Raw genomic sequence first — 105888 nt, forward strand, 5'->3', positions numbered from 1 at the left:
AAAAGTGGATTTGGTTTTTGAGCTATAAAAATTAAATTGTTTAATAAGATCAACAATGCTTTTATTTTATTTAATTATCTTTTAGTTGTAGAAATTAGAATTATTTATCTTACATCAATTTTTAATTTAATTTTATTGTTATATATATATAATATATTTCAAATTAACTCGCAGATAGCAGTGTTTAACTCGAACATAAAAATATAATTCCAAATTTAATTACTTTCAGTGGGTATATACTTTTAGTGCATTGGTTAATTAATTACAATTTGAATAAAACAAATTGTAAAAAAAAATCGAGAAAAGGACATCGTAGAGTATATTTTCTTCTATTATTTTTAATTTTTAATCCTTCAATGATAGAGAAAAATTCTTTATAACACCTGCTTCATTATATTTAATAATGCAAATTTTTATATTGCTTACGGCGCATCGAAGAATGTTATTTCAATTTTATACTTTCACATAAAATTAAACGCTGAAAAAATTTTTATTTACATTATTTTTATACATTGTTTAATTTCCACCTCGCAATATCTCACATTAATAATGTATAATTTTTCTATGAATAAATCATTTTTTTCTTTTTTGTGCGTGAAAATAACTTTTAGTTACACTATCTTATTTTTTTCTTTCTTTTCAATTTTAAATTAAATTCAAACTTTAATTTAAAATAAGAAAAACATTCCACAGCTGTAAAGCCGAATACGTACATCTGTTAAAATTCCATCGGCAGAAATTGGTAAAACTCCAGGCGATTGGTCAAATTTGATTTTAGCGCATCTAATCAACCAATAGCGTATCCCGATATCAAATTTTCGTAATATATGAAAATATTCTATTAATATTTAAGACGAATTTTTTTTTTTTAAATTGAAAAAAATAATAGTTTAAATTGAAAATATTACAAAACAAGGTCGAAGATGACAATACAGTTTCAAAATAATAAAGAAAAGTTTATTAGTTATTTACCTGAAGGATGTGAGTGACTCATGCAACGTCTATAGGTGGGATTTACAACATTGGAAAGTTCCCTGCTGAGAATACTGAGTCATATATTGTCTACAGTGTACTGTTAATTATCATTTATTGGATTTTGGACAGTCGGGGGCGAAGGGGGAAACGGTAGGAGGGATTTTGACGGACTAGTCACCAATCGTCCCTAAGGGTTTCTTTTCGATTTCTACACGAATTCAGAAGGTTAACAAAATATTATAGAAGATTTTGTATGCAACCACACTCGATCGACAATATTTTTACCTCAGTCGTTAATGATAGGATCGTGACTGTCTGATACCGTTAGAAAGTTAAGATTTATGCTGGCTAACTGGATATATATTTGTTCCCAATAGGACAGATGGAATTGCTTCGCGGATCTTTCTTTGATTGCATTGGTTATCATTTCCTCGTGAGATTCTGTTTTTTGCAAGGAGATTTTTTTCGTAACTGCAGTCTCAAAATTAGATGGATAATAAAGAAAACGAATTTCTATGTATTTATCCCATTCTCTATGCGTCTGAACAATTTAAATTGCTCAAATGCGTAGCCGAATGTGATAAATACGTACACTTAAAATCTAATACATTTAGGTCTTAAAGATGGAATAGCGATGTTTTTGTTAGAGAGTTTGTTAGTGTTTTTATCTGCAAGAATAATTTAAATACTTTGCAATTTCCCTTCTTTTATGTGTTCGGAATAGCTGAAAAGAAAAAAATAATAATAATTGAATAAAATTATTATATTTACACTTAATGGAATTTTATATTTATATTATATAATTAATATCTCATTTTAAAATATAAAATCGTTAAAATTTGAATGTAAATGTTTAATTCATGAATTAATGCGTTTAAACTTTTACCAACTGTTACATCCTCGATGTAATCAGCTTGAACTTTGACGTTAAAAATACAATTTGGCGTAAATGTAGATGGCAAAGCAAAGTGATTTATACCACAAATGACGATAATTAGACTCATTTTAGGAGTTACCAAGTGGCTAAATCGATTGTAGTTGATTCAGTAGCCGCATCATAAATGATCATATTGCAGCGTGCCGCTGCACCCTCGTTTGTATTCTCCACGAAAAGTAGCTCCAAGTGGTAAAATCATTGAGAAATCCCCATTCTTGTTAGCGGTAATTAATAGAAATTTAAATATTTTCATTTGCCTTAACAGTTAATGAGACTTGCACGCTACGAGAAACGAGAGAAGAATTTCGTGAAAGGTTCAATTTGGAATTACTATATTGCTTCTCGCAGGCTATTAAATTTCGGAAATTTAAGAGGAGAATGCTAATTATTTTAGTATCGGGGTGATATCTTATATCCATAACGGCCAATACCCTGCTTTTAATAATGTAATGTGTCAGATCACATGGTACCAGATTGGGTGGGTCTTTATTTTATCAACACGCGATGTTAGATTTTTCTTGATTGCGTGGGTGCACTGTAATGATACAAAGCAAAGAAATTCTTTCGGTTAAAACCCTTGATCACCATTCAGAAGCGGAAGATTTTTTGGGCGATCACTTTTACTGTTTATTGTTGTTTTGCGAGATTGGTTTTATTGGAAAAGTCGATTTTTTATGGCGGAAGTCTAGGTCTGATGGGAACAAGTTCGTCTTGTATCACAGGTAACATCCTTTACAATTTCTTTTGTTTCTATATAAACTTACATGTTTATGATTTGAAACTTCTGAACCGAAAAGTCAGTCGCCAAATTAAGTATATTCGTAAATTATTAGTTTTTTATCCGCTGTCAAAATGAGATCTCGTTACTCTCATGTTAAGTTATTGCACAATTCTTAGAGTATACCAGAAGGATCCGTTATTTCTTTATAATATAGCAGTTTGCGATTGCATTCTAGAGGGGATATAAGTTAATGGAGCAGAATATGTAGAGAAATTGCCCATCATAATGCTCATAAAATTGAAAATTCGCTATTTATAACCCCACAACAATATAATTACTCTCGATAAAATTGCGGTTTAAAACGGCCTACGCGACATTACTAAAATTTATTGCTAGGCGATATGTAACAATTTTTCTTATCGAAAAATTTATTTCTGATGGATTATTTCTTTCTAAGCTCAATATGTAGAGGTACTTATTCTTCAGTTGTTAAAACGACATTCTTCAAGGGGAGGAGAACATTCTGTTTTCTTTACTCGAAATCTAAGAAGATTATGAAAATTTTTTCCCATTCATTTCACATTAAATATTCACAAATATAATATTCTCCTGTAAATTTTTATTTCTAACGAGACTAAACGCAATCATTTCTAATGATATGAAGTTTTAAGATATCTGATTTCATAGCTAATGATCTTCAGCCAAATAACGTCTTGCATAAGCTAAACAACCTTTAAAGAACATTAACAAAATATTTGTATAAACGTGATCGAGTTTCATATTTATTATATTTTGTAATAATTATTATTTGAAGCGCAAAACAGATTTGCTTACCCGATATAATAAACATACAAAGCGGAAAATGGAAAATACATTAACTTCTGTTTCGTGAAAGTGATAGAGTTCTTCCAGTCGAGTTTTACCTTACTTTTATAGTGACAGAACTCGATTTCGCTCTCCACTTCATGTACTTCACTTTCTCTAAAAATTGAGTCGAGTAAGAAGCTCGAAATGGATCTGTAAAAATCAATATTTAAAGAACATTTTCTGCCTCTAAGGGCCTAAAATGTTATCTGGCCTAGAATTTATATAAATTTAAATTTACTCTAGTACGAATGGCTGCAATTTTATTTATTTTCTATTTTAAATTACTTAATATCATTAATGAAGATTGAAAATATTTAGTAGTGTTTGCAGTTATTAACTATTTATACGCTCATTTATGTTTGGGAATTAAATGAATGAAAATGGTTTCTGGACCTAAGTTCTGTATTTAAGTTACACATAATCATTCCTGAATATGGAAAAATTATGGAAATTTTTGAGTGTAAATGGAAAAAATAACAAGATTTTAACTATTTCTTCAAAAATATTGCAAAGGGTATTCTATCCAAACAAAATAAGACGAGTACAGTTAGAATAAAGCTCATACATTCCTGTTCGCCTGGCTGTAGGCTATATATGAGCTGTAGTCAGAAACGAATATGCCAATAATAATTTATTCTAACGTGTAAACTCTTTTATCATTTGTGTTTGCTTTTACATTGCCAGCTAGCGTGACGTCATTCGAAGCATTTAACACGGCCAGATTGTATTGAAAGCTTGCGGTACCCAGTCAGCATACATGTACAGTACAGTATTGTGTACAGGGGCTGATTTACATAGAGATTAATAGGGCTTAAACCCTGGGCCCCAGTGTCAAGGGCCCACAAAATTTGAATTATTATCATAAATTTTTAATACTTTTTAATCATAATATATTTCATGTGTAGATATAATGGGCTTTTTAATAGTCCATACTTTTTTATTCACACTAAATAACGTTTCTGCTTATTGTTTAGAGATAGAGATAGGCCTAACTTTCAGCATGCCCAAAAATTTTCTTCAGAGTTCGTCCCTGGCTGTAGTGAAGATTAAACAATCAAACTATTACCGGGATAATCCAAATAACATTTTCATTGACCGAATTGATCGATTTTTCAGCTTTTCTTCATCAAATTAAAGGACATTGCCGGCTCCAATTAACCAGCTAATGGAAGCTTACCCAATAACGTCATGTGGCCTTGTTCTCGTAGTAAATAAATTTCCTCGAAGGGGAGTGATTGAATAAATTAAGCCAGCCACCGTTAAAATATCATATAATTAGAAAAAGTAATGATTATATCAAAGTTATAAACTATACAGTAGACAGTACCCAATTAACATCATTAGCCTACACGATGTGATTTTCACCATACTTTAGGATCTTGTTTAAGGATGTGTAGATAAACTGTAATTTTATTTTTTCAGAAATTGTTGAAATTCAAATTAAATTAATAAATTAGCACCACAATATGAACTTATTTATTTATAAAAAGCTATAATTTCATATTAAAATGATATTAAATAGTTACATTTATAGATCTTGGCAATATGAAGAAATAAAATAAAAACCATATATTATTAAATAGATAAATTTTTTCTAAGTAAGACAAATTATGAAAATATCTCTACTATTTTCCGTACATTATGCTGTTATAAATGTAAACTTAGTTGTAATAACTAAGTTCCCTTATTCCTCTCTTGGCTTTAATCATAATTAATGAGGAGTAATATGGTGTAAAAAAATGGGAATTTTAAAAGAAAACATTAATATAGGCTATGAAAAGAATAACAGCTTTCAATATTAACAAATATTTCATTTTAATAAAGAATTTGAATTTCTTGATGTTAATCATTATTTGGTGTTAGATACTCGGCGATAAATTAAAAAAAAATCAGAGAAGCAAAGAGATTATTATTAATTTTGTAGGTTAGCTTTTTTATTATTAGTTTAATAGTCCTAGATTCGGCTACCGATATATAATTGGACCAGAATGCTGAGATTGTGCCATCTGGTAAGGTAGACTGCATTCGAGCTTAGACCTAATTGCATGGTTTCTGTAACGTCGATGGCGTGAACAATGCAAAACGTTTTTTAGAATAAGACAGTATCATTATTGATGTAATAAGCGGTTTGAAGTATCGCTTAATGTCTGGAGATTGCTGATGGAAGTAATTGCGGAGATAACAAAATATGTTAATAAATGAATAACATTTACTTGAAGATTAAGACAAGAACTTGAAAAATGTAAAAAAAAGTAGTGAAAATGGTTTACTTGTATTGTTTTTCTCAGAAAAAACGAGAGAAGAGACCGAAAAAGTGTTCTATTTGTCTAGCACTTATAACTGTGTTCGAATTCATATTCAAAAACTTCATATTTTAAAAGGAAAATATAATATACTGTACAAAAGACTTAAAAATTTCACATCGTCTTTAACAATTCGCTTGAACGAAGGTTTGAAATTAACAAAGAGTTTACTAGTGACATTATAATGACGATGAATTTAAGCTCGAGATGCTTCTCTATCTTTATGCTTGAACTCTGAAATGAACAAAAGTAAATTACGGAATAGAACTGGATAATATCCAAGCAGAGCTTTTCAACGAGATTATCAAATTAACAATTAACAAGGCTGCTTAAATACAAAGTGAGTTTAATGTTGTTATATCGTGTCTAATCGATACGTTATGCGAGAAAGAATGTACAGGAAGTTGAAAGCTTGCCAAATTTTACATTTTTAAAATTTTATTCAATATATAAAGAAACGATCACTTCCGGTTAATAAATTATAACAAAATTCAAATAAGGAAATTGCGTGACTGGGTAACAATCAATTAATTTTGGTTTTACAAGAAAATTCGTACACACGAATGGCGATAAAGCCAATCGGAATCGAATAATAAAATAACGAGGCGAATACGGCAACGATGACGAATGAAATATATTAATACCAACCTCGGCCAAAGAATTATTATTAATAGACGTATTATGATAAAGGACCTATAATTTTGTTTATTCGAGAAGCGGTTCACGTTCCAGCGGTAACTAGTTGTCATAGCAACAGAAGCGTATAGAGGTCGAGTTGAGAAAAATGACAGCTGTAAATGACCGCGTCGCATCGCTTCGAGATATAGTCTGTATTATTTTATTTATTTGTTTTCGTTTATAAGATGAATAGCCATATCAAATATATTCCAAATCTCTACGATTCCATTTATTATTAATTCAGACCAATAACTAGGGACGAGTAAAGATACGTTTATCCCCGTTGTGTTTAATGTCTAGCAAAAATTAATGATGCCAAACGTTATATGAAATTTTCACAATGACAATTTTCTAGTCGAAGATGTTAGTTTGAAATATTCGTCCTGTTTCTATACGTAAGTTGTGACCCCTAGGGATGGACTGTGGGTGGAAGAGAAGGATTTCTGTCCTCTCCAGCTGACGGATTCTCTACGGGTTGTCTATGTCCAATTGGTTTTTGCTTCTTTTATTCGCTACCGAGGCGCTATCTTCGGTGATAGGAATGGGCTGCGAAGCATTATTATTATCTATAAATTTGGTTTCTAGAATATATTCATCTCTAGTAAACTTTTCATAATTTACAATTGATTTTAAATATAATTAACACTTAACATTACTCCACGCCATAGGTTATTTAAACTGTTTGAATACAGTTTCAATAAAATCTAATTTTTACTTGATAAACATATTTTCTAACTAAAAATCGAACATCAGAAAGAAATGTAAAATAATAATTTAAATTATAATGACTTTAAATTTTCAATAGAATTAGATTCTATTTATATATTAATCTGTTTCACACACACATACACACACCATTTAGATTAATTGTTAATCATTTTGTTTACAGTTTCTCCTGTTCACAACTCTGTGTTTGTTCATGTAGGTCCTACAATTATTTTATTTTTGGCTTTAAATAATTCCTTCTGCTTAATCCAAAATAATCTTTGCACTGTTCTTTCAAACTTTTATAACTGTTGAAAGAATAAAAGAATTTTGTTGGTTTTTAAGAAGTATTAAATAAATAATAGACTTATTTATTTTTATTTTTTTTATATTTATATAGTTGAACGTGGTAAAAAGTAAAAGATTTGTTTTACCTGACTGAGCAATTTTTTAAGTAACTCAGTTAAAAAATATTTTGTTTGCTTCGGTAATTGTACATAATCAACTTTAATTTTATATTTCTTTGTGTTTGTTTTTCTTTTTTAATCTTTTATAAAAGTAATTTCCTTTTAAGTAACTTAAGGCAGATGTAGAAAATCATTTCTGTTCATTTACTTAACGTTAATCATCGAAATTTCTTTCTTTTTAAAGCGAATAATATGAGTATAAAATTAATGTTTGCTTAAAAAAAATGGTTGATTTTTTTATATAGCCTTTATTAAATATAGGCCTATATATATTTTTTTAATAAAATAAAGAAAATTGTTGAACATATTTTATAAATATAAATATTATATACGTTATTGCTAAAATGTCTTTTAAAAATAATATGCAGTAGATATCCGAATTAAACTTTTATTTGCCATTTAAATATTTATACTATCGTACAGTTTAAATAAGTAAATATGTATTTGAATAGTGAATAAGTTAGAAGCATAAAAATATATAAAATACGAAAATATATGCAGATAAACGATATTGGAGCTCTAAATTTAAATGGTCCAAAATTGAAGTCTATGAAATAATTTAAACAATTTAAACAATTTATTAGAAATTTAAATATTATATTTATATATATTTAAAGGTATAAAGGATATTTATATCTACATACTGCTTACAAATGCGCTCATAGACATTATACAAGATCAAATATAATTTTATGTTACGTATAATTTAATTTTGACTGAGTGGCGAATAAGTTAATTTTTTTAATGATTGACAAAGACAGATTGAATTGCAAACTCAAGTTTTAATTTCATTAATACTTCAATCCACATTTTAAAATCGATTAATAGATTTAAGAAAAAATGAATCTTATAATATTGATCTGATCTCTGGCATTATCGCTACGTTCTGCCAGTTACAATATTCAGTTTATTCATTCTTGTATCTCTGCTAAGTACAAAGTTTCTAAGTAGGAATTTATATTATTTTATCGGAATATAATCCATCGATAGAAACGACGAATGTCGAATTTCAAATATTTATTAAGTAAGAAAAAATACTCATCTCTCTACTGCTGTATTCGGCAAATGGTAAGCTTAATCGGGAAAAGAAAATTGCTTTCGATAAAGTATGTGGAACATCATATTTTGTTTATTTTTGAGTACAATAAAACATCAGTTATTGGAGTCTAGAAGACTCCAATAACTGATGTTTAGAGTAAAATAAAGATTATTGAAAATCTGGACTATTCGAGACGGGATTTATAGAATACTTTTTTTATTATTTTAATATCAATAAAACATATTTTCCCATAAATTCTATTAGTAGTAAGGAATATCGGATGTTGTATGTAATAGATCATAATTTCTATACAGAATAAAATGATATATGACACGATAAAATATCAAATTTCAAAGTAAAACGTTATAGGAAATTACTTTTTCTTTAATATAAATTTTTATTTATTTAAATATCAATTAAGCCTATAGGTTTTATTTATTTTGGGCTAAACTAACAGATTGTTGGTTTCCCGAATTATAGGTTAACTGAATTTCGAAAATTATATCGGTAAATAAATTTTTATTGATTTTTATTTTAAAGATCCTCTTCGAGATATGGTACTACTACGAAGTATTGTATGATCTAGTTAGAATTTCCTTCGTATTTTATTGTAAAACAAAAATATCTAAAAATCTTAATCTGAAGACTGTTACAAAAGGTTAAAACGACTTTAGTTATTTCTTGAAACAAACATTTGATTATGTTCATAAACAGCATTTGTAAGCAATATGTAGAGTTATGAAAAGTAAGTATTTGTTCGGATTTATGCTTCATACAGGGCCTACACTTACCTAAATTTTTATAGGATTAAAATTAATATACAGATATTTAGAATTTATAAATTTTCAGATTCTTATTAATATATATTTATCAATATATCCTAGGAGCTTCACCCCGATCACTTCGATAGCTTAACTCTTGAATTTACGATGCATCTTTGTTGCGATTTTCGATAGTTCTTTATAAACAATACTAGTTATATATGAATTAAATATTTATAATAATAAAACAATGATATTATTAAAAATAAACTGAACAAAATTTAATTTAATGTGGAGCGTAGCAATAACAAATATCTTTGAAAAATAGGCAGATGGTGCTTAAATTAAGAGCGTTCAATGGGGTGTCGAAGGTGGAACCTTGATATCACGCATGAAAGAAAAAAACATGATCGCAGATATTTATGTACTGTATATGTGCAGGTGTTTTTTGTGTGTCTATAAATGCGTGTGTTGAAAATGCTTTGTGAAGGAAGAAACTTGTATACATATTTATATAGAAAATAAATGTTCAAAGCAAACTCGTTGGGAATCTATCATTAAACTTTCAGGAAAATACAGTATTAGTTTTAGGGAGATTACGGACTCTAGTTTGGGAACTTGTTGTATCAACAAAATATTTTAGTCCCTCGAAATTTTAAATTTGTTTAGTCGGTTACTCGGCATGACTATTATTTCATTGTACCGTAAGAAGTCTTTAATGCAGCTTTATATAAGATATTAAAATACGTTTCAGAATAAATAATAATAAGTTAATAATTTTATAAAATATTATTCTTTAAAAAACAATGCTTTTATTTTAGATTTACAGACCTTACTCTCAAACTGAAAATTTAAATAAGGTTTTATTGTGTCCATTTTTCCTGTGATCCTATACATAGTTGTCATTAAATCTTAAAGCGTAGATGTAAGTCTTTGTGAAACATTTTTGACATTTTCATTTGTGATGGCTTGTGTAAGTAGGATCGCATTGTATAGGAAGCTTTTCGCAATACATAATATAAATAATGAATGAGGGTGAACAGCGCATTGTAAAGGGCAAAGATGGTGATTCTGCAGTTCATGCGTTGATCGAGTGATATTTGTTGCAAGTTACCTCCAGGATTCTCTGAAATCGATTCCTGTTGGATTCCGTTCGTCTACCTCTTTGGTCGTCTTATATAATGGATCTGACCAGCTGGCATTTCTTTGAGTTAAGCACCACACAATTTTAACAAAGAAGATTATCATTTAATCTAGGATTTTTGTATCTAAGAAATCCTTAGTTTGACTTATTCTTTTTTTTATTAGAAAATATACGTATTGACCTATTGGTTTTATTAATTTAAAATGTTATTTCCAAGAAAATTTTTTGAAAAATGAAATATGTAAAAAGAATTGTTTATAGATGAAATTAAAAAAGATTTTCTTTATTTTGAAATTTTGCCAAAGAAGGGTTGTTGATTTGTTGATGGTCACTACTCAATAATATTTTTTGAACTTTCTTATTCGCTATATTGCTATACGCATTACAGAATAAAAATTATCTTTATTTAACATAAAGTTAATCATCTGATCAAGTCTTATTATTTCATTTCAAGTGGTGAACGAATGGCTATAATCCATTAACATTTTAATAATTCCAAAATAAAATTACGAACTGAAAAAGACCATTATAGATGCTAACAATAAACAATAACAATAAGTTTTATAACTATTAATATATGTTTACATGGCATAAAGTTATAGAACTATTTGGACTTTCATCATAATTGTTTACGTCATTCTTTTGCTACGTTATCATGTAATTTTCGAATACGTAATCTCTACAGGATAATTAAAGTATTTCTCTATCAAATGTAAACATGTAATTATTACTTTTCACAACAGAGATAGAATCATTATTGATGACTTTGTTCTACTTTATGAATTTTGAAACGGATGTATAATATTTATTATATAAATGTTTATTTTTAATGACATTTCATTGACGAAACGAACTGTAAATTTTTAAAGTATTTTAAGGCATTCGTTTATAGTCTAAAGTAGTATTGTTTTATACTTTACCCATAAAAGTTTATCTGTTTTTCGTGATAAGAACTTTTTGTTTGTAGTCAATAATAAATTTGATTGTTCACGCAATCTCTAATTACAAAAAAAGATATATTTGAAAAATTATCAAAACGTTATAAACTATGTCAACGAGAATAATTATTTTAAAGAAATTAATTTTATTAAAAAATGTAAATTAATCTGAATAAAATCACTTCTAATGCTTTCATGGCAATGAAAAGTACAAATAGGAAGCGCTTAAACAAACTGTCAGGAAGAATTAATTGTTTCCTTTATTTATTTATTTTATCTAATCAATTTTCAAATAAGAAGTAGTGTTAAAATTATACGAAAATTTTTATTTAGTCACATTTTAAAAAAAATCTAAAAGTCTATAAACATAACGTTGTAATGCGTTAAAACTCTCGTACATTAAATAATCTCTAAGATATTAAATTTTTAATAATAATAATAAATTAACATATATTTCTCGCCTTTAATAAATAGAAATTTTAGAATAATTGGATTAAAAATATAATAATAATAATTAAATCAGCAAACTCTTTCATTGTTTGCCGTTATGCTTTCGTTGCCTGCATTAATTATGAAAAAATAAATTATTTCAAGTAATCTGATTAACTCATTAAAATAATCAACGGATAAAAATGAGACTTGCACTGAAAAATATACACAAATGACACAAATTTAATTCCGTGATTATCTCTTATCTTTGTTTTCTCAAATGTAAACTGCAGACAATAAATTATACGAAATAACTAATGGATAATCATATTTATTGAATAGAATATTTTGAAAGTAAAGTGATTTGAGTAAATATTAAACCTAGTTATGGAGTAAATGACGTCAACTATCGCGTTGTTGGTAAATGTATATCAACTGGACTGATATTAATTAATGTTGTTTTCGATTAGAACTAATTATTTTGGTGATTAATTAATTAAATTGTAATACGCAAGAGTTAAAAAGTGTACATTATGTTTATGCGTACAGCCTCTCGGCATAATCAGGATATGACTGAACATTATTTGATTAGTTGATAACATCGGGGCGCTAGACTAGAGCACACCTGTACCTTGCGACTGCTTGTATTATTCATTAAATCATTGATTTATTCAATAATTAATACTAATAATTTACATAATAAAACCAAAAATACATTTTTTAGTGAATGTTTTGGTGGAGCGCGTGTTACACTTGTGTTCAGTTTTCTTTAACTACGTTTAACTCTTTAATGGGTTTATTACTTTATTAAACGCATAAAAAATCTTCCAAGTTTTAAAAATACCATTTTGTAATTATAAATTTACAAAAATCTAATTATTTTATCAGAAATATTTGTAAATGTTTTAGTGTTCTTACATAAATCAGTCTGTTGTTTTTTGTTAACGTTCTACGAATCGTGACATTTTCTGATGAAAGAATTTCAAAATCAGATGACATCAAGCGATATTCTAATTATCGGGTTATTTTCATCATTTCAAATAAAAGAACAGAAAAGTGATGGCGCTATTTAAGCTACAGTAACTTTTAACAAGATTTTCTGGCATCGTTATTGAAAGGAGGGCGCCTCTTCCTCTAACGATCCGAGAATAATTTGAAAGAAAAGAAAAATGAAGCGAAATCTTTGTTAATTAAGAAACCAAATCGTTAAGATAAAAATCTTTGACGGTTTCCGGAGAGAAAACATTACTTAGCGTCGTACAATTGCATCGTTTTTGTCTTCATCTGGGCTTGATGTGGATAGAGGATTAGTTGGATCATCTCACCAATCACGGTTTTTGTTAAAAAAAAAGTAATCAGTGGAAACTATTTAATAGACGAATACGTTCATTCAAAAAAAGTAGAACATCAAAAGGGTGGTTCTATCTTCTTACTGAACTAAGGTTGGCTTTTCACTTATATTTTTCTATATCTTTTTCTTTGAGCAAATAGAAAAGTTTTTGATTCGGAAATACACACACGAAAGCAAGATTTACATATATTCATACTATTGATTTTCTTGGAAAAATATTTCATTTTATCATTGCGATATTACAGGAGAGAGTGCCAAGCTAATATCTTAAAGCGAGAGATTAAACATTACCTAATTTATCATTGCGAGTATTGTACAGGATAATTCTTAAGATATATTCTAAATTGATTTTTTAACATGCAAAACTCAATTTCATGTTAGATATAATAGCAACAAAGTCGATTTATTTAAATATTTTCAAGATAAAAAGTTTTAAATATTGCAGTATCACTTAAAATAATTTAAAATTTAGACTATGAAAATGCTGATACATGAACGATGGTGATGAAAGTCCATTACATCAGATATTCATCCTGGTATTTGCTTTAATAACTTCTAGAAGAAAAAATCCTTTATATAGATACGAGCTAGAAAATGCCGTCTGCGATTGTTCAGTCACGTTTCAAACTATCAAACTCTCATTAAGAGAGTGACACATCACTAATAGCTGAAGCAGCTCTACTGAATCATGCTGAGAAGAGCGGATAGTCTACAAATATAAATAACATCTTCTTTCCGTTTATGTGTAATTTAGCTTCATTAGAAATTATTCATTAAGTACCGAATATGATAAGAGTATTTTTTTTTTATAACAGCAGGTGTAGATGACAATCATTAGAGTAACTTCGTGAAAATTTCCTTTTATATTATCCTAATCGAGGCAGATAGGAACGCCTTACTGTTTAAATATTTTTAAAAACGCCTTACTTTTATTAAAAATAGAATTTCAAATAAACTTAGCCCAAATTATAGCATTTTCAACTATATATAGAATTAAAAAATGAATAATGTGCACGTAAGATTTATTATCGTTCCTCCAACGAAAACTAAAATGAAGGCCTAGACACACAATCAGTGCTTGCGTGTCTTTTCGTGTCGTCCGGCTTTTATTTATTTTTTTTCTTCGTTAGGGTTTGCTGCACGCCTTCCTTATTGGTTACATGCTACCCAAAGACAAAAGTCGTACATTGTATGTCCTTGGAAAAGAAGACACAGGTCGAGCTTAACCTATTTGTTATCCTTTTATTGGAGTTTTTGTTTTGTCTGTTTCGAACAATTAAATCAACTCTATCACAGCAATCCATTTCAAAACTAGAAACTGACACTACAGACATACAATATGTTTCTTCCAGGTTTATGTTGACGTCAGTATTTAAAGTAGGCTACAGTTTTCATTGTAAATTAAAAATATGAAGTCACGTTTGCGCTTTTCGTTGCGAAACCGATCTGGTTAAATAAAAATTAAAATTTCAACTAGTCAATTAATTTTTAACAGCGTGAAGTAAATTTACATTTGAATTTTTAATTTAAAAATTCAAATGTAAATATCTGGTTGAGTAAATAGTGTAATATTACAAAAATTTTATTTACCCGAAATGAATGCTTTATGAATTTTTTTAAATGAAAATTTACGATATAATACCGCTCTTTGTAAAAGTTCTGTGGCTAATGCGGCAAATAATTGTATTTCAATCTGCTCACTTTGTGTTTATTTTTAATTTAATCAGTTAAGAAAAGAGGGAAAAAGAACATTATATTTCAATCGATTTCTTCATAATAAAATTATTTTCAAGACGAAACACAACTTTTAGAGCGCATTACAACTTAAATATTAGCTGTTGGATTTTTCATTAAATACATGAAAGACCAAAGTCAATATTGTAACTAAGGGAAAAAATTCGTGATGATGAGAGTCGTTTGTGCCTGGAAGTATTAACAATATTTTAGCGGTGACACGAAACAAACTGCAATATAAAGTACCACGTTAAAAGGTTTTCACTTATTTATGAGAAGTTAGGAGTTCGATAAGGAACGAGATAGTTCGGCCTTATCTAGATGAGGTCAATTTGAATTTCTCGATTCTTTCGCTTCGTTTATTGCATCATTTGTAAAACATTTACATATTTCCACAGAGCAAAGATAATTTGGATTTATGCCAAAAACTGGTAATTTAAACAATGTTTGGTGCTTGCAAAATGACGTATTAACAATGGACAAAGACTGATAAGCCAATTTAAATGTTTCAATAAAGTAGATTACGGATTAGAGATTGATTTTTTGCAAAAAGTATGATCAATATTTTATTAAAATTCGTTCTTTTATTCGTTTAAAATAATTTTTAAACCGATTTTACAATAATGAGTTATAAATTTATACATATGAGTAATGGAGGAATTCGAATCGATATTTGTTCGATTATTTAAAAAATATAGATATAATTGGTATTAAATAATAAGCTGATTTCATTTAATATCGCGCGAAGTACAATTTCAGGCGAATTTTTTTGTTAAAACAGACAACTCTTAGTTTTGTTCTGTTCATTACAGAAGTAGTCATACATAACTTTCCCGTTTTCTGACCCTCATTCAGTCGAATATTAATGCCGAAAGGGACTGTTTTAATTAAAACTGAATCGTATTTAATTGTAGTATGCGGATTGATAGAAGAAGTGGTATGTCAGTCGCTTCCTTTTACTATATTTAGAAGACATCCGATTGCATAATTTCTGAAGGAATATTAGTCAGTTCAAATTTTTTATCTGGAGCAATTTATTCTGCAAAATGGTCTTTTGAACAAATCTTGTAAATACTTGGCTTAAATTCATCGAATGTAACTAGTATTATTTAAAATGTCAAAAACTTAGATTAAATAAAATCCCATTTTAAGGATTTTTATTTTACATTATTAAAAAATACTTTTATTAACAGAGTTTAACTGAAATTCCTCGTATTATTTTAATTTGTTTAAATTATTTGTCATGGTTACTGTTAAATACAGTTGTTTACAAACAAGTAACTAATTCAAGCCAAATTTATGATTTGGCTACCGTTTTACATTTATCAGATTTCAAAGTAAATTCAAATTATTAAGTGATGATACAATCGATTCCTTATCTTTACAGCACTGCAATTAGATACAATAAGCGAAACGTTATTTACAAAATGAAAGTTAATAGAGCCTAATTCATGCGCTTTTTTAAAATGATTCTGTAGGCATTTTAGATGAGGGTCATAAATAACATTGTAATGTTAAATATTAAGCAAAAACGTGCCGCGATGTATAAAACGGTAACAAATATATTATTAAAATACACATTAAATCAATTACATCAGATACTACGATTTAGTTTTAACATGGACTTAGGTATTAAATCTCTTAAGTTTAATAAGAAACATTTTTTAAATGTTTCTTCGTAATGTTGAATTAAATCAACGTATTTTTGAATAATTTACAGATTATTTTCTGTTTAAATCGTAATTTACTGTAATACTTATTTATAATACTAATATTCTGCTTTATAATTATGTGTGTAAAATAATGAAGTATATTACTTTTATAAATAATTATTTTACGAATCATGTTAAAGATATAATAAAACTGAAAATGAAATTTTTATACAGTTTCTATATTTATTAATAAAATATTACTTACATAAATATTTATTATTAGCGATTCTTTTCGTTTAATGAAATTAAAGAAATTTGCCAATTTTCGTTTCTACAAATTATCATAGTTATTAAAATAGTATTTTTATTAAGACTTTTAAAAAATATTCAACCAGAATATCTGTTGCATATTACATTAATATTTTTTGAAAATTGGACTGATTAAATTTTTTGTAAATTTGCATGATTTGTCGTTTGACATGGAAAATTTCCTGATTTATGGTCTGATTTTATTCAAACATAATTGTTTAATTATTCGTGGTTTTAAAACATTTAAGGAAAATTCAGAGTAGGAATACATCGATTGATCAAGTTTAAATATTTATTTAATTTCATAAATTATAAATAACTTTAATTGATGATATTAAATCCATTAATCACTTAGCATTTCATTACTTAACAATGCTGTTATATTGGAGAAATTTATATATAATATTTACTAGCTTTATTTTATTTGAAAATGAATTTCTCTATAATTTTTAATTATCGTAAACTAATATACGCAACTCTTCACTTCTGATTAGCCAATAATTATGATGAAAAATTAATTAAAGATTTTACACAGACTTTCTCATATAAATTTATTTTAGTTCTGCAACACTTCTTGTAGGATAACTTTAATAAATAAAAGGTATATTATATATATAAATTTTTCCATTTTAAACAAACTAAAAATTTATTTTATATCTATTAAAAATTTCTTACTTTTAATAATAATATGAAAATACAAGCAATCCTTCTAGCCACTTTATATATATAATTGAAATATCTTAATTTTATAGTTTTTTTTTCTTATTAATAGTGAATTATATGTATAAATAAATAATATAATTTTTTTTTCTTTATACGCCATTCTAATAAACCTACAAATGGTTAAAAGTTGGACCACTTGCACTTAGACATTTTATTTGGTCCGCCATTTTAGAAGGTTGTCCACTCCTTGACTAGACTAATCTAAAAATATTGGGTCATTAAAAGGAGTTATCTTATTTTCTTTCTCTATAAATAATGTATATATTGTTGATTATAATTAGAAAAACTATTGTAGATTAAATTTTAGATTATCAGTGATGATATAATTTGAATGATGATGATAATTTATTTTTCTCGATAAACAAGCTATTTTAAGTTTATTACTATATTAATTCATTCGCATTTCATTTATATTCGGGCATGTTAAATTTTCATGCAAGTTTTAGATTTTCTTTTATTTTTTATTATAATTTCTTATCGTAGTCTATTTATCAGATTTGTCCGGTTGATGGACTTGACAACATAAAAGAATAAAACTATATTCGCTGATGTCAGCATAAAATTAAATTTAAAAAGTTTGAAAATGATTGACTACTAAGTAAATTTTTCTGCTAACGTTAAAGAATATTTCGTTTAAATTAATCGCAAGATTTATTTCTTTGCTAAAAAAGAACTATTTTATTAAAAGAATTGTTCAACTTATATTTTTTTAACTTTGATTCTTGTAGATAAAAACATTGAAAGAAAGAATTGAAGTTTTCAAACAAATAATTTATTGCCCTTTAGTCTTCTGCCAAGTTTCAGTTAAGCATTTATTTCATTTTAAACATAAACAGAAATTAAAATTATTTTTGTTATTTCGATTAATTAGTTCTGTAGAGGAATCTCTACAATACTATTTTCCTTTTTTCAAAATTTTTAATATATTAACTCTGTAAAATAAAATATTTTTTAAATTTTAACTTTTGGTTTTCTCATAAATTCATTGACAGTTTCTCTGCTGTAAGTTAAATTATTAAGTTTGAAAAATATTAAATATAAGATTAGAAGAATAGGAAAACTCAGATAACTTATGAAGCGTATTGAGAGGTATAAATATGGCGTGATCTTAGAGAAGTGTGATCAATCAGAATATTTAAAGTAGAGTTTATCCTTTCTGATAAAGTAGTAAAATTATTTTATCATATCACTAATTAACATAAGATATTTGTAGTAAAGATAACGAACATTGGCTGTATATAATTTATTTATTTTTATACTAGCAGTACCCGCCAGGCGTTGCTGTGGCTCAAAATGTATCTATTATAAATGTATAACACTTCCCCGCGGGGAGGGAAATTTCGAAAAATCCCTCCTTAGTGTACATTGTCTTGACGTACCCTATTAAAACACAATCAAAAATGCAAAAAACCGCATCTAAAATAGTATAATAGAAGCCGAGTTCTTCACTGTAAGCCTTAATTTTGTCCCTCTCACCCACAGGGGGAATTTCGACATCTATATTATATAAAAACACGTGTGTATTCGAATGCAACGTTGTGTCAAAATTTCAAAGCAATCGGTGAAGAACTTTCGGAGATTAGCTATTAGGAACAAACGAACATGTACATTTTTATTTATATAGATAATGCACAAGTTCATAGTGTACAATTTTTTGATATCATATCCAAATAATTCACAATTCTTTTGAGACTTCTTATACAGTTTTCAAACTAGAAGTGACACGATTCACTTCTAGTTTCAGTATTATTGCTCTCTTCAGACTATATTTAAAAGCAATAAAAGTGCAATATATTACACAAATTTGCCAAGTACTAAAGTAACATACTACTAAACCTAATATATATACATACTAGAAGACATTCATTACCTATAAGCTTAACTTAAGGGAATACAAACAAAATGTTTCAAATAAAATACAAGTATTTGTAAAGTATTACAACAGACCATATTATTTCACTATCACGTAAATCCTGAAAGGTATCTTGTAATCAACTGTAAGCATGTTTCACTCACAATCATATTTTTCATCAGTCGTACACTATATTTTAGAACTCGTTGTCAAAATATAGACAATTCTGACATAAAATCTTCCATATACAATAGTATAACATCTGTACAATATTAATATTTTAATTACAATTTTATTTTACACTATAAACTAATTAAATCGTACAATTTTTAAGCTATTTTTTATTACACTATATGTAAATTAACTGTAATATCAAACGATACTGTAGTTAATTTATATATAAGTGAGAACCAATCAATTAAAAATATAAGTAAAGAAAAAAAATCTTAAAAAGTAAAATGTGGAAAATATTCATATTAATAAAAAAAAATAATAATATATTCAATGTATATCAAAATGGCTTGATGACGTAATAAAAGTCTGAATGGCGGTGTTTTACATATTCGTTTTATTAATACTTGAAATGTAATAAGTTATATTATAGAATAGTGAGTTGAAAAATAAGGAGGATTTTAAGTTGCCAATGTTGTAATATCAATTATTACAATCTTAAGATGATATTTATTTTATTTGTAATGACTTTTGTGGTTGATTTGATGGTTTGCAATTTGAAAAAATTGTAGACCTATAAATTCCCACTGTCGTCCACCTGTCTGACTTTCGTGTATCTAACTATATTTTTGAGATTAAGGAAAGTCAAGACCAGATATAGAAAGAATAGAAACAGGAGGTTCCGATTAACTATAAATAAACGTCCGTTGCAAACCGAAAGTCACATTATTTCAATTCAAAACTTTTCTCCTGAAAGGAGTTAGAGAGATGACCCACACGACTCCATTGTTAAAGGAAAATATGATGTACAGGGGCAAGACACTACAGTACTAATTTGAGACGGAGATAATATATTTTAAATTAAATAACTTAAAAATATGATTAAAAATTGAAGCCCGGCGTTGTGACGATGTCACAATAAATGATTGCTCGTTTATAATTTATGACTTACAAGGATGGACTATAGATAACACGAGTCCACTGCCAGTAGTATTGGTAGAAGGTAACTTATATATTGTATGATTTAATTGATTCGTAAGATAAAATAAAATTATAATAGAAATATTAATATTGTTTAGATATTTTATTGTTGTATATTGAGTATTCTGTGTCAGAAATGTCTACATTTTGGCAACGAGTTCCAAAAATAATACTGTAAGATTGATGGGTAAAAATGTTTACAGTTAAGTATAAGGTATCTTTCAAGATAAATTGTCTCATAAACATGATCGTGAAATAATATGGTCTGTTGTAATTTTTTTTTTTTTTTTGCAGATAATTGTATTTTATTTGAAATATTATTATTTATATTTTGTCTTCCTTTAAGCTTATAGGCAATGAATGTACTTGAAGTATAGGCCTATATACTGTAGATGGTAAATATGTTACTTTCATGGCAAAGTGGTGTAATGTATTTTATTGCTTTTAAATATAATCCAAAGAAGGTGATAGTGCAGAAACATGTCACTTCTAGTTTAAAAGTTGAAGCAAAAGAAGTATTAAAAGAGTTACGAGTTTTTTGGATACGATATCAACGAATTTTACACTAAAAATTCATGTGGATAGTAAGAAACCAAATAAATTTATGATATTAGATAATATGATGAGAAATAATGCAACGTAAATTGTGAATAGATTGGGACGATTGTATACTGATAACTATAAAAATTATGTTTTTAAAATAAACTATCAAGTTCGTTATTTTATTTATCCTAATTAGAAATAATTTGTTATTAATTAATCACGACTGACATAAATCTGTAGGCAGAAAAGACCAGTATGTATAATTTTATTCTGTTATCAATCCGTATTTTATGAATAATTGTTCTTTTGTTTTAAGATCTAAATAAGTATCGAGGTGGAATCACTAAATGTTTTACTTTCCAAAATTTTCTCAATTATATATGAAGCAAAAACATTCGAAAATTAATGCGCATGATGCTGCTAGTCGTGAGAACGATAGACGAGTTTTCACAGTAATGATAATGCATCAGTAACATTTGAACTTTAGATTGATTTACAGTCGAATGCACTGAGCAAAATTTCATAATGTCATTGTTTTGCGAAAAAGCGTCTTATTGTGTTTATCGCTATTTTTACTTAGATCTATATTATATGAAGAAATGTGCGCATCATTTGTTCGTCGCACGATTACCAACATCTGAGAAGACGGTTGCCATTCCCAACAGTATTTATGATAACTTCGCTTTCCTGTTTTCTCTTTATGCATATATGTATACTTCACATATATATAAACAACTCGTTTCCAAATTTTATTTAATTTGCAGTCTGACTTTAATCTTTGATCCGTAAATATGCGTCGCATTTCTCTCGAATTAAATCAAGCTGTTTGAAAACTCCTACAAACACTATATATTTTGCTAGTAAGTAGGCTTGCATTTTATTCTCTCTCTTTCTCATTAAACGAGAGTTATGATTTATTATTATAAGCTTAAAATAATTAATATTCTGATAAATTCTTCTGTAAAAATAAGTAAAATTCCTAGCTATATCTTTCAATTATAATTGTTAAATATTTAAGATATATCAAGTCGAATTGTTAGGTTTAAAAATACAGGCCTGAATCAGTTTAAACACTAGTTAGATCTGAAACTAGCAGCTGTTTTATCATTTCTCATTCCCATTATCTCTACTGGACTGACGTGACTGCGTGGGTTTCGCAGATTGGAATGGAGAGTTTTTCCCTATACGATCTTAGTCACCCAATTAACTATGCCGTTAGCTTACATCAACTTTCGCCAAGATGGGATTAGGCTACCTAATTTGGTTTGCAAATGTTACTCGAAAATTTAAAAATAATTTGATATCTTCTCTTCCCCCATCTGCCGAAAAGTTATTAAAGAAATTGCAACTTTAGCATAATTAAAATTTGCTTTCTAGTTGTCGAATAATTCGTATATTTTCTTCTAATTATTTTCCTACTGACATAAACTTGGGAATACGCACGAAGATCGTTTCTTTTACGTCTCTGTCACAGGAGTGGCGTGTTTAAAAATAAAATTCTGTAACAGCGCTCTTCACTGTCACTAGTTTGTTAGATTGTCACATTGTGACACGAAGTGCCTCATTAACTCCGATTGACTTCGTATGGCATGGGCGTAGATTAGAAGACAATTGCCGCCTATATTATCTCGAGTGATTTATATAACGTGTAGTTGGAAAACATTTATCTTCTTAAATACAACTTTTTGAAAGATTTCAGATTACAGCTTCCTTCACCAACCAATTTCTAAACAAACAACGAAAATAGATAGAACCGCATAAAATAACGTTATTCTCATGTTTAGAATAGTTTATTTTCAAAATTGGGATCTCAAAAACATCTGTAAAGAGAGTAAACGAACGAACAAACAATAGTTTCGAATCTTAAATAAAATCGTGAAACCATTATAACAACGTAGTTCGTTAAGAAAAATCGATACTAGGCGCCATTTTGAAACATGGATCACTCGAAAATGCAGGATGAGAATTATCGACAAGTTTCGATAAACTAACGACATTCGTTATTCGTGAAATAATAATTACAACATTTTATCTAAATGTGGTTTAAAATAAATTACCTGATTTTAAAATATTTTCGTCCAATAATTCTTCTCCATTTCGATGACATCACGTCTCGACTAGCGCAATCGATGCAGTAGCCATAGCAACATCCCGCGGGATCTTCTCGTGTAAAAGGAGAGAGTTTACTTCGGTTACGTTAGAGTAGTCCGATACAAACTATTGCTGAATAATAAATAATACGTTAAAATTTTTATAAATTTATGAATAAAACTAATGACGTATTCAAAATTTCTATCGAAACATATTCGCAAGTAATTTATAACTGTCGATAAATAAAAGGAAAACGTCATTATCATTCGAGTGTGACGTTAATGGGTAATACGCGTGATCATTGTAAAATATAATAAAAATTGTAAGTTGTTGATTTCTAAAGTCAAAATTCGAAATTAAATCAATATAATAAAAGGTAAAGAAATTTCTTAAGAGATAAGCCATGATGAAATACTGTCTCGCACTATTTGATTCACTTACGTGATATTGCGTGATTTGGAACAGTTAATCTAAATTGCCGACGACAGTTTGAATTGTTTTTAAATCAGTTTGTTGTAGGAAGTTATTATCTGTTAATATCTTTGAAATTGAACTGATATTTCTATTCTCGAATTAAAATTGAATGTCGTGATCAATCGAATCGAAAGTTTTCTCAATATCTAGAAATCTCCAATAAGAGGGAAAATAGGACATTTGGAAACATATAAAAATTGTTTTATATATATTTCAAATATAATTAACGTAAAAACTATTTGTTATATGATGCAATGTGTAGGAAATACTTGTTTATTTTTTCAACAGATTTTATTAAAAAATGTGCTGATTACTAAACTAGATATGCCACTTAGTCAGCCTGAACGCGTAATGTTACTATTTTTGTTATGTTTGTCTGTATAATGCCTTGACGTATCACGCCCATGATAACTTTCTAAATTTCGGGTAGGGTCCCATTTAATTAAGTAGAACTGAAGCCACTCCCTAGGGTCAACGGTTCTCCCACTTGAAGGTCATTTTTCCTAGACGCGACCTAATCTGTTATCTATAAATAAGCCGTGTATGAAACGCGCTCTGCACTAAATAATTGCTTACATAAAAATAATCGTAATCCGTTCGAGAGGTGACAAATAACAACAAAGGCTTGGAGACAATTTCTATTCTAGACCAACCAACCCGAAAGAGGAAGAAGTGGTCGAGACCTCTCATGCTCTACAAACTGTCCTAATCTTGACAGGATAGTTTCCGGTGACTCATCTACTACGATGACGAAACCTTTAGGGTTGTTTTGCTTCTTAGTATTCTCTACCACGACGTAATTCTTTAAAAACGAGGAGTGTGCGCTTTTGAGTGACGAGGCTTTTAAGCATTGCCGACGTTACTTTCAAGGTTGAGATTACGTAAAATAAATTGCGAGATGATTAGCGGAAAAGGAAAAGAATATCCTTCCAGAAGTTTGTTTTGATTTTCTAGACACAATAGAGTAATTTGTGTGCTTGTTGAAGCTGCAAATTTTTCATCCAAAATGAATTAAACAATTTTCAAAATAATTCGTACGAAATTAATTTTTCACTAGAAAAATTGCTTGCCGATTCTTATTTAATGGTACAATAAATAAGAAAAGTATGACCAGGTCATAGCTGCTTCTATACATTAGCTATTGTGATGGAAAAGTAGACATTATTATTGAAGATGAGGACATTTGTCATTGTGGATAGATATTCTATTCTCTTCCTCAATCGCTAGAAAAATAAAATATAATCATTCAGACAAAGATGAAAAATTACTTTTTTACATTTTAATCCTCCTCAAAGGCCGATTTATTTTAACTAAATAGATAATTTCCGGAGAATTGATGTTAAAAATGCATATCTTGTTATATGTATTATTAAATTGTCGATATCGACGCGATGATAGTAATAATATGTTTAATGTATGTGAGACTGATTGATTTATTATTATAGCAGACAGTAATAACTACATATGATGTACTGATTAAATACATTATTGTAATTTTATAAGTAAAATATCAATTTCATAGATGAATAAAGATCGATAAAAACCCAGATCGAGTATATTATATCATTATATGCATGCTGTAAACATTTTTATAAGACAAACAGATAAGTAAAGATGAAAAAATTTAAAAACTTTTGCTATAAAATTTCGCTAATATTATCGTAGAAATGATTAGAATTGTTTTTTTTTAAATTTTTATTAAAATTGAAATTTATGGGAAATGAAATTGAATTAACTGACGTTATGAAGTTGTTAAAAATTGATATTTGCTATTTAAATTTATAAATTTTGAAGTTAATGTTTTGTACGAGATTATATATCAAAATGGGAAAAGGGTTCTCTGTGCAGATTGATGATAGAAAGGATGCGAGTCAACACTTTTGCTATTTGTCACTCTTTTTTATTATTAAAGAAATCGAGAATAATGAAAGCGTTACTTTTGCAGCCAATTTAATAAATTTATTTATTCGAGTCCATGCGATATTTATCATCATTTGTACCAGTTTGACGCGAGAAATGTATAACTGAATACTGCTTAAAATTCGTAATTATGAAGACAGTTAACACTGTTTAATGAGTAGTAACTTGTTCATGCCCTCCAAGTTTGGCTTTTCCATTTCTCATAACTTATATTAACTTGTCAAACCAAAGTAAGAAAAGAAGGATAAGAAATATTGATTCTTATTGCAATATTTATACAAACTCATTCTGATTTAAGTAACCCTTTTATGAATTTAAAAGTGTAGTTTTCAATATTTTAAAAAAATATTTTGATCGTTTTTTTAAGAATAAATTATTTATTTTATTTATGTTTTTTTAATAAATGACAATTTTGACTTTTTTTAATGAGCGTATTATAGAAAGATCTAACACCATTCTAGAACATCAGGCAGTCCTGTCAGGGTTCACCCGTTTTAGCAAATGGCACATTCCGCGGAAGGGAGCATGATCTATAGAGGAATTTGCACACATTTCTGTATTGCCATAATGTGACGCATCGTGTTACCCACCGAGAGATTACCACAGAAAACACTAGAGACGATACACCGTATGGAGCATCCTTACACAAAATATGTAAGGTGTGATGCGCGGTTTCAGTTAAAAAGTGGCAGCTTCGTACTAATGAAAAGACCATTTATCGAATTATAGAAGAACGATTGCATTAGCTGAATATTTAAGACAGTTTCGAATCAAATAAATAAAACAAAAAAATGTTTCAACTCAAAATAAATTTTCAAAATAATATTTAGAATTTAATATATTCATTCGGTTCTATGATATTTTAGGAATAAATGCTAACCCAAGCGTCGTAACTAAAGGTGATCGTGCAGAAGAATATAAAAGAAAAAAAAAAAAGTAAACTTTAGTTATGGGTAAAAGAATTTAAAGATTTCCAATTGTAGTCGACACGCGTCAATATTTTGAAAAGAGGTATTTTAGTAATTTGATGAAGCAAATAGAAATGAAATAAAAATGATTGTGATGTTTAGGCATACTTACAGGAAGTGCAGGCAGTTGATCTCGATGTTCTTACACAAATATTGGGGGTAAAAAGTGTCGAAATTGGAAAAAATGTTTCGTATTTCCAACAGGAGGCGCTGTAACCGATTCTTCCTGCTATTGGCTGTCTAGTACTCCACCCATTGCGGTATTCCGTCAGGCCGGAGGTTCCGTCTATCTCTCGCTCGCTTTTCGGCCCTCTCAAGCTCCTATCATGGAAGGAGTTTAAAAGTTAAAAGTGCATAACTGTATACTACACAGTATAAAAAGCTGTATATCTGCCTCTCATACACAGATAAATACAGAAATTGTTAAGAGGTAAGAATCAATTTTTTAAGTGCGCTCTTTTTGATATATATTTCTAGAAATAGCGAATATTTCGGTCGTACGAAATATTTTAGTATTTACGAAGCTGCCAGAATTGTCCGACACCAAACGTGAAAGCCAGACTGCCTAGCAGACTGCAGCCACCCCCAAATGGTTATCCCCAAATTCTTCTGATACGTCACCTAGTCTCAGAAATGAGTTTCGAAATTCTGACTCATTTCTTTAAAATTAATTTCTACAGACTGAAAATAATTAGAAAAATCATAAATGCATAACAACGTTGACCTAATGAATACGGTATTTATAATTTATCCAATAACAATCGCGTCGTGTATTTATCCTATGCAGATGAATTAAACTTGTTTATTTATTTTCAGTTTATCAGCCGTTAAAAAATTGAAATGGTTTTTATTTTATTTTTTTTTTTACTTGCATAAAATCGATTCAATCCTTTTCCTAAGCTTCCTTTTATATTTTAACAAATTCCTTTTTTCCGCATTTCTTTCGTTTCTTCGATACATAACAACTCTAAATATATATTTATACTTTTTTAAAAAATAAATTCTATATTTTAAACCTTTTCAGTCCAGAATGAAAGTATTTAATGATATATTTCTGATGTCTAATTAGGATGCATTTATTTTTTCAAGTATTAAATTTCATATAATTGTTCAGGGATTACTATATATATGTATATATATAAATATATATAATAACTGTATATATACACTATATCTATATTGTTGACATAAAGAAGCCTTGCAGTACATTTGGACATCTTTTTTAATTTTTATTTCATCGTGCGTAGCTCTGAACTTTCCTATTATCTTATACATCGTATCCTTCTGACTTCAGCAATGCTCATATTTTATCAATTATTCACGATCTTTTTCTGTTTTTCTTGGATTTTCACAGATTTTTATATAATATACCAGGCTGCGTAAATAGGTATAAATATTTTATTAAAGTACTAGAAAGTTTTTAGTTATAAACCAGCCATTATATTATCTAGAGTAAAGCTAGCGTGTCTAGAAGCATAAAATAACTAGGTTGGGGTCGAAAATTTTGGCAAATTTACAGTATGCGGCAGCTTTATGCAGCTCGAAAGGATGGAGGAATTCAAAAAAGCATTAGGAATCAAATACTTGGAAAAAATGAATTAATATTTATATAAAAATGCTTATTATAAAAGATTACGTTAAGCAGACACAACAGTATGTGTATAATGCAGTTAAATAGCCCAGACTGCGCCCAGACGATGATATAAATCAACCACGCCCTTACCTAGACCTAATATCTATAAAGTAACTGACGTACAGCGATGATAATGCAAAATTAGTGTAAAGTATACGTGAGAATTGGAAGGATCGTCGACACGTCTACGTTCCTCTTCGATCACGTCATCAAGTAGGAAAAAGCTCGAGCGAGTAGGAAGATGGAGTCATATCGACTTCACTTAAAATAAATTTCTCCCGGTAGATAATAAATTATTGGTTTGAGTACGGAATGTTGAAAGAATTAAACGAGTATTCAACATGAAAATTTTACCTCTGAGAATGATAAATGCAAAATGGTATCAATTAACCGGAATAACTGCCCTTTAATCGGATTAGAGGTATAATTCATTTAGATTATGCGTACTTTAGATCATGGTTATAAACGACTCTCTTCATCTTGTTTTCCTACATCAGTAACGTTTCGTTATCCCGTTGATTATCAAACTGATGATGATGTTAGTCCCGAAAATAGACAGTTTGATCGCTGTAAATAATGCAAAACACTTCATTTAAATATCAATTATCTTCCAGTTAACGTTCAAATTCATTCATCTGTGTACGTAGTTTTTGCTATAATTTTCGTATTTTTCCTAAACATTTATTCACACAAATAACATTTCGAAAGATTTAAGTCATTTTTTGACGTTCCCAAAATAAAATATTACCAAATATTTCTAAATTCTTTATCAAAGTTCGTTTAAATCGGTGATATATGGGTTTGGGAACGTTCCAAAGGACATTTATGGTTGAGCACTTCCCGAATATTTTTGTAAAAGCGTTACAATGCCTGACAAACGTATTTAAATAACTGAATATTTAAGATTATTTATAGCCAATCACACTTCTGTAAAAGTTTAATGCGCCTTTTATAAAAATATGACGAAATATTTAAAAATTTCGAGCCCAAACGATTGTGTTTATTGGCATCGAATCCGTTTAGAATTTAAAAAATGATATATTTTTTAAACTGTTTCTGGGATTTTTATTGATATTGTAAATGTTTTTATAGCTATTTTATGAACTTTTAAAAAATTATTAAACATCTTATAATAAATTAAAAAAGTACAAAGTTGTAAAATAACTAAAATTTCTTTTTATATTTGTATGTTTTACAACTATCACAAACACTTTTAAAATTTAAAAATGGTATCTTCGGCGTTATAAAATCCTCCCGAACGTTTCATTTAAACATGCGAGAAATAAATATCGAGTTTTTATTAGTGTTCTATAGGAACATGAGATTTACGCCGTCCAGGTGTTGTTGCAGACAGTTGGTTACAGGTGAACGAATTTTAAAAAGGTGAGGTTATTTAAAAGATTTAGACGTTTGTCTTAAAAGTGATAGTATCACAAAGTTCAGGTGTTGGCTTCTGCATGCTTCAGTGCTTCAGACTGAAGAATTCTAAACAAGGGGGTTTTTTTTGTGAAATTTTGACAAGAATATATATTATTTTACAGTAGTAATTTGAAAGTTGATAAGCACTGCTAGTTTGGGGAATGTTCTCACGGACGTTTCTATTTTTATTATTTCTTGCGATATTTTTAAATTAGACTTTTAATTGTTAAATCGATATACTTATCAATATTTGGGCAGCAATCGTTAAAAACAGGAAAAAATTGCAGGACAAACAGATAAAAGAAGGTTAAGAGACAGACGTAGAAAAAATGAAAGAATGATTTTTTTTTCCACAATTTTTATTTGATAAAAGCATTACTTTTTATTATGGTCTTTAGTGCTTGGTATATAAATTCTGATGTGGAATCGAGAGATACTTAGCAGAATAGTTATACAAGACTTTTTATTGTAAAAACGTCTTTAAACATGGAGTAATTATATCGGTTTTTTAAAGTTTTAACGTTATTCTGTTGTCGGAATTACAGGTTAATTAGTTATCATTATTTTATTTGACATTAATATTTATAAGCACAATGAAAAGGTTTGAAAGATTGACTGATTGTTCGATTATTGTTGATAGACAGGTTGGGATATTAAGAATTTTTATTACAATGCGAATGTTTCTATCAGTTCCGCCAAGAACTTTTATTACAGAATTAAAAAGAGAAATTCTCTTCGGTATAAATTATGTTAAATAAGCATAGCGGAAGGATTGGGCGTATTCCGGTAATTGGCCGACTACTTTCTATGTTAAAATTGAAACGGCTTATAGAATTATGAACGAGGAAACACACAATTTTTTTTTTTTTTGCATAAATTATCGCGTTAAGTCAACCTATGATAATTGAATAAAAATAGTTTTTGTATTAATATAAGATACGAAGATTTTAGTTTTATTTTTAGATAAGATTTTATATAATGAAATTTTAAAAAATATTATTTTATATTTTGTCAATTTTATTCGTTTTTGTTTCGCTAGCTGAAGTTAAATGTAGGGGAAAAATAAATTATTATATCCTGTTTATGTATTATTTTATATTTTTTAAAGAATTTTAATTAGTTAATTTTACATTTATATTATTCAATAATCCAGGAAAGGATTTTAATAAAAATTTTGTTAAAACAAAATTTATTTTACGTCAAGGAAAGTGATAATAGCACTAATTTCAAGGAAAAATATTATATACGTGCTAGGCATTTAAAATATATTTTCGATAGTATCTTCGAATGAAACTTAATTAATAATTCAGATATTAAGCAGTATTTAAACTGACTTTTTAACGTCTTAAAGTCCAAAGAAAAAAATAAAGAGAAAATAGAAATAGACAACTTTAGTTACATTTAGAAGAAGATAAAAGACGTGATTTAAACTTGTACATTTTGTATTTCCTGTTAGAAGTTGGTAGTTGTGATTGACACTCCCCTCATTTGTTGACAGCTTTGACTTGGTGGTTAAAAATAGAAAATCCCGTTTCCCACGTCTAAAATTTGCAACATTACTAGCGAATTGTATGGCCTAAAAACGTTAAATTTCTTTTTACAAGAATTGTTTTATACTCTTGTCTTAAGCTCTTATTAACAAATTTATATGCCCATTTATATACGTAGCAGTCGAGACATTTATTTAAATGAAAGACTCGGATCAGACAAAATGGATGATTAAACTTAATAAAAAATGACAATTATGACTCGATGATTTCATCAGAAATAATTAATAATTTAATAAAATAATTTTTTTCTGATTTGATGATGATTATATACTAAATGAAAGAAATTATAAATCATTTTCTAGATGTGCGCAAAATTACTTATTTACTTTAAAACAACGAATTTAACTAAAATTTACAGGAAGAATATTAAGTATATTTTGATTGCATGTCTGAATAAATAAAATTTATTTCTAAATGGTTTATGAATTATAGATTTTTCTATTTCTATTACTGTTAAATTTTATAAATGTTAGAGACATATCAAACAACGAAGAGTCTAGATACGTTTCTTGTTATAATTTCTAGAAAAAAGTCTTTAAAATTTTAATGTTACAAGACACGTAAAACATTATTTAAGTAATAAAACAATACACTATAAATTTATTTAAATTTTAATTTAAATGCTCTATATCACAGAGGTTTTTAAAGTAATTTATGCAAGCAGATTTATAAAACTTTATAATAATATATATATATATAAGTTTCCGCTTCATCTAGCATTATTTATAAATTTATTTATAAAATATTAAACAGGTTATAATTTTCTTAAGCGCTCCTCGATACGCACTTCTTGTTAATGAATAAAACTTTAATAATCAACGACAGAGTGAAGTATTTCGTTTAAGTAGTAATTCGAGTTAATAAAATTATATATAAAAAGAAACAAGTTTCTAGAAAAATTGATGATACTAGAGATTCCCATTGCTACCGATAACATGACACAATACTAAGAATAGCAATGAATTTTCTAAAGTTTTCGAAAATATATAAGGAGAAGAAGTAAGCTAGACACGACACAAATTTAGTTTTTGCAAAGAATGTTTCTTTAAACGCAAACCTACTTAAAATTTAAGGCGCAAATACTGTTGGGAGTCACGCTTCTATCATTTGTAATAATTCGTGGAATTTAATACGATTAGACACACGAAAAAGGACTGCTCCACATAAATGTTTGATGTTAAACTAGATCAAATTCTTATGAACTGTTAAATAATATATACTAAGCATTAGCTAAACTTCTCGAATCCTGAAACTTCTTGATATCGCAGATACGATATCAGTGTTAAATAGTACTATAAACTTTTATTAATATAGATTTTATTGTATATAAATTTATATTTTTACTCTTTATGAAGATAAGTTAAAAAATGTATTCTTCTTTAAAGAAATTTTGCTCGACATTTTATAAGCGAGAATTATTAGTAATTACATCTATACAATTTACTTAATGATTTTCTTATCTAAAGACGAGTCGATTTTCGAATTAAAACATTCACGTTGTTATAATATTTTATAAATTTTATGCTTTAGTGATTGAATTTTTAATACAGAATAGCAATCTATGAATATTGAATTAATTTTCAAGTCAATATTTAATTCATTCAAAATTAATTTTACTTCGTTTGTTTTATCAATTTATAAACACTTTGGTTTGTATAAAGACTTATTAATGAAATTTCTGAAGACTTAATGGAAAAAAAATTTTGACTTTAAAAATCGAAGGTAGGTAGTCCTGTATAGTTCGAAAGAGAAGAACAGAATCAATTTTTATAAGAGTGTCGGAAGTAAAAATATCCGATCAATGTAGTAGTGTTGTGTTTGCCATAGATATGGTAGACGTTAAGCTTTAACCCCGACCACAATGGAATTTATCCAAAGTGATGTGTCGAATTCAATTCCCAAGGGGTCGATTAACTTTTTTGTTGGAGTTTTTGGTGATTTTTCTATCGTGTCATACGCCCGGAGCCATTATATAAAAGTTTCTTTCTTGTTAATAATTGTTACTCTGATAAATTGTAACGGTGTTTGTCATTAGATAATTTATATTCCATTTCATCTAAACAGATGTATAGGGTCAACAAGGAGCGTGCGTGAGTAAGGGTTTACGCATGACTAATTAATTTAACAGTAAAAGCTTTATAATAATGTATTTAAGATTTAAATTAAGAACAAATCAATTTATTTCAGAGATTAATCATACTTCCGAATCATTACATTTTGACTTTAACAATTTATTTATTTACAATTTAATGTAATATATATAAAGAAGAAAAATTTTGTTTGTCTGTTTATCTGTTCTTTATGCTTTTGGAGACTGCACTGATACACGCAACCAAACTTTCCAAAAACCAACCTTTTACCCAGGAGAAGGTCGACGATTATTTTTGTCCGTAAAAAAGATCGGTTGTGAGTTTACAACAGGGCAGCCTATGTATCTGAGGGCAATGAAATTGAAGCAATCTGTAATATTAGGACACTACCGAACGTCACACTGTGAGCAAGTATAGAATTTTGAGGGTTATTTTACATTATTAAACACGAAATTTTATCTAATCATATGATAAGATTATATGATTGAATAAAATTTCATGTTTAATAATGTAAAATAACCCTCAAAATTCTATACTTGCTCACAGTGTGACGTTCCGTAGTGTCCTAATATTACAGATTGCTTCAATTTCATTGCTCTCAGATACATAGACTGCCCTGTTGTAAACTCACAACTGTTGTAAACTCATTATTAAACATAAAATTTTATCCAATCACAGAATCTTCGTTATATTCTCCGGGCTAGTGGCGAATTGCCTACTAGGCATGTGCTTTACGTGCCTAGGGGCTCAGGGTCTCTTGGGCCTCGAAATTGGAAAAAGTAAAGAAATTTTACTGTTCAAATCGTGTATCATAATATTATAAATAATTCTCTAATACAATTAAGCGTTATTAATTTATGATGTCAGAAAATTATGTAGAGGGGCACCATCTTCTGTGCCTAGGGGCCTGAAAGTTTTAATCCGTTACGAATTTAGGTACTTTGATTAGTTTTTAGTATTACTTTGCTTAAAAATAAAAAAAAAAAGCTTAAATCTACCACAAGAAATTCTGACTTCTGTTCGTTTCACACATGGCAAAATTAAAGTAATACACATATATGTTAAGCGAAAACGTACTTTAAGTCTCATAATGTTGACTTCATACAAAATTCCTCAATATTCAAATTAAGACGGAATATTTTTTCACATTTTCCCTCAGTACGTTCAATTTATTACATATTATAATACGGGTAATTTAGGCTACTTTAAACTAATTTGTCTCAATTAATATTAATATGACAACTGATGTCGATTTAAATATTGAAATGACACGAAACAAATTCTACAAATATATAGGCCTATATATTTGTACGCCCGTCTCTCTCTCTATATATAGGTATTATTTGTCGTTTTTGTTGCTCCTTTGTCACTCAACGTCCATTAAAATACTGTGTACAATACATACAAAATACTTTAGAGATTAACTGTGATGTCATAAAGTACTTTATTATTTCTTGACTATAAATAGCAGTTTCTTTAATTTAAGACTTAATATAAGGCATTACATTTATTGATAAATGTGTATTGTGCTGAGTTTCTCGTTATGTAATATCTATTTTAAGATTCCGACCCAAATCTTCAAACTGTTTTTCTGAATTCTTTTTACATACTATGGTATATTTTTCATTTTAGGCATTAATTTTTCATTACGATTGCCACCCGATGGACGTTTAGAGAAGTTAAAAATAAAATTAAATCGAGTACCTATTCACAATTCATGTCGAGTCGGAAGATATTTCAATATTTGATAATAAAACTTCTTTTATAATACATTTTATATCTTCCCACCTGGGCATTTAAAATTCAGTAGCAGATGTCATATATATATATATATATATTTTTTTTTTCTGAGAAGTTATCCATACTGCTGAGGTAGACAATATCTATTGTTTTCCATTTTTAGTAACGGGACTGATGCGTAAAGTCAGCACATGAGAAGAATCTGGAAGTAATAAAATTCCGAGTTTGTGGGCATCATGCTATGACAAGATGATATTTCTTCCAGAAGGGAATTATTGCTACTTAAAAAGCATTAGGTGTTATTTTTTATTGTTTGTTATTTAGATAAAACTTTTATGAAGAAAGAACTGGATTATATGTCAACAATATTATATTAATGGTATCAAAATTGATTGTTTGGCACCGCTTAACTTTGGAGGGGAATAGAATTTTCAAGCCGTTGAGCTTGCTTAATTATAATCGTTCACTTTTAATGGTGTTTGTCTAATGATTTTGCCCCGTATCCGGGAGATTGGAATAGTTGAATTGATTTCGTGAGTTCTTCGATAAATTAAAACATTTCAATAATTTTCTTTTTATTTTTTAAAGTGTATTTGAAGGGTTCCTTGTCTTTCTAGTAAAAAAGGAAAGGAATTTAGCTGTTTTCCATTTTTTCTGGTGTACGAAAAACTTGCATTTCTTTTGAAAACATGTACAATTGAAAATCCGTTATCTGTTCGAAACTGTCTAAGAAAACAATGCAGAAATTCTTCTAAAAACAATTTCGTTTTTGTTTTAAAATTCTGGATGCAGAAACTAAAGAAAATTTTAAGAAAATTCATTGATTTAAAAATACCTTCTTACTTAAATATTTATCACTACACATTTTAGAGAATTTTTTAATTGATTAATGGCTTACTTTTTTAGAAATATTTTGTAGTTGAGCTGAATATTTGGCATTCCAGTATGGATGCCACATAGTGATTAAGCAGTGCATCTGTACTAGGAGAATAACGTATTTAACTGTTAAATATAGAATCCTGTTAATATTCTATAATAAGATTTCATTTAGTTTTTTTCTCATTTAAATAAAAAACTATAAAATTAAAAAGTTTGAATTTTAATACTTTAAAAAACAAAATAAGCATATTTAAATAGAAATATTTATGATTTATTTTTATAAATGTTATGCATTACTAATCATTCTGTTTGTTATATAAAAGAATTTATTATATCTTTAAGTTTATTTGACTTATTAACCATTATAATTAAGTAGACCTATACCAAGTGTTTTTTTATTTGTAAGCAGAAATAATTGTATTTTAAATAAATAATTGACGCATACCCTATCGAAATGTTCATATCTTTTAAAATTATATTGTAACTACTGTACTTACAAAACTTTGGTGTATGAAAAATTAAAAACTGACAAGTAAAACCCAGACATTTTAAAATGACATAATTAATATTTATTTTAGAAGGAAATAACTTCAAATATTAAGATAAAAAAATAACTAAAATGATTAATAATTTATGATTCACTTCATTATTTATTTTTAGATATCGAAAGTAAAAGTATTTTCGAAATTTATTTCTTATTAAATAGATAAACGTCTCACTTTTTATGATAAAATAAATATTTCACTTACAATTGTTAATTCAATTTTCATCTGTGTTTTTCCGTTAGTCTCTGAATATATTAATAAATTAAATATTTATATTGTGGCATATTTATAAGAAGCTGGACACTCAACTGTAAAGAAGCTTAATAAGGCTTACAGTTATTTAAATACTCAATTTTAGTTAAATTTTTAATGCTATTCATAAGTTTTAAGTGTTGATAGAATATGTTTTAAAATAAGTTTACATGTTTTTAAAGTACACCATTTGAACGAAACTTATATTATCTTCGTTTAATCAGATTGCTTGGGTAGTTTTTCCTCATTGTTCTACTGAATATTCCAAGAGCTATTTTTTGAGCGTGGCATCGTTAGGAGTTAGGGAATTGTTTATTTAAACAAAACTGCTTGTACAATTTATTGTAATGCTTAAACTCTAAATTGCTTCTTTTATATTTGTATGCTAATTAATTTTTCATGTTATACAATTACCAATACGTTGTACTAATAAATGTTATCTTAGAGGCATTTAAATTCTTCACTGCAATTCATCCTTAAAGTAGGTAAAGCCAGCTTTACAGGGGAAATAATGAAAGTAATTCTACGCCTCTCTAGAGAATCTTCCAATACGAAGATCATTAAATAATTGCTGAAATATTTTAGGAAGCGCATATTTATCTGTGGAGTGAAAATTTAATTTATTTTCTATGTGAAATTTATTTTTTTTACATTATTTAACTTTTGATAAAATTTTTTGAATTTATTAAAAGTTAGAAAAAAATTTTAAAGTACTTCACAGAAGTTCTCATTGTTGATGAAGAAAAATATAAATGCACTTTTCTAATTTTGTCAAAGACGACTGAATCCATTAAATGGATAGAGATGGTTAAATGAAAACCTACCTTCCAGTCATTAAAATTTATTAGATTTCTCCTTTGCTTCCACCAAAGAGGCGAGCCTTGTTTTTTAGAACGAAAAGTATTTTTCATTGCTAGACTACCATTGTTGATGAAATGTTTATTCTCCGCGAATGGAATTTTTTCCGATTTATTACTAACTTAAATTTCCACGTTAGAATGCGTGAAACTCGTTTAATAGACCTTAAAATGAATCTATTATTATATAGTTAATCCACAAATATGATCCGTTATTATATATTTTACAAGAAAGTACACGTTTGCGATATACGCCAGAGAACCTATAACTACCAGCGTACGTTAATGCGCTGTAAAAAATTGCCACAAACTAATGGAGATACTTGAATTAAAGAATACAGAACTATACCGTTAGAAGTATGCTATTATATATTTTAACATATCGTGAATAGTAATATAATGACAGCACTTACTACAAATTGCGAATTTTCATTTCATGTATTGATTGACATATGAGAAAATAACGAAGACGATTAAGCGAATTTTTAAAACTTAATATCTCGTATAATCAGAAATATTTCGAGATTATTTTAGTTGAAAAATTTTGTAGAATAATGGAATGAGATATTTATTTTTGAGAATATTTTGTCGTTGGTCGGTAATGTTGGAAATCGGCATAAATAGCAACTACAAATGATCGTCAAGTGTCGTTAGGCCTGTGTTGATCTCTCCATTTTCTCTCTTCAGAAGTATATAGAAAAACCTATTAAACTTGAATTAGGTCAGGTTAGACGGTTTCCGTAGTCGATAAACTAATTTTCGCTTTGATATTATTAGAACAATTATATTAAATTGTTCTTTTATTAAAGTAATAGTTATAAATACAATATACGTATTAATATTTATTCAAAAATTAATAAATAGTTGTATGTAATTTTATGAATTTTCGAAAATATTGTCTTGTTTTGAATGCCTTTATAACACTTGAAAAAGTATTGCAGTAGAGCATAACTTAGCTTAACGTTAATGCAGATTTATATTATAAAATAGGACGTATTGAATATTTAGGAAGTAACGTACTTACAAATTTGAAGAGTTTTATATTATTACGTACCTATCACACGCTTTATTAAAGTAATAAAATAATTAATTTGAATGCAAATGGAGCCTGACCGTTTTCAATAAGGCTTCATCCAAAGATCTAGAATGTTTTTCCTGGACGGCGAAACAACAGGATGACACATATCACGTGCAGCGTCACGGACCGATTGCCGGCGACATTTACGGATTGATAGATATGGGAAGGGTTATTGGCACGAGACGGCGGTTGCCTAGACAACAAGTGATGACGGAGGACGTTGCTTAGCAACGTAGATGGATATTCGTCGCTGCAATTGATCGAAACTGTTTCGCTATAAATGCGAAAGGGGTGTGTTCGCTCTTCTTCGTAATACATTTTGCACTTATAAATGTGTGTATATAAATTTTGTTTATAACATCTGGAATATGTTTATTAAACTAGATACGTTCCACAATTTTCGTGCGTGATCGGGTTTATTCGCAGGTTGGAGATGTTAACAAATTGTATCGAGTTCCGTTTCTGCTTTTAAAATATTGATGAGTCCAGTTTTATGATACCTTTTTATATACGGATATAAGGATTGAGTAATGAATTTGAAAATACTTCGATCGATTTTTATTTCAATATTTTGTTTTCACGTTTCTAATAATTTTTCTATTTTTTTAGGTTATATCTTTTGGGGTGTCATTTAAAAATATATTTTAATATTTAATCGTAATTATTTTTGTAACATAAAAGTTATTCAAATATTTTGATAATAATTATTTTTAAGAAACACTAGGAAGTTAATTCGAATAACAAACTTTTTATTTTAATTGTGACAGTAATTTCTTAATTTATGAATTTAATTAATGGGCGCATTTTTAAATTAATAACTATTTATGAAATAATTTAAATCCTATTCAATTAAGGAATATAATTGAGAAAGTTTATTAGAAAGAAAGAAGTTGCGCATCGATGCTTTAAACAAACCGAGCGTGATATTGAGTCGAAAGAAAAAAAAAACACTAGTTGAATTCTTTGACGAGGAGGAAGCCTCTGTTATAAGGCGTCAAATTCGGCCTTGAAAAAACACTTTTTTAGACTGTGTAAATGACCCTTCGAAAATTTGTTTCTTTAACCTGTTAGTGAATAACAGTCGTTTTAAGACTCTAAATGATTGATTCTTTCTGGTAATAATTTGGAAGAAATTAGGGGGAACAGAAGAAGATAAAAACTGTAATTATAGTTTTTATCTTTTTTTGTTCCTCCTAATTTCTTATTTTGTAAAATCTAAACTCGTACAATGAATTTATCTTCTAAATTAGCTGTTTATTAATACATTTTTCCTCTTTTCGATAGATTAACACACATTTTTCAATGTATTTATTTTATTGAACCTTTAATGCTTTTTTCAAATAAGACAGAAAAAGAAAATAAAAGTTCCCGCGGTTACGATAAATACTGTTTATCTGAAAATAAATTACTTGCGTGAAATATGTGATTCGTTCGATCTTTTCTGGCAGCTTCTATTGTTAAATATGTTACGAAAATTGAAAGATGTTATTTATTTGAACCAGACAATCGTTATGGACCAGACCGGCCCAAGCCAACCCCAAAGTCAGGTGGAAAAAGAAAGTGCACCGGACAAGATGGCTCGGGTCGGCCCAGCTACTGCCTTAAAAGAAGTTGTGAACGGAGATGGTAACAGGCACCTACTCAGGGAAGAGGTCGACGAAGACGCAATACCCACCGAAGTCCAAAGGCTAAATGGGACGTCACACGAAGAAACCGATTTCCATTCTTCTGTCACAACTCTTCCGGATCGACCGGACGATGACGTGACTGTGATATCTAGAAACGAAGTGGATCGACACGTTCTAGACGGAAGTCGAGAGTATACCGTTGGTGCTGACGAAGGTGTTCCTACATTAGACAGTTTAACATTAGATAATTTAGAATTAGATATGGATTTATCCCAAACTGTTTCCTCTACGACACATCCGGTAGAGGTTGCCTTAGATGCAAGTGATACGATTAGTGCTCAGGGAGAAGTTTGTGCTTTACATAAAGTTGAGATCCAAGCACAACCGTCAGATGCTCAAAAAGATATTCAACTAGTAGAAAAAGATGCCAAAGAAACAGAAACTTTAGAGCCAGAATCCGCACCGACGGAAACAAAGTCTTTACAAAGTACGATCGACGATCAACAAAGCAAAATATCCGAAAAAGAAGAGGTTTCGTTGGTAAAAGAAACCGATAGGAAAGAGATGGAAGAAGAAGAAATTTCATCTGACGACAGGCGGAAAGTAGATGAATTGGATGATAAAGTTACTGATGTACATATTCCAAAGGAAGAAGAAAAGGATTCATTAAAAGCGACTGAACAAATAAAAGATGTAGTCGAATCAGAAGTTAGTGAAGAGGTCAGAGAATACGAATCCGCCGTAACGCCAACGATAGAAGATGTTAATGGACTCCAAGAAGAAGACGAAATTGTTGCACCTGACCAAGTAATTTTAATTGAGAAAAAAGAAATTCAATTAGAACAAAAAGTAGATGAAACTCATATCAGTGATGTAGAAGTGAGTAAAGAAGTTTCAAAAGATGAAATGAAAGCAGAACCTACGAGTGTGGAAGAAACAAAAGAAACAGAAGACACTCAGTTTTGTAAAGATAAAATCGCTGAAGAAAAAAGCGAAAGTGATTCATTTAAAAAGGAAACTTCTTTACAAATTGAGAAAGAGATTAAACAAGAAACAGATGAGGATATTTTAACGACTAAAGAAGTCGAAACGGAATCGATTACGGCTGAAACTGAAAAAGAATCAATTGAAATTGAAAAAAAAATTGAGAAGAAAGAAGAAATTTCTTTTGAAAAGCAATTACATGATTATCAAAAACTCGAAAGCGATTTGGATTCAGAAATACAAATTAAAACGCAGTCGATAAAAGATGAAAATGAGAGTGAAATTTTGGAAGAAAAACCGTCTGCTGAAAGGGAGGAAGAAAAAAAAATTGAAGAACAGGTTTCAAAAGAAGACTCTTTACTTGGAGAAGATCTCGAAGGGAAAAAAGAACAAGTAACATCAGAAACCATTGAAAAAGAAATATCTGTTGATACTAAGAGAGATGAAACGTCTTTAATGGAAAAAGAAAAAGTTGATCAGAAAGAAGAAATAGATAAAGAAAAGGAAATAGAAGGGGAAACAATTACGAACGATACAGATATAGTGAAGGATTTTGACAAAATGGAGGATGAACATGAAACTAAAATCAAAGAACAGGAAGACCTAAGCCAGATGAAATCCGAAGAGGAAAAGGAACTGAATAAACAGGATGATGCTGATGAATTAAACATGCAAGAACAAGTAATTGAAGAAATTATAGAAGAGGTTTCAAAGGGAGATATTATTAGTGAAATCGAAGATAAAAGTGAAAGTTTAATAAAAATAGAGGAAAGCGAAAAAGAAACAAAGAATAAAGAGGACGAAGTAGTTTTCGAAACACTTTCGTCTGCGCTTGACATAAGTGAAGAAACAAAGGAAACGATTGCAGATTTACCTATTCATGACAAGGAAGATATAAAGACAGAAGAAAAAGAGAAAGGTGTTGAACTGAAAGAAGAAAAGGCCGTAGAAATTGAAAAGGAGGAAGCCAGTGAAGAAAAATCTGATAAATCAGTAGAAAAAGTAGAAGAAATACAGGAACAAATAGACGACTTAAAAGATGAAAGTAAAGATAAAGCTATTTTTCATGAAGAAGCAGCAAAAGACAAGGACGAAGTTTTAATAGAAGAGAGTAAGGAAATTCCTCAAGAACAAAATGAAGTAATAAAGGAGGATGTAGATGAAAAAATAATGAAAAATAAGGAAGATGAAGAAATATTCTCTAAACAATTGGATGAAAAAACTCATGAATTAGAAAAAGCTGAATCAGAAGCAAAAGATACTTCTGTTGATCAACCCGAAAAGACAGAAGAAAAGATTTGTGATGATCATCGTGAAGATGTTGATGAAATGTTGGATATAGAGAAGGAACAACAGAGAGAGATCGCGAAAGAAGAAAGTAAAGAAAAAGAGATTCTTGTGGAAGAGGAATTAAAAGAAGGGACTGTAGAGAAGATGGAAGAAACAAAAGATGAAATAAGTGAAAAAGAAATTTCTGGAATTTTCGAAGAAAAGGAAAAAACTGAAAAAGATATTGCAGGAAGAGAGACAGAAGTTGCAGAAGAAGAGAAAATGGAAGACTTTAGTATGGAAAGGACAGTAGAGGAAACAAGTAAAGAAGTGAAAGAAGTTTTCAAGGACATTGTTACAGAAGAACAACCCGTAAAAGAAGAAGATACTGTTAAAGCGAGAGAGATAAATGAAAGTGAATCTAAGGGGGATGAAAAAGATGTAGTTTGTAAACCTGCAGAGGAAGAATCTGATATAGATAGGAAAAAAGATGATGCATTGACACTAGAGAAAGATATTGCTGAAAAAGAAATTATAGAAGATAAAGTAATAGAGAAGGAAGCAAATATTATGGAAGAGGAAAAGGATTCAACGAAAGAAAAGGAAATAGACGAAGAAGAAAAAATCACGAAAACATTGGAGGAAACCGCAGAAGAAAAAGTAATTGAAAAAGAAGACGAATTAGTGAAAGAGGAAGCAGTTGTAAAGGAGAAGGAAGAAATAGAAGAGGAAGCAGTTGTAGAAGAAGAGAAAGAAATAGAAGAGGAAGCAGTTGTAGAGGAAAAGAAAGAAATGGTAGAAGAGGAAGCAGTTGTGGAGAAAGAAAAAGAATTAGTAGAAGAGGAAGTGGTTGTAGAGGAAGAGAAAGAAATAGTAGAAGGAGCAGTTGTGGAGGAAGAGAAAGTAATAGTAGAAGAGGAACCGGTTGTAGAGGAAGAGAAAGAAACAGTAGAAGAGAAAGAAGTTGTGGAGGAAGACAAAGAAATAATAGAAGAAAAAGCGGTTGTGGAAGAAGCGAAAGAAGGCGAAGAAGTTATAGTAGCTACAGGACAGATTGAATCCGAAGAAGAAAAAGTTATGAAAGAAGAGAAAGAAGCCGAAGAGGAAGAAGGAAAAATTATTAAGGAAGAAGCAGAAACAGAAGAGGGAACAGAAATGAAGGATGAAAAGGAAATTGCAGAGAAAATAGAAACGGAAAAAGAAATTACGAAAGAAGAAGAATCTGAATTGGAGGAAGAGAAAAAAGATAACGTTGAGGAGGAAAAAGAAGTCGAATTTACGAAAGATGAAGAATCTTTGGTAACAGAAGAAGAAGAAAAAAGGGATGCCGAAAAAGACGAATCGGAAGAAGAAAAGCAAGAAATAATAGAAAAAGAACCGGTTAAGGAATATATAGCGGAAATTGAAGTTCCTAAGTTGGAAGAAAAAATAGAAGAAGTTCCGAAAGAAGAACAAAAAGAAGAGAAACAAGAAGCAGTTCCCAAACCTAAACGCCTCAAAGAGAAAAAAATTAAAAAAGACGATCTTCCAAAATCACCGTCCAAGCGGAGAGCTGGAAGAACTCCACCCAGAAGTTTATATAAAAAAGGTACTAAGAAGACGTTTATCATTATTCAGCATCTTTGGAATAAATAAAACATATTATCGCTTTCTTGCAACGACTAAAACAGTCAAATAACATCACTGTTTGATTTTGCTGTATTGCTGCAGTGTTAGCTTACATTACAACCAGATGTTATAATTATAGTAAAATGAAGAGGATTTATTATAAAAATCTGTTCGTTTGAATAGTTCACTTAACATAAGAAAAAGTCGTAAAGACAATAAAAATTAACTCTATTGAAAAATACTCAAACTAGAAGATCGGAAAGGGTCGGGATGCTGCATCGATTGATAATGTCAGGTCGTTGACTTTCTATCTGGTTTCGTTACCATGGTGATATGCGTGCTCATTTTTGTGACGTAGTCGGTAGACATTGATTCTTTCCTGAAGTGAAACATTTTCCGGCTTCACCTTTACGAAAATTTCGAAGGTGATTGATTAATTATTGTAAATAATTGTAATTTATACTTCAAATTATTTTTTAACTAAATTGAGTGGTTGCTATCTGGTTGCATTTAAGATACTGTTTCATACCATTTTCCTGGTTTTTTTAAATTCTATTTTAAATATTTAAAGTTAAAATAAAATAAAAAATTCGTTTGCTGTATAAAATTTTACTAATTGCTTTATTATTCGATATAGTTTCTTCGAAACCTTAATAGCGACTTTTAATTATTTAAGTGTTTTTTTGTATTATTAAAATGTTTCATAAAGAGTTGAAATTTACACATCGAAAAAGTTCTTTTGTTCGAAATATTTTGAAGAGTTTTTACATATTCTTTTGTTTCGATAATGCGAAAAATTGACTTTTCCATTAGATATAATGCTGTAGGCTATATTTTCCTTGCTTATAGTTATTAGAATTTTAAAGTTAGAATCGAATCGAAAATATTGCCTGGGGTTTCGATTTCGAAGTTACAATATTGATGATTTACTCGTATCCAAATTAGTGAAAAGCCGAAAAGAAATAGGCTATTTCGATACGCAGTGTTTCACAATTCAAATTGTTCTTTAATAATACATTATCTACCATTTGCTAGCAGCTCGAATGTCACTCTCTTCCTGTATTGAATAGTCAAGCTGCTTCATTTTGGTATTGAACAGGATAGTAAATATCTCTTATTGCATATAAAGATTATTTGAATAATTTATTATAAAGAATTTTGCGCATTTCAGATGGTGTTCCTACCGCCGAATCTGCCAGACAAGCCAGAGTAAGTTTATTTTACTTATTATTATAGTTTATATTAAAAATTTATATATATATATATTTTAGAGTTTTTTATATACTTCGAAATATATCAACTCTATATTTATATTAATATATTCTGTTAAATTTTTCTCAGACTCCGACGTCTCCTAAAAAGCCTCTCAGTTCAAAAACCACACCTTCACCAAAGAAGACACCGCCTGCTAGAAATGGAATGACGTCACCTGCTCGAACTCCAAGTTCTGAAGGAAAAAGTAAGATTATTTTCTACACACCGCCTAAAAATTAATTTAAAAGTATGGAATAGAGAAAAAATATTCTAATTTAACGTTATATTGTCTCCACGTTAGTCCACAATAAGCAAATTATTCGCATATATACTTTATATACAATAATTTCAGACTGAAGAGTAAATTTTTTAAATAGGCCTATTACATTAAATAATTGAATTAAATATTAAAAAATACGAGATCGCTTTTTTCAACTCCATTTATAATAGTGGTGGGAAATTGCGAAATAAATACTATCTTAATTCATAATGACTAATTAGAAGGTATTTTCGACTTTAACTATTTGGGTATCATATTTGCTATTCGGATACTTTAAATTGAACAAAATATTATTTATCTACCCCTAATGTATGCGTATAAATGACCAAAATCCAGAGTTGCGTAGAGTTTTGCACAATAAATTTATATTTAAAAGTAAGTTTACAAAATACAATCGGACAGTAAGTCAGTGTGTGTGTTTGAGCATTAGTCGTCATCACAGTCAAAGCCTGGCTATAGGCCACTTGATAAGATTATCTTATTGTAATAATCTTCATGCGCCCATAAGATGTACAATACTCTATAAAATGTTGAGATATCGATAAGCTTTTTCCTATTAATAGGAACGTTTTCACAATATCTTGAGCCGAATGTCTGATCAGTCGGCAGTGTATCATTAAGTTTGTTAAGTAACGGAACTTGGGAGAATGAGGTGAGTTCACCATTGATAGAATGCTTGATTTTTGATCATCTTGAAATTTATCCAAGTACTTTCTCAAACATTTAAAAGTATGTTGTACGCTTTTTGTCTATAATAAAATTGAGTAATATAACGTTTCCCGTTAGCATTTTTTTGACACCAGTGTCCAGCTGTGCCTAATTGACCCCAGTGGAATTTTATACGACCTTTTTAGCCTTCTTATTGCCGAATGTAAGTGATTAAACTCGGAAAATTCTGACACCAAGTAGATTACGCTTGTTACTCGAGTTTTTGAGCGTTTTTGTGGATGAGAATAACGCGATCTCGTATGTGTGACTTGGGTTAAGAGAATGGAATAGGAAATGACGAGATTTAGTTGGAAGGAGTAACTCAGCACAATTAACTACACTTTAACATTTATTAGTCGGCACGAAAGTTTTTACAGTACATTATACAGCTATGTGAGACACAATGTTCAGGTTTATGCGTGTTATCAGAGAGAGAGTTCACAAATTTCGGTACCTTACGAGTCTGAACTAGAAATCCTACGTTGAGGAGTACCGGAATTTAGACCTTGACGTCGGCTAACAGTTCTGAAGAGTAGTAGCACTCAAGCAAAAGAATGACGAGAAATCTGAAGTTACGAACGAAACTGCAGATGGTAATAACACATAGGCATAGATCTTAAAAGGATAAAGAACGGCGACTGACGACTGACCAAAATCGGCAGTTCTTTGTCATATGCAAAAGTACAAATTCCCTAGAGATGATTAAAAGTCGAAGGGTGTCATAACGTGTGACTATCGACTCTGAGAAAGTGTAAGTTGACACACTCTCAGGTCAGAAAGTTGACATATATTGCTTCTGATGAGGTCATCATCAGGTTGTTTTCCTTTAACTCGTTCGATTCTCACACTAATAAGTATAAGCAATTGTAACAGCAATGTAAATATGCTTGTATAGTTCCTTATTACTATTTGCAAGTATTTTCTATTGTATGTGATTCTGATTCTTGCAGTTAACGTCTTCCAGTCCTTTCACTTTCTCATTTTTCCGTACATTTCATCTTCACACAACTCCTCGTGTCTTTGTTTACTTGATTTTAAGTATAACTTTCTTTCTCGTCCAAACTGGTGATTCTTGATGTTGAAAGCTCAAAAAGAGTAAAACACGGACTGGAGTTAGCAAAATGTAGAGAAGACAGTTCGCTAACATGCAATGAAAGCTGTAAAAGAAGACACGTAACATCTGAAACCTTAACCCGTTTTTGCACCAAAGGAATTAAGTACTAGATAGGCCGATTTCACACTATGGATAGGTTTAACGATGACGTCAAGACTTAAGGTACTTGGATGTGAGGATGAAACTAAGACTAACTCGTAAATGGAAGATTCCAGCAGTGAGCACATTTTCTTGAAAGAATGTCGAAAAGTTAGGTTATATTTCATCTCGATTTATCGATAAATTATCGGTTGAAGATGAAGTTATTTAAAAAAACTTTAAATCAGTAATTTGAATGTCTGTTTATGTGGTTTTCCAAGATGTGTATAGAGAAATGAATCTATTAGCGCATGCGATCTAAGATAAAATGGCCAAATATTTATAATTATTTAATAAATTATTCTTTCATGTGTAATGAATGAAAAAGAAGTTGAAAAATATCTGAAAGCCTACAATTACTTTTAATCAGCTTTTTATGTAGATATTAAATTTCATTTCCCTAAAAATTAAAAAATAACACAATTAATAACAAAATTTTCTTATGCATAGTGCTGCAATTATTTTTGATTTATCTTTGCATTAAATGTAAAGTCTACCAAAACAAACAATTTTTTATCTCAGAAGATAAATTCACAATACTATATAAAATTTTAATAAATTAAACTATGTATATATACACATACATACATACATATAATTTTTACTATATTTCACTTACATCGTTTAAGGGAAAATAGTGTACGAATTTACGAAAAAGTTTGAGACCTGTTGTAGGCAATAGTTGACAAGAATTTAAATTCGATTGCATAAGCAGGCTTTATGAGCCAAATATTTCATGAGTAATTTTGTAGAATAAGCAGAGACTATTCTAATAAATAAAGAAGAAAATATTGTACATTTTCAATGTAATAGGACATAGATTCTCCGGCAAAGGTTTATTTCCACATTAATTTCAATCAAATGACAAAGTGAAAGTACAGTAAATCCTTAATTGTTTTCCTTACAAGCAAATGTAGCAAAATAATTATTTCTAATAATAATGTCTAATAATAATTATTATTATCACTTAAATCGCCTGAAATAAGTTGTTATACGAATATGTATATTTTTTGGGCAAACGCTATGAACAATTTTAATTCTTTTTACAATGATTATTTATTTTGTCTAAAAACCTTTATGTCTGTACATGAGCGAGTATAAAAATTGAATACTTCATAATATACTATCGACACCAACAATAAACTAAAATAGTACGCTTGTGATTTACAAATAAAAATAGAAGTATATTATTAAAGTCGAGGAATTTTTAACGATGTTATGCTGTGGTAGGCCTAATGTGACGGTAGTCAAGAACTAAATATACTTTTCCCGTACTGTTTTGCGTATGGGGTGATTTGGATCAACTTTCATGGGGTGAATCATTAGGATTTATGAAAATTTATCTACAGAACTATGAACACGATAAAGACCACCTGTTATATTCTTTTTGTTTTCAATTGTCATTTTATACAGTAAACGCATTAGAACAGTTTTTTGATTTTTAAATTCACGAACAGAGTTAGTCTAATATTACGGATTTAGTACAGCTGGATTACATTGGGCTGGTCTCGAGCTATACACATTATGGACAAGGTCTAACCCAAACGGGAACAAGCCAGATAGTCAGTAGGGTTACTAGACACAGATCGGAAATCTTGGTTCTCCAGAACGCTAAACGGCCCAAAAAAATTCTAATTTACTATTTCGGAGATTTCTTAGAAAACCGAAGCGAAATTTTTAGGGATTAGTCCAGAAGAACTAAAATCCTAGAACCACTTAGTAACACAATGATGGTAACGAGCAGGTCTTATTTCATTTTTGTCTCTCTGCATTATGAGTATTAAGAAGACCTTTCAGCCATATCCATCGTGTAAAAAATGTTTCTGAATTATTCTATTTTAAACTATTTTAATGCAATTAGTTTGTGCTTAATGAGTTCGGTTATCACAATTGAAAAGCATGCGAACCATTTCACCCCATATGGAAATAGAAAATGATTTATTTCACCCTTACATTGAGTGAAAGGGATCGTTTGACAATATATTTTGAAATGTCAATATCATCGTTTCCAATAAACTTAGGTGTTTGAGAATTATGGTCTTTAAATAACTAAGGTATGATACTTTTTACGGTGCAATTAATTTAATTTCCTCTGTTATAGGTTTTTTTCTTTACAACAAATGATTTAGTTAAAGCTTATCCATTTCACTCTCATTTTGTTTTTACCCTTACATCCCGGGTACTTTAAGTCTTGATATCATCGTTAAACCTATTCATAACACACGATCCACACATCTTAAAGTAGCATAGGGAATATCTAGTTTTTCCATAAAACGTTAGATTTGCCTTCAAATGCTATGCAACGCCCAAAACTTGCTTTAAATCAAAATCTTCGTTTATTCCATTTTTGCAATATTGGATTAAATTATATAAAACCAATTTATTTACTTTCAATCATTTTTATTATTTGGTTTGTTATCCTTATCTGTCTAGTTACAATGTTAGATTAAATTGTTTTAGAACTTTGATAAAAATAATTTGATTTTCGATCAAAAAATTAGATCAAATTATTAGGATATTTGAAATTTTTACATAGACCGAAATATTTGAAATCTTTATATTTAGATTAAAATTTGATCTATTTTGAACATTTATATTTCTTTAATAAAGAACTTTATCTTTTCTGGAGTACAACACTAAATGACTTAGATAATTCGATTATGAAACGAACTTAACCTACTTAACGAATTATTTAAAGAAAAATGTTAGATCCCAAACTACAATATAACTTATTCAACTAAAGTAATAAGAAGAGGTTAATTATGTATTCAATAATTAGATTTTTTTCAATTGCTCAATGAAAATATGAATTTGTAAATTACTTTATAACCCTCATGTCAACGTCTTAATTGCGTAATGTTATATCTTTGTATCTGCATAATTATTTATTTTCTTTTTTAGAAATATTTAAATTTATTCAAATTACGCTAAACTGATTTAGAATTTACAATAATTTAGATAAATTGTGCTTACAAGAGAATGATTTTTGTCTTTTGTTTTTGCAAAATATGTAGAAAACAAAAGCTAATTAATATTAAAATAATCGATACATAGTGAAATGTTGTTGGTTTGTCCTTAATACTTTAATCTTTATTCTTAAACTGATCTGAACCAAAGTTTCCATGAGTATTACTTAAAACCTAGAATCGACTCTAAGCTATATAATACTCCAAAATATTGGGATTGTTAGCTTAGTATCCGACTTTTTGCTTTTAAAATGTAGCGCCATCTGTTGGCAAAACTGAATGTTGTATAAATAATTGAATTTTAACCAAGTTTGAAAATGCCGTAAAGTAAAGGAGCTTCAATTGCCCAAAAGAGTGTCGAAGCGAAAAGAAAAAGACCATTAAGAAATAGTGAAAGTATTGAAGATCGTAAAGCCCGTCTTGTATAAAAATGTTTGAGATTGTCTCAATTGAGGGTCATATCCAAGCACAACTTTCAGGAACTTGCACAACTAAGAAATCCATTTATTTCTGTTTGGAGGCAGATCAGGCAGTAATGTAATCGGTGAAGTTTTTAAACTCCTGGATCCAGCTTAATAACCATCTCGTAACCTAGAGCTAAAGGTTGGAATACCAGTAATGCTTTTTCTAAATTTGGACCCACCTAAGCTATTCAATGGGACGAGAATGATCGTAAAAAAATTGTTGCCGAATGTCACCGAGGAAAAAATATGAACAGGAAGTGAAGCGGGAGATAATATTTTAATTCAAGAATACTATTAATTTTCATTGATATGCCATTTCAATTTAAGCGGCTGCAATTTCCAGTCAAATTAGCCTTTGAGATGACTTAATGATTGTCCTTGCGCTTTGTTTATAAAGTGGTTGGTGTGAAATTGAATAGTTCATGCTTTTCTGAACGCCAGCTATGCTCTAGAGTCAAAAGTACTGAAAAATTATTTGTATATGCACCAGAGGGAAAAGCAAAAAATATTATTTATCAAAAAGCTCTACAATAGAAAATTAGATGTGAGATGCAAGATATGCAGAGAACAATAGAAAGTGCTATTTAATATTCGAATAGTAATAGAAATCACGAGACACACATATTTTAATAAATAAAAATAATAGTAATAATATTGCCTATTGTTTTCGATATGTCACCAATAGCAATATACAGGATAAAGTAAATATATTTAAAGAAAAATATGACCAAAGAATTAAAAGAAATGTATTTGAACACCAAAAAGTATAATAATTATTACTGTTATTTATTCCGTTTAGGACAAGTCAGGTAGAAGGAAAAGAAAAGAAAAACAGCTACAGTTAATATATTTCTTTACATACATAAAAAAACAATATCACATTTTAATACGTTTATTTACATTTAATATTTTGTTACATTCTTTTTAAATATGGTCTAAATTCAGCCTATATTTATTTAGTGCTATATAATTCCACAGATGTGTTCTTGAACGACGAATATTATTACTGTTATTCCTATGTTAGTATACAGATATTAATGATTGAATTTAGTGCTCTGAGATATTGCTCTTTCTAAGATATTCAGTGGAAACGGCACCGGACAGCATGGTATTTAGTACTTAGAGCTATTATTTAACAACTACACAATAAGACATCTTCAAACAATAATATGTTTATAACAAACAGATTTACTCTTGGAAATAACACTTTTCCACTTGACTGAATTCAACAAAGCCAGTATTCTTAGCAAATGTATATGGAAAAGAATATTGCCAAAATGCATTTTTCCTTTGTTAAAAACATATGAATATAAAGTAACGATTATTCCAAAACCTTGGCTATAGGCTACGGCCTATATAAAGTTATATAGTCGTAAGTTTCATCGCGTGCGGCCTATGCACAATGGTGACTAATATACCAATGATCTAAGTATCGGAATAAACGGACTAACGTATGAAGGATATAGTTTGTTAGACATTTTCAATCAGCAGTTACCAATGGCGCTTCAAAAATAGCCAGAATTTGTCAAATACTTGTAAAAAATAACCTAAAAGATTGCCACATTTTTGTTTTAAAATGTCTAATTGATGACGAGATAAAATTAAGTATTCGTATTTTAATCACATCATGTTTCTCTGTGATATACCGATAATAATAATTTTAAAGCCTTCTTGATATTTGGCAAAAATGACCAACAAAATTTTTTAATTACATGTCATTTCGACGTAATTAAATCTAATACATACTACAGTGAGGATTATATAGTGTAATCCTGGTGATGTTTCTTTCTCATTGGATTTTATTCTAGAGTCGTACGCTAAGTCTTTGGCTACAGGCGAGGCCATCGTTATTCAAGGCCTGCTTGTGAGTGTTATGACGTCACAGTACTGATCATTTCCTTAGCCGATCATTTATGTTAAATCGAATATTTTTTTTTCAAAAGAATTGTTTTTTAAATTAATTTATCGATGTAATATTTAAATGTTATAAATATATTAAATAATTTTTAAGTAAAAATAGTTTCATAAATAAAGAACAACACTGCATGATTAACTTTTAAATTTAATATATGAACTTTTTAAGCAAATAAATATATCAAAAGTCTTGCAAATCTTGCTAAGTTGTTTCAAAATTTTGAAACAACTTAACAGCATGGGTTACTTATGGTTGATGGGTTGATTATCATGTTCAACTAATTCTTTTCTTCTGCCATCACCAGTGTTTTTTTGGCAAGAGGCTTATGTGAAAGGTGAGCTGAACAATTTGGAAATATAGGATAGGCATCTAGGCATCTTCAGTTAGTTTTGGTTTTAATCTTGAAACTGACCCATCATCTCTTTTCACTTTATCTTCTTTGATGATAAATTTGTCATGAAAATGTTTAATACACACAACAATGTTTTTAGAAAGAGAAAAGTCATTACGTGGTATAGCTTTAATACACTTACTAATCATTTCTGGACTTCTGGGAAAAGAGAAAACTGTTGTGTACTTTGTAGATGAGTAATTGCTTTTACAGCTTGTCACACAACATTTTTGAGTGAATCTATTAAGTGAATACATATATGTAAATTCTTTTTAGTTATAATGTAAAATAATTAGTAACATATTCTTACCCATATCTACTGTAAACAATCCAATGTATTATTAACTTTTGTTACATAGTTTTTTCCCAATTTTAACCTAATTAAACTAATTTATTTATTTCACTTAGAATTATAAGAAATTATTAACATTTTAATAAATGGGGCAATTTAGATAACTTGTATAAATCATGGATTGTACGAATTGTCGAAGTCTTATACTGAATTGCCAACAAGAAAATCTTACCATTATTTATAATATCCAATATATAAATCAAACTGACTTTATCCACGAAAAAATATAATATATAACTAAAATGTCTTTTCTTTTAAAGTAGACTATATTTACGAATTAATTTTAAAATGTTTAAAAATGTCCTACATAATAATTAGTTATGTACTTAAAATACCCTTAATTTTCTCACTTTTATATAATTAATAATAATATGGTCTTACCTTTGATAAATTATATGAATATAAATATCTAAATAATATCCAATTTGATAAACTTATAAAATGAACTGGAAAGACAAGCTTCAATATATTCAACACCACGTTGTCCAGTAAGCTGTAAATGACCAGTAAGTAATGAATTTTTTTTAAACGGGTTACAAAGCAGGCCTTGAATAACTATGGCCTCGCTACAGGCCGCTGCCTGTATGAAAGTATATTATTCTATATAGTTTGGATAAACACGTTAAAATTAAATTATTGTATAATTTTTTAAGTAGGCCTATATATTCTTTATATCAGATTGAGTTAAACTTTGAGAGATATTTTCAATCTGTTCGTTTCGTTTCTTAAACTAGGTGATATCAACATACATGCAGTTAAAAGATATAACTAGATTATCCCATTGAAACACTATTGAAAATTATGTAACATTTATAAATATTTATTCGATTTTTAATTGCTTTCTTTAGCATTGAAAATGGAATAGTAGCATGTTATTGTCGTTAGTTAATTTCATTGCGGATATTTAAATAGTATCGAGACAACATCCAGTAGGAAAGATGTTTTATTTGGCTGCAATTTTCAAATTACAGAAATTATAAATTTCCACTGTCGTCCGTTTGTCCGTCTGTCGTTTGTGAATTTAGAGAATAGAGTTAGATAGATGAAAATCGAGACCAGATATGGAAAGCTTAGGAGCCCGAGGCCTGATTGACTATACGAATCATTTCGATAACATTTCGATAGAGTAATGTTTGAAGACTTTTACAAAATTAAGAAGAGAAAATAATTTATTTGGACTGATTTACTAAATTTCTTGTAAGTATATAAGAAAAAAGGAACTTAGGAGAAAAACCATTAATCACAAGATTTAATTTATTGATAACTTTATTTTTAATATTGTAACATTTTATATTAATTATAAATTGCTTCAATATTAATATTTTAAGAATTTACAATAATACGTGTACTTCATCTATCTTCTTAATAGCCTACAGAAGAGGGTTGAATTGACAGTGTCAAATTTGGCTACCGAAAACATCTAGAATTTCAATTAAAAGTTCAATATTGGCCTTTTCTATATCATCTGCACGAATTAGACTGGATAACAAAATGTTTGTGATTTTATCACAGGATAGTATTGAAGAATAACAGTATATTTTAGGCTGCATATTTAGGCTATTATAATGTTATAAAACTAAATTTCTGTAGTAACACATGGTCAGTTTACGTTATCTAAAATATAATATTCCACTTATATTTTGCTCAAGAATATTTTTAAGAGTTCAGCAATAGTCAGCTACTATATTCACATTCCATTTGTCCTGTAGCATTTTCCTCGTCCTGATGAAAGTCCAGTGTTCATTGTTGATGGTTACAAGGTAGTCAAGAAATAATTCCTAAAAAATAATTTTTTTTTTTTCAAAAACCCAATGATTAGTGTGAATTCTGAAAATTGTATTCTATTTCACGTTATTTTCTTACGTTATAATTTTTCAAAACGTTTTTTGTAAAGTTTTAGAAAGATTGTCTTGCATGAGTTTCAATTTAAGTCAACCGATTTTCAAATTGTTCATCATTAATTCCATTATTTGGAAACTCATAAATAACCTGCTTTGCTTTGAACATCATCCAGCCTAGAAATTTATTTTTGAAATGCATAAATACAATATCTGTTCGTTCCATTATCATCATAATAAAATTTTTCATTAGAAAAAGTTTGATGTGCTTTTCGGGTAGATACTTTTACAGGATTAACCAATTGCTGTCCATAATGATTTTCGTTTTAACCACTGCTTTTGTATATAGTATGTCTTTGATATCTTACAGAGAACAACAACAGAAAACGTCATTTGCCTAATCTGTAAGCCGTTTCTAAGTTTATCACTAAAAACCCTCTGCTAGAAAATCTATTTTATGAAAATGAACTAATTAATATAAAAATATAATATACAGCATGGTTATAATTAAACTGACGCTACTCAGAGGCCGCTAGGACCAGCTCATGATCGATGGCGGAAAAAGGTCGACGAAACTTGGTATATCTGCTAGTCATACTGCAGTAAATAAATTTCTGAGAAAAAAACGTTAGCTTGAATTCTCGCCAAAAGGCAAAATTACGACGCTTTAAGAACCAAAATCGTAAACAAGCGAAGCAAAACATTTCTTTTTTTTACACATTATTTTACACCACGTATGCGAACCATTTGCGTCGATTGTATGTTGGAAGCGTAATTATGGTGTAATCAATTGTCTCACAAAGCATTTCGGTCAGAACATTGACGATATGCTGGCTCACGCTTGCTTTCAGTCGAGACAGAGAATGCTAAAGCTCAGACCCGTTGTTTTCCACAGTAGTGTTTGCATAACATTACAATAGTTTACTTGTTATTGAAGCGCCATATTTTCGCCCTGTGCTCGAAAATTTGAACTAATTTTTGTTTCACAAAATCTATTGTCTCTGATGCGAATAACATATATGCCAAATTTCAACGACATAAATTCATTAGAACCTGCCTCAGCAGGCTCTGAGTAGGGTCCGATTTAATTATAACCGCCCTATATAAAGTATTGCCTTTGTATCTAGAGTATAAATTTTAATATTCCAATATTATTATTTATTTACTATATATAAAAATAGTGTTTAAAAATATATAAAAGTTCGAAGCGTTTATTAGATGTTTTCTTGTTTATTCAAAGCAAAATTCGTTTTTTATGGCATTCCATACAGAATTCCTGACTAGAAATTCTCTTTCCCGATATTATTTAACGTTTATGTTTAATGTCATAACAATGAAGTTGGAATTGCCTAATGTTATTTAAAGATAAAATATATTTCAATATGAAGATAACTGTTGAAGTATGCATCCTGTTTAATTTTTAGCATTTACTCATACAACATCATTTTGTAACATTAACATAATTTCACTAAAATTTATTCTACGTAAGATTTAATGTTCATCTTGATTTCGTTAATTATTTTTTCAATAGAAACTCCGAATATTTAGGAAGAGAATGTTTTAATGAATATTATTAGATATATCAATATTGATTATATGAATCTTAAAACGGAATTTTCCTGTTCTTATTGGCTTCAACTTAAAAGAATTGTAGATCTGTACATTCACTTCCGTCCGTCCGTCCGTCCGACTGCCATTCCTTAATCTCGAGAACGGAGTTAGAGAGATGAATGTCGAGACCAGATATGGAAATTGGGGCTTCCTGCCCCTAAGACTAACTATATAAGATTTTCCAATCCAAATCGGAAGTCACGTTATTTCAATTCAGATATTTTCCTCTGAAAGCAGTTAATAGATGACCTGCACGACTTTATCGTTAAACAAAATGTATGATGTGCAGGGGCAAGCCACTACTATTAATTTTAGGTAGAGGGGATATATTTTAAATTAAGTAAATTAAAAATATGATTAAAATCATAGCCCGGCATTGTGACGATGTCACAATAAATAATTGCCCGTTCTACACATAATTTACGGCAATAAAAGAAATTAATGCGTTTAAAATTAAAATAATGTACAAAATATTGGCTAGCGAATAAATTTTGTCAAAAATAAAACAGAAACAACAAGTTGTTTATTTATTATTGTTATTTCCAGAACTTCCACCGATTAAAGCTCCCGTTGGTCAAGCACCTAATCCTAACTTGAAGAACGTTAAATCTAAGATCGGTTCCTTAGATAACATCAAACATAAACCAGGAGGAGGCGAAAGAAAGGTGATTTTTAATTTGTTTTCTTTTAAAATTTTTATTCGTTTTTATTGTATATCTTACGTATCAATCTAAATTAATTCGAAGAAGTCAAATATTCAGGTGGCAAGTCAAAAATTAGAATGGCAAGCCAGTTCGAAAATAGGATCACTGGAAAAGGCCAGCCATAAGCCGGGAGGAGGCGATAAGAAGATTTTGGTTCAGAAACTCGATTTCAAAGATAAAGCCCAATCTAAGGTTGGATCACGCGATAACATCAAGCACCAACCTGGAGGAGGTACAATTAAGGTATTCAGGTTAAAATATTATTGCATGTTTTGCTAATTTTTTGTATTGCTTGTTATATTGTAATGATCACTAATGTTTATTTGCATGTTAGCATGAATCTGCTTAATTTCATTAAATGTTTTTTAATCTTCAGAAACAGCATGTGCAAGCCGAAAGTGGACAGGATAGAGTACGTATGATATGCTTAATTCACCATAATCGAAATTGTAAGCATCGCCAAAGATGCATGGTTTAAAACAACACACACTGATTTATTGGTTAACATTTCTCACATTTAAAATTTGAATTATCCAGTCCGAACTTGAAAAGTAGTCTGACGACTGATTGCTTAAACTTTAAAATTTAGTGTTTGATTGTAATGTTTTTTCGCCATTTTGTAGATCGAAACACAAAAGACGGACTTCAAGCAACGTGCCGCTTCTAAAGTAGGATCTTTGGATAATATTAAGCATCAAGCTGGAGGTGGTAATGTTAAAATAAGATCTGACAAGCTAAATTTTAAAGAAAGAGCATCTTCCAAAATAGGCTCTCTTTCGGGGTCTGAGAAAGGAAGTACTCACGGCTCAGATTCGCAGGTATGCGTGTCAATTGTTTAATTTCTGAATGATATCAGTTTATTCTAAATTTACAATAAACTGATTAAACGTCGCTCTTATTAGTATGCATTAATTAAATTCACGTTCGCAAAATCGCTCACTATTTGATTTTATCTTTACAATAATCTTATCTTTGATGGGAAGTAACTTATTTAAGAAAAATATTTAAGGTGTAATATATTCGTACAATCGTTAATTCTTATAAATTTACGATAAAAACGTATTTTTTGCGTAATTTATGAAACTAGATTTTAATGTGTACAGATTTCTTCAGTTCTTTCGAAAAGTCCGAAAAAAGTTTGACTGTAGAAAACAATCATATTTATATAACGTCAGATCAATCAAATCTACCTAAAATTGCAAAATTAAATGTACATTGTTTGAATTAACAAAGGTTTTTCCAGGAAAACGGCGTAATAGTGGAATTACTCAAATTTCAAATAAAACTAATATTTTTCAGAGTCCCATCCCACCTTCATCTCCAACTCCGGGAGACGAGCCAGGAACTTCCATGCCACCCGTATCTGAGAATGGAGAAGAGAATGGGATTTCTCCAACCGAAGATAGACAACTGGATGGTGATGCATCACCCGAATCACCAGAAGCTCTCAAAGCCACTTCGGTTAGTCCGCAAGCCGCTCAATGCTGACAGAAAACACCAATTTCTCTGTAAAACCTACTTACTTCTTGTGTGTAATCTTTCTTAGAAGAAGAAACTAAATAAGTTTAAAAAAATTTAAAAATTATTGGGAAGATCATCCATCAATCGTAAACATAATCCAGGGAAAATTCATTAAAATTTACTTTCCCTGTATTAATTATTAAATATATTACCATATTATGATAATGCTATTTATCGGCTTTCGAACCCCCCAGACGACTCGCTGGATCTAAACATGTCAGCTTTCTTCCCTTCTATACCTCTTCCATTTATATCGTTCTTCATAGACCCATGATGTATACATCTGACAATTCAAAGCAGAGATCCAACGAATCGCCCGCCATCCCTATAGAAACTGTAATATTTCTGTCTTATTTTAGGTTGAAAAATGTCATTCACAATTGTCACAAATCGATGTTGTTTCAACGTATCCACAAATAAAATTATCAAGTTACGTCATTCTTCTTGTATGTGTGTTTTCAGGTTTATGTACGTATAGCTGCAGGGAATCGTAATTGTTTGACCATCATGGACTTCCGAATGATAAAATGATTGTGTAACCACACGATTGTTACGTTTCCCTGTATTTAGTTAGTTTAATTGTTCAATTTTACTTTAATTTAATGGAGGTTGAGCGTTTTTTGAATGTCAACCCCGATTGTCCAAGTGGGGGGTGGCGGGTTATAACGGGATATGGGGATAAATTATAAAAACAAAAAATATATATATATACACACACAAAAACTCACCTTTTATAGCAGTTTTTTTGTAATGTTCGCAGGAAGGTCAGTTTAGCAAATTTAGGGTACAAGAGGTACCTGCTATACGTCTTAAATTCGGAACATATTGCTTTGCGGAATATATCATCGGATCACTTGGTTGTGTACCTGATCAAAATGGCGCCTCTTCCAAGAAAATGTTGATGAGGATCTGCGCAAAAATTTGTGTATATTTTGTGTGTTGGATGGGACTGATTTTATGTTCTAATATCGATTTTTGGGAAGCTTTATAAATCTGGTCAGGCTGACAGATTTTAAAAGAAGAAAAAATAATAATAAAACTACAAATCGGTTCAATCATTGATTTGTGTTAAGATATGATAATTCGATATCTGATTGAGCTGATGTCGTCTATTATGTATATTTTGTCAAATTTTTCGCTTTATGCTGAACCAGTTGTGCTGTGTTCGACGTTATTATGGAAATTGTTTAATTTTTTTTGTAGAGATAAATAAAATTTAGTCCCCAACCATTATGAATTGCTTTTCATGGGATTAGACATTTTAAAAATTATTTAGAACGCGTTGTATCAAATATAAACAATAAAACGAACTCTGAAAGACAGAAGGGCTTTTATTTGATTTTTTTAAAAAATAAATACAGTAATTTTTTGCATCATATGATAGAAATTTATATTTTGTGCGGGAATGAAAAATTTATATGACTGGACAAAGTTCATAAAGCTAGATGAGATAGATCCAGTAGGATAATTTTTCAATGCTTATTATAAAATATAATGTCACAAAGAGTTAAGTAAATTTTATGAAAACAAAAATTTAATATTTTAATTAATTTATTCATTAATGCTTTATTTAGAAAGTAATAAACATTTCCATAATAAAGCATATTTTTGTCAAAGCTGAGAAATAACCCATGCGATCACGCCTTTACAGTCCATAGTAAAGCGGGAAAACAGTTTTTATCATCCATTAGCGGTTCAAACAAATACACTATAATACAGCAATTTTGTTAAAAATGAAAAGGCATTATAATTATGAAAAATTATTTCATTTCTAAATAAAAGAAAAGCTTTTATATTAAATCCGAAAAACTTAATTTTAAGAAACCTTTAATGTTTTTCATTACTGAAGATATAAGTTGCCTCATTACAAGAGCATTACCGTATTATTTATAGTACAGGGTTTTGTGTTCACATTGTTTTTTACAATATTTCTCAGATAATTTTCTTAAAAGATTGTTTATAAATGTTTAATTTTTTTTTGTGTTATCACTTTAAAAAGTCTACTGGGCCCCAAACTTTTTTGTAAAACTTTGAAATGATGTTCCCATTGAAAAAGTCAGGGTTTTATATAAACATTTTGAATTTTGTCGTATCGATGGAGTCTAATTATAAAATAACTTGATTCTTTATTGAAGCGAGCATAAATATTTAAGAAAACACGGACATTTGTTTGTTATATTAGAATCTGTAATATAGTTTTCAATTAAATTAGGATTATTTCCTGCTAGTTATAGCTGTAGGTATCGTTCAATTTTGGATTGCGAAGAAAATACTTCCAACTATCTGATTGCTAAAGGAGAAAGTATGTAGCTCATCCCGAAAATTTAAAGAATGTGCAATTTCGAGCACTTTGTACTTATCCACAACAACGTTGATTAATAGGTTACCACAGCAGCAAGGAATTATAATGCGTGCCATAACGTTTTACTTTAATCCTGACAATTAGCTTATAAATTTATAGTATAGATTTAGAACAAGGATGGATGCTTTTAAATGATTTCACCTATATACTTGTTAATGAGTCTATAGCAGGGATATTGTGTTCTACGGAACACCAGAATTTTACAAGCAACCTTCCAGACTTCTGCAAACATATCTATAAAACTATTATTATTTTCACTAAAAGGATTGAAAAATAAACATTCTAAATTGAGCCTTGTTTAACTACAAGAAGTTTTATTACAGTAAAATTCTTCAAAACAACATTGAAGAGTTTTACAAGTTGATTCTTTCTTTAAACTTCAAAACTTCTGGATTGTAATCATCGATGGATGATAACACTTCAGACGAGCGTATTACTATAAATGGAAAATTTATTCGCTAATTAGAAGTAGAAAATTATCATCTTTAGACGTATAAACGTGAACAATTTATAGTAAAATAACTCTTATAAATTATAAAAATAATAACTTTGTCTTGCTATCTGCGAAACCTTTAAAAATCTGAAGTAATCGTTTTTACCACAGATAAGGCTTCTATATATATATATCTTGAAAATAACGGATAATTTCGGATATTTTCTAGGAAGGAATATTATAATATAGACTAAATTCCAGAATCTTTGAATAATGAATGTGATCTTAATAAATACGTCTTAATGAGTTTCTTAAGAGACGACGAAATTAATTCTGGGTGAAAGTCCAATAGAGGGTGAACAGAAGTATTTGATGAGAGGTAAGAAAGTCAGATGCATCAAGATTGCTTTCTTAATCTAAACTGCTAAAGAAGTTTGTTAAAAGGTCGAGTTAACTAATAAATTTCGAGTGGCCAATAAATCCAATCGATTCAATCTTGCCCAGTGTTGAGTAAAAAAGTGATGATAATATTTATCTATTATCTTATAAATATCAAATTAATACTAGATTGAAGCTCTTCCCAATACGTCAAAATTATAGTTAAGTATAACCCGATATGACCCTTTTTCAAATTAAATATGAAAAGTTGTAGGCTTCATATGGCAATTGGAAATAATTGCTATATTCATTATTTTACTCGTAACATTAGATAATGTTTTAAACTTTGTAATATTGTTGAATTAGTGGTGTAATTTTTATAAATATTTATTTTACTACAAAATGGCAGATTATTTATGAAAAAAATCTATAGTGAAATACGTTAACATTAACAATACTGATGAAATAAATTAAATTTCATTGTAATGAAACGATTAATTTAATTGAAATTGAAATAATTTAAACATTTAACACACATTATTCTTTTAGTTAGATGAAAGAAAAAACCAAATTTAGTTGTTTGTAATTCAGAAATTCAAATTGGAAGGATAAGATAAGATAAAAATATAACCTTATATAGACACCTATAATCAAATTAATAAAATAATTTCGGGTTTATCTCGAAATTCATGATAATCAAAAGCTGAATTTAATGGACATCAAGTTCCATTGAATTATTTATATTTATTTAAATTTGCTAATTTTTAAAGTATTTTCCGTTTTAAATTAGAGAAGAAGCCAATAAAATAAAAGAAATAATTATTTATAGAATTCAATGTTTAAGCGAACGAAAATTACAAAGTCGAACCAAATTTTTATTGTAATAAATACTAATACAGAGGGAAATCGAAAACTCTTTGCCAAGTACGTTTTTCTGCAAATGTAATTACAATTCCGAAATTTCAAAATATACATATGAAAGAGCAGTTTCTTTCTCTCGGAAATTTCCAACGTTAATGAGACAATAAATACAGTCATTTGAAACTGACGGTGTTCTGTCATTTTCAAGAAGTGTGAGAATTCAGAAAAATACCACGAGCATTTAGGATGTCCCTCGTCCTCGTGGGCAGTTCTTCGTCATCCACTAAACATCCAGATCTGGCAGCTTTTGATTATTACCTACTAATCCTTTTTTCAGGAGAATTCTGACTTTCTCAGAAAAGGTTTAGTAGATCACAGCTTTAAAAATAACGACGATATAAAGACAGCAGTTTGACTAGCTGTATAAGCAACCGAACACATTAAACTAGAATGATATACAATAATTTGTGCCACGATGAAAAAAATGTTTGGCTCGTCTTGGAAACTAAGTAGAAAAATAGGGTATGAAGTGGACTTTCAAATGTATATTTTAAAATCCTGAAATAATAGCTGTAGAAAAAAATGTAGTTGGCAAAGAATTTTCGATTTCACCTTGTATAATTATAGGATTTAATAATAACCAATACCTAGATAAAATTGAAGAAATTTTTTATATTTAAGTCGATACTGTCAATTAAAATTAGATAAACAATTAATAGATTGTATCTAAATGACATTATAATTATTCGTGATTTATCCGTATTAATACTTTTTAAATTTAAAAGTGAATTTTGACAGTTTAACACAATGAAACTTTTCCGACAACCTTATTATTCTAATAATGAAAATTAGCTAAGCCGTATGGAAAAATGTAAATTATCTATTCATAATTGTAACTGTAATAATTAATCATTTCCGTTTTTATATTTAGCTGCTGATAAATAATGTATGATAAATACAATTTAAAAACTGAAAAATAAAGAAAATTATCTATGTAGAGAACTTAATTATAATGGTTGATAGAAATATTAATTGTTGGATATAATTATCTGTGAAAGGATTATCAACGAGTATAGGAAAAACATCTTTAGGGAATAAATGTAATAATTAAACTAAGTTTAGATCAAATATAGAAAAGTATTACGTGATTTACAACAGATTGTGGTGGAGTTGTTTTCCAAATTGCTTTGGGCAAGAATATTTGACCTTTATTTTCAAAATTAAATTATTTTATTAAATCCAAGGCAACTAAAATATATGTAGGTATTCGTTGAAAAGTTCTAATTTACTAAGATGTGTTGTACTGACTCTAATTTGTGACTCTAATCGAAGGATGAATTAACGAAATTAACACGTTCTAACAGACTTGGGCTATGGATCAGTAAAAGTGTATTCTCATGAGCAGAAAATATATATCAAATATCCTAAAGTCTTCTAGTCTAAATTATGATTTTTTTCTTATTTTTTATTTGCTTATTATTTAAATTTATTAAATATTCCATCTACTATCGCTGTACAAAAGAAAACTGATTTTAGAAAATTGTACAAATAATAAATTGGTTACATTAATACTTTTTAAGTTTTTGATTTTTGTTTGGTGTATTTATTTTAATAATTTAATTATTTATTTTGAGGATTCTCTATCCTCTGTTATCTCGACTTTATCACGATGTTTGCCACCAATCTTAGTGATATTTTCCGTATAATCATGTATAAAAATATAAATAATAATAAAAGACTTTTCTCAGTTTTCGAGAAATGAGTATTTTTAGTTTCTTCTACTACTACTTTGTAGTAGGCTACTTGTATTCTAGTAAATTGGCATAAAAGAGAAACGTGCTCTTGTGACATTTTTCTTTTCACACTATAAGTGACATACGTCATCGCTTTCGTTCGTAGGATTAAGAACGAACAGGAAGTTGTCAATTAGGAAGCGTACTCACCCATCGACACAATTTGACCTCTGGCAAATATCTCAATGCTAAAGAATTTTGGTATTTTTGATGTTTTATTGTTAAAATTGAATTATAACCTAACACTAAACTAGACGTGGAAATTGATAAGTACTTGTCATATTGTATTTTTAATTAAAAATGATATAACAATATAGAAAATTTCATAGGGGAAATAAAAATCGAATGATGAGTTTCCACTAAATTAAATATGATTAATATAGTAAAATAATAAATGAAGTTTATTTCAAAGCTTCTGTTATATCATTACAAAATAAAACGATTATTATATGAACAAGTAATTTATTGGTCATCAAAACTTAGTTTGTTTTTTACTCTTTCGGTTCATTTGATTAATGGAATCATTAATAACATTCATAACAAATTGTTTGATTTCTTGAGTGACTTAAGTCAATACAAATAGCCAAAGCGATAACCATTCCATTCAAAAATCGAAATGAATCAAATAATTTAAATGGTTGAATTGAATGATTAGAATCATTCTGCCATCACTAGTAACGACAAACTTAAGGAATAAGTTAAGCAATTTTCAAGCACAATTAATAATCACATGATTTTTACGAATAGTTGTTAAAGGTGTTCAAAAGTTCCCATTGAAAGTTAAGTTTTACCATTAAAATTAGAATTAATTAAACTCATGCAATATTAATTATACAAGCAATTTTTAACACTTGTAGGATAAACTTTTCTTAATTGAACATACAAACTCTGTTTAAAAATCAATTTTACTCTAAGTGAATTCGATAAATAAATTGTTTACACTATGTTACTGAATACAGCTTATTCTCAAATTTCTCATAAAAATATTTTTACACGCCGCAATTTACACAGGATAGAAACTGTTGACAGATGAAGTAAATGCCTAAGATGTAATGACAAGAAAGTCAATACAAAATTACTTATCTACAGGAAACAATTTATACATAAAAGCTATTTCTGTGTATTTTATGAATAAAAATATTATACATAAATCACACGATTTCATTGTTTACTTACTTTAATACAAGAAATATAATCGGGTATTAAGAGAAAAAATTGTGAATTTCATTTCATAATTATATAACAAAAGTAATTTATAGAAATAATTCTGTATCTATTTGAATTTTGATGTAATGTTGATTTTATATAATCATTTTTATCTTTTCTACTGACGTACCCTGGAGAAATTTAGTCTGATAACATGTTATTTTAGTGAATAATATACTTCTAAGTATAATAAGTTATATTAAAATGTTAATAATAGTGTTATAATGTTAAAGAGCAATCATTTATTATGATACCGTTCCAATGCCGGGCTGCAATTTTTAATTATATTTTAAATAAATTTTTAATTTAAAATATATGCTTTCCATCTGAAATTAGTGTTGCATCACCCCTGAATATAATACTTTTTCATTAACAATAGAATCGTTCAGGTCTTCTTACAGGAGAAACTTTTTAAATTGCAGCCCAATAACATGTTAATAACGTTAGTAACAACAGTTTTAATACGTTAAGTATAATAATATGTTAATACATTTGAAATTTTTATTTGTATTTTTTTATAATTTAAATGATAGATAGTTGATTCTTAAAATTTTTCTGTTTTTATTTTTTCTATTAGTAAATAAATACATCACAGGGGAAAGTATGGAGATCGGTCATAAAATGGACCCCCAAGATTTTTATTTTTTACTTGGAACTTGAAACGTCCGGAAATGTAAAAATTTCGGGTTTATCTGTTTCTATATGTATGGATATTAGTGTGTGTAGGAAGGCACAATTTTCCTCAATCATTCTGAAGCCCATTAAGTTAACTCCCGCGCGTTTTGTCGAAATTTTGAAATTTTTCAGGGAGGTTTGTGTATTGGGTGATTGTGCTATTACATTTCTGTAGTTAAAGTTCAAGGAAGTGGGGGTCATGTGTGATATCTTGAGACGTACATAATGAAGATTTTACTCGTTATTTGTATTTATAACTTTTTGTTTTTTAAATATAAATTTCACTGCAAACCTGAAAATTAAGCTTTTTGGCATTTTATAATAATAATATAAAAAGATTTTAAAAATAAATTTTCGGAATAGATGACGCCATACGCAATTTAAATTTTTTTTCCCGAAAATTATGCATCTCCATTCTGGATTTATGCAGAAACATTCATAATTTGAATCTAATCAATAAGCTTTTTTAATAGATACAGAAATGAAACTATATTAGAAAACTCATTGTTTCTGTTCATTTAATTGATATAGCAATTTTCGTTACATAACATAATCGGTAATTATATTTATACAATAATAGGATGATAAGAAATTGATCATAAAACTATGTTAATTAGATATAATAATTCGGTTTTTACTATATCTTCTAATATTGCCATAACATTATTTTGAAGTCTTAAATATGATTGGTTGCACAATTTCCCTTAAAGATAAATTCGGAGTCTTAATTGTATTACTACGATTTAAAAAATATACCAAAATGTTGTTTTACGTGTTTATTACACCAGGAGTAGATCTTTATCGTTACTGAGTAAACTCAATCCAAATGAATACAGTTTCATTTTTATACTGGTAAAGAACATGACCATTAAAAGGAAACGACTACGCCCTTTCCTTTCAGTCGTAACATTAATTTTAATTTAATAGATTGATTATAATCAATCTATTTTCGCGGATATTTTAACAATAGAGAAAGAGAGATTTGAAAGCATATCAAGGTGTATGTCCGTAGCATAAATGACTGCTTAGTTATTTGATTATTTATGTACACTTTTATTATACAATTAACTTTTTCAGTTTTACTTTGATTATTGGTGTGAGCTTTGATCCCGTTATCTCTGGTTGCGAAATTTACATTAACAGTGAAGTAATCACTTGTCTTCTCCAGTATTGGTGTGGAAAATGTCGCAGTACTGATGAGTCTACTATTAAAATTTATATATATATATATAAATATGTGTTGTTCAATTGCGTCATATACGTATTTCAGTTTAATCTATATAGACCAGTTACCATTATTATAATACACCAGTAGATAAATTGAATATAAATAAACTTGTTAATTTTGAAAATACAAAATGAAATAATAATACTGTAATAGTGTATTTGAAATCTGCAATTTTTAACTTTATAACGTTAATTTGAAAGTTTTTGATAAAATACATTCTAACGTCAGATATGAAGATAACTTGATTTTTAAAGAATTCATATTTAAAATCCGCTTTCGCAATCGTTATCAATTTTATCTCAATTGAGGGTTTCTACCTAAGTGTTCTTAGATATCTTTTTCAGTTAAAAGTTTTAGAAATGCATATCATAAAAACTATTAACAAAAGTCCTTGAAAGTGCAAATGAAAAATTTAAGAACTTCATTACTGAGAAAAAATATTGTCGATTTACTGTCGTATTATCTAATGACATTATAATCAGGTTTTTGGTGAGTTAAGGTTCTTATTACTTTAGTTAGGAAAGCGTTTTGGTTTATATAAGAAATATTCTAGGTTTGATAAAAAAAAATCAATTATCATGGAAATTGTTAATGTCTTCAGTGTATTATGTAAATTCCAGCTGAAGAGGAATCGAGAAGACTCGAAATGCATACTGGAAAATAAAGTTGTTTCTTAGAATTATCAAACATTTAATAACGAAAACATAAGTCCGGAATGATAATAGCCCATTAAACGAAAAAGCGTATTAAACAATATTAGGACAGGAAAGCTTAATTAATACGTATGAATGTATTCGAATTCTCATGAACTTCTTAATTTCCAGTGGAAAACGACTTCGGAGTACTACGAATAATACCAGATTAAGTTATTTGTGTCTGATTTCAATTCATTGGAAAACGATTGAATCCAATAAAGATATTTTTATTGAAAAAATAATTGATTTATAAGTTGTATGTCTGGGAAACGTAATTATTAAACTGCTGTTTAAATCAATTTCAGAAGAAATCACTTAATTTAGTTAAAGTGTTTAGTAGTTCTTCTTTTACTTTATTTTAAGCTTTTAAAATTGTAACTAAAATTGTAACGTTTACTTGTAACTGCATATGTAATTGTTGACTATGAACACAATATAGTGCTTACGATGATCACTTGGCTTTTCTTCTGAAGAAGAAAAGAGAAGAAAAGCCAAGTGATCGTCGTAAGCACTATATTGTGTTCATAGTCAACAAGAATCAAGCGCGACACGGTTTGAAGTCATTAATCAATGCATATGTAATTAATAAAAAAAGATAATCTGAAATAATTGAGACCATGAATTCAGTAAGTATTGTAATTTTATTGTCGAAATACTAGGATTTTTTCTATGAAAATATAAACATTTAAAAATAATTTAAAAAACAATGACGAATTAGAAAAACAATACAAATGTGACGAAATAGCTATTTTAATGCTCTTTTACCTATATAATAACGTTTCTTTTAATTTCGCATTACAATGTCTTAAATGCATTTTAAACTACGAAAAGAAGTCTAAATTAAACGCTCATAATCAGCAAAATTCACGTTGAGCAACATAATCGAAAATGTAAATTATTGATGCATAACTTATTACGTAGTCACTTGCAATAAATTTAGATTGTTAGTTTGGACACGGAATGTAAGAAACCTTTTACTCTTTCTAAAATCAAATGCTCACATATAAAAAGTAGACAGCGGAGAAAGTTTACAAACTAAAAAATCAAAAACAGAATTCAGTTTCTGTAATGATACTCTCGTACGAAAATTCTGTTATAATTTGGAAATCTGTGGATTTTGACAATGACGTCTCGAAATATTTAGCCTCATGTCAGTTTAACTTTTCATTTACGTTTATCGTCAAGGAATAGGGTAAAATTTACGGGACCGCCATCCGGGGAAGGGCTTGACCCAACTCCGGAGGGGAACGGCCCGGACGGGGGAGTTCAGGGATGATCGGCGACCCCGCGGCCCGAATCGCGCCCCTGGCAACAGACCAGGGACCAATAGAATAAAAGATGGACTTCGTTTGGATCAACCAAAACCTCGGAATTTCGGGTAAAAATGTTATGAAAGCCCGGAGTCCCAAGGACACCGGGAGGTTGGGAGCGAACAGTCTTACGGATCAACGAGATTGTCGGAGCGAAGGCAAACAGTAGGAAACAGGACCGATAAAAGAACGAGAGGTCCGAACTTCCCACGATAGACTTCTCCATTCGACGGGCGGTGCAAGGGACTTTTCCACCCAACGGAATTTGGATTTATCGGAATCGTGTACGACGTGTGCCCCACTTCCTCCTCCACGGGATCGCCAGATAGAGCGACCAACGTCCTTCGGAAGGATCCTTCATCGTTTGGAACAACATCCCAAAAATTGGATAGTGTAACCCACTTATTTGTAAGCATGTATTTTTATATAAAATAAACGCGGTAAATTTCGTAAATACGGTCTCTGTGTGGATCTCTTTGCGTCCAGCAAACCACTACCCCCATACGAAAAGGCTTTCTCGTGTCATCCTGACAGATCGCAAGCAAAGCGAAGGTCGCAACTTCATCACCTAAGGTCGACCTTTAAGGCGAGTACAGTCGGGTCAATCCCCCACAGTGGTGTCCTCACAATCGTTTGATTGACATAACTCGGACTCATAATTATGTTGTAGTCAGTCTCTTCCTGTTTTTGATACTAAATAAAATCTTTCTACAGTAATTGTAATTTGTGAGAGAATTCGTAGAACATCTTTGTAGAAAATGATAAACTTTCTAGCAATAAACAGAGATTTAGAAGTTGTAGTTTGGTTATTAATAGCGAGGTTGAGGCCAAAGTTTTAAACGCGAAAACGTGTACGTCGGACGTTCAGCGCCGTTTTCCTATAAGCCTAGAAGTTTGACAATGGCCTTTGGAAAGTCAGTGGAATCACGCTCGACATTCCAAACGCCATTGTCAAACTTTTACAGGAAAGCGGCGCTGAACGTTCAACGTACACGTTTTCGCGTTTAGAACTTCGGCCTCACCTCGCTATTGTAAACTAAACGTATTTTAGTTATATGGATTTAATCAAACATATACATCGATACAATTAATTTCTTATACACTATACGAGTTAACTAAAATATATTTTAAGTAACCTATCGCAATACGATAGGACTTTAGAAGATAAATTATACGGAACATCGTAAAACACAAAATAACTTGAGTTTTGCAATCACAATCTTCGAAACCGCTATACATTTTACTGTAATTTCGCAATAAATTCAGTAATTTCTGATATATTTCGTTAAATATTTGTCATGATAAACTCTAATTTTAAAATCCTTGTTATAATTGGTGAAATATTTCCTGTAATAACGAAAGCTGTGTGTTATTCTCACAAATCTTTTCCGGAAAAGTTTCGTTTAATCGTGTAACCCTTCCAAAAATTTTTGGAGTCTGTCTAATAATTTTGAAATTTGTGGGCAATTTAAGAAATGTTTTTTCAAAACTTTGGATAGTGTAAAATGTTTCTTGCAAAATTTGCAATATTTTCTACAATCTTTCGCTTAAACAGTGGCAATGACTAAAATATTATTTTTTTTGTCTATTTTTACTTTTATAAAATTAGTTTTTATCACTTTATAAAACGGAGATATATGTAATATAATGTGTTAGTGTAAAATAATGTAAAGTATAAATTAAACTATTTTTTTTTATAAAAACAGATTTTCGTCTATAATTTTTAAAATAAAAACACAAATTAGTAAACATTTATAAAAATCTTTAAATTAAAAGTACAACTTTATATAGGCCTATATTTTTTAATTGTATTGAAACTCTTAGGTTTTAAAAGAACTTTTATTTTAGTTTCCTGCTAACTTAGGTAGATATTGACGATATAGATTATAAATTTAAGTAATCGTTTAAAATTCTATTTATAAAGGAATATAAAATATGTAACTATTCCAACTTATATATTTTCGTTCTTATCTTATCATATTGTTTCAAATATTCGTTTTCTTATCTCTCAGATGGCAACTACAACATTCATTAGTATTGTATTTTTTATAATAATTTATTAAATAGATCATTCAAAAATTATTTTCGACATAACGGTTGCGTTGTTTTATTTATGACATACTATAAAAATTAAATTCTATTGAATTTCAATTAATTATTAAATTGAAGAGTGACATCATTCGGTACATACACGTATATATGTCAGATTAGATATCGGCCGTTACATAGTCCGGTATATCTTCTGTGAGATAAGTTCGATCGTTTAAAGTTTATAATTCTCCCAAACAATTTATTATATTACCAAAATGTTTAGGCATTTAATAGTATTTTTTGTGTTCTATAACTGCTTAGCGTTTAATGTGGAGAGACATAACAAAGATCAGAATTTCGTAAGAAACATTAATTCGCTAGTAAGAAACAAACACAAGGAATTATCTAGAGAAAACAGCGAAAAAATATCGACTTTTTCAAGTAATTTAAATGAACGCATTAAGCGCGATGAGGATGATCAAGGTACGTATTTCATTAATTAATCATATAATTAATGTTGTTAAAATTATATGATAAATATAACACAAAAAGTATATAATGCGAAAAAATCCTAAAATATAATTATTGTGATAAAACAAAATTTAATTATTTTTATAAAAGTAATCTATTTAAGTAAATTTTGATGCAAAATATTCAATTAGAATAAAACAGTCAACAACCCGTTTTTGAAATAACATACAAAAACATTTTTAATTTTAAAATAAAATTGAATAAGTAGTTAAACTGAAATTAATAACTAATAGTTATATTTTTAATAATATTTTAAATCAGTAATATCAAATACAAAATCTCTGCTTGCCAAAATCATATGAATCTAACGTAATTTAGCCTAGTTTTTATACGTATCTATTTCTTTTAACTTTCTAATAATTATTAAATAGTATATATTTTTTGAATTTATAAATATTTAAATAATACATATTCAATTATATAAAGTATTATATTATATAATTCGAATAATTAAGTAAGAACAAGCCTGAAGAACCAGAAAGATTTGCAGTATTTTCTCCGACTAATAAGTGTTTTTCGCAAATTCATCGAAGAATATTTTCACAATATCCATAAATATTTCACGATATTTCAAAAATTAATTTTACTTTGCAAACCTTTATTTTACTTTCTGAAATAATAGATATGAATTTCGATTAGAAGACGATGTTTACCAGTATTGCCGAACACACAAGATGTCATTGTCAGGTGAAAAATGAAGTTATAAGTTGAAAGTCCTAACAATCATTAAAGTCTTAAGAACTTTTGAATATGACTTTATTAGGGCAAAGCTTAAAATCGTATACGTTTGCCGACTTGAAAATAATAAAATAGATCATGATTAATTTTGTGTTGATACTCTCGCTAGTGAAATTTTATTTTGTTTCATAAAACATTGTACAGTACAGATTATGATATAACAATGTTACGCTCTTATTAATCTTTCATAATGAAAACTTTGAAACTTTTTACTAAAATACAAACTAGCTTAAGAATATGACTCGAACTTTGTGAAAGTATGAGAAAACAGCATTTGGCCGATACACATGTATTTGTCGTAAAACATAGATCGTTGGATAAAAAATAAGTAGTGATTGCTTTTTATGATTTCTTGTAAAGATGCAGGGAAATAAGCTGTAAATAACGTGGATCATAAATAAGACAATTTTGCTACCCAAAGAGAATATCTTTAAAAGATCTCATGAATTCAAGAAAATGCATCAAAAACAGATAAAGTAATTTGGAATTTTGTGTTGTATACTTTCTGAGGGAAAGCAAAGCGGATAAGAAACAATGGATGCTCAGGGGAACCTAGGAAAGATAATTTTATCCTGACATTTTATTTTCTGCATCTTCTTTCTTTAAATAACAGTTTTGTAAAGCAATAGTGTCTTAGAAACAATAAATTAGTTTTTTTAATGTCTACACTTAAATAGTTTTAATCAGTGAGCGACAAATATAGTCATTTTTTTCATTAAATCATATGCAGGTGATGTACGATATTGAAAGTGCCACAAATAGGATAGTTGCTTGTTTTTAAATGTACAGTATTAGTTTTGTTTCGGTTTCAATTTTAAGAAATTAAAAATGAGGAGTACAGTTTATTAATAATTATTTAAAACGAATTCTACCCATTTTAATGTTTTCATCTATTTGTGCCCAAATGTGCCCAACGTAGGTAATAAACAATTTATCAAAGATGAGTCTTGGTTCAAGACAAAACGAAAGTAAAATTAAACTTTAAATAAAACTCATTTGTTGTGCACGTTTATTAATCCGAGCCTATTTTAAATTCAGTTAGTAAATAAAAACTATTTATATTCACTAATCACCTTCAGTAGATATACACTGTTAAAAGTAAAACGAATTAAAATTTTTAAATACCTCGATCCTCTATTGAATTTTAATTTAGCAGAGGATCGAGAAATCTTTATACGGGGTGCGGAAGAGTAACAATATGCTTTATAAAATTTTTTACTACTTGAAATACTAGCTTAACTCGGGGAAAACCCTCGGAAGCGGGCGCAGTTGCACACTGCATATCTCTTAAATTTGCTCTTGTTAATATTTAGGTGAATCTTTCTCAGTTCTCTTCAATTAATTTTAAAATCTTAAGTTGGAAATAATTACATGAAAAACGCAGATTGTCAGTCTGTGTAAATTCAACATAATGTATTAATAAGATTTGGATTTCCCTGTATTAATTAAAGGAATTTGAGCCATAGCAATAACCCAAAAAGTAATTCTCTTCCTGTTTTTCATCGGTTTTCTGTGTAAACATCCCTTCCGTATATGTTGTACAAGAAAGTACTGTTGAAACCAACCAGTCTCTTTGGTTTAAGTATTGCACTTTCTGTTAAAAATATTTGTAAATGGCTTAAACATTATTACTGCAATATTGAATAAATATTTTTTATAGTGAAGATGTATTATGGTTATTTATACAAACTTCAATCGAACATTAATACAATAAAAGTGGTTTTTTTCTTGTGTGTGAACAGGAAATTTCCTAATTCCGAATTCTTGCTACATCGAACTTTTTCCTCTATAAAATATTTTTAATAAAAGAAACATACAAATATATTGAGGTTTATGACGAATATATTTAAAAATTTGGAAAAATTTATTTTATTTCAAACTCTGTCATTCATGCTGAGACAGACTATATCGAAATTATTTGTTTGAGCGTTACTATAAGTATTAGTATCTTCAACAATTATGGATAGTTTTCGAATAGTGACATTACAACTGCACAATCAATGTTCTTTGCTGTGAATAAAAAATTCCCTAGTTTTTCCTATCACAAAAGAAAAATTCGATACTTATTTCCCTACGTTTCGGGACAGACAGAATTGAGACACACTTTGATCATGCAATCCTGTGTGTATTTTAATGACCAGCAACCAAATATTTAACGATTGTATAAGTGATTACTGACATCAACTGTCCTAGAAGATAAGTATTTTGCCAAGGAACTGGAAACATTATATTTTGTGTAATTTCATCAGTCCTTTAAATAATGTATACAATACACCGATAACATTTATAACGTAACATTTATGACATTTATTTAAAATAAAAATTTACCTTACAGTTAAAACAAAATAAAAATTTTTTGATAAATAATTGCAAGCAGCATATATCACAAAATGCCGGTATTTAAAATAAAGAAAAAGTTAAAACGTAAAATAAAATAATCTTCGATAAATGATAATGAGACAAACTAATTGCATGAGAAAAATCGTACGACGTTGCATTGTAATTATAAAGTAAGCATTGTACGCAATGGCACTTATCCATGAGAAATAAGCTATCAATTATAATTTAATTTTCATTAAAATAGGGACCTATAGTCCTCGATGATTTTTGTATATTACATCAGTAATTAAGTTGCACATTACTAATAAAAAAATTATGCATTTGGGAAACATGAAAATGTTTACAATATTAATATTAAATTTATTAATATAGAATTCTGAAATGAACCTTTATCATGAGTCAGGTTAGAAATCTGTGGTATCGCATTACTTTTAATTCAGGTCTTAGTTTTGGGGAGTCATACGGTACTTATCCATAAGGAAACGTTTTCCCGATCCATTTAAATCAAATTTTGTATCTTTTCCTACCCTTTCCTACCCTTTTGCACTTTTTTCGATTTTCACCATTCCCTTAATTGGTCTTATTTTCCGCCTTTTTAAGATTATGCACAAAATTACAAACGACATTCGTTAACTTTGATTCCAGTATCGACAGTTATACGATTTCTAACTGTTTTTTCCACTGTTCCATGTTCGGAAATTGAAATTATGCCTTTGATTGAATGACAAATTCTAACTGTAAACAGTTTTGAATTTGAATTCAAAAAGTACTGCTTCCCAAAATTTTAAATTTCTTGCTGATGTGACCGCGCGGATTTTAAAAGGATTTTAAAAATTAATGTTGATCGGTTTTTTTCGAAATGTAAACATCCCCGATAGAAAAAACGAAGAATCGGATCGGAGGTTACCGGTTGTATGAACAAGTCAGTGGGAAACTTAGTTGTCAAGAATGCACCGTCATCGTCAACAACAGACGATCACGTGATCCCTTTCCCACGACAATTGTATAAAAGCGCGAGCTACCTGAAGGCCAGAGTTTGCACGCGGAAGTTGTTTTTGGTGTTTGTGTCTATTTTGGTCTCCCGTTTCGATCCTGTCCGAGAAGACAATGGTAGAAGACATCCAGGACTCCCAAAGCTTCCATATAGAACTGTTCATCGCTGCATCTAGCTCTCTATCAACATTAGAGGTAATTATTAGCGGACTGCGAACTCTTTCTCAACGGAATTAGGCATAACTGTTATAGAGTAGCTCCGTTGTAAATAATAGACTTTGTAACCGCATTATAACCGCATTTAGCCGCATCTAGCCTTATATAACCTATATATGTATGCAACTCTTGTACCTTATAGTTAGTAACATAATAAATGCTTTATTTGTTAAATCTGTCTGTCTTACTTGGCACCTATCGACTTGCTCACCTCCCTCGCCACTCGAGTAAAGCCATTCAAAAAACAAAGTGAGCGAGTTTTACCGACTCGATGTATAAGTGGCAATTAGGGTATGACCCTGAGCCCTCGTATTCTCACACTGTGATTGATTACGAAAAAGTCAGCTAATTAACGGTTGTTTTAAAAAAGTATAAATAAGTGATTTTTTTTTGGTATCTCTATATTTTGGTCCTTGTTATCATATTGTAAGTATAGCAGGTAGCCCTTATTTTCTGATTTTCGAATCTTTTGAGAAGCACCCGTAGAATAATTCTATTTATGATGAAACTTGCGAGTATCAAAATTCAGCGCAGAGAAATGAGTGTAAGTGGCGCCTCAGAAACTGGCATTTTGAAAATAATTTATCGTAATTTTATATGTATAATTATACACTGTCGATTTTAGAGTAAAACCTAACACCTACTTCTCTGCACATAACCGCAAAGCAGTCTTCTCCATTAAGAGCAGGCATAGCATGAAAAAATCATGCCATTTTGGTGTAATTGGTGTAATTGCTAAAAGGGCCTCTTTAAGCAAGCCTAATATGAATAATCTTAAAAAATAAAACCGTTTTTTATTAGAAACATTGAAATTCAATGATATGCTATTCACTATATTATTGAAAGTAAATTTCGTATTTAATTTTGTATTTGTAACATCTAAGTATATGTAGTCTCTTTCTGTTGCATGAGTACTTTGAACGGTAGTCATTTACTACCTGTAACAAAAACTGCTTTTGTCCTAAATATTGTTGTATTCGTGTATTAATTTTACGGCACACCCTGTCACATCATTCGTTACTAGTAAAGTCAGGAATATATGGAAAGCTTTTTTGTAGTGTTTGTCTGTTCCCCAATTATCAGGATCCAAGATCAAAAATTCAGCTGAAACTTCAAATCTCGAAAAAATATTCATGGTTTCAGAGATAAAAACATGACTTAAATCTTGCGACAATATATTTGTCACATTTTTCTCATTGATGACATGTCTTTGTATAAGAAGCGGATATTATCGTTTCAACTATTATTTCTCAACATATGCTCCATTAAAGGCGATACACTTCTGCAATCGTTGATACCAGTTTTTAAGTCCGTCTGAGTAGAACTGAGTGTCTTGTGATCTGAACCATGTCAGAGCAGCTCTTTTTACATCTTGAACTGATGGAAAATTGGTACGTTTCAATGACTTTTTCAACTTTGGAAAAAAAAGAAGTCGAATTGGGTAAATCAAAGCTGTAAGGGGGGATATCAGATGTTTTCCATCGAAATTCACGTAGCACAGCTCTTGTTTGCCGAGACCGTATGCGAGTGCATTGTCGTGGTGGAAGAGGATCCGTTGATGCAGCTTTCCAGGGCGTTTTTCCGAGATTCTTTTGGACAGTTTTCTCAAAATGCCTACATAATATTCAGATATAATTGTCCTCTTATTCTCGAGAAAGTCAACTAGCAAAATCCTTTCTACATCCCAGAAGACAGTGGCCATGACCTTTCCTCCTGAACGCTCAGATTTTGCTTTGACTGGTCCACTTCCACCCCGGGGCAGCCACTGCTTTGATTGAATTTTGCCTTCGGGATCGTACTGGTAGAGCCATGTTTTATCCCCTGTCACAATTTTTCGCAGAAAAGCTTCAGAGTCCCCATCCCACTTGTTCAAAATTTCCATTGAAAGATCGTATGGTTTGCCATTGATTTTTGAATCGCTTGTAAAATTGCACAGTCGAACTGGATATTGGGGATGCAAACATTATATGAAATACAGCTGTTATGTTCACACTGTTTCTAATATATCCCTCTGCAAGGTAAATAGAGCAAGTCTCTCTCAGTCTCTAGATGAAATCTATCCTTTTGTCTTTGAGATAACAGAAACATTCTGTCTTTTTCTATCTTTATCTTATTCAAAGCGTTTTTATGTTTAATCTCAAATAACTCAACCAATTGATCAACAGATTCGGCCACTTTAGCACGTTCTTTCGGATGCATGTTTTGAGTGATTCTGTAAGTTCTTGATGAAAATTCTTAAAATTTGAAACACAGCGATGTTCTTCATGAATAGAAATGTGTACCTTCTGAGAAAATACTGTTATTTCTCTAATGATAAGTACGGCACTGTCGTGTAAATTTAGTTTCACGAATCTCAAATTATGAAACAAAACCCTAAGAACATGCTTGTTGCTTAACAGTTTTCTTCTGACAATATGACTTGACACATGTCCAATCAAACATACATTATTGTGTGTTCGAAGGGTAATATTGATGATGATGATTATGACACCATTCGCAAAAACTGATATGAAAACAACACAATACAAAACACACAAACATGTGAACTAGAACGTCCAACTGTATCTTATTCTACTAAAGTCTAAACAATGCACAGTAGGCCTAAGCAAAGTAACTTTGAGGAACTCGGCGTATGCGTAAGTGCATGCGGAGCCCTTCGTTGCCAACACAACTTTTTCTCTACAAGTTTTTTCTTTTGTGTGGCGGAAAAAATATTGTTATTGTCGGCGGGAAATGTAACGATTTTTATTCCTAAACGCACGATTTTTAAGCAAGAACTCGATATACATGGTGGGCCAAAAGTCACTTTACCATTTAAAAATGAAATAACTTTTTTACTTTTAATTATTTTATAAGTTTCTTTTTAACATTATAATGTTAAAAAGAAACTTTATGACATAATAAACATCTTGGAGATATTTTTGGTCCAAACAATTTTAAATGACCCCCGTTTTCCTCTTCACAAAGGCGAGCGTTTTCTATGGCACTCTCCATACTGCTTGCAAAGTGACTTTGTTTATCATTCGAATTTCCTGACAAATATTGTTTTTTTGCTCAGCAAGAGTTCGGGGCTTATTAATAAACACTCGCTGTTTTAAATATTTTCATTAAAAAAAATATGGAGCCGTCAGATCAGGGAAACGTGACTACCAACGAAACTCCGCATTTCTGGAAATTATTCTTTCTCCGAAAATTTGCCTTAACAGCACGTTGTTCTCGCGTTAATTTACCCATAATTTATTTCCAAATTCTATATTTTTAAAGTTTGAAAAAATAAAATATAATAATAGCAAAAAAGTTATTTAATTTTTAAATGGTAAAGTGACTTTTGGCCCACCCTGTACAGTGGGTTCCTTGAAATTCGACTTTCAATATGTAACTTAACGCTAGATTGACCCTAGTGTTCAGTTATAGTATAAATAAATCATCGTTCTTCACTGGCGACACTAGATAATAGCATAAATTTCATGTGTTCACAGAAAACGTATCTTTTTTAAAAGTGTCACTGTAAAATGCCACGACCCGAATGTCACTAACTCGAAAGTAGCCACTGAGTATCCAACGTTTTTAAAATTAAAATTTAAATACAAACAGAAATAGTCACTATTGGTACGTAGTTAATACATAACGCAGAATTTGTCTACTAGAAAGTCTCTTTCTCCAAGAAAACTTTTGCACACAGGCGAACTTGCTAATAAACAAACTCTCTTCGGAATACAATTCTTCAATAATCCAGTAACGTCGATTTGCTTCGTATTTGACAGGATATGCTCATCACGAAAACAATGAGGTAACCTGCTCTTTCCTATTACAAGCAAAGGCAGATTCTCACCAAGTGCACTGGCACCAGAAAGAACAGTGATGTGTGTTTTGTGTCGCTTGCCTCCAGCGCATGTCGATCTTACTCAGTTTATCTTCACTACTGCATTTTGTGAAAATTATTTATGTTTTTTCTTAAAGCAAGAGTCCCGATATTCCAGCTCGACCAGCAGCTAGGTTGCGAAACCATTCAAGCAAGGTTTCATCTATATTTTCCATGCTAAAATTTTGTTGCCGCATGGCTGTTGCTTTGTCTTTTCAAGCTCAGACTCTCTTGCAATTTTATCTTGTTGTATTTTTATGCTTGAGATTGACGACTCATTAGGGCTAAACATTACAGCAACATTTTTATTTTTTTCTATGCATTTTAAGAAGCTGCACAATTTCATATTTGTGTTTTAAATCCAAATCATGTCTTAGCCTTTTGCTTAGCATTCTTTACCTTCTCATCTCAAAATCAAAAATGCAGTTCTTACCACACGGTACAACAAGCGCAGACGTATAATCCATTTCGTTAGACGACGGGAGACAGGCAGGAAAGCGTTTATTGTTAAAAATTACCAGCAGGTAAACTAATTTTATAGGCGGTGCACAAACTAACTTTCTAGTAAAAAAATTTTGCTACTATGAAGCTTGCTATTAGCCAAACTACTTTACATTGAAACGTATAGGATTTTATGGTGTATTTGAATATATTGCTTTTAAGCATATATACCGTATTTTACGGACTATAAGACGCATTTTTTTCTTCGAAAAATTGCCTCCAAAATTCAGGTGCGTCTTATACTCCGTAGCGTTTTATAGGTATTTTTAAAAAAAAATTTGCTTAAAAATTAAGGTGCGTCTTATAGTCTGTAGCGTCTTATAGTCCGTAAAATACGGTAACTATTAAGAGATTTTCTAACTGACGACTTCTACTGTATACGAATTTAAACATATAATTCCTTGCAATACACATGCAATAATAAGACATTGGCCAGTATTAATAAAAGCGCGTAAGATTATTATTTGTATTAACGCATTTATATATATATTAATCGAGACAAGTTGATAATAATAATAATGATAATAATAATAATAACAACTTTCCCGTGGTCACCACCTGGTCGTGGTGGGAGAGCCCAGTAATTTTACTGATCCATAGGGCAATGCAGGCTGGAGCACAAGCTCCTGGTAGGGACACCCATGCCAGTAAGGTCTATGGGGAGAAATGAAGCTAAGAGTGACCACACCCACATTCTGTGGAGATATTTATTATGGTAATAACCAGATCAAATTGTGATACCGGCTCGGACGTCGCCCGGGTTAACAAGGTCCGCGTTCGTGGGTTAGGCAGAGGCTCACGTTCGAAAAATAGGTCACAGTCTCCCTTGGTTACCGGTGGCGAAAGCAGCACCGGCCCAAGCATGGCTACTGCAATGCCCTCAACAGATGTGAGGAACCAACCCAGCCTTGGTGTTTCTGTGGCAATGCATCCACAGACCACAAAGGCTGGAAAACCACGCCAACGGATGAAATGGACAGTAGAAATGAACGAGTTTATCATCCGTACTTACTACACCATCACAAAACTTGAAACAAACATGACAGCATACAGACAACAACTACACCATAGATTCACACAACAGTATCCTCATCTCACTGTCACCGAACAAAGGGTTGTTGATCAAAAAAGAACAATTATACACAACAACCTTATTCCACAAACAACACTTGAACTTATCAAACAACAGGTTGCTGATCAAATACATCAACAGACAGAAACATCTAACATTAATGAAGATCACGTAACCTGTCAGGATAATCCAGTAACAAGCATTGATAATAACACACATACAACAATTACCACTAATGATACTACAGACACTTCCTCATCCATCACTGATAACATAGACATGGATTTAGTTAATACGCTCTCACTTATATTTCAGGAAACACTCACTAAATATACAGGCACAGATCCCACACAACGACCACGAATACCAAAAATCAACACGTCAAAGGAAGTAGGAAAAACACTAAATTATGTAAACACTCACTTAATACCACACTACATTCATTCAATTTCTACACTCGCAGACATTCATACATTAGTTTATGCTGGGGCAGTCACAGTAGTGACACACCATGGACTGAAAGTACAATCACAGACAAATACACAGAAAACACAATTCTATCACAAGCCTGCCTGGCAGAGAAGAATAGAAACACAAATAAATGACATTAGACAGCAATTAGGCAGGCTGACACAATACACTAAAAACAACATAACACCCAAATTAAGGAAACAGCTCAAAAACATTTTCAAGAAAATAAAAACACACACAAAACATGAACATCACAACACACGCATTACAGAATACATTGATACACTAAAACAAAAACTTGCTGCCAAAGCACGTAGACTCAAACGATACAAAACATGTACACTACGAAAACAACAAAATAAATTATTTACAAACAATGAAAAACTTTTTTACAGACAAATTAATAACAAAGAAAACACTGATACACAGCACAGTGGCACACCAACAGAAGAAGAACTCACAACATATTGGTCTTCTCTTTGGTCCAGTGCTGTCACGCACAATGCTGATGCAGGCTGGATCGAGGAGGAGAACAGAAACTTGCACAACATACCAACTATGCCCTGTGCTGAAATAAACATACATGATTTCCAATACACTGTTAACAGAACACACAACTGGAAGACACCTGGTGTAGACAACATTCACAATTTCTGGTACAAAAAGTTTACATCACTGCACCAGGAACTAGCTAAACATCTAACACACATCATCATCAATCCACAAGACATGCCAAATTTTCTTACTCAGGGCATCACCTACATGAAACCTAAAAACAACAATACCACAGACCCCACACAATACAGACCAATTACATGTCTTCCAACACTCTACAAATTATTGACATCCTGTATCGCAAACAAAATATACAAACATGTTGAAGAACACGACATTCTAACAGAACAACAAAAAGGTTGTCGTAGAAACCACAGGGGATGCAAAGAACAGTTACTCATAGATTCAGTCATTCTACGGCAAGCACACAAACAACACAGAAACATACACATGGCATATATAGACTACAGAAAAGCATTCGACAGTGTTCCACACAGTTGGCTGCTACATATCCTACACATGTACAAAATACATCCATCACTCATTGCATTCTTTCAAAACACTATGCAGCACTGGAGAACAACACTACATCTCAGGGTTAGTAACACTTCCATACAAACAAACCAAATTTTTATTAGGCGAGGAATTTTTCAAGGAGATTCCTTGAGTCCTCTCTGGTTCTGCTTAGCCCTGAACCCATTATCCAACATGTTAAACAACACGCAATATGGTTACAATATCAGACATAAAAAACAACACAGTTTACACTGTCACATCTCATGTACATGGATGACATAAAACTTTATGCATCCACACAAAAACAACTTCATCAACTCCTACAAATCACACATTCATACACCAAGGACATACAAATGGAATTTGGCCTAGATAAATGCAAAACACTTCACATAGAAAAAGGAATCCTGAAGAAAAGAAGATTTTGCACTTGGAAATGGAGACGTTATTGAATCCATGGAAGAGGGCGAGTTCTACAAGTATTTAGGATTCCAACAGGCCAAACTAACAGAACATACACAAATAAAGCAAAGATTAATTAAAGAATACCAAAGTAGGTTAAATGCTATTCTCAGAACAGAGTTAAATGCAAAACACACAGTTAAAGCAATAAACACATATGTCATCCCAGTACTCACATATTCTTTTGGAGTTATACATTGGACTCACACAGATCTTGAGCAACTCCAAAGGAAAACAAGAACAACACTTACTAAGCATAAACAACATCATCCTAAATCTGCCACAGAAAGATTAACCCTTCCACGTAAAGATGGCGGACGTGGCCTGATTGACATAGTTAACCTTCACTACAAACAAATACAGTCACTGCGAGAGTTTTTCTACAAAAAACAAGAAACATCACAATTACATAAAGCAGTAACTCTAGCAGACTCAAATAACACACCATTAAACTTACACTCACATCATATGGACACAACACAACATATAAAAAGCATAGACACCATTAAGCAATCGTGGGCTCGAAAGGCACTCCATGGCAGGCATCCTTATGATCTGGCCCAGGATTTTGTTGACAAAACTGCGTCAAACAGCTGGTTAGCTCGGGGATGCCTCTTTGGGGAGACGGAAGGATTCGTGATTGCCAAACAGGATTAGGTGTGAGATCCCGCGGGGGTATGGAAAATATGAAATTATCTTCTATACCGCTTACACGACCCTGTTTGTCATAAACAGTTTTTCTAGTTTGTCATACCCAATTTAGGGGATGGTACCTTACGGTTCCGAGTTGTAGGAGAAACTTAAAGATAAAAGATTGGAGATCGTTGATCGCAAAATCGACTTTCTCCTTTATTGTCAGGAACCAACACCAGTTATTCGGTTTTGTTATACGCGGAATAACACGCGTAGTAATCGACTCGCGATATGACGTCAGCGATAAAACGAATTATTCTAAGTCCAATGTTAAATAAAACAAGATTATATTTATTGGGACTTAAAATAGAATAATTACAGGATATACATAGTAAAATTAAACAACTGAATTCCAAATAAATATGATAATAAATTGCATGGAAATTAACTAATAAATCGATTTAAAAATGACCTATTTCGCGCGATCTCTAAACTAAATGCGCGGAGAGAGAATTTACAGATATCTAAACAATCAATACCTCAGTAGCTTCTTAGAGCATGTCGTATTCGTAGAACTTCAAATCTTCTCATATTCACATATAACAATACTAATAATGTCTATACATGCGGGAACTACACCCAATAACTATTTCTTGAATAGCTTTCCTCCTATGGACTATGCCTTACTAGTATGGCTCATTCTGGTGTCGACTTGATCTCCCAGGAACTGCGCCTAATTTCTGTATGGCTTCTATCCTCAGGAATGCGCCTAATTTCAGTATGGCGTACGTATTGTGGTCTTCGTAGAACTGCGCATTTTGGCGCTTAAACGGCTCCTTTTTATAGGGCCTAGATTTGTTCTAGCCGGCCAAGATTTGTTCTATGTTTCATATCAATTCTGTCGATGGAAAGGAAGTCTACTTCCGTTGATTTCATAATACTTTCGATTCTACATTTTATTATTTTAATGATTATCTAAAATATCTTAATCTAACTTGACATTATTTCTTTTACTTAACATTCTATATCGATTGTTGATTATAGTCGTATACTTCGTTAAGGCTGACATATGGATTTCTTTCTAAACAGACGGAATCGAAAGTTCTTGACGCATTTGAAGTCATCGACCAGAAAGTTATTTTAACAGAAACTTCTTTTGAATCATTATAAAATATTATTTAAAAACTTTTCAATAAAGTTTACGATTAATTAATTAATTAGCGCCCCGCGATCTCACACAGGTCATAAATACTAAAAACTACAGAAAACATACTCAAAGATAAAACACTCATGAATGACACATGCAAAAAATGTCACGTCATGCCAGAAACTATAACAACACCTCACTTCTGGTTGCAAGCTCTTGGCACAGACAGATTATTTACATAGACACAATCAAGTAGCAAATATAATACACCAAGAGCTTGCAAAGAAACACAAATTATTAGACATCCACGAGCCATACTACAAGTACATTCCACAGACAGTATTGGAAAACAACACACATAAAAATGTACTACGACAAAGCCATAATCACAAATAAAACAATTTACCACAACAGACCAGACATCACACTCATTGAGAAACAATAAAATCACATACATTATAGACATAGACATTCCAAGCACTCACAATGTACAAAACACATTCACTGGAAAAAAATTAGCAAGTACACAGAACTCGCTCAGGAAATAAGGCATCTGTGGAGGATGGATAGAGTGCTTATTATACCTGTCGTTCTCTCCTGTACAGGTGTGATACCACACACACTACACAAAAGCCTGGAAACATTACAATTGAATAGAAATACATACATCACACCACAGAAGGCCACAATATTGAATACATGCCATATTGTTAGGAAATTCCTGAATTCTGACACTGACACTGATACACTTATTTAATTTTAGTTTCGTTTTGGGTGCTATGCCTTGATTCTGGTCCAGCATAGTACACAGCCACCGGTGTCAACCGAGTATAACCCACTACACCCAACATAATAATAATCAGCGCAGAGCCCAAACGGTTTGGAGTTGAAAGTTGAAATTTGGTACACAGTTAAGATACGTCACGAAACTGCACACTAGGAACGGATTTTTCGAAATTTTTCCCCACGGGGGAGAGCGACAGGATTAAGGCTTAACACTTCCATCAACAATGGAAGTGTTAAGTAACAATGGAAGTGTCAAGTAAACAATGGAATTGTCAAGAGAAAGCGACGTGCAAAGACGCAGATGCAGTTTTTTTCGTTTTTGCGGGAAATCGAACATATTTTTTAGACCCATATAAAAATTCTTTAATTAGTCTGGAAACAGGGGACCCAATTCTTGCATCCTGTGAAAACGGGTAAGGTTGACTACAACGTAATAATCTTAATCTTCGCTATCGTTACTTTTGCCCGAGAAACGCCGGGCTACCTGCTAGTTTTGTTATACGCATAAGATAGAAGTAAATGCAAATGCTTCGGAATAAAAGCATATCCTCTGTTCGATATGAGTAATGATTACCTTACATTTCTGAGCAAATACTTTTGGTGACCAAGTAAAAGGATCTCGATGTGCAAGTTATGAAACGTTTATTCCTATTTCCACGTTCTATTTTAATAGCTGTATTCAATCCATATTAATTGTAGGCATGTTGATCTTTGTTAATTAGTGTAGATATCCAACTAATGACAACGCTAATATACATAGTCTGGCATCACAAGTAGCTTGTTTGTTATTATATGAGTTTGCTTTTTCGATTTAATGTACTCATCACTGTAAAGAGTAGGTTTTTCTATTCCTATGTTAATGCAGTCAATCACACCAGTTTCAGTTGGTAGCGCTATTTGTTTTGTAACAGCTATTTTGCTTCCATGGAGAAATGATCTGTTTGTAGGAAATTTTATTCAAGGATCAAGCCCTGAGGCTATTATTTTATCACAACATTGCTCACAGTTTATGATACTGTTGACTATGCTACATCAAATTTTTCCTTTGCCATTTGAAAATCCAGTATCAGCTAAATATCATAAACATATTTTCATTCTTTGTAAAGAATTGTTACACCAACGCACGATTTAATCATCACTCTTAAAAACATTATATGCTAACCATTCAACACTTTTTTGTTCAAACCTAAATAATTCCTTAAAATCACTGACTTGTAAAAACGAACGACGTTTATAATATTTAACTTTCTTTAGATTAACTACTTCAGCCATAATTAAACATTAAAAAAATATACCTGAATAAAAAAAACAACAAACCACACTTTTTGGCAGTTAAGTCTACGTTTGACTAGACGCACGTATTTTAAAAATATGCATATAATTCAAAGTAAAATCCTAACTTTTCTTCATACAGAATAATTATTACTGGAAGCCAAACCCTTATTTAAAAAGCATTTACTTCAATGCTCATAAATTATAAAGTTTAGCTTCTATTTTTATTCATATAGCTTAAAAGATTTCCCTCAAATTTTACAAGAATAAGTTCATACTTGTTTTTATTCATATGGCTCATTACTGAAAATAAATTTTTACATTTTTTGTGATACAAAAATTATTTTATATTAAATATTCTTTCCCTGTAAATCCAATAAATATTTTTCATATATTAATTTATAGTAAGAAAAGTCCGAGACAAGTTTGTTACAGAAATATGTTCGAAAAGCGGAAAATATTCTCTCCATATAGTAAAACTAAAGGAAAGCAAGCAGTTACAACTTGTTACTGAAACAATTTACACCGTTTTGTTTACAACCTTCTTATTACATTAAAAAAAGCGGTTGACGATTTTTTTTATCACCATTAACAAGATTCCATAAAATATTGTTGCAAAATTAGATTTAAAAAACTTAAATTAGTTTCTTTTTCCTCTTTCTCCACTGAGTACGAAATTATAACAAAGAACTGATGAAAATGTCCAACCTGATAAAGTTTACAAAAAGCCAGCAAAGCAGTAAAAACAAAATTAAATCATTACCGGTTTCAGTTCTATATAAAGCGTATATTGCTTATGAATTATTAAACTACAAATACTAATATGAAGAGTTAGGCTAAAACTAACAGAAAAACACCACTAAATACGTAAACTGAATGCGAAATCAAAATAAATTTTATTTCTCTCACGCGTAATTTTTTTTTTAAAAATTAACTCGAAAAGTGTTAAAAATAATTTTTTTTTAGGCCGAAAAATGTAACATATTGAGCCAATGCAGATTGCTGGAAATGATGACGTATTTACAAACGTCACTGATGTCGCTGCTGTTCTAGAAAAAAAGCAATTGCGTAAAGCTTCTCAGCGACCATTTGTACAAATTTTCATAGTTTCGCACATGCTTAAAATATCACGCTAAGCTGAAAAAAAAAAAATTTCAAAGTAGCCGCAATGGAATTGTTAAAAATGGGAAAATAAAATATAGAGGTAAGGCTGCTTGTAATGGAAACTGACTTCCTAGATGGCGTATAGTTCATTTTTTATTTTAGTTTCTATTCTTTCACGATATTACTTGCTAAATACGGAATTCACGCTATTAATAAAAAAACATGCCGAGACATTTTTACATGTCAGCTATTTTTTCTGTGTCTTATCGTCTTGTCACCAGTAATTTGTTTTTTGCCAAATAAAAATACCCACTTACTCACCTCGGACTTAGCCTGGTTTATAGACTTACAGAACACACTCTGAAAGTGGCTGACAATATAGCAATTCTCTCGTTATACGCAGACACCTTCTGTAGAACGACTAGAAATTTTCTTCTAGAAATCAACGTCTAAATCACGAGGATTTGTATATCTCTCGTGAAGAGGAAAACTGTTACATATTTGCTTATATTTACAAGTGACCAAAATTCGCAATGATAGACTACTGTGATGGACTGATGTTCTAGCTGTACGGCTGAGCTTATGAAAAGTCTTATGACGAAAAGCACTGTTGTTTAATTAAGTAAGTATAATGACTCTCAATACACTTTTGTTTATTTTTCTGAGTACAGAATTTATGATTATAAGGTTGCAATACTATTTTCTAGCCTATTTTTTTAAGCAGTTTAAAAATATTGTGTGAGTGTAAAGTGTTTTATTGAATGCATAACATAATATGTTGTAAAATATTGATATATTTGATATTGGAGATATTTATATTCAATTTCATTATACTGCTTTGATATGATGTTAATGTTCTATTTTTAATTCAAGTATTTGTTTGAAAAAAAGTTAAGATATTCTTAAGATGATTGCAGGCATATTTGTACATACAGTATGTATACGCAATTGGCTAATTATACATACAGTATGCTTAATGCAATTAGGGCTATTTATACAATTATCTAGTTATATCTCGCTCGCGATAGATCGGGAGTTCTCGCGTCGCTTTCTTCTGCTGAATATTTTTTTGCACGCTTCCGCACTCTTCGACTTTGTAGGCCCGTCACCCGCCGACACGCTCGCTATTGCTCGCGGTCGGCTAGTACTACGGCTTGTCTATCCGGTTGATGTTACAATAGGTTTAAGATGGCGGCTTGTCTCTGATTTCAGCAAGGAAACAGTGGGGACGCACGTTCTAACCTAACCTATTTTAACAAATTAACATAATTATTAGCAACGAAATTATTAGAATAGGTTAGGTTAGAACGTGCGTCCACACAGTTTCTTTGCTGGAATCAGACGAGCCGCCATCTTGGAACGTAAAATAACATTAATTGCCTACGTACTATATCCTTACCTAATTGATCTCTTCGGGAAATGATTGTCACTAGTTAAACTAGTAGAAAACCTTTTATTTCAGTGAACAAGCTGCGGATAGGCGCGTAGTACTAGTTAACTGCCAGCGATAGCGAGCGTGTCGGCATTAATAATTTCCGACTTGCCTGTTAAACACGCGATAGAGTTCAGCCGAGAGAGCGATGCGACTCCCGATTATCGTGTGATATACTGTATTTATGAATAGCCAATTGCGTATACGTACTGAATATATAAATAGCCACTTTCTAATTTTTATTTTACGTATTAGTTTAACATTTAAACTAATCGTGAAAACATAGTACTAAATGCTCATAAAGGTACTAAAACTTTTACTCTATTGCAGAATCTTGTAAGAGTATGAAAGGTGAAGTAACTTGGGAAGCGCATTGTAAAGAAATAGACGCAGAATGCGTAACGAATGAGAATGGGCCGACTTGCAAATGCAAAACAGGTTTAGAATACGAGAATGACGCTTGCAAAGGTAAGTCGATTTTGCTGTGATATAAAAATTTAAACGTAGATTTACTACAATCTTCGTAGATATGTTACAGTAATGCATGTTTCGTGTTTAAATTAATATTTTTCTACGATCATTATTAAGATTTGTCGTGTCATTCATTTTAAAATAAAACAGTCAAAAAATTTGTTAATGCGTAGCCGATTTTAATAAAATAAATCGTCGAAAGTAACAAGCGCTATTTTTGCTTCAGTTAATGTATATTTTTTGTGGTTACTTGGTGCTTATAATATTACAATAACGTATTAGTTTCGAGGATTTTTAGTTACGTATTGTCAATAAATATGACTGCACAAACAGTACACATAGAGAGATTATAACATCGTTGAAAAAGTTCGAAAGAATTTACGAAATTCATTTCACATCTACAATCCTACTAATAATTAAAACATATGGTAGGTTAGTTAATATGACGTTATGAAAAAGGCATTAGTGGCATGAAAACAAATGAAATTATTATTGGTTTCAGTTCTATATGAAGCGTATATTTCTAATAAATCATTAAACTACAAATACTGATTTAAAAAGTTTGGTTATAAACATACGGAAAAACACAACTGTATACGTAAACTGAAAGCGAAATTGAAAAAAATGTTATTTTTCAGACGCGTGAATTTTTTGGATAATTAACTCGAAAAGTGTTTACTAGATAATGTTTTTTGGCAATAAAATGTATATATTGAGCAATCAGATTGCAAGAAATGATGACGTATTTACAACGTCACTGATGTCGCTGCTGTTCTGAAAAAAAGCAATTGCGTGAGCTGCTCAGCGACCATTTGTACAAATTTTCATAGTTTCGCACATGCTTAAAATTCACGACAGCTCAAAAAAAAAAAAAAAAAAAGTTAAAAGTAGCCGAATTGTTAAAAATGGGAAAATAAATATAGAGGTAAGGCTGCTTGTAATAAAAACTGACTTCCTAGATGGCGTATAGTTCATTTTTTATTTTAGTTTCTATTCTTTCACGATATTACTTGCTAAATACGGAATTCACGCTAAATAAAAAACTGCCGATACATTTTCTTCAGCTATTTTTTCTGTGTCTTTCGTTTCACAGTAATTTGTTTTTTGCCAAATAAAAATACCACTTACTCACTGACTAAATGTTATATCGAAACACTAAAGTGCTGAAATATGCAATATTATACGAACATTTTATAACGTAGAATTCTTTAGAAATCACGAATCGAGTTTGATATTTTCGAAGAAAACTGTTACATATTTGATTATATTTACAAATGATCAAAATGCACATAATAAACGATGTGGGCTGATGTTCTAGGCTGGCTAATGACAAGTCTTATGACGAAAAGCACTGTTGTTTAATTAAGTATATGAATTATTAATTTTGTTTATTTTTCTGAAAAAATTAATATCATAAGTAATACGACTTTTTATCTATTTTTTAAGCAATAAAATATGTGTAAAGTTTTTATTGAATGCATAACATAATATGTTGTAAAATATGTATATTGAATTGAGTATTTATATTCAATTCATAATACTGTTTGATATGTTTAATGTTCTATTTTTAATTCAAGTATTTGTTGAAAAAAGTTAAATTTTTAAGATAAGGCTATTTATACATACAGTAAGTATACGCAATTGGCTAATTATACATACAGTATGCATATGCAATTGGCAATTTATACATACAGTATATCGCGGGATGATTGGGAGTCGTGTCGCTTTCTTCGCTAATATTTTTTGCACGCTTCCGCACTCTTCGACTTTGTAGGCCCGTCACCCGCCGACACGCTCGCTATTGCTCGCGGTCGGCTAGTACTACGGCTTGTCTATCCGGTTGATGTTACAATAGGTTTAAGATGGCGGCTTGTCTCTGATTTCAGCAAGGAAACAGTGGGGACGCACGTTCTAACCTAACCTATTTTAACAAATTAACATAATTATTAGCAACGAAATTATAAGAATAGGTTAGGTTAGAACGTGCGTCCACACAGTTTCTTTGCTGGAATCAGACGAGCCGCCATCTTGGAACGTAAAATAACATTAATTGCCTACGTACTATATCCTTACCTAATTGATCTCTTCGGGAAATGATTGTCACTAGTTAAACTAGTAGAAAACCTTTTATTTCAGTGAACAAGCTGCGGATAGGCGCGTAGTACTAGTTAACTGCCAGCGATAGCGAGCGTGTCGGCATTAATAATTTCCGACTTGCCTGTTAAACACGCGATAAGTTCAGCCGAGAGAGCGATGCGACTCCCGATTATCGTGTGATATACTGTATTTATGAATAGCCAATTGCGTATACGTACTGAATATATAAATAGCCACTTTCTAATTTTTATTTTACGTATTAGTTTAACATTTAAACTAATCGTGAAAACATAGTACTAAATGCTCATAAAGGTACTAAAACTTTTACTCTATTGCAGAATCTTGTAAGAGTATGAAAGGTGAAGTAACTTGGGAAGCGCATTGTAAAGAAATAGACGCAGAATGCGTAACGAATGAGAATGGGCCGACTTGCAAATGCAAAACAGGTTTAGAATACGAGAATGACGCTTGCAAAGGTAAGTCGATTTTGCTGTGATATAAAAATTTAAACGTAGATTTACTACAATCTTCGTAGATATGTTACAGTAATGCATGTTTCGTGTTTAAATTAATATTTTTCTACGATCATTATTAAGATTTGTCGTGTCATTCATTTTAAAATAAAACAGTCAAAAAATTTGTTAATGCGTAGCCGATTTTAATAAAATAAATCGTCGAAAGTAACAAGCGCTATTTTTGCTTCAGTTAATGTATATTTTTTGTGGTTACTTGGTGCTTATAATATTACAATAACGTATTAGTTTCGAGGATTTTTAGTTACGTATTGTCAATAAATATGACTGCACAAACAGTACACATAGAGAGATTATAACATCGTTGAAAAAGTTCGAAAGAATTTACGAAATTCATTTCACATCTACAATCCTACTAATAATTAAAACATATGGTAGGTTAGTTAATATGACGTTATGAAAAAGGCATTAGTGGCATGAAAACAAATGAAATTATTATTGGTTTCAGTTCTATATGAAGCGTATATTTCTAATAAATCATTAAACTACAAATACTGATTTAAAAAGTTTGGTTATAAACATACGGAAAAACACAACTGTATACGTAAACTGAAAGCGAAATTGAAAAAAATGTTATTTTTCAGACGCGTGAATTTTTTGGATAATTAACTCGAAAAGTGTTTACTAGATAATGTTTTTTGGCAATAAAATGTATATATTGAGCAATCAGATTGCAAGAAATGATGACGTATTTACAACGTCACTGATGTCGCTGCTGTTCTGAAAAAAAGCAATTGCGTGAGCTGCTCAGCGACCATTTGTACAAATTTTCATAGTTTCGCACATGCTTAAAATTCACGACAGCTCAAAAAAAAAAAAAAAAAAAGTTAAAAGTAGCCGAATTGTTAAAAATGGGAAAATAAATATAGAGGTAAGGCTGCTTGTAATAAAAACTGACTTCCTAGATGGCGTATAGTTCATTTTTTATTTTAGTTTCTATTCTTTCACGATATTACTTGCTAAATACGGAATTCACGCTAAATAAAAAACTGCCGATACATTTTCTTCAGCTATTTTTTCTGTGTCTTTCGTTTCACAGTAATTTGTTTTTTGCCAAATAAAAATACCACTTACTCACTGACTAAATGTTATATCGAAACACTAAAGTGCTGAAATATGCAATATTATACGAACATTTTATAACGTAGAATTCTTTAGAAATCACGAATCGAGTTTGATATTTTCGAAGAAAACTGTTACATATTTGATTATATTTACAAATGATCAAAATGCACATAATAAACGATGTGGGCTGATGTTCTAGGCTGGCTAATGACAAGTCTTATGACGAAAAGCACTGTTGTTTAATTAAGTATATGAATTATTAATTTTGTTTATTTTTCTGAAAAAATTAATATCATAAGTAATACGACTTTTTATCTATTTTTTAAGCAATAAAATATGTGTAAAGTTTTTATTGAATGCATAACATAATATGTTGTAAAATATGTATATTGAATTGAGTATTTATATTCAATTCATAATACTGTTTGATATGTTTAATGTTCTATTTTTAATTCAAGTATTTGTTGAAAAAAGTTAAATTTTTAAGATAAGGCTATTTATACATACAGTAAGTATACGCAATTGGCTAATTATACATACAGTATGCATATGCAATTGGCAATTTATACATACAGTATATCGCGGGATGATTGGGAGTCGTGTCGCTTTCTTCGCTAATATTTTTTGCACGCTTCCGCACTCTTCGACTTTGTAGGCCCGTCACCCGCCGACACGCTCGCTATTGCTCGCGGTCGGCTAGTACTACGGCTTGTCTATCCGGTTGATGTTACAATAGGTTTAAGATGGCGGCTTGTCTCTGATTTCAGCAAGGAAACAGTGGGGACGCACGTTCTAACCTAACCTATTTTAACAAATTAACATAATTATTAGCAACGAAATTATAAGAATAGGTTAGGTTAGAACGTGCGTCCACACAGTTTCTTTGCTGGAATCAGACGAGCCGCCATCTTGGAACGTAAAATAACATTAATTGCCTACGTACTATATCCTTACCTAATTGATCTCTTCGGGAAATGATTGTCACTAGTTAAACTAGTAGAAAACCTTTTATTTCAGTGAACAAGCTGCGGATAGGCGCGTAGTACTAGTTAACTGCCAGCGATAGCGAGCGTGTCGGCATTAATAATTTCCGACTTGCCTGTTAAACACGCGATAAGTTCAGCCGAGAGAGCGATGCGACTCCCGATTATCGTGTGATATACTGTATTTATGAATAGCCAATTGCGTATACGTACTGAATATATAAATAGCCACTTTCTAATTTTTATTTTACGTATTAGTTTAACATTTAAACTAATCGTGAAAACATAGTACTAAATGCTCATAAAGGTACTAAAACTTTTACTCTATTGCAGAATCTTGTAAGAGTATGAAAGGTGAAGTAACTTGGGAAGCGCATTGTAAAGAAATAGACGCAGAATGCGTAACGAATGAGAATGGGCCGACTTGCAAATGCAAAACAGGTTTAGAATACGAGAATGACGCTTGCAAAGGTAAGTCGATTTTGCTGTGATATAAAAATTTAAACGTAGATTTACTACAATCTTCGTAGATATGTTACAGTAATGCATGTTTCGTGTTTAAATTAATATTTTTCTACGATCATTATTAAGATTTGTCGTGTCATTCATTTTAAAATAAAACAGTCAAAAAATTTGTTAATGCGTAGCCGATTTTAATAAAATAAATCGTCGAAAGTAACAAGCGCTATTTTTGCTTCAGTTAATGTATATTTTTTGTGGTTACTTGGTGCTTATAATATTACAATAACGTATTAGTTTCGAGGATTTTTAGTTACGTATTGTCAATAAATATGACTGCACAAACAGTACACATAGAGAGATTATAACATCGTTGAAAAAGTTCGAAAGAATTTACGAAATTCATTTCACATCTACAATCCTACTAATAATTAAAACATATGGTAGGTTAGTTAATATGACGTTATGAAAAAGGCATTAGTGGCATGAAAACAAATGAAATTATTATTGGTTTCAGTTCTATATGAAGCGTATATTTCTAATAAATCATTAAACTACAAATACTGATTTAAAAAGTTTGGTTATAAACATACGGAAAAACACAACTGTATACGTAAACTGAAAGCGAAATTGAAAAAAATGTTATTTTTCAGACGCGTGAATTTTTTGGATAATTAACTCGAAAAGTGTTTACTAGATAATGTTTTTTGGCAATAAAATGTATATATTGAGCAATCAGATTGCAAGAAATGATGACGTATTTACAACGTCACTGATGTCGCTGCTGTTCTGAAAAAAAGCAATTGCGTGAGCTGCTCAGCGACCATTTGTACAAATTTTCATAGTTTCGCACATGCTTAAAATTCACGACAGCTCAAAAAAAAAAAAAAAAAAAGTTAAAAGTAGCCGAATTGTTAAAAATGGGAAAATAAATATAGAGGTAAGGCTGCTTGTAATAAAAACTGACTTCCTAGATGGCGTATAGTTCATTTTTTATTTTAGTTTCTATTCTTTCACGATATTACTTGCTAAATACGGAATTCACGCTAAATAAAAAACTGCCGATACATTTTCTTCAGCTATTTTTTCTGTGTCTTTCGTTTCACAGTAATTTGTTTTTTGCCAAATAAAAATACCACTTACTCACTGACTAAATGTTATATCGAAACACTAAAGTGCTGAAATATGCAATATTATACGAACATTTTATAACGTAGAATTCTTTAGAAATCACGAATCGAGTTTGATATTTTCGAAGAAAACTGTTACATATTTGATTATATTTACAAATGATCAAAATGCACATAATAAACGATGTGGGCTGATGTTCTAGGCTGGCTAATGACAAGTCTTATGACGAAAAGCACTGTTGTTTAATTAAGTATATGAATTATTAATTTTGTTTATTTTTCTGAAAAAATTAATATCATAAGTAATACGACTTTTTATCTATTTTTTAAGCAATAAAATATGTGTAAAGTTTTTATTGAATGCATAACATAATATGTTGTAAAATATGTATATTGAATTGAGTATTTATATTCAATTCATAATACTGTTTGATATGTTTAATGTTCTATTTTTAATTCAAGTATTTGTTGAAAAAAGTTAAATTTTTAAGATAAGGCTATTTATACATACAGTAAGTATACGCAATTGGCTAATTATACATACAGTATGCATATGCAATTGGCAATTTATACATACAGTATATCGCGGGATGATTGGGAGTCGTGTCGCTTTCTTCGCTAATATTTTTTGCACGCTTCCGCACTCTTCGACTTTGTAGGCCCGTCACCCGCCGACACGCTCGCTATTGCTCGCGGTCGGCTAGTACTACGGCTTGTCTATCCGGTTGATGTTACAATAGGTTTAAGATGGCGGCTTGTCTCTGATTTCAGCAAGGAAACAGTGGGGACGCACGTTCTAACCTAACCTATTTTAACAAATTAACATAATTATTAGCAACGAAATTATAAGAATAGGTTAGGTTAGAACGTGCGTCCACACAGTTTCTTTGCTGGAATCAGACGAGCCGCCATCTTGGAACGTAAAATAACATTAATTGCCTACGTACTATATCCTTACCTAATTGATCTCTTCGGGAAATGATTGTCACTAGTTAAACTAGTAGAAAACCTTTTATTTCAGTGAACAAGCTGCGGATAGGCGCGTAGTACTAGTTAACTGCCAGCGATAGCGAGCGTGTCGGCATTAATAATTTCCGACTTGCCTGTTAAACACGCGATAAGTTCAGCCGAGAGAGCGATGCGACTCCCGATTATCGTGTGATATACTGTATTTATGAATAGCCAATTGCGTATACGTACTGAATATATAAATAGCCACTTTCTAATTTTTATTTTACGTATTAGTTTAACATTTAAACTAATCGTGAAAACATAGTACTAAATGCTCATAAAGGTACTAAAACTTTTACTCTATTGCAGAATCTTGTAAGAGTATGAAAGGTGAAGTAACTTGGGAAGCGCATTGTAAAGAAATAGACGCAGAATGCGTAACGAATGAGAATGGGCCGACTTGCAAATGCAAAACAGGTTTAGAATACGAGAATGACGCTTGCAAAGGTAAGTCGATTTTGCTGTGATATAAAAATTTAAACGTAGATTTACTACAATCTTCGTAGATATGTTACAGTAATGCATGTTTCGTGTTTAAATTAATATTTTTCTACGATCATTATTAAGATTTGTCGTGTCATTCATTTTAAAATAAAACAGTCAAAAAATTTGTTAATGCGTAGCCGATTTTAATAAAATAAATCGTCGAAAGTAACAAGCGCTATTTTTGCTTCAGTTAATGTATATTTTTTGTGGTTACTTGGTGCTTATAATATTACAATAACGTATTAGTTTCGAGGATTTTTAGTTACGTATTGTCAATAAATATGACTGCACAAACAGTACACATAGAGAGATTATAACATCGTTGAAAAAGTTCGAAAGAATTTACGAAATTCATTTCACATCTACAATCCTACTAATAATTAAAACATATGGTAGGTTAGTTAATATGACGTTATGAAAAAGGCATTAGTGGCATGAAAACAAATGAAATTATTATTGGTTTCAGTTCTATATGAAGCGTATATTTCTAATAAATCATTAAACTACAAATACTGATTTAAAAAGTTTGGTTATAAACATACGGAAAAACACAACTGTATACGTAAACTGAAAGCGAAATTGAAAAAAATGTTATTTTTCAGACGCGTGAATTTTTTGGATAATTAACTCGAAAAGTGTTTACTAGATAATGTTTTTTGGCAATAAAATGTATATATTGAGCAATCAGATTGCAAGAAATGATGACGTATTTACAACGTCACTGATGTCGCTGCTGTTCTGAAAAAAAGCAATTGCGTGAGCTGCTCAGCGACCATTTGTACAAATTTTCATAGTTTCGCACATGCTTAAAATTCACGACAGCTCAAAAAAAAAAAAAAAAAAAGTTAAAAGTAGCCGAATTGTTAAAAATGGGAAAATAAATATAGAGGTAAGGCTGCTTGTAATAAAAACTGACTTCCTAGATGGCGTATAGTTCATTTTTTATTTTAGTTTCTATTCTTTCACGATATTACTTGCTAAATACGGAATTCACGCTAAATAAAAAACTGCCGATACATTTTCTTCAGCTATTTTTTCTGTGTCTTTCGTTTCACAGTAATTTGTTTTTTGCCAAATAAAAATACCACTTACTCACTGACTAAATGTTATATCGAAACACTAAAGTGCTGAAATATGCAATATTATACGAACATTTTATAACGTAGAATTCTTTAGAAATCACGAATCGAGTTTGATATTTTCGAAGAAAACTGTTACATATTTGATTATATTTACAAATGATCAAAATGCACATAATAAACGATGTGGGCTGATGTTCTAGGCTGGCTAATGACAAGTCTTATGACGAAAAGCACTGTTGTTTAATTAAGTATATGAATTATTAATTTTGTTTATTTTTCTGAAAAAATTAATATCATAAGTAATACGACTTTTTATCTATTTTTTAAGCAATAAAATATGTGTAAAGTTTTTATTGAATGCATAACATAATATGTTGTAAAATATGTATATTGAATTGAGTATTTATATTCAATTCATAATACTGTTTGATATGTTTAATGTTCTATTTTTAATTCAAGTATTTGTTGAAAAAAGTTAAATTTTTAAGATAAGGCTATTTATACATACAGTAAGTATACGCAATTGGCTAATTATACATACAGTATGCATATGCAATTGGCAATTTATACATACAGTATATCGCGGGATGATTGGGAGTCGTGTCGCTTTCTTCGCTAATATTTTTTGCACGCTTCCGCACTCTTCGACTTTGTAGGCCCGTCACCCGCCGACACGCTCGCTATTGCTCGCGGTCGGCTAGTACTACGGCTTGTCTATCCGGTTGATGTTACAATAGGTTTAAGATGGCGGCTTGTCTCTGATTTCAGCAAGGAAACAGTGGGGACGCACGTTCTAACCTAACCTATTTTAACAAATTAACATAATTATTAGCAACGAAATTATAAGAATAGGTTAGGTTAGAACGTGCGTCCACACAGTTTCTTTGCTGGAATCAGACGAGCCGCCATCTTGGAACGTAAAATAACATTAATTGCCTACGTACTATATCCTTACCTAATTGATCTCTTCGGGAAATGATTGTCACTAGTTAAACTAGTAGAAAACCTTTTATTTCAGTGAACAAGCTGCGGATAGGCGCGTAGTACTAGTTAACTGCCAGCGATAGCGAGCGTGTCGGCATTAATAATTTCCGACTTGCCTGTTAAACACGCGATAAGTTCAGCCGAGAGAGCGATGCGACTCCCGATTATCGTGTGATATACTGTATTTATGAATAGCCAATTGCGTATACGTACTGAATATATAAATAGCCACTTTCTAATTTTTATTTTACGTATTAGTTTAACATTTAAACTAATCGTGAAAACATAGTACTAAATGCTCATAAAGGTACTAAAACTTTTACTCTATTGCAGAATCTTGTAAGAGTATGAAAGGTGAAGTAACTTGGGAAGCGCATTGTAAAGAAATAGACGCAGAATGCGTAACGAATGAGAATGGGCCGACTTGCAAATGCAAAACAGGTTTAGAATACGAGAATGACGCTTGCAAAGGTAAGTCGATTTTGCTGTGATATAAAAATTTAAACGTAGATTTACTACAATCTTCGTAGATATGTTACAGTAATGCATGTTTCGTGTTTAAATTAATATTTTTCTACGATCATTATTAAGATTTGTCGTGTCATTCATTTTAAAATAAAACAGTCAAAAAATTTGTTAATGCGTAGCCGATTTTAATAAAATAAATCGTCGAAAGTAACAAGCGCTATTTTTGCTTCAGTTAATGTATATTTTTTGTGGTTACTTGGTGCTTATAATATTACAATAACGTATTAGTTTCGAGGATTTTTAGTTACGTATTGTCAATAAATATGACTGCACAAACAGTACACATAGAGAGATTATAACATCGTTGAAAAAGTTCGAAAGAATTTACGAAATTCATTTCACATCTACAATCCTACTAATAATTAAAACATATGGTAGGTTAGTTAATATGACGTTATGAAAAAGGCATTAGTGGCATGAAAACAAATGAAATTATTATTGGTTTCAGTTCTATATGAAGCGTATATTTCTAATAAATCATTAAACTACAAATACTGATTTAAAAAGTTTGGTTATAAACATACGGAAAAACACAACTGTATACGTAAACTGAAAGCGAAATTGAAAAAAATGTTATTTTTCAGACGCGTGAATTTTTTGGATAATTAACTCGAAAAGTGTTTACTAGATAATGTTTTTTGGCAATAAAATGTATATATTGAGCAATCAGATTGCAAGAAATGATGACGTATTTACAACGTCACTGATGTCGCTGCTGTTCTGAAAAAAAGCAATTGCGTGAGCTGCTCAGCGACCATTTGTACAAATTTTCATAGTTTCGCACATGCTTAAAATTCACGACAGCTCAAAAAAAAAAAAAAAAAAAGTTAAAAGTAGCCGAATTGTTAAAAATGGGAAAATAAATATAGAGGTAAGGCTGCTTGTAATAAAAACTGACTTCCTAGATGGCGTATAGTTCATTTTTTATTTTAGTTTCTATTCTTTCACGATATTACTTGCTAAATACGGAATTCACGCTAAATAAAAAACTGCCGATACATTTTCTTCAGCTATTTTTTCTGTGTCTTTCGTTTCACAGTAATTTGTTTTTTGCCAAATAAAAATACCACTTACTCACTGACTAAATGTTATATCGAAACACTAAAGTGCTGAAATATGCAATATTATACGAACATTTTATAACGTAGAATTCTTTAGAAATCACGAATCGAGTTTGATATTTTCGAAGAAAACTGTTACATATTTGATTATATTTACAAATGATCAAAATGCACATAATAAACGATGTGGGCTGATGTTCTAGGCTGGCTAATGACAAGTCTTATGACGAAAAGCACTGTTGTTTAATTAAGTATATGAATTATTAATTTTGTTTATTTTTCTGAAAAAATTAATATCATAAGTAATACGACTTTTTATCTATTTTTTAAGCAATAAAATATGTGTAAAGTTTTTATTGAATGCATAACATAATATGTTGTAAAATATGTATATTGAATTGAGTATTTATATTCAATTCATAATACTGTTTGATATGTTTAATGTTCTATTTTTAATTCAAGTATTTGTTGAAAAAAGTTAAATTTTTAAGATAAGGCTATTTATACATACAGTAAGTATACGCAATTGGCTAATTATACATACAGTATGCATATGCAATTGGCAATTTATACATACAGTATATCGCGGGATGATTGGGAGTCGTGTCGCTTTCTTCGCTAATATTTTTTGCACGCTTCCGCACTCTTCGACTTTGTAGGCCCGTCACCCGCCGACACGCTCGCTATTGCTCGCGGTCGGCTAGTACTACGGCTTGTCTATCCGGTTGATGTTACAATAGGTTTAAGATGGCGGCTTGTCTCTGATTTCAGCAAGGAAACAGTGGGGACGCACGTTCTAACCTAACCTATTTTAACAAATTAACATAATTATTAGCAACGAAATTATAAGAATAGGTTAGGTTAGAACGTGCGTCCACACAGTTTCTTTGCTGGAATCAGACGAGCCGCCATCTTGGAACGTAAAATAACATTAATTGCCTACGTACTATATCCTTACCTAATTGATCTCTTCGGGAAATGATTGTCACTAGTTAAACTAGTAGAAAACCTTTTATTTCAGTGAACAAGCTGCGGATAGGCGCGTAGTACTAGTTAACTGCCAGCGATAGCGAGCGTGTCGGCATTAATAATTTCCGACTTGCCTGTTAAACACGCGATAAGTTCAGCCGAGAGAGCGATGCGACTCCCGATTATCGTGTGATATACTGTATTTATGAATAGCCAATTGCGTATACGTACTGAATATATAAATAGCCACTTTCTAATTTTTATTTTACGTATTAGTTTAACATTTAAACTAATCGTGAAAACATAGTACTAAATGCTCATAAAGGTACTAAAACTTTTACTCTATTGCAGAATCTTGTAAGAGTATGAAAGGTGAAGTAACTTGGGAAGCGCATTGTAAAGAAATAGACGCAGAATGCGTAACGAATGAGAATGGGCCGACTTGCAAATGCAAAACAGGTTTAGAATACGAGAATGACGCTTGCAAAGGTAAGTCGATTTTGCTGTGATATAAAAATTTAAACGTAGATTTACTACAATCTTCGTAGATATGTTACAGTAATGCATGTTTCGTGTTTAAATTAATATTTTTCTACGATCATTATTAAGATTTGTCGTGTCATTCATTTTAAAATAAAACAGTCAAAAAATTTGTTAATGCGTAGCCGATTTTAATAAAATAAATCGTCGAAAGTAACAAGCGCTATTTTTGCTTCAGTTAATGTATATTTTTTGTGGTTACTTGGTGCTTATAATATTACAATAACGTATTAGTTTCGAGGATTTTTAGTTACGTATTGTCAATAAATATGACTGCACAAACAGTACACATAGAGAGATTATAACATCGTTGAAAAAGTTCGAAAGAATTTACGAAATTCATTTCACATCTACAATCCTACTAATAATTAAAACATATGGTAGGTTAGTTAATATGACGTTATGAAAAAGGCATTAGTGGCATGAAAACAAATGAAATTATTATTGGTTTCAGTTCTATATGAAGCGTATATTTCTAATAAATCATTAAACTACAAATACTGATTTAAAAAGTTTGGTTATAAACATACGGAAAAACACAACTGTATACGTAAACTGAAAGCGAAATTGAAAAAAATGTTATTTTTCAGACGCGTGAATTTTTTGGATAATTAACTCGAAAAGTGTTTACTAGATAATGTTTTTTGGCAATAAAATGTATATATTGAGCAATCAGATTGCAAGAAATGATGACGTATTTACAACGTCACTGATGTCGCTGCTGTTCTGAAAAAAAGCAATTGCGTGAGCTGCTCAGCGACCATTTGTACAAATTTTCATAGTTTCGCACATGCTTAAAATTCACGACAGCTCAAAAAAAAAAAAAAAAAAAGTTAAAAGTAGCCGAATTGTTAAAAATGGGAAAATAAATATAGAGGTAAGGCTGCTTGTAATAAAAACTGACTTCCTAGATGGCGTATAGTTCATTTTTTATTTTAGTTTCTATTCTTTCACGATATTACTTGCTAAATACGGAATTCACGCTAAATAAAAAACTGCCGATACATTTTCTTCAGCTATTTTTTCTGTGTCTTTCGTTTCACAGTAATTTGTTTTTTGCCAAATAAAAATACCACTTACTCACTGACTAAATGTTATATCGAAACACTAAAGTGCTGAAATATGCAATATTATACGAACATTTTATAACGTAGAATTCTTTAGAAATCACGAATCGAGTTTGATATTTTCGAAGAAAACTGTTACATATTTGATTATATTTACAAATGATCAAAATGCACATAATAAACGATGTGGGCTGATGTTCTAGGCTGGCTAATGACAAGTCTTATGACGAAAAGCACTGTTGTTTAATTAAGTATATGAATTATTAATTTTGTTTATTTTTCTGAAAAAATTAATATC

At 30.2% G+C, this 105888-nt stretch overlaps 2 protein-coding genes and 1 long non-coding RNA gene across 7 annotated transcripts; 2 read left to right on the forward strand and 1 right to left on the reverse strand.

Annotated features, from left to right (window-relative positions):
* Positions 1–326: 326 nt before the first annotated feature.
* LOC136982165 (uncharacterized) lies at positions 327–26995 on the reverse strand. Its single transcript, XR_010881854.1, has 3 exons — positions 26846–26995; positions 23338–23503; positions 327–1699 (listed from the first exon to the last, which is right to left on the reverse strand). It is a non-coding gene; the product is annotated as an uncharacterized lncRNA (long non-coding RNA).
* A 6-nt stretch (positions 26996–27001) lies between these two features.
* LOC136982163 (golgin subfamily A member 6-like protein 22) lies at positions 27002–60846 on the forward strand. 5 transcript variants are annotated; one of them, XM_067278590.1, is made up of 9 exons: positions 27004–27163; positions 40279–44245; positions 45437–45474; positions 45607–45724; positions 57843–57961; positions 58043–58243; positions 58377–58412; positions 58624–58818; positions 59300–60846. In XM_067278590.1, exons 2-9 carry the CDS (start codon positions 40288–40290, stop codon positions 59486–59488), a joined length of 4854 nt encoding a protein of 1617 aa, XP_067134691.1. In that variant the 5' UTR covers positions 27004–27163; positions 40279–40287; the 3' UTR covers positions 59489–60846. The 5 variants fall into 5 exon arrangements, with proteins under 5 accessions (XP_067134695.1, XP_067134694.1, XP_067134691.1 ...); XM_067278591.1 differs by having other exon boundaries at positions 58058–58243; XM_067278593.1 differs by lacking the exon at positions 58377–58412 and having other exon boundaries at positions 27003–27163; positions 58058–58243.
* A 30622-nt stretch (positions 60847–91468) lies between these two features.
* On the forward strand, positions 91469–104472 carry LOC136982155 (matrilin-2-like; the record flags this gene model as incomplete). Its single annotated transcript, XM_067278579.1, has 6 exons — positions 91469–91592; positions 94031–94168; positions 96607–96744; positions 99183–99320; positions 101759–101896; positions 104335–104472. Coding segments are annotated over exons 1-6 (814 nt in total), but the record flags the coding sequence as incomplete, so codon positions are not given.
* Between the last annotated feature and the right edge of the window lie 1416 nt (positions 104473–105888).

Source organism: Centruroides vittatus, unplaced genomic scaffold (genome assembly GCF_030686945.1).
Source record: "Centruroides vittatus isolate TY-2023 unplaced genomic scaffold, ASM3068694v2 contig_815, whole genome shotgun sequence".
In the NCBI taxonomy this organism is placed as follows: Eukaryota; Metazoa; Arthropoda; class Arachnida; order Scorpiones; family Buthidae; genus Centruroides; species Centruroides vittatus.

Excerpts from the sequence above, each read along its gene's own strand:
- LOC136982163 (XM_067278590.1), top strand. The coding sequence starts at position 40,288 with ATGGACCAGACCGGCCCAAGCCAACCCCAAAGTCAGGTGGAAAAAGAA. Across the intron at positions 57,962-58,042 it reads CAGGAGGAGGCGAAAGAAAG|AAGTCAAATATTCAGGTGGC; the intron begins GTGATTTTTAAT and ends ATTAATTCGAAG. Across the intron at positions 58,244-58,376 it reads CTGGAGGAGGTACAATTAAG|AAACAGCATGTGCAAGCCGA; the intron begins GTATTCAGGTTA and ends TTTAATCTTCAG.